This window comes from Lepidochelys kempii, chromosome 15 (genome assembly GCF_965140265.1).
Source record: "Lepidochelys kempii isolate rLepKem1 chromosome 15, rLepKem1.hap2, whole genome shotgun sequence".
NCBI classification, from domain to species: domain Eukaryota; kingdom Metazoa; phylum Chordata; order Testudines; family Cheloniidae; genus Lepidochelys; species Lepidochelys kempii.
In genome coordinates, this window is record NC_133270.1 from 10,677,503 (window position 1) to 10,780,635 (window position 103,133).

At 48.2% G+C, this 103,133-nt stretch overlaps 1 protein-coding gene, 3 non-coding genes and 1 pseudogene across 4 annotated transcripts; 1 reads left to right on the forward strand and 4 right to left on the reverse strand.

Annotated features, from left to right (window-relative positions):
- Nucleotides 1-417: 417 nt before the first annotated feature.
- Nucleotides 418-608, reverse strand: LOC140899032 (U2 spliceosomal RNA). The gene has a single exon (XR_012155198.1). It is a non-coding gene; the product is annotated as a U2 spliceosomal RNA (small nuclear RNA).
- A 5,667-nt stretch (nucleotides 609-6,275) lies between these two features.
- LOC140899011 (U2 spliceosomal RNA) lies at nucleotides 6,276-6,450 on the forward strand (annotated as a pseudogene).
- A 16,590-nt stretch (nucleotides 6,451-23,040) lies between these two features.
- On the reverse strand, nucleotides 23,041-85,900 carry PXN (paxillin). Its single transcript, XM_073313316.1, has 11 exons — nucleotides 85,349-85,900; nucleotides 53,303-53,529; nucleotides 52,691-52,791; nucleotides 48,510-48,649; nucleotides 48,114-48,315; nucleotides 47,242-47,377; nucleotides 31,247-31,417; nucleotides 30,724-30,897; nucleotides 30,070-30,151; nucleotides 29,174-29,322; nucleotides 23,041-26,897 (listed from the first exon to the last, which is right to left on the reverse strand). The coding sequence occupies exons 1-11, from the start codon at nucleotides 85,359-85,361 to the stop codon at nucleotides 26,631-26,633; spliced, it is 1,662 nt and encodes a 553-aa protein (XP_073169417.1). The 5' UTR covers nucleotides 85,362-85,900; the 3' UTR covers nucleotides 23,041-26,630.
- Nucleotides 85,901-91,185: 5,285 nt separating this feature from the next.
- On the reverse strand, nucleotides 91,186-91,326 carry LOC140899014 (U4 spliceosomal RNA). Its single transcript, XR_012155181.1, has one exon. It is a non-coding gene; the product is annotated as a U4 spliceosomal RNA (small nuclear RNA).
- Nucleotides 91,327-93,404: 2,078 nt separating this feature from the next.
- LOC140899015 (U4 spliceosomal RNA) lies at nucleotides 93,405-93,545 on the reverse strand. The gene has a single exon (XR_012155182.1). It is a non-coding gene; the product is annotated as a U4 spliceosomal RNA (small nuclear RNA).
- Between the last annotated feature and the right edge of the window lie 9,588 nt (nucleotides 93,546-103,133).

Sequence of the window (103,133 nt, forward strand, 5' to 3'; positions counted from 1 at the left end):
GAAGTTTCTGTCTTTGAAGAATGGCTGCTTTTAAGTCTGTTGAGTGTCCAGGGAGATTGAAGCGCTCTCCTACTGGTTTATGAGTGTTACAATTCTTGATGTCTGATTTGTGTCCATTTTATTCTTTTGCGTAGAGACAGTCCGGTTTGGCCTATGTACATGGAATCAAGTTCACGCAAGTTAAGAAGGTAGGTAGGATACATCTGGGGTCAGGCTTAAGGCACGTATCGGTTACAAGGCTCACGAGATACATACATAGTATGTAACCAGCATACATACATACACCCAGATTGGGGGGTGCGAGTTCTTAAAGCATCAGTGATATGCCACCCAGAGAATATAGTGAGAATCCAAGTCGGTATTGGGTGTACCAAATTCAACTACTTCTATTTTTTTAACCACAATAGTCTCCCCAAGGGGAGGTGCACCGTTCCTGGAGGTACTGCAATACCAGGTCGATGCGTGGAGTGGATGGAGCAAGCTCCTATTCCATCTCCCTGTTCCAAAAATCCATTTAATATATAGTCCTCAGATAGAGGACGTATCAGATATTAAACTGATAAGAACAGATACTACACTTGATCTTAGCCAAAAGGCCGAGAAGCGATAACGATACGCTGAAAAACGAGGCAGCCCTACCTCTGCCACAGCTTTCTATGTCACCACGAGGAGCTCCCAGACAGGGACCAAATGCCCTCAATGAGACTTTGACAACTAGGAAACTCTCAGTGACAATCGCTCCCCCTAAATGACTCCAATGTAATAATTCAAGCAAGAACTCAACACACAATTCTGCTCAAGGACCGAGAATTCTTTCAGTCTGGTTACTTGGGTTCATCTCGCTGCTTTCCCTGGCTGCTGCCGCATACTCCTAAATTGCATAAACCCACCCACTTCCTGTGACGTACTCAGTCACTGTTAACTCTTGCAGCAAAACAGATCAAAGCAAATGTGAGCAAGCGCTATCCGGCCGGCCGGGGTGGCCAAACTGCATGCGGCTCTTTTACAGTTCCAGTGCGGATCCTGGAGCTCCACATTTCCCCCTGCCCGTTCTCCACCTACCACAGACTGGGGACGGGGAGCTCAGGGCTTCTGCCCTGCGGCAGAGTGGTGGGGCTAGGGGCTTCTGCTAGAGGAGACTGGTGCTTGCCACGGATAGCTCAGTGGTTTGAGCATTGGCCTGCTAAACCCAGGGTTGTGAGTTCAATCCTTGAGGGGGCCATTTAGGGATCTGAGGCAAAAATTGGGGATTGGCCCTGCAGGGGGTTGGACTAGATGACCTCCTGAGGTCCCTTCCAACCCTGATCTTCTATGATTCTCTTTCGCTGCACAGAATGCTTAGGGCAGATTGCTTTTCTTGCAGCATTTTCCAGGCAGACTTCTCTCTCCGTGTTCACTTCGGTCTCCCCAAGGACCGCTCATTTATCTTGAGAAAACACAGAGGACGCACACAGTGACGACAAGCCACAGAGAGAATGGTAATCTTTAGACAGGCATGGAGAGAGTGAGGAAAATCTAGCCTATAGTCAAGCAAATATAATAACTAGCCTATAAATCTTATATGCACATAGTTTGAAATAACTTGCTCACCAAGTACTCAGGATAGTTTGATATAGATAGATCTAGATCTTCCTTCGCTTCTCTCAAAACCCTCTATTTATCCTTTCGTCAGCACTCTGATATTTACTGTGAAGTTTCCCAAAACTGATGGAGGGAAGCCAAAACAAATGCATCCTCCTCAAGATCCGCTCGACTCAAGTCCATAAGACGATCGCCTGCAAGCTCAGGCACGTGAAACGTGGATGGCTCATGAAGCAGAAAGCGGCGTGCGCACTAAAATACACTATTGTACGGCTCAGAAGAAAGAAAACACACGAACACTTAAGAAAACGAAGAAAAACAGGAACGAAGGCACTATGCGACTCAACGTGCTGGACCGTAAACCAAAGACGGCGCCCTTCCGGGTATTACCAGCCAAGGGGGACGCTACACATGACCTCGCTCCTAGGACGAGTCCCGCACGAGTATGAGCTTGGCAGGATTGCTTCCTGACGCTGCCGTCTCTGACCTCACATTTCCTCCCGATTTTTACTGGGGGTGAGGTTATTTATTTAAATGAGTTCTGAAGGCACGGTCAGAATTTTACCAGTTGCAGCTGGCCGACAAAACGCTGCCTTAGGAGACTGACAGCAGACTTACTTGTAGAAATACTAATTTTACAAGTGCAATTCCCCCTTCCCTCAGCCCTGGCCTCGCACCTGTCAATAATGAACAATTAGTAAAGGGTAAGGGTTTTTGTCTAGCCAGATGTGTATATTTGTCATATGTGAACGAAAATCTCCTCCTCTTTTTCCCTTATCTCCTTTATTTATCAACCGATTTTGATAAAATTTGAAATGGAGTCAGTTTTTTCTTTTTTAGAGGCCTCTCCTACTGCAAGGCCCTAAGCTGTTCCTTAGTTAGCTTATGCCTTAAACCGGCCCTGGCCCCTGTGCTCTACGGTAGCCCCAATGCTCTTTTCTGCTCTCCCATAACTCTCTCAAACAGACAATCAGGCTTGCCTAAGGTACTCGCTCTCTTGCAGCACCAGTCCAGTTCCTTGCTGACTCTTGTCTAACCACCGCCCATACACCCTATCCTGAGCTGATTCCATTCCCAACACTCCCGCTCAACTCAGGAAAACCAAGAATTAAGAGGTAAGCTGTGCAGGGAAATCCTGTTGAGGGTAGTTTTCTGGTGGTGGGGTGGGTGGCACTACTCATTCCAAAGCACGGAGTAATAGAGACAGATACCTAAATTAGATATAAAAATAGAGCTGGATAAATTTAAGAGTGGGATTGTCTTATGTGAGAACAAGGCTTCCAAAAGCCAACTCTCAAGTGACCAGAGGAACTAGCGAACAGGAGCAGCTAACATGAGTTTTGCGAGGGAGTTCTCCAGGTGAAGGAGGAACAACAACGTGACCCCCTAGGGTGTGTTTGGGGGGTGTGTGTGGGTGGGGGGGGGTGGTCACTGAAGTCTATAGTGCGCATTGGCGGCCAGTTCTAGGGGCCCGTAGTGCCTGGGCACCAGGAATATTCCTGGCCAGGGGTGACAGTAACTCTGCAGACTTACCTGTAAGGGGGCTGGGGCCAGTCCCGGCCCCCGGGAGGGGCGGGGCTGGGGGGGGTCAGCGTCCCCCAGCCCGCCCTTCAGGCCGCCTGAGCCACACCAGCCGGGGCGCCAGTGGCGGTTTAAAGGGCCGGGGGTTCCGGCCCAGTAGCAGCAGCCCCAGGCCCTCTTAAATGGCCGGCCCTGGCACGGCTGCTCCCTTTGCCCCCTCCCGCCCCCGTTGGCGGCTTGGCGGGGGGAGGGAAGGGGGAAGAAGGGTTCGTACCGGCAGAGGCGCCAACGGGGAAGGCGCAGGGACGTTAAAGCGCCGTTGCGGCAGCGCTTTAAGGACCGTCCCTTGCCGTGGCAGCGCTTTAACGTCGCCGCCCCTTCGCTCTTCTCTTCCCCCCTCACTGTCGGCGGCCCTGCCAGTGCTGGCCCTACCAGCAGGGCCGTGGACGGGGGAGGCAAAAGCAGCAAGCAGCGCTTTAATGTGGGCTGTGTGTGGGCGGGTACCGGCTCCCTTTCACCCCCGCCCGCCCGGGGACCGACTCCAGCGCTGTTTGAGGCTGGGTCTCTCCCTCCGCCCCGCCTTCCACCCCCGGGCACCCTTCGCCACCACCGGCAGCGGGGTGGCTTCCTGCCTGCTCGCTCCGCATGGCTGCCGGCCGCGGGCCGCGGCCCCTGGGCGGAGTGAGCAGGGTCTGTCCACACCCGCTCCTTCTGCCCCAAGCGCCCCTGGGGCCAATAGGAAGCTGCAGGGGCAGAGCCTGGGGGCAGCAGCGCGCGGAGGCCCCCCCGGCCCAGGAGCCCCAGGTAAGCACCACGCACCCCCCCCTCCTTTTGCCCCTCCCCCCACGTCCTGTGACGTGCTCCGTGACCGTTAAGTCTGGCAGCAAAACAGATCAGAGACCATGTGCGCAAGCGCTGTCTGGCGGGGGGAGGGGGGCAAACCACACGCGGCTCTTTTACGGGTACAGTCCGGCTCCTGGAGCTCCCCATCCCCCCGCCCGTTCTCCACCTTCCAGACGGGGGGAGCTCGGGCGCCTGCCCGGCGGGGGGGGGGGGGGGGGGGGGGCTCGCGGCTCCCGGCTGCTGCCTCTCCCCAAGAGTGAACCCTCCCGGAGCAGTCGCAGGACGTCCGAGCGCGGCCACGGCCAAGGACGGTCCTTAACGCGCTGCCCCTCCCTGGTGGCTGCTGCGGCAGGAACCCCCGGCCCTTTAAACCGCCACTGGCGCCCCGGCTGGTGTGGCTCAGGCGGGCTGAAGGGTGGGCTGGGGGACGCTGACCCCCCCAGCCCCGCCCCGCCCCTCCCGGGGGCCGGGACTGGCCCCAGCCCCCATACAGGTAAGTCTGCAGAGTTACTGTCACCCCTGGCCAGGAATATTCCTGGTGCCCAGGCACTACGGGCCCCTAGAACTGGCCGCCTATGCGCACTATAGACTTCAGTGACCACCCACCCCCCCCACCCACACACACCCAATCCCCAAAACAATACCAAGGGACCTAGATGTGAATAAGATTGCTGACCCTTTCATCCAGAAAGCGACAGTGATCCATTATGTCTTTAAACTGGGACGTTAGTGAAGAGCGCTTTAAAGTAATTGCAAAAAGAAAAGGAGTACTTGTGGCACCTTAGAGACTAACCAATTTATTTGAGCATGATGTAGTTCAAAACTATTTAATTCTTAAAGAGACACGTTCAGTAACTAGAATAGGATAGACGTGTGCAGTATAAATGCTGACAATTGCTTCCCCCCAAAACTGGCAGAGTGCCCCCTTCACCCTCTCTCCCCAAGCACATCCACCCCTCTTCCAAAGCAGCCACCAGTCAGTGCCTGTGCTACAGACAACAAACTCACCCCAAGGGTCATGTAGTCGCTCCTCCTTCACCTGGAGAACTCCCTCGCAGAGCTCTCCTGTTCTCTAGCTCCTCTGGTCGCTTAGGAGCAGGCTTTTTAGAGACTCGTTCTCCACGATTAGCCCCAGCCCCGAGTGAAGGGTTGGCAGGTCCTACAGGGATGGGGGGGATGAAAGCCTCGAGAACACGCTCTCAGCCTTGCATTGCAGTCCGCTAGGCTCAGCACAGGCTCCCTCAAACAACCCAGCACACCACACACACACACACACCACAAACTCACCCCATGGGCTGAAAGTTTCCTGTTCCCAAGCATCCCTCATCCCTTAGGAGCAGGCTTTTTAAAGACTCGTTCTCCCTGAGGAACCCCAAACCCTGCTAAGGGTTGATGGATGCTCAAGGGCTTGGCCATCACAGCCTCCTTAAGAAGCTCTCAACTTTCCTAACAGGCCACTAGGCTCAGCACAAGTTCCCTCAAACGAACAGACCACACTATATCCTTCATTGAAGCAGCAACCACACTACACCACACACACCTACACCACAGAGAAGAAACTCACCCCAAGGGTCATGGACCTGCTCCTCCTTCATCTGGTTACCTGCCTTGCAAAACTCACATTAGCTGCTCCTGTTCTCTAACTTCTCTCCTCCCTTAGGAGAGGGCTTTTCAAAGCCTTGTTCTCCCTGAATAGCCCCACCCCCTGGTTAGGGGTTGATGGGTGGTAAAGGGCTTGGGGATGAAAGCCTCCTTATGCAGCTCTCCACTTGCATAGCAGGCCCCATCCATGCCCTGACGAGGTGTGAACTGCCTCTCTGTCCTTGGAGAGTTTTTGCATGGGCTTGCTTTAAGCAAGGAGGATACATTTTCAGCCTCATAACTATATACATGAAATTATAACCATACTGTAACAATTACTATAATATCACTGGTTTCAGAGTAGCAGCTGTGTTAGTCTGTATTTGAAAAATTCCCACTGTGGGAAAGGGACTGCGAGGCTTTCCCCATTGGACCTTATGAACTGGAACCATAAACCCACTGAACATTAAATCCCACCAAATGAGGGTAGACCCATCCCCACCATCGTATCCACTCACTATACTCCGCACCTGAACGTAGCCGTCATGTGGATAACTTACCCCATATCTCGATGTCTGTACTCTGACCGGTTAAACTTTTACCCCTAGTCGGGGAGATTGCAGATTATTATGTGATCCTTGCTCCACCAGCTCCTAAATCGAATTTCGCACCCCTTGATAATCTGTACCTTATCCCCTGACAACCAGAAACTTCTATGCTTGAACTCTGTACCGTTTCTTATTTCAACATTATCTTAATAAAATTATTAAATCTGTTCTTATCAGTTTAATATCTGATACGTCCTCTATCTGAGGACTATATATTAAATGGATTTTTGGAACAGGGAGATGGAATAGGAGCTTGCTCCATCCACTCCACGCATCGACCTGGTATTGCAGTACCTCCAGGAACGGTGCACCTCCCCTTGGGGAGACTATTGTGGTTAAAAAAATAGAAGTAGTTGAATTTGGTACACCCAATACCGACTTGGATTCTCACTATATTCTCTGGGTGGCATATCACTGATGCTTTAAGAACTCGCACCCCCCCAATCTGGGTGTATGTATGTATGCTGGTTACATACTATGTATGTATCTCGTGAGCCTTGTAACCGATACGTGCCTTAAGCCTGACCCCAGATATATCCTACCTACCTTCTTAACTTGCGTGAACTTGATTCCATGTACATAGGCCAAACCAGACTGTCTCTACGCAAAAGAATAAAATGGACACAAATCAGACATCAAGAATTGTAACACTCATAAACCAGTAGGAGAGCGCTTCAATCTCCCTGGACACTCAACAGACTTAAAAGCAGCCATTCTTCAAAGACAGAAACTTCAAAAACAGACTTCAACGAGAAACTGCAGAACTGGAATTAATTTGCAAACTTGACACCATCACATTAGGCCTGAATAAAGCCTGGGAGTGGCTGGGTCACTCCAAAATGTAATTTTCCCTCTGTTGATACTCACTCCTTCTTGTCAACTGTTGGGAATGGGCCACATCCACCCCTGATTGAATTGGCCTCGTTAGCACTGACCGCCCTCCCACCCCACCCCCACACTTGATAAGGCAACTCCCATCTTTTCATGGGCTGTATATTTATACTTGCCTCCTGTATTTTTCACTCCATGCATCTGATGAAGTGATACTTACTTTTTAGAACCTGGATTAAACAACTGTGTGAATTAATTAGACTTGGTTGTATTCTTCTCCCCACCCAGCATGTGTTCCATGGATCTTGATTTGTGAGACCATGTGAAGGCACTAGGTGTCCTGCTGTACCCAGAGGTCCCCGTCCTGATTTTTTTTTCTCCTCCAAACCTACTATAAAAATTCTAACTCATGATACTTACCGTCTCCTTCTTAGGCTGTGGCTTGGGACAGGCCACTTCACGCTGCAGGCTCCCACCCCCGTTAAGATTAAGCTCATCCACAGGAGCTTTGTGATGAGCGTACATGATCTAGTGCTTGTGGCAGGCTTTCCCACTGTGAAGTGCTCCTTGTTACTCTTCCATTCACTCTCTCTCATCCCTTAGGAGCAGGCTTTTTAAAGACTCGTTCTCCCTGAGGAGCCCCAAACCCTGCTAAGGGTTGATGGATGCTCAAGGGCTTGGCCATCACAGCCTCCTTAAGAAGCTCTCAACTTTCCTAGCAGGCCACTAGGCTCAGCACAAGTTCCCTCAACAGACCACACTATATCCTTCATTGAAGCAGCAACCACACACACCACACCACAGAGAAGAATCTCACCCCAAGGGTCATGGACCTGCTCCTCCTTCATCTGGTTACCTGCCTTGCAAAACTCACATTAGCTGCTCCTGTTCTCTAACTTCTCTCCTCCCTTAGGAGAGGGCTTTTTAAAGCCTTGTTCTCCCTGAATAGTCCCACCCCCTGGTTAGGGGTTGATGGGCCGTAGAGGGCTTGAGGATGAAAGCCTCCTTATGCAGCTCTCCACTTGCATAGCAGGCCCCATCCATGCCCTGACAAGGTGTGAACTGCCTCTCTGTTCTTGGAGAGTTTTTGCATGGGCTTGCTTTAAGCAAGGAGGATACATTTTCAGCCTCATAACTATATACATGAAATTGTAACCATACTGTAACAATTACTATAATATCACTGGTTTCAGAGTAGCAGCCGTGTTAGTCTGTATTCGAAAAAATAAAAGGAGGACTTAGAGACTAACCAATTTATTTGAGCATAAGCTTTCGTGAGCTACAGCTCACTTCATCGGATGCAGTGAGCTGTAGCTCACGAAAGCTTATGCTCAAATAAATTGGTTAGTCTCTGAGGTGCCACAAGTTCTCCTTTTCTTATAACATCACTATAACAACTATGCTCAGTGCATGATGAGCCTTCTGAAGGCACCCAACATGACAAACTTTGCATTGCATACCACACAATCATTTTCTAAAGATGAACATGGTGTGTAGAGTGTTCCCCCGAGGTACAGAGCATCACACCTCCCCTCTTAGTTTACTGATCTCAAAGGTAGTTTGTTGTTATAGTTCTATTGGCAAAAAGCCATTAAGGCTATGAGGCAGCGTGCCTCAGTTTCCCCATTCACACACAGCAAACCAGGGGTTTTTTTTTATGTTTTCTCTGCTGTGATAAGGTTTAAACCTGTTTACAGGTATTAATTGAAAAGTAGCATTCTCAAAAAGTTTAACATCTGTGTTCAAATTCTTATCCCCAAAACTTAACATTAATACCAAAATTTTTATCACAGATGGGTGTTTACAAGTATCTTTTTGATACCACACCCCTCTGTTCAGTTAGTGTAGTTTGAGGTTAGTTTGTTCATTACCCAGGGTGTCCTTTGACTCTCTCCCATGTAATCAGTCACAGGCTTCTCTTTCCCTCCAGTGTTTCCCTTTGTGTGGGCTCTTAATTTAATCCTATTTCTGGCATTTTGATGTCTCAGACTCTGGCAAGATAAGGGTCCAGGGGAATCCTGCACACTGGCTGGCCCTTTGGGGAGTGGTCTCCCAACCCCAGGACTGTACATATGTAGGCAATCCAGCTCCCCTTTTGGGGTTACTCTGTGTTTCCCCCTCCCAGCACTGAGTCCTTCCCTGCCCCCTAGAGGGCTGTGATCATAGAATCATAGAATATCAGGGTTGGCAGGGATCTAGTCCAACATCCGGCTCAAAGCAGGACCAATCGCCAATTTTTGCCCCAGATCCCTAAATAGCCCCCCTGAAGGATTGAACTCACAACGCTGAGTTTAGCAGGCCAATGCTCAAACCACTGTGCTCTCTCTCCCCCCTGCGATCCCTGCTCTCTGGGCTAGCTGTGTTTACCCTTTGATCAGCTGAACCTCTTCCCAGCAGCTTTTCCATAACTGCTCCCCGTCTCTCAGCAGCCTGGGGAAACACCTCTCTCCTCCCCCCACCCCCCACCCCCCGTCAGCTGGGTCATTTGTGTTCTGGCCAAGGATCACCGGGAAATTTCCTGGTCTAAACTCCCCTGCTGTTACTGGAGCTGCATCCTGATGTAAAAAGACAGTTGGTTTCCAAAAACTTATCAGAAATAGCATCTTGAAAACTCGGGACCTGGATTGGGGTACCCTGCGCCACCCCTCTCTCTGTCCCTGAGAAGTCAGCTCCAGGAGGTCAGTTACAGAGGTCCTTCTCAAAACCTAGGTCACAGGCTGAGTGCCTGGGTGCAGGGATGCTGAGCCAGCCATCCCCCTAGTGTCCTTAGCATCCTGCCCCAAGTGACTAATGAGGACACACTCCTGTATCCCCACTATTCTTTCCCCAGTTTCCTCCTCTGGGCCCCCTCCTTCAGCTGCCAGCTAACAATGGGGACAGTTTCCTTAATGACTGAGGACACCTCTCCTGCCCCTGTGCCTGAGGGCATGTGGCCTTCTGCTGGAAAGGAGCTAGTCTCAGCCCCTCCCATACTTAGAAGCACCCTGCTTCCCTGTGTTACAGAAATCCTCACTCACCTCAGTGGTTTCTGAGATTCCCTGCTCCATATCTTAACATGCTCCACATCTGGTTCTGCAGTGGCTAACCTCACAGAACCGATATGCAAAAAGAAAAGGAGGACTTGTGGCACCTTAGAGACTAACCAATTTATTTGAGCATAAGCTTTCGTGAGCTACAACTGACTACATCGGATGAAGTGAGCTGTAGCTCACGAAAGCTTATGCTCAAATAAATTGGTTAGTCTCTAAGGTGCCACAAGTACTCCTTTTCTTTTTGCAAATACAGACTAACATGGCTGTTACTCTAGAACCAATATGATAAGTTTCAATTGCTTGGGGGGTTTCTGGGTTGAAAACAGCAGAACTAACATGAACTATTGTTTGCTTGCTTCCTCCTAGCACAGGGCATTTATTCCTCCAGCGATCAGTGGAATTACACTGATTGCACCTTCTGGTCTCTAGGCTCCCAGTTCCGTTCTCTCTTCCGAGGGACAAAATGGGATCCTCCCCTCCCACCAGTTTTAAACTCCTCTTTCTGGGGCCTGCCCTCAATAGACGCCTGATTCTGTTTGAAGGCATCAGCTGAAAAAAGCCATCTCAACCACAGACTTTCCATCTTTGTCCCACAGACACTGCTTCACATCAGCCTTAGGTATGCTTATATTGCACCACAAATACACACTACAGACAATCTCAACCCAGGGGTCATGTAGTTGTTCCTCCTTCACCTGGAGGACTGCCTCCCAAAAGTCAGGTTAGCTGCTCCTGTTCGCTAGCTCCTCTGGTTTCTTAGGAGCAGGCATTTTAAAGCCTTGTTCTCCCTGAGGAGCCCCACCTCCTGGTTAAGGGTTGATAGGTGCTAAATGGCTTGGCCATCAAAGCCTCCTTAAGAAGCTCTCAACTTTCCTAGCAGGCCTCTGGGCTCAGTTCAGGGTCCCTCAAAGGAACAGACCACACTATATACTTCCGTCAAGCAGCAAGCACACAACGGACAAGCTACGGACCATAGGTGCTGACTCTGCGGGTGCTCAGCACCCAGGAGCCAGAGCTTCAGTGTAGAATGTGATCAGTTCTGCGCTGGGAACAACTTCTGCCCTTTGGGCAGGGAGTTTGTTTGTAAGCAGAGGCAGGGTGATTAATTACAAGCCTTTTGTAATCTTAAATTAAGTTAAGGATGGCTAGATCATGAAAGCATTCCCAGGCTCTCCAGTAAAAGATAGGAAACAAAAGGTAGGAATAAATGGCCCATTTTCAGAATGGAGAGAAGTAAATAGTGGTGGTCCTGAGGGGCTTGTACTGGGACCTAGTCAACAGATTCATAAATGATCTGGAAAAAAGGGTGAACAGCGAGGTGGCAAAATTTGCAGATGATACAAGAAACTACTCAAGATAGTTAAGTCCCAGGCAGACTGCAAAGAGTGACAAAAGGATCTCACAAAGCTGGGTGACCTGGCAACAAAATGGCAGATGAAATTCAATGTTAAATGCAAAGTAATGCACCTGGCAAAATATAATCCCAACTATATATCCAAAATGATGGTGCCTAAATTAGCTGCTACCCCTCAAGAAAGATCTTGGAGTCATTTGCAGTACTCCGGAAGCACTGTGTTTCCAGCATACTGCAAATGTATAAGAAGCCTTCTCGCTGTGCCTCTATCATCCTGAACTCATTCTTCGGCTTCAGAATTATCTCCAGTCATCAATGGGACAGATGCAACTGAATAACGTAGCTGGGCTTAACATGCATCAAAACAATACCAAGGGACCTAGATGTAAATAAGATTGCTGACCCTTTCATCCAGAAAGCGACAGTGATCCATAATGTCTTTAACCTGGGACGTTAGTGAAGACCGCTTTTAAGTAATTGCAATGATTTTAATCTACTGTAATTCATAGTAGTGTAATTATGTAGTTCAAACAACTTAATTTTTAAAATAGTAAAGATAACAATGAGAGACAAAAAGAAAAGGAGTACTTGTGGCACCTTAGAGACTAACCAATTTATTAGAGCATAAGCTTTCGTGAGCTACAGCTCACTTCCTCAGATGCATATCGTGGAAACTGCAGCAGGCTTTATATATACACAGAGAATATGAAACAATACCTCCTCCCACCCCACTGTCCTGCTGGTAATAGCTTATCTAAAGTGATTTCCAGCACAAATCCAGGTTTTCTCACCCTCCACCCCCCCACACAAATTCACTCTCCTGCTGGTGATAGCCCATCCAAAGTGACAACTCTTTACACAATGTGCATGACAATCAAGCTGGGCTATTTCCTGCATAAATCCAGGTTCTCACATCTCCCCCACCCCCATACACACACAAATGAGAGACACATTCAGTAACTAGAATAGGATAGACATGTGCCGTATAAATGCTGACAATTGCTTCCCCCCAAAACTGGCAGAGTGCCCCCTTCACCCTCCCTCCCCAAGCGCGCGCACACACACACACACACACACACCTCCTCCAAAGCATCCACCACTCAGTGCCTGTACTACAGACAACAAACTCACCCCAAGTGTCATGTAGTCGCTCCTCCTTCACCTGGAGAACTCCCTCGCAGAGCTCTCCTGTTCCCTAGCTCCTCTGGTCGCTTAGGTGCAGGCTTTTTAGAGACTCATCCTCCACGATTAGCCCCAGCCCCAAGTGAAGGGTTGGCAGGTCCTACAGGGATGGGGGGGATGAAAGCCTCGAGAACATGCTCTCAGCCTTGCATTGCAGTCCGCTAGGCTCAGCAGAGGCTCCCTCAGACAAACCAAGCACACCACACACACACAGACCACAAACTCACCCCATGGGCTAAAAGTTTCTTGTTCCCAAGCGTCTCTCGTCCCTGAGGAGCAGGCTTTTTAAAGACTCGTTCTCCCTGAGGAGCCCCAAACCCTGATAAGGGTTGATGGATGCTCAAGGGCTTGGCCATCACAGCCTCCTTAAGAAGCTCTCAACTTTCCTAGCAAGCCACTAGGCTCAGCACAAGTTCCCTCAAATGAACAGACCACACTATATCCTTCATAGGAGCAGCAACCACACTACACCACACATACGTACACCACAGAGAAGAAACTCACCCCAAGGGTCATGGACCTGCTCCTCCTTCATCTGGTTACCTGCCTTGCAAAACTCACATTAGCTGCTCCTGTTCTCTAACTTCTCTCCTCCCTTAGGAGAGGGCTTTTCAAAGCCTTGTTCTCCCTGAATAGCCCCACCCCCTGGTTAGGGGTTGATGGGTGGTAAAGGGCTTGGGGATGAAAGCCTCCTTATGCAGCTCTCCACTTGCATAGCAGGCCCCATCCATGCCCTGACGAGGTGTGAACTGCCTCTCTGTCCTTGGAGAGTTTTTGCATGGGCTTGCTTTAAGCAAGGAGGATACATTTTCAGCCTCATAACTATAATACGAAATTGTAACCGTACTATAACAATGACTGTGACAATTTAATAATTTTATTAAGATGAAATTTATCACTATAACAACCATGCTCAGTGCATTATGAGCCTTCCAAAGGCACCCAACATGACAAACTTTGCATTGCATACTACACAATCGTTTTCTAAAGATGAACCTGGTGTGTAGGGTGCTCCCCCGAGGTACAGAGCATCACACCTCCCCTCTTAGTTTACTGATCTCAAAGGTAGTTTGTTGTTATAGTTCTCTTGGCATCCAGCCATTAAGGCTATGAGGCAGCGTGCCTCAGTTTCCCCATTCACACACAGCAAACCAGGGTTTGTTTTTTTTTTATGTTTTCTCTGCTGTGATAAGGTATAAACCTGTTTACAGGTATTAATTGAAAAGTAGCATTCTCAAAAAGTTTAATGTCTGTGTTGAAATTCTTATCCCCAAAACTTAACATTAATACCAATATTTTTATCTCAGATGGGTGTTTACAATATCTTTTTGAAACCACTCCCTTCTGTTCAGTTAGTGTAGTTTGAGGTTAGTTTGTTCATTACCCATGGTGTCCTTTGACTCTCCCATGTAATCAGTCACAGGCTTCTCTTTCCCTCCAGTGTGGGCTCTTAATTTAATCCTATTTCTGGCATTTTGATATCTCAGGCTCTGGCAAGATAAGGGTCCAGGGGGATCCTGCACATTGGCTGGCCCTTTGGGGAGCGGTCTCCCAACCCCAGGACTGTACAAATGTGGGCAATCCAGCTCCCCTTTCGGGGTTACCCTGTGTTTCCCCTTCCCTGCTTCCAATGGGCTGTGATCACAGAATATCAGGGTTGGAAGGGATCTAGGCCAACCCCCTGCTCAAAGCAGGACCAATCCCCAATTTTTGCCCCAGATCCCTAAATGGACTGAACTCACAATGCTGAGTATAGGAGGCCAATGCTCAAACCACTGCACTCTCCCTCCCCCCGCGATCCCCGCTCTCTGGGCTAGCTGTGTTTACCCTTTGACCAGCTGCACCTCTTCCCTGCAGCTTTCCCATAACTGCTCCCCATCTCTCAGCAGCCCGGGGAAACACCCCCCCTCTCTGTCAGCTGGGTCATTTGTGTTCTGGCCAAGGACCACCTGGAAATTTCCTGGTCTCAGCTCCCCTGCTGTGATGTAAAGGGACACAGTTACTTTCCAAAAACCTTATCAGAAATAGCATCTTGAAAACTTGGGACCTGGATTGGGGTACCGTCCTCCACCCCTCTCTCTGTCCCTAAGAAGTCAGCTGTGTGACTGCTCCCCTCCAGGAGGTCAGTTACACAGGTCCTTCTCGAAACCTGGGTCACAGGCTGAGTGCCTGGGTGCAGGGATGCTGAGCCAGCCATCCTCCTAGGGTCCTAAGCATCCTGCCCCAAGTGACTAATGAGGAGACACTCCTGTATCCCCACTATTCCTTCCGCAGTTTCCTCCTCTGGGCTCCCTCCTTCAGCTGCCAGCTAACAATGGGGACAGTTTCCTTAATGACTGAGGACACCTCTCCTGCCCCTGTGCCTGAGGGCATGTGGCCTTCTGCTGGAAAGGAGCTAGTCTCAGCCCCTCCCATACTTAGAAGCACCCTGCTTCCCTGTGTTACAGAAATCCTCACTCACCTCAGTGGTTTCTGAGGTTCCCTGCTCTTTCTCTGGGACACATCTCTCTGCTCCCTAGAGCCGGGTTTCTCTCTGGTTCAGCTGCAACCTGGACAGTTGTCTCCCTGGCAGGCATTACACCCCCATCCCTTCCTGATGTGGTGTTGCCTCCAGCTACAGTGTAGGAGTTGGTCTCAACCACCCTCCCACCTAGAAGCATGTGGCTTCCCCCAGCTGCAGAAGAAGCAAGGGGACTCTCTCCCATTCTCTCAGAAGTTCCTGAGACCTTCCCCTTCCCCTTGGGGGGTCCCAGCATAAAATTCCCTCCTGCTGCAGGCAAAGGCTTTAACCTGAGGTAGACAGAAAAAATCGTTACCCAGGAGCAGGCCCAATAGGAGGTGTTCCATTACCCGTCCAGTCAAAACACCTTCCAAACCACATGGATTTTAGCTAGTGGTATGAGGAATCTGCTTTTGTGCACCCCCAGAATCTCTGCTATTTGGCCAGGCAACATACTGGCCTTTGGGACCCCACACTGCTTAACCAGAGAGATCTGGGCCCCTGTATCCCTCTGCCCCAAGCATTACCTGCCATCAATTTGGACAGCCTTAACATGCTCCATATCTGGTTCTGCAGTGGCTAACCTCACAGAACCAATATGATTGGTTTCAATTGCTTGGGGGGTGGGGGGGTCTCTGTGCTGAGGACAGCAGAACTAATGAGCTATTGTTTGCTTGCTTCCTCCTAGCACAGGGCATTTATTCCTCCAGCAATCAGTGGAATTACACTGATCACACCTTTGGGCTCTTCTGCTTTTACAGGAGATTTGGGATAGGAGTTAGCAGTAGAGGAATGTTTTTAGGTCAGAGAATGTTTAGGCTCCCAGCCCCCTTCTCTCTTCCCAGGGACAAAATGGGATCCTCCCCTCCCACCAGCTTTAAACCCCTCTTTCTCTAGCCTGCCTTCAATAAGCGCTTGATTCTGTTTGAAGGCATCCGCTAAAAAAAGCCATCTCAACCACAGACTTTACATCTTTGTCCCATTGACGCTGCTTCACATCAGCCTTAGGTATGCTTATATTGCACCACAAACACACACTACAGACAAACTCACCCCAGGGGTCATGTAGTTGTTCCTCCTTCACCTGGAGAGCCCCCTCACAGAACTCAGGTTACAGCTCCTGTTTTCTAGCTCCTCTGGTTGCTTAGGAGCAGGCAAAGCCTTGTTCTCCCTGAGGAGCTCCACCCCCTGGTTAGGGCTTGATCCATCCATGCCTCAGCACAAGGTCCCTCAAACGAACAGACCACCCTATATACTTCAATCAAGCAGCAAGCACACCACAAACGCAAACACACACCAGCCACAGACAACAAGCTCACCCCAGGCTCCTCCTCCATGTGGAGAACTCACTGGCAAAACTCACATTAGCTGCTCCTGTTCCCTAGCTTCTCTGGGCACTGAGGAGCGGGCTTTTTAAAGCCTTGTTCTCCCTGAGTAGCCCCACCCTCGGGTTACCAACTTTCTACTTGCATAAAACCAAACAGCTAGATGGACTTTGGTCTGACCCAGTAGGCCATTCTTCTGGTCTTATGAAAAGTTATACTTGGAGTAGCTTGTGGAAAGTAAATGTAATGAGTGTAAATTGTCTCTTAGTAATCAAGAACTTAGTCCCTGAATAAATACAGTCTATTAAAGAAGTATTTTGGCTACTTACCTGTCTTGGCTTCTCACTGAAACTTTAACTCGTTTCTCCTGGTATTGCCAATGTCTGGTGATATGTTCTAAATAAATGTGCCTTGACCGCCTGATGAAATACCAGGAGAAATGAGCTACAGTGCCAATGAGACACAAAGAAGGGAAAGCAGCTGAAATTCTTCTCTAGTGGATCTTATTTACTCACAGACAACCTACTTTAAATTCCCAGTTACTGAGGGACACTGTATTTATTCTCTGCAAGTTGCCCCTAGTATAACTTCCTGTGAGTGATGTATCTGAATATTTGAATACTGATATTTAAATTGTACTGCTAAATATATTAACCCCAATTTGGGATATTGGCATGATTGTTGAACTCTTGGTGAGTTTTGAGGTTGGCGAGACTGTAGGAACCATGACAACAGCTCTGTGACCTTTGAGGATCCTCCACTCAGTGAGTCTGCAAGGAACCAGATCCGGTCAACGGGCCTAGTAATTTCCCTGGCACACACAGCTTATTTCCCCAGCCACCATCACAGATAACTAAGCTGGAATAAGACGTTTCCCCCCTCAGTCCCCAGAGTCTACACAAACAGCACCAAATGGCACCGTTTTCTGCTGATGTCACTGTGGCCTCATAGTCTTTTACCAAGGGAGGCTTTGAGATTCCACTTATAGTTCAAGGAGAAGCTACAGCTAGGGGAGGGAACATTGCTTTTGTGGAGACAAATGGATAATTTGTTACACAGGCAGGAAAGAAGCTGGTGAGAAACGAATGGGACATGGGTGGAAGGGTCCCTCCGAGTGGAAATTTGCTTTTCAAGTAGTTGGTGCAGGTTTTTTTGTCTAGGAAAAACTATTTGCTGGCTCAGACTACTCTATCTAAGACCAGGGGGCTATTCTTCCAATAATAAGGCTTAGTACAACTGTAAATGCTTTAAATTTTCAAAGTGCCTTAGGTCCTAATTATCTCACACAACATGCCTGCAAGGTATTATCCCCATTTTATTACTAGGTGTATATTGTGCCATCCTTGTATACAGTGTATTTTTTCTTTCTGAAGAGCTGGAGCCAGATTCTGATTTCTGTGACACCAGTGTAAATGAGGAGTGACTCCACTGACAACAATGGGGTTACACCAGCATAAACCTTGTGAGAGCATCAGAACCACAGCCCCTGCTCTGAGACGCTTTTGCTCTATAGCACAGAGAGAGAACTGACTTGTTCAAGGCCAAACAGCTAGTCAGTGGCAGAGCCTGGAATAGAACTCACAAATCCATGGGTCTTAGCTCCACGGCAGGCTGGTAATTTTAGTCATTTCTGAGTTGCTGCAGTCCAGATTCCTACACTGAAACTCAGTGTTTAAAAAATGTCAGCACAGTAGACTCCACCCACAGACAAAGGGTCTCCTGCTACTGCATACACGTTGAGGCAAAGCAGAGATTTATGATTTATAGGAAGTGGCTGGCGAGAGGCAGAATTTTTTTTTTTTTTGCAAAGTGGGGGAGGGGGCAGTTGATCCTGGCTCAGCACTTAATTATAATTACTTCTATTAAAACCAGTGTCAGATGGATGCCAGTGCGATAGAGGAGCAGCTGCTCTCCGAACTCATATTGGTTTGTTGCATTCTGGCTCGTTAAGTGATTCAGCCAAGCAGAGAGCAGTTTAGGCAGGAGACTAGAGGGTCGAGGGTGCTGTTTTCATTTAGCACATGCTTGGGGTCTAGTTATGCAGCTGGAAATTCTGGTCAGCCACCCCAACACCAGAGTGCTGGGCTAAGAGTCCATGAGGTGACAGGAGGACTGGTTTTGTGAGGAGCCCTTTATTAACACCATTGTATGTTTAAGGGCTCAGCTACAACAGAAAAGTGACTCAATTTAAAGGTGTGATTTTCAAACCTGTGCAAAAGTGGGAATGGCTGTTGCAGTTCAGTTTAAATTGATGAGGAAGAGGTTTAAGATCAACGGAAATAAAATGGTCTTAAATCCCAGTAAGTCTCCACACAGGGTGATTGTGGTTTAAAAAAAGAATTTTTAAGATAAAGTTGGTGCAACTTTCTCATGTAGACAAGGCCTAAAGCCCATTTCCGACCAAAGGGTTTCACTGTTTGCGACATGACATGTCTGAAACAGCCAGTGCCCTGCAGAAGGAAGAGACCCTTTTGCCCAAACAAACAGGGACAAGGTTCTAATCTTACAAAAAAAGCAAGGGGTCTTTCACAGCTGCACAGGGGATGTAGCATCTCCCTCCTTCATGGCTCACGCTAAAGACACATAGTGAAGTGCTTGGTATTCCACTCATCGTCCCTGCAGGATTTTTCAAGCCTGAAGCTCAGTCCAATAGATCAGCCCATCTGGATTTAAAAATGTGTTTGGTCCCATTCATAGAAGGTTGGTTACAAAATGCTCATCCATGGCAAACACGAGCTTCTGGTGTGTCATCTGGGCTCAATCCATGGAAATCACTAGGCACTTAAGACCCACCCGGGAGGGGGCTGGTGACTGCAAGGGAAAGAGAGGGAGAGAGGCCTTGTATAGAGTTCTCTGAGGCCTGTGCCCACCTCTGAAGTTTTGTCAATGGGCCCTAGAGGGAGCTGAGAGTCTTCTCCAAAGCTGGAGTGTAAGCCAAACTCCTGCAGGGAAAGGCGAAAACAGGGAGGATCTGGAAATTAAATACAAATGTGGCTGCCTCCACGATCAGGTTTTGTCTCCATGTAAATACCAAGCTGCTCCACGCAGGACAGCGCAGGGGGACTGAAGAGTAAATTCTCACCAAGTCCAAGGTTATTTGGTTCTTGTAGATCCTCTACGTGTTTCTGCAAAATATTCAGAGGCTGGGGCCTGTTCTTAATTCTCAGCCTCAAGCTGATCTTGTATATGTTGCACCTGTGCGTGTTGTGTCTCTAAGTGCCTGGAGCCGGTTGTTACTGGGATTAGATGGGGGTGAGAGAATGTTTGCCAAACGTCGCGTTAGAAATCTCAGTCAAGGCAGTGCTCAGTAGGGGCATTATTTATTGAACTCCATTTTTGTGTTTAGTGTGCAGTATGTAGAGGAAGTCACAACTCGGATTGCAGAAGAAACACCCCTGGACTTATCCTACAATACCTATTGTATTGGACATGCCTTGCCGCAGTTCAGATTCTTTATGTTGTGACGTTCCCCTCTGGTGTTAGCCGGATGGGTGATCTGCTAGGCCACTCCAATCCTTGACTCTGCCTTACCCTGCTCTGCCGTGAGAACCCCCATTCGTGGGTTGTTCACGCACAGCCTCTGGCATGTAAGCTGCTCCCAGCTACTTGCAACCAAATGACACTAGCCAACATCTCCGGTCCCAGACACAACCCTAGGAACCTCCATCTTGCAGTGTCCAGTTATGCCCACTGGATGCTGCAAGCTTATCTAAGTTCATCAATTTAACAAAGAAATTGATATGTACCAGGCTTGTTATCCCAAGGGGAGCCTCTGATACACTTCAAACCAAACACACTGCTTCAGATAGGATAAACAAACAGATTTATTAGTGATTATAAGTCAAAGCATAAGAAGTCAGATTTGGTCAAATGAAATAAAAGCAAAACACATTCTAAGCTGATCTTAACATTTTCAATGTCCTTACAAACTTAGATGCTTCTCACCACAGGCTGGTTGGTTGCCCTTCAGCCAGGCTCTCCCCTTTGATCAGCATTTCAGTCGCTTGGTGGTGTCTGTAGATGTAGGTGGAAGAGAGAGCATGGCAAAATGTCTCTCCCTTTTATCAAGTCCTTTCTTCCCTCTGGGCTTTGCCCCACCCCCCTTCAGAGTCAGGTGAGCATTACCTCATCGCAGTCCCAAACTGCCCAAAGGAAGGGGGTGACTCCCTCCAGGGCGTAACAGATCCTTTTGTTGCTGCCTACGCCAGTGTCCATTGTTCCTGTGAGGCTGGGCTGGGTTTGTCCCATCCATGCCCTGAAAAGGTGTGAACTGCCTCTCTGTTCTTGGAGAGTTTTTGCCTGGGCTTGCTTTAAGCCAGGAGGACACATTTTCAGCCTCAAACTATACACATGAAATTATAACCTATAACCTTATTATAACATTACTGTAACAATTACTATCACATCACTATAACAACCATGCTCAGTGCATCATGAGCCTTCCGAAGACACCCGACATAACAAACTTTGCATTGGATACCACACAATCATTTTATAAAGATGAACATGGTGGGGGTGTAGGGTGTTCCCCCAAGGTACAGAGCGTCACATATGTAAACTAGCTCTAGGCAGATGGCCAGGTTCTGGCAGAATATGGAGGTCAAATCACTCCCAACCCCATTAGCTAGTAGCCCCAGCCTTCAGCACAAATAGCAGGAGAGACAACTAGTAGCCTCTCTCCTCTCTGGAAGACCCACCTAACCTCAATGGCTGATTGATCCACGCCACTCAGCCAGCAGCAGAGAGGGAGGCACACAAGTTCTGGTTCTCTAGCTTGGGGAATTCGGTAAATAGTCAGCATGGTAGTCAATGACACCACCACCACCACCTAGGCAGGACGCTGCACTCCGTGGTCCTGTGTTAATGGGAAGGGAGAATTATGCTGGAAACTGGGGTGCAGCAAGTCAAGAAAGGAGAAAGCGTTAGCGAAAACTACTTAGAATGGTCATTAACCACTGAAAGTCTCTGCCATCTACTTGTTGGCTTGGGGCCAGCGGAATGAGTTGGTAGGTCTGAATCAAGTTCCTAGTCCCCAGCTGTCAACATCACAGGTCACCATATTCCAGCTGGCATAATGGACTAGCCCAGCCTAAGCAGGGAGGCCGAGAACTAAATGGAATGTGGAGACTGAACAATGCTCATGATTTCTGTCCAAAGAGGCTGTTGCTGAGACTCTTAACATGAGGGAGTTTGCAACCATCGCTATGAAATAACCGTCAAATCCTCTCTCCAGCCCTAACCGTCCCACTGTGTTATTGGGGTCAGGAGGAAATGGCAGGCGTGAAAGCAAGAACTGGGGAAGGTGACATTTTAGTCTTTTCCACAAAGTAATTTTTTTTTTGTTTAAAGGAACATATTTTGTTACTCCAAGCCAGGCAAAAAGGAACGAGGTGGGTGGTTTGTGGCCCTGTGTATGTGCTAAACCAAAAACAGCAATTACAGTCAGCTACATGTTTAACCAGGAAAAAAAATCCGGAAAATATTTTGTGCTCGTAACAGGACCAAGTTAATAGTGCTAGGAGAATCCTTAACTGCTTAAATTGTGAATTGAAGTTCTAAGTCGCGGGCTTTAACACTGCATTCCTGTCAACTTTTGGATTTCATACATACATGCGCACAGCACACAAGGGTTTAGGATTAACCAGCTTGAGAGAATTTTAATTAGAATTTCCTGCTGTTGTACTGCCGCCTGCCATCCAGACGCTGCTTGTATGCTGTGGTGCGGGATCTGGGGCTTTTAATAAATCAGTTTAGGACTCAGATCTATAAAGGCCACTTCATTTTCTTCACATGCCCTCTGCTCAGAAATCGGAAATCAGACCAGTTCCTCCACATGCAAACTGGGAGTTAACTCCAGTCTCCATGAAGGGTACAGATTTTTTTCTTGATTAACAGCAGCTTTCTATTGACCTTTTACTACATTATTGTACACAGGACCAGGTTCATGCCCAAAGCCTTGTTTTCATTTGCTTCTTGGTGATCATTCCTTGTGAAGGTCAAAGTCCCAGAGCCAAACCCTATTGTCTTTTTCTTGTGCTACTGGCATTGGCCTGTATAAGTCCCTTTAGACTGTGAGCTCTTTAGGGCAGGGATGACATTTTCTGTTCAGGCATGTGTGGGTTTTTTTTTAATTGTTATTACTGCAAACAGCCTATACATCTGTGGTGTTAGGTGGAATAATCAGTGGCATGATTTCAAGTGCTTCGCACAGAGGTGCATCAGGAAGGTTACTATGCAGTCCAGGGGGTTTAAATGTAGGTTGTGATTTCCAGCTGCTGTCACCATGCAAAGGTTGAGAACGACCTGAGGGTATTAGCACTCTTCATGACCCAGTGTCCGGGCAGTTATTGCATTGCACGAGGGTGTGGCAACACCAGCGTATTGTGCTGAGGCAGGGGGCTGAGAAGGATGAAGAGAGTGTGTCAGGATTCACATCTGCTTATTGCACAAGTGACAGTTTCTGTTTTAGCACCTTCAGTTTTACATCTCTGCCCTGTCCATGCAAGATGTGCACTTTGGCCCTGTCCAGGCTAAGGCAGAAATCGTACTAATAAACATCACCCTCCTCAGCTCTTGCCAGTGTGGCCTTTGGTTTCTCCATGATGAAAGGGAAGAGGAGCGATAGATGACAGATGCTTTGAACCATTTCCACAAGATTAGAAATGACTGGAACCAAGTCAAGTGAAAATAATGGTAAAATTTTATTAGCATAATCACAGGAATTTTAAATGGAAAAAGCAGAGTTAGAAGTTTACAAGGGAAAACAAATGAAATAACTGTCGACCCAGAGGGAAATCCCCCCCCAAGCTATTCGGGGCATGATTTGATTGAGACCCACCTTGTCTGACAGCTCTTTGATTGCACTGCAAGAGTTCATCAGATTAGGAGATCATTGTAAACAGAGCACTAAGGCCTTGAAAGACAGCACTACAGTAACCCCAGCACAAAACCTGTCAAAGCAACAGGTGTATCTAGAGCTTAACTTGCCTCTGAACGGGCAGCAGCAAGGCCTCTGCATGCACAGTCCTTTAGCTCCTCAGAGGTTTTGTACTGTACACACCTGCCTCCTGTGTCCAGTTTAAGCCTGAATAACCCGTCTCAGCCTTCCAAAGGCACATTCTTGCCTAACCCCTCCTAAACCCTCTCCTAACCACTCCTTGGGACATGTCCTCGGACCTGCAACAGTGCTAGTACAACTTGCTGGTCTGCACTTTAGCACCATCAGTATCCGTGAAGTATGCCTGCAAATCACCCAGGGCAATCTTAACACAGCCCTTTCCCCAGTTTGCTCTGTACAGCATCTCAAATGTTCGAGTCTAAACTGTACTTGAAATTAGGAAATGTGAAATGGGTATTTCTGGCCCTCCTACTCGCAGCAGCCATCTCGAGGGAAAGTAACATTTGGAGGCAACAATGAGCATAGGACCTATCCCCAAACCAGTTTAAATCCCAATTTATCAGGAAAGCTCTCAACATTTTGCTAAGGCAGTAATGGTCATGGAGACTATTAAACCATTATTAAAAGGGGATGAAACTGTTTTGCTCTGACATTGGGATACTGTAACAAGATTTTCCACTTCTACAGCACCTTCCCTCCAAGGATCTCAAAGCCCTTCAGAAATATCAGTGAATTAAGCCTCAACACCCCAGTGAGGTAGGTTAAGTATTATCCCCATTTTACAGGTAAGGAAACTGAGGCACAGGTTATAAACTCACTCAGTATCACACAGAAATGCAATGGCAGAGCCACTCCCAATCCTTGCGCATTGGACACAGGACCGTTCTCCCAACCAGCAGAGTCAGAACAAGTGTCAGTTTCAGCAGGAAGCTCAGAAATCCCAGTTTTAAATCAAACTAATTTCAAATCCAAAGTGACAGTTTAGACAGTTTCTTGCCTTGTGAACTTTCCAAAAGCTGTGCTCAGTCCAGCTAGAGTAGCTTTTTGTTTTACCACTTGTTCCACAAAACCCTGCTTTCACAACCACAGCCTGAGGCTCATTTGTCTGGGAAACCAGTGAAAAACAGTTCCACTTATTCAAGTGGGGTATTGAAGCATCGAGACAAGGTTATTTAAAATAGTAAGCTAGGATCCCTCTGTTAAAGTGAGGGTTTGTTTCTTACACAGTTAATCCCAGAACTCCCTATGCCTTTTCCATGTTGAACACTGTAACCACCCTAATGTTGCACGCCTTAATAATCAAAGGTCTATAATATTCTAGAGTCATATTTTCAAACCCACTTCTCACTGCACCACTTTGGCCATTAGTGTAGAACACTGTAGGGTTGTTTCTAACACACAATCCTTTGCCCTTCTACAGCACCCTGCTTCTGAAGGCCTTTGACAAATATGAACCAAACCTCAAAATCCTACAAGGCGGGAATACTACCCCATTTTGCAGATGGGGAAACTGAGGCACAGAGTGGTTAAGTGACTGGCCCAAGGTTACACAGCAAGTCCGTGGCAGAATCAGGAACAGATTCCAGGTCTCCTGACTCCCACCCCTTTTCTTTAGCCCCAGGACAATCCTTCCCACCTACGGGGAGGACTCACCTTCCCGAGTTAACCCTCTGCTCTAATTTCTGATGGCTGAAGAGGAATAAAACTATGAGGGTGGACTTTGAGTTCTCCATCTTGCAGCGTGTGGCACTGAATTAAGACTCACTTTATTACCCTGGAAGTTGGGCTTTGGGAGAAAGGCAGGTAAGTCAAATACAGCAGTTTACAGGTTACAAAATAAACTTTCCAGGTGATCTGTGAAAATTAAAATAGCTATTCACAGCTCACCTGCTTGTGCTAGAAAAAAAATACAAGTCACGTTCCCTTCCCCTGCAAAACCCAGAGCCCTCCCAACCCCCAATAAAAAGAAAATACTTCAGGTTAATAGTTGGTTAAACCCAAGCATTGAGGTTACAGATACAGTAACCAGCACAACTGGTACACTGCTTAGAACAGCACAGTTTGAGATATAAAAGTAGCTTTCTTAAAATCACATCAAAACCAATTTCTGTATAAGAGGATTAAAAGAAAATTAGTTAGGAATTCAAACCTCAGTGTAGAAATCCACAGTTTTTATCAAAGCATACAGTATTCAGTTCAATAGCAAAACTCCAAGTGTCACACACACCAGATCTCAGGGACTTGTTAGACCAGTAACAGTCAATATAAAAGGTTATTGCTCGAGAGATTCTCGGTAGAACATGTTTATCAAGAGCAAGGAACAGAACAGTATCAAAGAGGAGGGACTGCAGGCCTGCTCAGCAAAGAGCAGAGAGGAAGATGAACAAGGAATATGAAGTCTGTAGCTTTATTTTTTCCTTGCTTTTTAAAAAATCCTAGAGGGGCTTTTCAGGCCCTTTCCTTAGTAAAATGCAGGCCAGACTCACAGCATAAGCTACATTCACTCAGAGGGGAGGGCTGGGCCCTCAAATTTCTCTGCATTTTCTTTTAAAATGAATTGGTGCCAGTCTCCTCCTCTCTCCCCGGAGCAGCAGAATTAGGAGCATTTGCCCTAACCACTCCTGGAGAGCTGGGGGTGTCCTGCACAAAATGGGACACTCCATTCAAGCAGGGAGGGGGTTTTCTTCCACCCCCTCTGCCCCAGCGCGTTGAGGAGGGGGAGAGAATCACAAACTAGAAAAACAGACTAACCCCCGACTCCCCCTTTCCAAAAAATAAGTGGCATCACTTCCCTGTAGTGTTACTGAACTGGAAAGACTCCACTGCAGGGTCTTTCCAGCTTCGGGGGCTGCTGCTGTAATCTTAGTAAATCCTGTGTGTCCCAGGACTCGACCAGGCACAGCCCAGGCAATGCAGAGGTCACAGCATGGCCTTTGCTGTGCAGGAGCAGAGCTACTGCCTGGGTCACACAGCATTTCAATGCCCCAGCGAAGCCGAGGACACTTTTGTTTGGAAGTGTCACATGTTGGCTCAGGGAGAGCTGACTCAAGGCTGGCTTTATCCAGCCCTCTCCTTGAGAAAGGCGTCTCCTCGCTAGAGCCTCAGGCTCCTCTTGGCTGTCAACGATCATACAACACTTTAATGATGGGGCTCAGCATCTCCCCGCTGAAGCACAGCATGGGCATTTCCAGTTTAATGGTCCATCTGGTCTCCCTGGATCCACTGTCTCTCTAGAGCAGCAGTTAGCATCCCACAACCTTCCCCTTTTCCCTCCCCCCCGGCCCTGGTAAGGTTTCTAAATCACAGTAATGCTCAGAGAGACTTGGCTGCCTAGTGAGTGGCAGAAAGATGCCCCGTTCCCAGCTAGGATGAGTCTAGCAGAAGAGTTTGAGGAAGCAGTTCTGACAGTAGGGCTTGTCATTCTGTTCCTTGAAGGTTCCTTTGTTGAGCTGCTTGAGGCAGAAGGCACAGACAAAGTGTTCTGGGTGAAATTTCTTGGCCATGGCAGTGATGCAGCGTCCCGTGATGGGCTTCTGGCAGCCGGAACACAGCGAGCCGCGGCGTTCGTGATAATGCACCTCACAGTAGGGCTGCCCATCATGCTCAAAGAAGCTGCCGTTGATGAACGGCGTGAAACATTCCTGCAGGAGGAGGAAGCAAAAGGGAACAGATTGATATGGCAAGCTGGGGACACAGGCAACTCCACAACCCATGCCTTCGCCTGCCATGCCTAGCTGCCTCCTGCAGGAAGTGGGCAGGGTGAGTCATCTTCATCCAGCAGAAAGGGGAAGGGGGCTGCAGAAGTACTGCTGCAAAGACTGATCGGTGCCCAGCAGAGACAGGGTTACTGAGCGCAAGCAGGGCAGATACAGAAACTGGGAGGGAAAATAAAGCCCTCAACTATAGTTCATGTCCCTTTACTCCAGGCTGGCTTTATTAACACAAAGAAAATCCAAACCCAAGAGCAAAACTACTGAGAACACTTGGTAAGCAACACCAGAGCCTCTCAGGAGGGAAGAGAACACCCCCATCCGCACAGACAGCTGCCACAACAGCAGCTTTTATCACCCCACCCACCCCAGCTCACCCAGGTGATAGTCAGGGAACCCAGGCTCTCCTGGAATTCCTTATGCTCCAGGGCATCAGCATCAGGGGCACCTTTTACCTTGTCACACTGGGCTGGTTTTAATTTCTTTAGCTGTATCTGCCCTGCTTACGCTCATATTAATGAAAAAGAAGGTGACAGCCAGCTGTTTTTTTAATTACCCATATAGAATGCCAGATATTATGCATATTCCCTGGGTACAGCACCCTCCTTCTCCATGCATCCCCAAACTATGCACATACAAGAGTCACTTCACCACTGAAATACAGTGGCAGGCGGAGGGTGACAGCCCCTGGAGAAATGTGGAGGGGGGAGAAATTTTGGCTAAGGACCCTAGGGACAAGTCCATACCCTTACAAAAGTGATACTGGGTCTTTAATGTCTTTGAAGAGAAGCTGTTAGAGACCAATTTTTTAATAGGCACCCATCTCTCCATAATGGTTATCACTGTCTAAGCCCCTCCCAGACATTAATGGATGTACCTTCACTACAGTCATGGGACTTTAGGAGGAATTCCCCCCATTTTACAGATGGGGAAACTGAGGTATACAGCCATTCAGGGACTTGCCCAGGGTCACACGATGAGTCAGCAGCAAAGTCAAGAACAGAAGCCAGATGTCCTGAGTCCTAGTTTTGTACTTGAGCTTCATGACCATCCTTCCTCCCTAGGGGACATGCACATGACTGCATGTGCACTCATGGTTGGACATCTATTTAGTCACAGGCAAATGCAAACTGAGCCCTGCATGCAGGCATCCAGCAGAGTGCAGCCACAGTAAGTGCATATCCATGCATGTTCACACACCGTGAACTGCAAGGAACTCCATTTGCCTGCAGCACTGAAAGGCAGCAGGTCCCTGGGAGCCTGATGCTGAGACTACTGACCCATCCACCTCCATTTGAAAATAAACACTAGAAATTGGCCTTACTTTAACAACAGAAAGACAGAATACGCCCAAAAGTTGCGGGCCCCACGAACAGGCAGCAGCATGAAGAATGCCAAGCAACATCTCCTGAGCAGAAGAAAAGCCTGAACCCAGGTCCAGGCAAGGGCGGAGCTGGTCCGCTGCCTACAAGAGGCTGCTAGAATTTCTATTCACAGGGGCCTTCGAGTGATGGAGTTTCAAACGGACAGCTTCAGCCAACTCCTTTCATGCTGGCTGCTCTGCAGCAGAGGAAAGCAGACTAGGTGTCTGAGCACAAGATTTGAAACAGGAACTTGTGTTCTGACCCTCATTCTGAACTCCGCCTTTCTGCCTCAGTCCTGGTAACACGTGGCTGATATTAATCTTTACAATGCTTCTGGGAGATGGGTAAATATTTGCAAGGCTCTTTGAAGACGTGCTAAGTATTTATTCTGCAGCATTACAGTTCACTATGCAACAGCATATTCAGTTTACAGCTATTTCATTTGTTTCCAAGTTGGTCCAAATAGGTCAGTCTCATTAAGTTTACATTTCCAGAGTGAGCACACGAGGAAGCTCCTCAAATCAGGGTGCTGAGGCGGAGTGCTTAGAAAGCTTAGCTCACTATTACTAAGAAGCCACTGGAAACATTCTGTGCTTCTCAGTGAACTACTGCAGAAACCCATAACTGTGGCTATGGGGGAGGGAATTAAGCCCCTAGGGAATTTAATGGAAACAGGCAGAGAAGCAAGAGGGTGCTTGGTGACTATCACGCTATGTATTTTGTGGGGCTGGCTGTCCTGTGCTGGCACAGATCCCTTGTTCTGATCGAGGTAACCACCAGACACCCACCTACGGGAACTGGGAGAGGGGTCAGGTGACAGTGGGGCAGCACAGGCTCTCTTACCCGACAGACAAAGCACTCAGGGTGCCACAGGGTATTCAAGGCAGAGATGTAATTTTCCAGGATGGCCCGGGCGCAGCCCCCACACTTTGGAGCGAACATGTCGAAGTAATCCTTGCGGCAATAGGCTTTGCCATCCTTCTCATGAAATCCTGCCAAGGACACAAGGGAAAAACAGAGCCAGACAGCATCAGCCTGTGACCTTCATTTGTGGGAACACCTAGCCAGACTCGATGAGGTTAACAGGGTGGCTGGGATCCCCAGTCACAGATCAGTTATCCCCATCCACTAAGTAACGCCACAGTCCCTCTCTACCCTCATACCCCCAGTTTTCTACATTGCTTGCTCTATGACCGTAGTCCCCACACTTTTCATGTCATGCCCCTTCTTATCCCTGTCCACGCCCCACTCCCCAGAGCTGCGGTTGGGAGCGGGGCCACGACTCCTGGAGGGAGGCGTGGACAGGGTAAGGTGGGCGAGGATGGGGCTGGAGCTCCGGCCGGGAGTGGAGTTGCAGCTGGGCCACAGTCGGGGGCCAAGAATCAGGCGGGGCTGGAGCTGAGCCCGGGCGGAGCCAAGCCAGGGCTGGGCCCAGAGTGCAGCCACAGCCGGCCCCGGAGCATAGTACGGGTGGCAGCCAGGGCTGCGGTCGGGTATGGAGCCACAGCCAGGCCAAGTGCCAGAGGACAGGGCCTTAGCTGGGGGCAGAGCGGGTTTGGCGCTTCCTCCCCACCCTCTATGGGGGCTGGACAGGGCCCTGCCACTCCCCCCAAACCTGCCCCACAGTTTGGGGACCAATGCTCTATGAAAAGGACCCATCACAGCCCCTTACGTTGCCTCCATTCCCATCCCTTACTTGCTTCACCAGAGTGGCTTCTCTCTGCACAAACCAATAGTACCTTCAGGTCCAAAGAAAGCTCCACACTGCGCACAAAAGAAGTGTTCTGGGTGCCATGTCCTGTCCAGGGCTGTCACCACTTTCTGTTTGGGAGAAACCACAAACAGTGAGCACTCAAACGCCAGTGCTGAGTGCAGCAAAAATCAAATGTGCTTAAAGAGCTGAGCTAAGCCCCCTCCTTGGGGATTCAATCCCCCCCTTTACCCTAACAAGGTCAGACACACCACTCCTTTCCTCTGGCCCCCCCGGGGGGTGGGGGAAGGGGGCACAGTCCCTTGCAGTACTCGAAACTCGGGAGGAATGCCTCTTACTATGGTATCCCATTGGGAAAAACCTGGAGCTCCTTACTGCAATGACAATAGATCGATCCTAATACTGAGTTCAGTAGAGTTGCAATAGAGGCACATCTATTTCAGTAGAACCTGCCCTCTCATTGCAGGACCTTACAGCAGATGGAGGGAGATAGCTGCACTGGGTCCAATTATTTCCCCTACAGCACTAGGGTGAAGGAAGAATAGGGGTCCCAAAACTACAAGAGAGGAGTTATCAGGGATAGATGGACGTGTGCTTTTCTACTTGACTGTACAGAACCAGACTCCACCGTGCATGGCCAAGAGAGACACTCCTACTGACACGCGCTGGCTCAGGGACTCACATCAAGGATCGGCCCGTTGCAGTAGTAGCAGCGAGGGGAGAAGAGATTATGATAGTCCTTCTCACAGTAGGGCTGACCGTCGCGTTCAAAGAAGTTGCGTGACCCGATTTCCTCCTGACAGTGGGTGCAAACAAAGTGCTCCGGGTGCCAGGTTTTCCCCATGGCTGTGACGACCTGCAGGGAAGATGGAGCGGTTATGGGGGACGACTCTACTTCTTTGCTGTGGCAACTCACGTGACAACACACCAGGCAGAGTTTGGCACTAACTACACGTTCTACTACTCAAGTGAGCCCTGGACTGGGGTAGCATGAAAACTGAATTACCTATCATCTCAGGAGAGGGCAGTCCCTCAAGGGCAGGGTAGAGGTCACTGGAGGAGCTTACAGCGTACCTGGCCAGTGGATAAATAGAGTACTTCAGTTTCTTCAGCATCGCCAGTCCCTTCAGCCTCATGATACAGCCCTCCCAGTTACTCCTTGCTGTAGCCCAAGGCTTAGCAACAAGATGGTGCCTTAGACTTACCTGACCAGCAATTGGTTTCTTGCAGGCTCCACAAACACCTTTGGCAACAGTAGCTACTCCCAGTTTGTTCAGGTCAGACTGGAGGCTTCCCAACATACTGTCCAACTGGCTGCCAGGTTTTGGAGGTGCAGACGGAGGGGAGCTGCCCCCAGCTTTCCCCTGGGCCATGAACTGCAAAGAAAAAACCCAGAGACTGTAAGACAAGCACTGTACAGCTCCTCAGGGATTTCTGCAGTCTCTGAACATAAGAACAGCCATACTGAGTCAGACCAAAGGTCCATCTAGCCCAGTATCCTGTCTTCCGACAGTGGCCAATGCCAGGTGCCCCAGAGGGAATGAACAGAACAGGTAGTCATCAAATGATCCAACCCTCTGCCCACAGCTCTTCAGCTGTCCTGCATATGGACAGACCAGAACTTGCTCTGGAGAGGCTAATGTGTCTACAGAAGGCAGTGAGAATCAGGACGAGGGGCAGAGATGCACCCTTGTTACAATGGGGTTGTGACAAAAGTGTGGCTTACCCAGAGACCCCAGGAGCTAGAACATCAGAGTGTGGAGGGGTGGAGATTTGGCCTCCTTACCCTCCCAATAAAGCAGAGATTACTAGAAGGCCACAAGAATTTTTTTCAATAGAGCCTCCACGGAGATCTTCCCTCTACCTCATAGGTTCCTGGCTGGCTTACAAAGGCAGAGACATGCTCTCTGAGTGGTTCCCAAACTGTCTCCCCTTCCCTGTCACACACAGTTGTTGCTGTCTCTCCAGTCTCTCCTCTCCTCTACAGTCTCCTTCTCACCCTCCCACACTTCTTGTCTGTTCTTTTCAGGGTATTTCCCCCCTTTTCCTTTGGCATAGTTTTGCTCTCTCTTCTGTGCCCTTTTGGATAGCTCTGACCCCACTCCCCAGATTCACTAAAGGCTGCAATGGAAGAAGTGAGGGAAGGTGGGGAGCATTCAAAGAATCACCTGTCGCTTTACCTGCAGATGTGGCAGCACATCAGTAGTGCATGGGGAGGAGGTGGTAGGCCAGCAAACACTGCACGATCCACATGAGAGATTTACAGGAGGGAATGTGGAGAGGGGATAAGAAAGGTCTTTGGAAGCCCACTTTGGGAATCACCTCAATGAATACTTTACTTTGAACCCTGTTTTCCGCTGGGGGTGGTTGGGGGGTGCGGGGGAGAAAACAGATCTATTTTCTTTAGTATTCTAACCTCAAGAGGAAGTAGGGAAGAGGAGAGAGGAAGTGTGCAGGACTTTGCTCTTTATGTTTGGATACTCATCTCCATGTGACTCAGAGTTCACGTCCTGTTACACAGTAAAGCGTAGGTTATTTTACTTGACCCTGCAGCGCAATGGTGGTGGTCAGGTTTAGAGATCTCCACTGAGCCGTTTCCTGAAGGGACCTTTTGGGTGGATTTATTGTAGGACATTATGTCATGTCGCTGTTAAAAGTGAAATGACACGGCCATAACGCTAACAATATTTGTGAAAAAGGTGCAGGGTGGAAGGACTGAAGCAACCTAACATCCCAGCACTTGTACTGTTAGACTACCGTGGAGTGCCAAAGGGAATGGACACATGCTGAAGTGCCCTACAGCCCTGGTTTTACTGAAAGGGCCCCTTCCACTGCACACACAGGGAGTGTCACCCACCCTCCTGTAGCTACTGGCATTAGACACTGTCCATATAAGCTAGTCAAGTACTAACACTGGTTTCCATTTGTTCGTCAGAAGCCGCATACCACATGCATACTTTACCCCATCATGCCTAACCAGCATGCTGGGACTCAAGAGATCAGCAGCACTCAGCTCCTAATGGAACATAAATGCACCTCCTTCCTACTATCCCCCTGACCCCTCTCCTCAGACAGCTGGTTCTAGCAGTCCAGCACCATGAAGCGCACACTGAACATAAAGGCCTCTCTCTAGTCCGTCCAACCCTCAAACTCCTATTCTATGTTGTGATGAACGAGGACATTTTTGTAATATTTCCATGATTCCTATGTGTGTATCAGTTTCTCACCGGGCTTTGCATTGAGTGTAAAGGGAAGGGATGTGGTGTTGACTCAGCAGCCTTGCTGGAAACTAGAGTCAAAACAAGCTGAATGAAGTCTACACATGTGAGTGGAGGATCGGAAGAGACAATGGAACCTCCAATCCCTGGGCCAGTCACACCTAGCGACCAACAGCCAAGAGGATGGAGATTTCCCCCCCACTTCTCTACAGGGAAGCAGAGCAAAGGCCCCGGGATTGTTAGGCAAGCACTGTACAGTCCTCAGGGAATTTCTGCAGTCTCTGCCCATAGCTCTTCAGCTGTCCTATGTGCAGACATACAAAGAGGAAAGATATCAGGTGGCTGTTGTACGAGCTGTTCTCACAGAGAGAGACAGCACACACCCCGCACCTGAAACCAAAGACAACAGGATAGAGACAGAGACAAAATGATTCCACAGCAGCTTGGCTGGCCACACTGAACTGTGTCTTAATCTTTGCTTCTCTGTGCTCACCCCTAACGACTTTCAGATTCTGTACCCCAGCTGACCAATACGCTGTTTTGAAAAGGCTCCCTACCGTCATTAGTACTGGGAACACTGCACTCTGAAGGAGCGAAGGACACACCTCCCACAGGAGTCTGGCTCTGCCGGATTTGCTGCAGGGAGCCATGGAGGGAAACAGGGATTGCTGGTGCCCAAAAGCCCAGTTTCGGAGTCTGTGGAGTCTTGCCCCTGTGGAACTGGATGAGTCCTTGGGGCCCGGCACATGAAAAGGGTCAGCCCAAAAAGACTGGTTACAGGCTGAGACAGAGACCAGACCCTGTGGATCTGATACACAGGCACACAAGCATTTGTCATTTATACCTACAGTGCAAATTCCCCAAGACAGTGTTATGGGGAGGGAACATCTTGCCAGACACAGAGTTTAGGATTCTCCCTCTCTAAACTGCAGGGCAGTCAGGGGCCTGATCCTGAGAGGTGCAGAGTACAGTGAATTGGGGACGTTCAGCACCTCTAAAAATTAGACCAGCGAATCTAGACTGATCATAACTCAAGTGTATAGAAAATGGGGGTGGGTGGACATGTTTATGTATCTAGTAGCTCTTATCTCCTGCCCTTACACCCAGGTTTCTCTGAAGCTGGTTTTTCTCTATCATCAGCACCTTTCCTAGTCTGATCCCTGGAGCACTTCAGAGCCAACCCACAAAAAAGGTAACAATACAAATGTGTGGGTGCCCATATGATGCAACAGAGGGTCACAGGGAGCCACATGCTTCCTCATCCTGGCCAGGGGCCTGTGGCCATTGGACAGGGGGTGCCGAAACCGACAAGAAACAGACAAATGAGAAGAGAAGTGCCACTTGCAGAGAGGATGGCAATGAATGGAATTCATAGTGACACTTCCCTCCCTGCCCCAGGGACCAGCCTGCCTCAGCTAACTTCAGTGCAGCCACTGACATCTCAGGGCAGGACAACATGGACTTGACCTTTACTGGTGGTACAGGTACTGCATTCTTACCAGCCAAGGGATGCAGTTCCTTTTGGAAATATTACACACACACACCCCCAGGGGTACACACCCAATGCCTGCACTTTGTAGAGAAACTCATGAGCACAGCCCCTTTAGGAACACTACGAATGCACACCACACTCGTGTGCTAGAAATGCTCATGCAAAGGCCTTCCAAATTCCTGCCCTAATTTAAAAAGTCTACCACTGCTGTCAGGTTCAGCAACACACCCGTAAACAGCAGACCATGCATAGAAAAAACAACAATCCAGCATTCATAGCCACAGGACCTCTAGGAACAGCTCAGAGGACTGTGCCAGAATCACATCTCTCTTGCCTTAACAGCACACCATGCTGAGAGGGGAAACAGAAAGGGTATCCTGCCTTTTCATGGGTGGGCGGCATGAGGGGTGGCTGAGCAGCAAGTGGATTGGTGTGTTGGACCAGCAGTGGAGTAGGGATCACCTGCAAAGTATGACAACAATTTATGATGCAGAGGAGCTTCCTTGATGGATTGTTGCCTGTGGAGACTGAAGCTGTACTTCACTGGCTTGTGTGTATGAGGGTCACTACCTATAATGGATGGAATCAGGCCTGCTCAGGTACTGAGTCTTCCTACGCTTTTCTAGCAGTATTCTCCCTGGGTTTAGGCAGCAGAACATCCAGAGCAACTATTTATTGCCTCTGCACTACACCCCAAACCCCATAGAATTGCAGCTAAGCAGTGTCCCCATGGATGGGGTTCAGGGGCATGTGGAATCACTGTTCAGCCTCTTCTGGTTCTCAGGCTCTTCCACATTTTTCTCCCCTTCCCTCAGTGCCACACTGTGGAGGGGAGTATTGGGCCCTAACTAATGAACGTGATTCCTTCAGTTCAATGGAGAGAAACAAAGATCATGGTCCATTCCCAATGCCGCATGTATGTGGCCAGCAAACGGACACAGGATCTGTATCGTTCCATGCATGTGCACCTCACACAGCTATAAAGGGACACATCTGATAGAAAATCAGCCATTGGCAGCACTAAACTCATCTTCTGAGCCTAGTACCAGCCTTTACCCAAACAGTCTACCTAAAGAGCCAACAGGCCAGAAGTGCTGGACTCAGGCTTGTAATTGCTCTGTTAAAGGAAGAGCATGAGGAAAAGCATGCCTGCATCGGTGGGAAGAATGGATCTTCATCAGTCTGACAGCCAACAGAAGATAGTGTCTTGGCAGAAGAAGACGCTACCACTGGCTCAGTCAGCATGGCAGGAGGAATCTGGGCTTGGGGAGAATGGAGGAATCTATGATCTTCAGAGGGAGGAGTGCCCACCACAGAGAGTTCCTGGTAGTCATCAGAAGAAGTCTCCCACTGGAACAGAGGCTGGGGAGGCAAGCTGAAGTAGCAGGAGACTGGACTAGAAGCAGCAGCAGAGCGTACATAGGAAGATTGTGGTGGGAATGGAGGAGGGGGTGGAGGGAGTGGAGAGGGAATAGGGTGAGAAGAGGAAGAAGCTTTGGCTGGGAAAATCTTGGCAGCTTCTTTGGGATGCTGGAGTGGGGGAGAAGCTGGCACAGAGACTGTTCTTCTCATGGGCAGGGGGGATTCTGGAGGAATTATAATCTAGAAAGAAAGAAGGGAGAAAGGTGAACAAAACTGGAGACGAACCGAGAAGCACTTCCTGCATCAGAAGGACAGGCAGCATGAAACAGATGGTAACACGGCACTCACTACCTAGCACTTCTATATTTTCCTTTCAAAATAGTCTTCCTTTCACGTCAGAACACAGAGTGCAAGCAGGCCAACCTCACTGCTGTAGCCAAACAGAAATAGAGACCATGGTGCCATTTTCGACAGACCTTCTTTGAGGAAGTGCCAGATTCTCAAGGACAAGGCACCTAGTAACACCTGCCTAGCTATAAGCACTTCAGGGCAAGTTCCTTATCTTGCATCTAAAAACATCATACACCCCTATGTTGCCAAATAAAAGAAAGAAATAAAGTCTGCTTATTGACTGAGCTCCCCACTGTGGAATGAAAATAAACCTCACTTCAATGCCTGACCTTAGACAGCGTTAGACTTCCCATCAGATAATACTGCTCTCCCAAGAGATTGCTTACTCCAATTCCTACATCGCTGGGATTTGGATTTCCTAGCTGATCTGAAAAGGGAACAGTGCTAGGACAGAGGAGTCAGATTCCAAAACTATCCCAGGACTCTCAAGAGACCTGTCACGCCCACCTCCTACTCTACATCTCCATTAGAGACCTTCTGAGCAGAGGGACACCCTAGTGTCTCACACTAGGGGAATACCCTAGTACAGAGTTTGCTCTCTACCTTCTGTACTTGCTGTCCACCATCCTGCTGCTTCCTCTGTGGCCTGGCGGTGACAATGACCCCCTCAGTCAGCCAGTCTTCCTGGCTTTTCCATTCCTCCTCTTCCTGTTTGCTGATGCCCAGTCTGTCTTGCAGCTCTTCAATCAAGCGATCCTGCGACACAGTCTTGTGAAATATGACTGGCCCTACCTTCCGCCTCGGTGAGCGCTCACGATACATTGGGTGCACATTTAAGGTCTCTTTTGTCCTCTCAATTACAGATTTTATCTGAATGACAAGGTGACAGTTTCAGCATGAAAAGAGCTATGCAACACCAAGCCCCAAGATGCAGCAGCACAAACCCAAACTATTAGTGACAACTGTGAGCAGGAAGAGTGATGGTATTTACTGCACAGTGCCAAAGTTCCTCTTGGCAGAGCCCAGAGCAGTGACTCAGTGCAAGGAAAATCCCAGCCAGGCCGGTCATAGCAGCCAAAAAGAACTCCGGCAACAAAATGAAGAGAGATTAACCAGCACAAAGCCATGATTTGAGGTACAAGGTCACAGTTCAACAAGATCACCCCATTACGTGTTATGGTTTCCCTAACACCACAGTGATCCATGTCAGCCTCTTTTTCACCCTTCCCCTGCACAGTTCTGGGGTAAATAAAATTGCCCAGCACAGAGGATTCTGGGATGCAACAGCATTTCTAGTGCTGGAAGGACCCTAGGGGCTCCCGTGTCAATACCTTAACAGGCTCAGATCTAAGCCAGCAGGGAAGAGGAGTTGCCATCCCAAGTCTGGGCAGTCATTAGCAAATCGCTCCATCACTGTGGAACAGCACTTTGCTCTTCAGAGACCTCTGTGGATCATGCACTTGCCCCATTCTAGCTATGAGACAGCCTGCAGATTATGGTTGCTATTCATGTTCTATGCTGCACAAGCAGCCAATCACTGATCCACATGCAAAAGGTACCACAAAACTGCTGCTAGAGTAGAGGGTCTCAGACCTGTGCGCCATGCAGCTGTCATTACAGCGACTCCAAGCACTCCAGAACAGCATGCCGTTAGTCTGGAGTAAGCTATCAGACTGCTCCGGAAGAGCCCAAATATGCATTCACACCATGCACAGGCAGCTGGCTAGGACCTGCCCACTCCTGCATTCACTCAATGCCTGCCTGGCCTGATGCAGAAATCCGCTCAATAGGTGGCTTGGAGACAGACAGCAGATCCGATTCATCTTTCCAAACATTTTCAGCTGTTTCTGGAGTGACTGTTGAGCTTCTGACTTGCTCTCTTTCCCAGTCTTCTCCTGGCTTGCTCTTAGCAGGGCCACCTTTCCTAGGAGTTCTCTCTCTGCTCTGCCTCTTTTTAGCCATATCAGGAGAGTCATCTGTCCTGCTTTCATGCTCAATTTCAGCATCCTGCTTCTGTCCTTGTTCTGCTCCAAGACCTAACTGGCCTTTAGTGTCTGGGAAGACATCCCACCGGTCCACAGCCACAATAGCAGGTTCACATGCTGACTGCAAGACATGGTCATTCTCAGAATATAGCTCTGGTATAAGTTCAGATAGCTCCAGAGCCCACAACTGATCTAAAGCTGCTTCCATTTTTCCATCCTTCTGGGAAGGAAAGGCTGAATTATCCCTGAAAATTGCCTGCTGCGCTGACTCCTTGGGTGTCTGCATCTTCACTTGGGTGGTTATGCTCGGGCTAGAAACAGGAACAGTTGTGAGCTTGGTCTCAGTTCTATGCTTCTTTTCAGTGACTTTTGCCTCATCAAGCCCCTGACTGTGGGCCTCTGCATTAGAAGGAACAGACAGAGATTCCATCTTGGAGGATATCATGGACTGGGACATCTCTCTAGGAGGATCTGACTTTTTGCTCAGCCTGACTGAGCTCAAAGAAAGCATATGATCCCCCAAAGGAGCAGAAATAGCAAAGTCCTCTGGAAGTGATTGACCCATCTGAGCCACAGAGGGGAGCTGCGGAGTGGTGGCAGAACGTCCTGGAATAGCTGCAACTGCAGCGCTGCTGCCTTCTTCAATATGAAGGACTTCCAAGGTGGCAGGTGCCAGCAAGGCCAGTAGGTCCTTGCTGTGGCCTGTCCCATGGTGTTTTGACTGGAGCAGCAGAACTGTACCGGGAGGAGTGTCGATTGAGTCTGGATTTGTGGGGCTGGAAAGCAGCTCCAGGGAGGGTTCAGAAATCAGTGACATAGTGGAAATAGCCTGTAAAAACGAGACAGAAAAAAGAGGAACAGAGAGGGGGAAAAGATAGAGACAGAGGTGAGGAAAGGAAAAGAACAAGGCACAACATGGCAGAACAATCAAAACCTGCAAACCACTGAGCCCTCCTGACATAAAGCCATCAAGGTAGCCAGGATGGACAAGTGGGAAGTCAGAGTGTGGAATGTGAACACACAGTTGTGCCCCTTCTCAAAGGAGGGTGCTGGGAATGAGGAAAGATCATGCAGCCATTGAGTACTTTTTCTTAGGCTCTTCAAAGCTGCAGTAATTCTTTCTCCTGTAAATGGGGCTGGTGCATCTGTCCCCAGAGCCCAGCCCATTAGATCAAGAGTGCCTAGACCAAGACTGAGAGTCACATTAGCAATGTTCTCCAAGTCAGACACTCGCATTAATTTGCATAGAAATTTACACACTTTTTGAAGAAACAAACCATGAAGCATGTAAGCCATAATATTTGCCTCCCTGATACACTAGCCTCAGGGCATTCACAGCAAGAGGTGTACATGACTCAGGCTCTGGCCTGCTAAAATCACAAGGCTCTCCTCCGGATCGAATACATCATGAATCAGAGGGAAGCATTCTAGGACTTCACAGGCTGTCCTTCGGGAGCCCTGTATTAACTCTCTTCTTCCTTTAGGACTATAACAGGGTTTACAAGAGAACTGGATAAATTCATGGAGGTTAAGGCCATTAATGGCTGTTAGCCAGGATGGGTAAGGAATGGTGTCCCTAGCCTCTGTTTGTCAGAGGGTGGAGATGGATGGCAGGAGAGAGATCACTTGATCATTACCTGTTAGGTTCACTCCCTCTGGGGCACCTGGCAATGGCCACTGTTGGTAGACAGGATACTGGGCTGGATGGACCTTTGGTCTGACCCAGTATGGCCATTCTTATGTTCTTCCTCACCCATCCCACTTTTCTTGCCCCTTTCATATTTGGGCAAGAGAAGTATAAATTTTGTTCCAAAACATGCTCTGAAATGGTCAGTGGCAGGTACTCTGTTTTTAGTTCTCCACTGCTTATATTTTAAACCTGACAGATCATGGCTCTGATCCTGTCCACTATGTCAGCTCCTACGTGACAAACAGGAATTCTTTTCCTTAATGGAGTAGAAATTAGCGTGGCTTATTTTGTGCACTCCCAAACCAGCCACTGTGGCCTACTAAGTGACTGGAGTGTCTATGCAATCACAGAACTTGTCTGAGATGTCAGGCTGCCGAGCTAAGCAGGACTGGGCTTGGTAAGCATCTGAATGGGAGACCTCTCTAGGAAAACCCAAAGGGCAGCAGAAAGCGATGCTAGTGATTTATTACAGAGCACTCTTCCCTCTGAGCTATAGTTTGTAAGCACAGAGAGGCTCTGGCAGTAAAAGGTGCTATATTAAAGTGTATTTATTATTAGAAAACTCCCTGTGTGTTTACACTATTTGTTCTCCGTTACACACCAACTGCCCTCTGAAGCATAGATGTCATGGTTAAGGTGTTCCTATTTTTACCTGAGTTTGGGACAAAGTTTTCAAGCTTTCTAAAATCTAGTCATTTTCAATAAGGCAGCTTATTTTGCTCTAGAAATCATTTTTCCAACACGTTAAAAATATTAAAACAAGATGAGAGCAGCAGTGAACGTATAAAGAGCTGCACTACAATGGGAGGCTGGTTAATGCAGACACCAAGTCACATAGCAAGGAGGAATCACATGTCACAAATATGCAAAAGGTGCAAAACTTGTGCATTCAGTAACCTCAGTGCCAGCTGACTGATAAGCGGAACAACACTATCAAGTGAATTCTGTAAGTGAACAAAATAAGCAACTCATTAAGGTTAATGCATCAGCCTGCAATAGCACCTTTTACTCTATGGCTTGAGAAAAACTGAACTAAAAGCAAACAAAAAATCCCACACCACCCACCCACATGCTGTAATTTCTGTCTGGACTTTGTCCTCCTGGCTTTAAATTAATCTTCTTTCCTAGCATGTTTGCCTTATTCCTCTCTGCCTCTCTCATACACGCATGGGACTGGAGCTCAGAAGTAAGGTCAGCCTTTCATCTTTAACAGTTACAAAGTACTCTGCAGAGCAGGGCATCAACAACATTTGACATGCAAAGACCTGCTGCTCCCTGCCTCTATTCATGGTACCAGCAAAGCGAACTAGGCCAGAGACATTGTCAACTCAACTGAGCTAGCACATGGGAGCAGAATTGAGGGGTGAAAATCAAAAAGGACTTAGAGGGAAGTGTGAAACAATTGGGAGGTGAGAGGAAAGGGAAAGTAACTGCTGGGAGCAGGTAGTAATGTCAACAGAGGAGGCTGACAAGAAATAGACAAGTTGCCAAGAGACGAGGTTTAGGAACACACTGATAAATTAAACAATAAAGTCCCCAGGACCAGATAATATTCACCTGAAAGCTCTGAAGGAACTTCAATATGAAATGGCAGAACTACTAACTGTGGTTTACAATCTACTACTTAAATCAGCCTCTGTACCACATGACTGGTGGATAGCTAATGTGACAGCAATTTTTTTTAAAAGGCTCTGGGGTGATTCTGCCCATTAACTGGCTGAGAAGCCTAACTTCAGTACCAGGCAAATTGGTTGAAACTACAGTAAAAAACAATCATCAGACACATAGATGAATACAATATGTAGGGGAAAAGTCAACACAGCTTTGGTAAAGGGAAATCATGCCTCACCAATCTATTAGAATTCTTTGAGGGGGTCAACAAACATGTGGAAAAGGGTGATCCAGTGGATACACTGCACTTGGACTTCCAGTAAACCTTTGACAAGGTTCCTCAGCAACCTCTAAAGTAAAATAAGGAGTCATAGGATAAGAGGGAAGGTCCTCTCATGGATCAGTCACCGGTTAAAAGACAGGAAACAAAGGATAGGAATAAATGGTCAGTTTTCACATTGGAGAGAGGTAAACAGCAGGGTCTCCCAAGGATGTGTACTGGGACCAGTGCTGTTCAACATATTCATAAATGGATATGGAAAAAGGGATAAACAGTGAGATGGCAAAGTTTGCAGACGATATAAAAATTACTCAAGGTAGTTAAGTCCAAAGCAGACTGCAGAGAGTTACAAAGGGATCTCACAAAACTGGGTGATTGGCCAACAAAACGGCAGATGAAATTCAGTGTTGATAAATGCAAAGTAATGCATACTGGAAAACATAATCCCAACTATACAGACAAAATGATGGGGTCTAAATTAGCTGTTACCACTCAAGAAAGAGATACTGGAGTCATCATGGATAGTTCTCTGAATACATCTGCTCAATATGCAACGAAAGTCAAAAAAGCGAATAGACTGTTAGGAACCATTAGGAAAGGGATAGATAATAAGACAGAAAATATCATAAAGCCATGGTACGCCCACACCTTGAATATTGCATGCAGTTCTAGTCACCTCATCTCAAAAAAAGAGATATCAGAATTGGAAAAAGTACAGAGAAGGGCCACAAAAATGACGAGGGGTATGGAACAGCTCCCATATAGGAGAGAGCCATATGAGGAGAGATTAAAAAGACTGGGACTCATCAGTTTGGAAAAGAAACAACTGAGGGATATGACAGAGGTCTATAAAATCATGAATGGTGTGGAAAAAGTGAATCAGGCAGTGTTCTTTACCCTTGTACATAACACACGAACCAAGTACCTCCCAATGAAATTAACAGTCAGCAGGTTTAACACACACATAAGGAAGTACTTCTTCACCCAACACACAGTCAACCTGTGGAACTTGTTGCCAGGGAATGTTGTGAAGGCCAAAAGCATAACTGGGTTCAAAACAGATAAGTTCATGGAGGATAGGTCCATCAATGGCTATTAGCCAAAATGGTCAAGGACGCAACCCCATGCTCTTGGTGTGTCTAAACTTCTGACTGCTAGGAGTTGGGACTGGATGACAGTGGATGGATCACTCAATAAATTGCCATGTTCTGTTCATTCCTTCTGAAGCATTTGGCACCAGCCACTGTAGGGAGACAGGATACTGGACTAGATGAACCATTGGTCTAGCCCAGTATGGCCATTCTCATAATGGAAGTAAAGTGAAATAGATATGGAGATGTTTATGCATTCTCGACACCACAGGAGTACCTTTAAGGTTCAGATACAGAGTTAGGCACGTCAGCATCTCACAGAAATGTAATTGCATACAGTAACTCCTCACTTAACATTGTCCCGGTTAACGTTGTTTCCTTGTTACATCACTGATCTATTAGGGAACATGCTCATTTAAAGTTGCACAATGCTCCCTTATAACGTTGTTTGGCAGCTGCCTGCTTTGTCCACTGCTTGCAGAAAGAGCAGCCCGTTGGAGCGAGCTGGTGGGGGCTTGCAACCAAGGTGCGCCGGCAGCCCCCCTAAGTTCCCTGTGCGGCAGCCACCCAGCAGGCTATCAATTGCCAGCAGTTCAGCTGTCCCTCCCCCCACTGCCATGTGCTGCTCCTGCCCTCTGCCTCGGAGCTTCTCCCTTGTGCCTCCTGCTTGCTGTGCAGGGGGGTGGGAAAGGTGGGTGCTGATGTCAGGGTGTCCCCCTCCCCCGCTCCTGTACCCCATCACCACAGAGCGCTGGGCAGGGGGGAAGGGGGAGGACAGGGCTCTGGATGGAGGGAGTTTGCTGGCAGCAGCTGCTGTTTCAATTCGCTGATCGACTTCAATATACTTAAGAGTGGGGTCAGCGTACTTAAAGGGGCAATACGTTTGTCTCTCACACACACATGAACTCACAGTGTGTGTCTGTGTCTCTCATACACATTCTCCCCCCACAGCACTTTGGAAAGTGGAGGGAGTGGTGCGCTCCAGCAGAATAGCATGGGTTCGTCATCACATTCAGTTTCTGCAGGGAATGTTTGCAGCTACCACCATGCATCTATTGTGTCTCCTCCCTCCATTTGTGCTGCCTGGTAGAATGTAAGGCTACATTAACAACATGTTAACCCTTGAGGGCTCAACTGAGTGCTAATTCATCATTTAGCAGCAAGGCCTTCCCTGGGAAATATCCCACCCTCTTATTCCATCACCTCAACCAAGCTTCACAGTCATCACTGCTGTGTACAATATTAAATTGTTTGTTTAAAACTTTGTGTGTGTATGTATTTCTATATTGTCTGGCGAAAAAAATTTCCCTAGAACCTAACCCCCCCCCATTTTCACTAATTCTTATGGGGAAATTGGATTCGCTTAACATCATTTCGCTTAAAGTAGCACTTTTCACAAACATAACTGCCATGTTAAGCGAGGAGTTATTGTATTTATTAAACGAAAATTATTTTTACAAATAAACAACCTGTCCCTAACCCTTGCTGTCGAGGGTAACTTCAGAAACCCAAATGCATGGGCCCAAATTTCCTGGTTTGCGCCTTGGGCTCAGCTATCAATACAGCTAGGAAACAAGCAAGGGGGACAAGAGTATTCTGAGACTCTAACGGCCCTGCCAAACACTACCCATCCTGCCAAGCAGCTTTTACTAGTGCTCTGATATTTAGTCTCACAGCCTTTCCAATGACTGTAAGACAGGCAAGCTTACAGACTCCCGACCCTAAGTGCCTCTTCTGTAGAAGTGAGACAAAAGGCTGGAAAGCTGAAGTCCTTAGGCTGCATGAGGATGTTTCTCAGTCATCAAGAGTTCACTTGTGTATACCTGTGCTTAGTGCCAGCAGCCACAATGAGATTTTGTTTGCTAAACATTGACAATAATGTCATGAACATATGGCTGCTGAATGTGTTATCCTGCAGCTTCTATATCACCTGTCTCGGGCTTGAATAATTTACTTGGGGCTATCAAAGAGGGAATTCTTTTCTACCCTAACTGCACAGTTGAATAAACTGTCAATTTTCAACATACAAAAGGTTAATAGTGCTCTGTACTAGGACTGTTATTGTTTAATATATTGTTGATGTGAGAACAAAAGGTGAACAGCCAGGTGACAAAATCTGCAGGTGATGCAAGATTAAGTTAGTCAAAACTCAAGAAGACTGTGAGGAACTTCATAAGATCCTAACAAAACTAGGTGATTGGGCCACACGATGGCAGATTTAATTCATTGCAACAAATGCAAAATAGCGTAGATTATTCCTTCCAATTTTAAAGTACTCACACCAATTTTTGATTTCTAAATTAACTGTAAACACTTAAGAGATACAGACAGCTCAATGAAAGCCTCTGCTCCATACACAGCAGCAGTCAAAAAAGAAAACAAGATGTTAGGGTGCACAAGGAATGAGAACACTGAAAATCTAATGTCATTATATAAATCCATGGTACCCTCTCCCCCATTCTGTAATATTTTGTTCAGCTCTGGTTGCTCATCTAAAAAAAAAAAAATACAGTGGGAACAGAGGGCATTCAGGTGACAAAAATGGTCAAAGGCCTGGAGAAGCTTTCATATGAACACAGATTGAAAAGACCGGGACTTTACTGGATTAGGGAAAAAAACTGAAGTGGGGATATGGTAGAAGTACATAAAATACTGAGTGTTATAAAGAAGGTAAGTCAAGCAGTCCTACTTTACCCTCACTCATAATCTAAGAGATTCAATTCAAGTAAAACTCAAAATATTAAAAATAACAACATGGAATCTTTTTGTAATCTTGCTAAGATTGTGGCATAAACAATATCATGTGGCAATGAGTTCCACAGGTTAGCCATGCATTGTAAGTAAAAGTATTATACGTCTGAAAGGATGAGACCGTCCAATGTTTGTGTGCACGTGAGTGATATCTATATCTATCTATATAAAAATCTTATGTAAGGGATACAAACCCTCCTACTCCAGGTCATAAGGTAACCACTAACTGAGGAAGGAACTTTCCTCATGGGCAGGTTATTCCATTATGGGCTTTTTTGCAACCTTCCTCTGAACCCACTGGTACTAGCCAGTGAAATACCTGGATCATTGGTCTGATCCAGTATGAAAATTCTCATGTTCCAGCAGATGTGTTGATGCAGCACTTCCCATCCTTCTGCCCCAAAAGGCTTAGACATCAACCCCTTTTTACCTGCATGGTAGGAGGTCCTTTAGAACCCAACCCTGGAATTTTCCTGCCCTTTGAGATGGAACCTCTACTGCCCAAATCATCTGCCTGGAAGTCTCAAAAATCATCTTCCATCTTCTTAATTGGGAAAAATCAAGGGCACCAAAGGAGATATCCTCCAGAGCAGCAGAGGCTGGTCTTTGCCAGTAAATAGATGGGAGATGGATTCCTCTTATTAAATTACAACCCACCAAAACAATGGGCGCTGCACTTAGAAGAACTCAGCTCCTACCTGTTGCCAACAAAGCATTTCACTTCACTGTGAATCACACACTGTCACACTCCTCCCCATCCCTCCCAAAAGATATCCCCATCCTACAAATTAGTGTTGCTGGGCAACATAGGTACAGTTAGTCATTATTTCAGTGAAGTGTTTTTCCTGAATCAGAACAAAAAAATGGGCACTACACCAGCTGGGATTTCCCCTCATGATGTTGACAGAGATAGGCATTGCCTTGATCCAGTGTTTGGCATGGGGAGAAATACCACTGAATGCCAGCTAAGCACTTGGTACGGTACACAGCAGGAGCAAATCCTCCCTGCTTCTAAGAGACTTCTGGACATTATGAGATCTGCACTTTGCACCAGCATATCCTACCTATTGCTCACCACTTCAGAAGATTAGCCTACTCCCTTGAATGCTACTCTAGGGCAAACCCTGACAGATCTAAAGAGCAGTAAACTTAATTTACAAGTCTCTGCATATCCACGCCAGGTATAAGACTTCATCACACCAACCACACCTGCAGCAACACTTTGACAGCACTAATACACCACCGAGAATTAACTGGTACAAGGAGTAAAGGTTGCAGTGGGTCATCTGAGGAGAGGAGGTGGTCAGTAGAAAAGGATGACAGACAAGTGAGTGGAGAACAAAGCTCAGAAATTATTACGGTTGGGCACCTTGAAGTCAGAGAGAGATGCCATCAGCTCATCCAGTTCTCGTGTGGCTGAAGAAGCAGATATGCGAGTCTGCTGCTGGCTGGAGGTGACCCGCTGTGGGCTGCTCACCTCGCCCTGGTTCACAGTGATGGCAGGGCTGATAAAAAAAACAAAAATAAAACCACACACATTACATTTTAATGCGGTGGTAGTGGTGGTGAAAAATCCCAGGCTGACAGCCTCAGCTCTTGGGATTCTGTTTATCCTCAGGACAGGTACAGCATGGAAAGCAGCACAGCCCGATTCCCCACACTTGGACCCCAAATACACCTCAACATGCCTTCCAGGAGATCAGCTTTTGTGGCACTTCCAACCTTTTGCTCTCTCTATGAGACTGCCAAAGAAGTCAATTAGTGCAGTTGTGGTAGTTTGTGATATGGGCAAGCATCCATTGGGAACTAGACTGAGACCCACCCAATTTATTTTGTCAGATGGTGACAATTTTCAGTCAGCATAACTGCGTTCAAAGCAGAGTTAGATAAGTTCATGGAGGATAGGGGTCCATCTGGATTTGAACACATACCCCCAAATGGTAAAATGACCCATTAAACAATTATTTGTTTTTCCAACATTAGCAGCTTCTGACTCAATGGCAGTTGCAGTAAATCTGAGCCCCAAAAAGAAGCAGACATGGCCACAATCTTCAACTTCCTCCTTGACCTTCCCCAGTTTGGAGAGAGAACATCCCCTCATTACCAAGAAAACAGGAGGCCATCTGCCCAGCTAGTACTGCACTCTACTAGCTGCCGTCATTAAACTGTGTGGAGTCACTAACCCATCTCTTCCCCAGTGCCCCCTGCTCCCAAGGGAACAGTAGCTGGGTCAGTACTCACACTGGACTTGGCACAGAGCTCTCCAATTCATCCAAAAGGCTCTCCACACTGGGACGCACATCTTCAATCCCACGCCCTCCGTTCCGCTTTGGCTTCTCTTTTGTAGGGGGTGCTGCCTTCACCCCCAAAGAGCTAGTGCTCTCTGGGACAACATAGAGAGGTCCAGTCCCGCCTGGCAGGGAGGGGCTCCTGCTGGCCTCATCTTACAGAAAAAGAAATAAAGAGTCAACAGACCCTTGCTTACAGTGGAAAGAGAGGCAGGTACAACATGGGGAGGGCAAAAAGGAGGATGAACCGGGCAGGGGAGAAAGTTACAGGGAGATTTATACATGGAGTGAGGTGAGAGATCCAGGCATCAACATACCTACCACTGACACATGGGTCACCACTTCCTACCTGTTGGGAAGCCACTAGGGGGATTGTGCTGAACAGCGTTCAGTTCTAGGAGTAGTCGGTCCAGTTCTGACAGGTTGCTGCCCAAGGAAGAGCTCATCATGGTGGGAGATGGTTCTGCAGACTTCTGCTTGTTGGGAAAACTGGGTTGAGAGGAAAAAGAAGAGTGTAAAAATGGAGAGTCACCCCCCTTTTGGGTGAAAGAAAGCAGGATGGGGTCTGGGGAAAGCTTTGTAACAAGAGCCCCACTGGCATCTTGTCAGGAACCCAAGACACATTTAATGTACACACTGAAAATAAAATGAATAAATGCACTCAGCATAGTATCAGCTGGTGCTCACTGTTGGAGCACACTAGCAACAAAGCAGCTGATCAGCTGTGTCCTCACTCTGCAATAGCAGCTATGAACAAAGTCTCCAATTTCCATGGCTGCATATAGCACAGGGTTAACAGACTGCAGATCAGGAATATGCAGAAGAGAAGAAGAACCATTAGCTAGCATAGAAGAAAGTCATTTGTTTCCACTGACATCACAAAAGCAAGAAAAATTCCCTCCTAGAGGAAAAGAGGTGAAGCAGGGCTGGTTTAGAGAAAGGGAAGGCAACTGAAGTAAATACCCCACCCAGCACTCTGGAATCTAGCCTCCCTAACTACTATGTGATAAAACAGCATACACCAGCAAGGCATGAGGTTTCTCTTTAAACCCCAATAAACTGCTAAACAGTCCTTTACCTTCTAGGGTGCTACTCCACTGAAACAATTTTTAATGATCATCATAACACCCCATTAAATATGTACATTTAATGTTATTTTAATATATAACTGTGTGTGATGTTTGTTTTAGATACTACTTATCCCTTAGGGATATTCCCCACCCCCCATTTTCATACCCATACTTAGCACTTGCTGTGCTTTGCATCTTCAGAGCGCTGTTGACATTAATCTTTGCAACCACTCTGGGAGGGAAATAAGTTTATCACAGTTTATCAGATAGGAAAAAATGAGCCACGGAGAGAAGTGATTTCTTTAATGTCACAAAACACGTTAGTTTCCAATCTGGATTAGAACTCAAGACTTCCTGGCTGCTGGTCCTGTGACTGACAATCACACCCACTATCTATCTCCCTGCCATACCAGAATTACAGGGTTTAGGACTCCACAAAGCCTACGGTACAAATGACAACCCTGGAGTTCCATAATAGGACCAGTGGATACCCCCATTTTGAATCTGAAGGTGAAGTCCACCGATGATGTAGCCCCAGTATGCAATGTGTCATCTTGATCCATGCAGCCAGGCTGCACCTCTTGCTGGGACCCGCCAGCTATGCCCCGAGATTAACAAACAAGGGAAGCTGCAAACTGCTCCATTTTGTGCCATTTGCATGCAGTCCTCATGCCCCTGGCAACTGCCATTACGGTCTGAGTTGGGAAAGGTCTGGGCATCCATGTTTGGGTAGGTCTACACTGCAACGCAGACCAGGATTAGTAGAACTCGGGTTAACAGATCCTGGGTTTGTTAACCAAGGGCTTCAGCATCTATAACCTCAGAATAGGAATTGTTGAACCTTGGGTGCCAACCTGGGGCTCTAGCGTCTACACTGCATGACACAGGCCTGAGTCCAGCCAACCATATCCCAGACTTCCTCACGCCCTCCCAAAATGTGGCCGCTCTTGCCCTTTGTTCATGATGCAGTGGGGGAAAACTTGACTATCCACCAAAAAAATCGGCCGTAGGAGCGTGGGATACTTTTGGCAGACTGCCAGAGCACAAGTCCAGTGGGGCTGCATTAACACTGCAAACCAACAGGGCTTGAACCCTGGGTCCCAGCTTGACTCAGGTTCGGACCTTTCAGCCCTGTAGGGCCCTGGGACCTTGGGTTAGTTCCATTTGTGTGTAGATGGAAGGGGATTAGAGCTGAGCCTGAGTTTGAACACTGGGTTCACATTGCTTACCCTTAGGGTATGTCTACACTGCAATAAAACACCCACGGCTGGCCCATGTCAGCAGACTTGGGCTTGCATGGCTATAAAACTGCAGTACAGATGTTCAGGCTCAAGCTTCAGCCTGGGCTCTGGGACCCCGGGGTCCTGGCCCGAGCATCTACACTGCAATTTTTTTTATAACCCTGCAGCCCAAGGCCTACAAATCCCAGTCAGCTGACACGGGACAGCTGCAGGTGTTTTATTGCAGCGTAGATATACCTTTAATGGCTTTAACCAGAACGAGGACTGTCAGGCTGCTGCTGAACTAATTCAAGAACCAGCTTTCATTGTGATCAGCAGAAAGAATTGACGTGGTTAGAACTTGTCATGGATCAGGAAAAAGTCACAGCTGCAGCAACTTAAAAATACCAGACAGCAGGTGACAGGTTTCAGAGTAGCAGCCGTGTTAGTCTGTATTCGCAAAAAGGAAAGGAGGACTTGTGGCACCTTAGAGACTAACAAATTTATTTGAGCATAAGCTTTTGTGAGCTACAGCTCACTTCATCGGATGCATTCAGTGGAAAATACAGTGGGGAGATTTATATACACAGAGAACATGAAACAATGGGTGTTACCATACACACTGTAAGGAGAGTGATCACTTAAGATGAGCTAATACCAGCAGGAGAGCGGGGAGGGGGACGGAGGAGGGGACAACACACGACCTTTTGTAGTGATAATCAAGGTGGGCCATTAGCAGGGGAGGGGAGAGGAATAAACATGGGGAAATTTGTTAGTCTCTAAGGTGCCACAAGTACTCCTTTTCTTCAGATAGCAGGTGGACTGTCCAGTTTGGGGAGGCTGCTGGAAGCAGCTCTTGGGATCCTAGAGCTGCAGGGGGAGTTATATTAACTTGAGAAAGAAAGTAACAGCAGCAGAAATTGGAACACTGAAGAAGCGGTCTCACTGTTCTTGCTACTTTTCCACAGTCTCCTAATACGAAAGAGGAGGCAGTACTGGTGGCCATAAATATACATCTAAATAGTTCTGACCTCTCTGAGCACGGAGATTTATAAATTTGCCATGAGCAGTCAGATTGTTCCTTCATTCAAGGTCATTTTATAAGTCATATCACTTCACATCCACCCAGTTCACAGGTAACTGAATCATATCTGTTGGTCATTCCCTGGACCCAGCTTCTGTCTCCCTTCTAACAAACTGCATCTGGGATGCTTAACATTGGACTGCAGGAGACTATCCTTTGCATTTTTATGGAGCTGTTCATCCATATTGCTCAGAGCCGGCTCAGGTTTACCGTACAGTAACTCCTCACTTAACGTTGTCCCAGTTAACGATGTTTCGTTGTTACGTTGCTGATCTATTAGGGAACAGACTCATTTAAAGTTGCGCAATGCTCCCTTATAGTCATTTGGCAGCAGCCTGCTTTGTCCACTGCTTGCAGAATTCCCTGGAAAAGCAGCCAGCCTTGTAGAGTGTCAGGCTACATTAATATCTGTGTATTAACCCCTGAGGGCTCAGCCGAGTGCTAGTTCATCATTTAGCAGCAAGGCATTCCCTGGGAAATATTCCACTCTCTTACTCCACCACCTCAGCCAAGCTTCACAATCATTCATTGCTGTGTACAATATTAAACTGTTTAAAATTGTTTAAAACTTATACTGTATATGTATATAATGTCTTTTGTCTGGTGAAAAAAATTTCCCTGGAACCTAACCCCCCCGCCATTTACATTAATTCTTATGGGGAAATTGGATTTGCTTAACATCGTTTTGCATAAAGTCGCATTTTCCCGGAACATAACTACAACATTAAGTGAGGAGTTACTGTACAATTGGGAAAACACACAAGGTTAAATGACTTACCCAAGATCAGACAGCAAGTCACAGGCAGAGTGTGAAACAAAAGCCATTTTTTTCTGATTCCCTGGTGCCCTGTTCACTAGATCATGTTGCCTCCTACCCTGCCTATGGAGGGATTAAATCAGTTTCCCATCTCAAAGTCATTTCCACAAGTTTTGACACCCTACTACACTTGAAACAAGGCTAAATTAACAATGACCTCCATGAAAAAGGAGAAGTTCTCAGAACTCTGGAGAGCCCTGAGCAGTAAAACCAAAACAGAATGGGTGGGGTTGGGATCTATCCTGCCTCCTATAACTGGAAGCAGAGTCACAGTGCTTACTTCCCCCAGCACCCCGACTATGACTCAGGCTTCTCATCTCCCTAGGAGGGGAAGGATACCTGTAGACGTGCTCCTCTTCACTGGCCCGTGAGGAAGGAGAGCAGACACTCTCTCGGGGAACGGAGGCACTGGAGCTGTACACAGGAGACTGGGACTGAGGCTGAGGAAAGGAGATTTGTATTGGAGACCGAGAACACTGAACAAATGCGTACACTTTAGTGAACTTAACAGGACAAAGCCTGACAACAAACAACTACAGATCAGCCTCAACCCCTATTGCACAAGCTAGCCCAGCAACACATCTCATGCGCCCTCTAGCTCACCCACGAATTCTGCATCTGAGTTGGAAACCTCCCAGTCTCCTTTCCATAGGCTGCAAGGTGGATGATTAATATAAGTCTTTTGTACTGTGGTTTTCACTGGAACATTGATGATGGGTCTTCAGATGGTATTTTATTACTAAGCCAGACAAAAGTGGGTGCTTAGACTTTCCCTTCCCCCAGTCACTCCATCTTGTTGGGAAACTTCCCCCATTTCCTCACCACATGCCAGCCTGCTGATTACCCAAATTCCTCCCTCCTCACCTCATCTCCTGCACCCTAGATACACTCCACATCAGATCAGAAGACATGCACAGACCCCTTCGCTTCCCCCTAGCATCGCACACTTACTTGCTGGTAGATGTATCGGCAGACACTGGGTTGCCACTGGTCTAAAGGGTCAATCACAGTCCCATTCAGGGCTTCGCTGGAAGGAGGGGGTGGCACTGGTGGGGGCACTGGGATTTCCTGGTATGTATGGTTTCCAGTTGGATAGGAATAGGGTGTTTCCTCCGACAGGAACACTGGCCGCTTGGAGATGTGAGAGGTGGTAGACTCCAGGTCCGCTAGCAAAGCATCTGCAGAGAAACAACAAAAAAGGTCTTTTTGTCTTGGCTAGGCAGACCACCAGTTTATTCCTCTTCCCCTCATTCACATGGTGTCACATTTACAGCCCCTATGGATGATGTACTGCCCGTCCTACAAAACACTACTGGACAGGGAAAGATTCCATTCTCTCCAGCACAGCACTGCAAGGGTCAGTAAAACCTCTGCTATAAAAAGGAAACTTCAAGAGGCACCAAAGTAGCCAGAAGAAACCGCAATCTGGGATTTTGTGCTAAACTGGGGAACAGCCCAGCAGCAAGGAGCTTTTCGTCTCATTGTGCTTTGCAGTAGAAGAACTCGGAGGATCTATGTCAGATATTGACACAGACTAATTACAAGCCCCATATCACTAAAACATGGCTGCGAGTGCCACTTTCTCCAGGAAACAAGCTCCCCGGAAGGGATTTTCTCTGGAGTCTCAGAAGCCTGAACCAGCACAAAAGAGACTTAAGTTTCAATCAGTCTATCAGTGCAGCAAGCGAGCATTTGCCTCCCAGAGGAACAAGATTCCTCCTTATCACACAGCAAGCCACACAAATGGTTAACTGGATGGCGCCTGCCAGGTAAAGGCAATTTCATCTCCTGGAAACTATTCTTAACTTGCTGGGTGGAGACTGCTTACAAATTCCTGAAGGGAAGAAAAAATCTCCATAAAGCTAGAAACGTACACACTAGCATATTAGGCAAACACATAACGAGAGGGTAAGACACACTCTGGAAGCAGAATAGTCACTTTAACCTCTGAGATGAAGCAAGAAAAAGGGTCCCTGCCATTCTGGCTTTCTTCCCACAAACTTTGCTCCTTGCCCAGTCCAAGCACAGCAAGCACCTTTTGCAGTGACTCACAAACAAATCCCAGCTTGCTGGGCCTGTGATCCCACCCCAAGGAGCCTCCTGCAACCCCCAATGGTGGAAACTCCAGTGAAGCATTGCAGGTCTGTACGGTACTTGCTTTCTAAAGAAAGCCTCACTGGCTGGGTGGCCAGCCTTCCAGAGGAGCAATAGACTCCAACGCACACCTACTTAAGACTAGTAGAGAAGAGAGGAGTTGGTCAACAAGGGACAGAGGCATTCTCCATTACCAAAGCATCCAGATGTACCAGGCAGGACAGTTCAGAGACACAGAATGCTGCCAGAGTGCAGTGAAGTAAAGCAGCTTACATAGGACTAGGAGATGAGGCTGCCTCTCCAGAAGCCCCTTTAACTGCTCTGGATCTCAATCCCCTTCACCATAACTGCAGACCAACAGTCTTCAAGGGATCTCTCAGCCATTTTCCTCTGTGTGCAACAGCTAGCTTCAGTTCCTTCAGAACTCAGAGGGAAAATCTCTCTCATTGCTAGGCTTCACAGACATCTGGGCTTTCCAAAGCACAGCACAGCTCCCAAGCCCCAGCTGGCATCACACAGTCCTACTGGCTGTCTCCTCAAAACCCCTTCGTGAGCTGAGCAGCTCATACAAGCCCAACACATTCAATAGCCCAAACTGTATTCAAGGGTCAAATGGAGGACAGATGTTGTTACACTACACAAAGAAGGAAGGGAAGGCTTTTCTGTTCTCCCAAGGGCATCTTCCTCCATGGGCCAAGGTGTTACCATGGAGAAAGACCTCTTAAATCAGAGCCCCCCCACGGCAGGGCAGAATAGAGAGCCCCAGCAGAGGCGGTATGTTAAATTAATGCCATGACTTTAGTCTCATCAAAAGATACTCCAAGTCATTTAAACCACAGTCGCCATCTTATGGTGAACAAAATATCCCAGGAACAGATTCCCCAAGGGCTTTTCACAGCCATGGAAAAGTCAATCCAGCCTTTTTTAAGCAACAGAACAGAGGGTGGATTCCAGAGTTATACAGACACATACCTCAGAGGAGCCAGGGATGTACTGCCGCTGCTCTGACTGTGCAGGTCCAATGTCTGTGTGGTTTTGTGTACGGTTTCCTGCACAATCTCTATCAGGGAAGGTGTGGTTCTGGCCTTCTCAGGGCCAATGACTAAAGCAAATCATACTCCACCAGGAAGCAAGAAAACCACGCAAACTCAAGCCTTCGGAGTCTCCACACCCACAGCACATAAAAGCAGAGTCCTGTGCCAGTCATTCTGGACACACCTTCCTATCCCTCCCATTCTACTGCTCTTCTCCTCTAAGGGGCAGACGCAAGTAACTTTCAGCTCCTCACAAAAATCGCCTTCTCAGATCACTTGCCCTTCAAAGGAGAGGCTGAACAGAGGGCACTCCATTTCCTCTTGCTGCACAGCACAAAACTAAGCAAAACTAGCTACATGCACCTGCTTGGTCCTGTGTGTCTGTGCATGTGACAGGGTGGACAAGGAGGGGAAGGGAGAGAGTGGAGAGCAAGCGCAGTTGATGTAAAGAAGAAACCCAACCTTCCCAGCTGCCCACTGACAAAAGAGAGCCACAGTGCATGGAAAGGAAATATGGACACAACCACTCTACTCCCTGCTTGTGAACAGTTACGTGGCAGACAGTACAGTTTAATGATTAACTACCCCCCACATCCTCCCCCCTTCCTGACTTGAGCAAACACTACAGAGCTGAGGAACAGGAAGCTGAAGGAGGAGGGGGATCACTCATAGTTACTCAGCCAGAGCTTCTGAGCCAGATGATGGGGGGGTGGTTGGTGACGAACTGTGCTTCAGCTTTACAACTGCTTCCAGAGCAGTTCAGTTACATGCACCAGGGCAAGATCCACCATGGTCTGTGCACATTGGGTGGAGAAAGGAAGAGAGAGGCAGGAAGGGAAATAAGATAGAGATCTACCATCTGAAGAGCTGAGAAGCTCATTGTGAGGTCAACATAAGAGTAACGTTCAGTTCACTACACTAACCTTCACTCCCCAAAAGGGACACTGGAGCCCAGGTGGTCAGCGCCTGCTGAACTGTACCAGTCTGTGGCATTTTTATCATGTGGAAAAGTGTCCCCTAAAGATTAGTCCGCCAAGGCCTTGATAGACTAGCCCAGTGGTTTTCAAACTGTGGGTCATGACCCAGTACTGGGTCATGGAACGTAAGGCACTGGGTTGCGGCAGCTCTGGCCAGCACCGCCAACCGGGCCATTAGAAGTCCTGCTGGCGGTCCTGCCCAGCTAAGGCAGGCTAGTCCCTAACTGTTCCAACACCAGGCTGCACCCCAGAAGTGGCCAGCAGCAGGTTCAGCTCCTAGGTGGGGGTAGGGGGGTGGGGTGGGGCATGGGGCTCTGCACGCTGCCCCGAGCATCAGCCCCGCACTTCCATTGGCCGGGGCAGTACCTGCGGGAGAGAGCCACGCGCCTCCGCCTAGGAACGGACCTGCTGCTGGCTGCTTCCGGGATGCAGCACCATCCGTGGTGCCAGGACAGGCAGGAAGCCTGCCTTAGCACTGCCGCTGACCGGGAGCCGCCCGAGGTAAGCCCGCATCCCAACCCCATGCCCCAGTCCTGACCTCCTCCTGAACCCCAACCCCCTGCCCCAGCCCTGAGCCTCCCCCAAACCCAGAGCCCCCTCCTGCAGCCCAAACCCCTCATCCCCGGCCCCAGCCCAGAGTCCTGACCCCCTTCTGCACCCCAAACCTCTGCTCCATCCCAAAGCCCCCTCCCACACCCCAAACCCCTCATCCCCAGCTCCGTTGGGTCATGGGCATCAACAATTTTCTTCAACTGCATCGACAGAAAAAAAGTTTGAAAACCACTGGACTAGCCCACAGTGCAGGCTGCTCCCGATATACAAATGTTACAGGCTTAGTTGATTTCTTGGATAAAGAAATGTTCCTTCTTGAATATTCCTCTCCTCCTCCCCCCTCCAAGGCAGGCAGTGCTGTGTGATATTGGAGAAGCAAATAAAGTTTCTCTTTTCCAACCAACATGAAACATGTTCACTGAATAATCTGAACTCACTGGAGACCCATAGGTTTTATATTGCTGCTGGCCAACAGAGGGCACCATGAAAGTTTCTACACACAGCTTGATGGAAACTTTCAGAGCAATTCGCTAACTTGGCAGCAACCCATCACTCTGCGTGTTCAGCTCCAAAGAGCTGCCCTTATTTTAGATTTGCACACCAACCTTCTGCCAATGCCACTTATACTGCAATTTCCCAGCCCCCAGAACACACTGCAGTATCTCTGGAACCACAACCTGACACCCCAGTAACAGCCACACATGCTGCAGTAACTACTGTTTTACTATTGCTCCTAACAGTCTCCAATTGAGACTTTCTACATGCTAGAGCTTCTCTTGTAGTCTGGAAACTTCCAAGGTCTAAGAAAGGTCAGAGGCTTCACTCCAGGAAATGGATTTAGTCCTCTTGTAGCAATGAGACAGGTACAGCACAGTATGACAATAGAACTTCAGGTCCACTGTTTCCCCAAGGAGCAAACTTGCCAGGAATGAAGCAAAGGGACTGTATTTAATGTGTCTCAACCTGGACTCCCAAAGATTCACAGCACACAGACCTGGGGGCATAGCAGTGGAAAATATTCCACTTATTGGTTACTAAATAAGGCTCAGTCTTCCCTTGGTGACATGGAAACTGTATACAGGGCTATAGCTGCTAATCTCCAACACTGGGACTCCCATTTTCCACTCTGTTACTGTCAGACCCTCTAGTGTGGGCAGAATATTGCAGGATGGGAAGTTGGAGAAGGGGAGTCTCTACTACAGCAATATTACTCAGTGCCATTCCTACCCTCCGTTATCACTTCATTCCACTTATAGAGCTTGTAAAACGCTGAATCAATAACGCAGAGATGAGACACACAGCAGTCTCAATGCTTACATCATGAGATTCCTTAGCAAGCAATACCTGACTCTGCATGGCTGGTGCTCCAAATTCACCAGATTGCTCTGCCAACCGTACCTGCGGAAGGAGCTCATGAGACAAGGAGCAACAGGCTTTGCTATGGCAAGTCAGACTGTGGAGAGGAGAATCCTCTCTTGGTAAGACCAACTATTACACTCTAGAGTGGAATCTGACTTCAGCTCAGGGTGTAGCTCAAACTGTATCCTTCACAGACTGAGGACACTGTGTTTACATTCAAGCAGCTGGCTATTCTACACCAGCTTTCCTGTGTGATGGGGATTTTTAAAAAACTGAGGCATAGAATATCTAGATATTTCTAATGCACACAGTGACATTGGAACACCAGGTCCTTAGCTTGCACCTCCCCCAGGAAGCTTTGATAACGAAACATAATTATGAACTGCAATGTCCCTGCTATTCTGGTCTTTGAATCCCACAGCTCTGCCCACGCAATTTGATATGAACCAGTGGCAATTAATACTGACCATGATACCTCAACGTAATTCCCAGCAATTGCCAATGTTCTGTCAATGATTTAGACAGCTTGGGACAGTGGTTCTCAAACTGTGGTGCATGCAGCCCCACTTGATAGTCTGCAGAATGAAATATGTAGCAGATCAAGCAGTGCAAGAAAGGGCAGTTGGGGTTGGGAAAGGAGTTGGGTCCATTAGAGGATCCCTTTTTTATGAGAAGGTCCACAAAATGAAAACGCTGGAAAACTTCTTAAGATAAACTACTTTTACCAGTTCAAACAGCACTGAGAGAGTTAATCATCTCCATAAGTAAGGCTAAGCTGTACACTGTACATTCCTTCCCTATCTCTCCTGCACTAGACACCCATGCACAGCCCTATCAGACGGAGAATAGCTCATACATTCCAAGGACTCTGCTGCAGTTTCCCTTGCATGTCAGCACTTGCTGCTATCTGGAGAACACAGTATCCTCAGGCAGAAACACCTCTACAAGCAGCCACACAGGCAAATGCCAAGGCTTCCTACATCCCAGGTTTGTCTAACAATCACAACACAGCAGCTGGAAGGCGCACAGGATCAGTTATCACAGAGCCCCCTTTACACATTTACAGCACATGTCAGTCTCCTTTTCAATACAACTAGCAGTTGCGCTTTGGCTCCTTCAGTAGACACTATTTAGCAAAGCCTTCCAAAAGAGGCGCAGATAACATTTTCACTGGCATTTTCCCTAGGACATCAAGGTTTCCTCTTTGTTTAGCCCCCTACTGAAAGCCTCCTATGCATTCTAGGAATGTCCCTTGAGGGAGGAGAGAACATGAAGCAGGAGACAGCAGTGAAAGAGTTATGGTAAAGCCCACAGCACAGCACACTGGCAAAGCTAGAGCAGGCATAACTGCTGGCCTCCTATCCACCCTGGCTCCTTATAACATAGGTTGCCTTCCACTACTCATGTGCAATCCATGAGATTTCCACAAACCAATACACTCTATTCCTCCTACCAACCCACCCTCATGCCCCACAGCAAGATATTCGCACAAAGAATTACCGGAGAAGATGTTTGCAATCCAATTTTAATGATGTCATGTCTAGCTCTCAGCAGAAAGGTACTTGCTAGCTACATTACAGAGGCTTCTCTGACTACCAGTTCATAAGATGGGAGACTACATCCCAAGGAGATAGTCAGAGGAAAGCATATACTCACTCTTCTACCCACAGTGATCCCTCCCTTGTTTCCAACAGCCTATTGCACTAACTGAAGTCTGTGAGTTAGTGGTACAGACACATTATATCATTAATCATACCAAGGATGACAGAGTTGGTGCCAGAGGCGAGAGGAATGCCTAGGATTTCCATAGGCAGCTCATCTTCCTTCACAGCTGAGGAGGGGTCTTATTAAGGTAAGTGGACAGAACACCAAAAAGGAGCGAGTTTGTAGCACAATCTCTGCCCTACACCCAGTCTATTGGTCAGAAAGGAATGGTAACGTAATGAATACAAGATACCCCAAACATTTCATAACTAGCAGCCTTTAATTTTCCACAGCTAAAGGCCACTTCTGTGAATTCTGATCCATCAGGCTATAACACTACTCCTTGTGGAACATCTGGACAGTGAGCAATAAGGATGGATCCAGGACTTTTCCACTAGCCACAGTGCATAGCTAATGCTGCCAATGTTCAGCCACAGAGCTGGTCTCCTAGCAGTGCCACAGGAGATTCTCATCACCTCTACAGCTCCCTCATGTCCCAGAACCAAGGATGTGGTGGGCAGTACTGATGAAATATATTTGGTCATATGTGCTACGCTATCCTCTCTGCAGCCAGGTTGGTTAGAACTCACACCCATCTTCATATGTGAATGCACCACGACTCTCCCGAGCACCCAAAAATTGTTTGGAACTGTCGGATCTGGGCAGTGGACATCTCCAGGGGCCTGGTAACTGGGAGCAAAGAGCAGTAACTGCCAAGTCAAGTTTAATCAAAAAGGATACAACATTGTAGGAATGGTCACTCTATGCCGGGGTGGCCAAACAAACTGTTGCTCGCAAGCCGCGTTACAGCTCTTTTACAGTTAAAGAGCGGCTCGTGGCACTTCCCATGCCCTCCTCCCATTCTCCACCTCCCAGAGTGGGGTGGGGGGACGGACAGACAGCACAGGACCTCTGCCTTGCAACGGGGTGGTGGAATAGGGGCTTCTTCACAGCAGGGAGGGGAGTCTCGGGGCTTCAGCCCCACAGAGCGTACCACCAGGGCTCAGGGCTCCAGCAGGTGCCTCCCTGCTCTCAAACTTCTGAAGATTGTCCGGGCTCAGAGGGTCTATGCAAACCCAATCCAAGTTAGCTTTCAGCCCTCTAAGTGACATACCATTCTCCAGCCAGTTTACCCCAATACCTGAAAGACACGGCCTGGATTCAGATCCTTACACTTTCACTATCCTCCTGTGAGAGACAGTCCTGCTAACTCTCCAAAACCTAGGATTTCAGGGTTGAGAGAGACTCCTCTGGACAGACCTCCTCTCAGACAAAAGCCCAAGAGCCAAACTTTAAAACAGCAACCCTCCTTTCCCTCATTAGTTGCAAATTAATCTTGCCTCCCCCAAGCTCCACAAGTACATGACTTGCACTCTCATTTACAGGGAGACAGCTCAGGGCGGTAACACGATCCCATGCAGGACAGTTTTACATGGTGAGTAACTGCAGAGGAATGGGGAGCCTGGGTATATTTATCCCATTAAGCAGCCTTTCAGAAGGAGCACTTGCAGTCCACTAAAAGAGCTGATCCAACAAAGACATGCTGGAGCCTCCCTCCCCAGAACGCCTATAGGGGACAGACCTGCCCACGCCCTGGCAGAATCAGGCACCCATGGAGAGGGAAGAGGCGGGGGCGCTCTTGAACTGGAACATCAACAAGGGCAGTCCCTTCAGAAGTGCAATTTTAGCCTAAAAAGGGGAGAGAATAATCAGAAAGTGGAAAACAGGGGCAGGAAGGTGTGTAAGCTAGCTCCTGGTATAAGGAAGCCTAGGCACAAAAGTCTAATAGATACATCTAACCACAAACTACAAAAGGGACTCTCTAAAAACAACTCACTCCAAGGACTACTACCAGAATAATAGCAAAGAAGCATAAACTAGAATATTATATTTATCTGCATTACCATAGCACCTAGGATCTCTAGTCACATACCAGGAGCCCTTTGTGCTAGGTGCAGTACAAACAAAGACCAAAAAGATGGTCCCTGCCCTAAGGGGCTTACAATGTAAGTATAAGACAAGAGACACCAGACAGGCAGGGGAGCACAGAAGTAACTAAAAAGACAATACTGATCAGCATGATAGGCAGTGGTCTCTAAATACTAGCAGCCAAACGGCTAGCAAGATTTTTATAGGCATAAAAACTAACCCCCTAAAATAGCCCACCAATTCATGTATGGCAGAAAAGATGTAAATACAGTTTAGCTTACCTTCATTCTGGTAATATGTAAGACATTTTGAAAAGAGGCCATTTAAAATGTTTCCATAATTGAATGACACTTTGAGATTCTTACATAGAAGGCACTTGAAATCGAAAGTACTTCCCAGACATTAATGAATTAAGTCTCACAACCCTCTTATGAGGTAGGAAATGATCATTATACCCATTTTTTCAGATAGGGAAAAACTAAAGACACAGGATACGTCTACATTGCAATTAGACACCCGCGACTGGCCCATGCCAGCTGACTCAGGCTAAGGGGCTCGGGCTCAGGGGCTGTTTAATTGCAATGCAGACATCTGGGCTCAGGATGGAGCCCAAGAAGGGCCGTCCTTACCCATATGCAAAGTACGCAGCTGCGTAGGGCACCAGGAAATTTGGGGCACCATATTTCCTGGTGCCCTGTGCAGCTGTGTGCTGCTCCAGCCCCTGCCCCGCTTCTTCCCCAGGGCCCCCACCCCTGCTCCACCCCAGCCCCGTCCCCACTCCACCCTTTCCCCAAAGCCCCCACTCAGCCCCACCCCCACTCCCCTGAGGACTGCAGCAGGGTCGGGCCTGCACTCACTGGCAGCGGGAAGTGCAGCAGCCTGGCCCCAGCCACACTACTGGTGAGTGCTGGGGGGTGGTTCCCCCATTCCCCTAGCCAGCCCACCCCCACGGTTGCCTGAGGCCAGCCACCCGTCCCCCACGAACACCTGAGGTCCCCCACTCCCACCCATGGGGGGGCTGTGTAGGGCCCAAGAATAGCTATGGACAGCCCTGAGCCCAAGCTCTGGAACCCTCCCACCTTGCAGGTTACTAGAGCCTGGGCTCCAGCCAAAGCCCAAATGTCTACACCGCAATTAAACAGACCCTTAGCTCGAGACTTGTGAGCCTGAGTCAGCTAGTATGTATGGGCCAGCCACGGGCTTTTAATTGCACTGTAGACATACCCACAGAGAGAAGTGATTTGCCCAAGACCATATGAGTACTAGCAATGGTAATACAGACCAAACACTGGTATTTTTCCCTGCTCTGCCCAGATCTTGGGCAAGTCAGGTTGGCTTGACCTGCTCTTATTAGGGTTAGATGACATGGTAAAAGACCTCAGCAACTGATTTGTAATAGTGCTCTAGCAAATGTTATTCCATTCAGGTTCTTATACTTTGCCCACCACAGTCATATCTGTGCAAGCTACAGAAACCATGGCACAGACCCACTTCTTTCTGTCTGCTTGCCTTACAATGACCTAGCCTCCACTCTGATGGGAGATCAGGTGCACATTCACAGAGAAATCCTTGGGATCCCTCTATCCTCTGGCATCACTGTTGGCCTTTTGGATGAAAAAATGAGGTAATGTATCTACAGCACTAACCACTACAGCTGCATGGGTGCTACAGTAAGGGGCGGAGATTTTCAGGAAATTGACAGTGTACGCAAGGCTTCAGACATCAATCAACATAGCAAAGCAACAGATAGAGATCTATGGGCAGCTACATCACACAGCAGACGGACGGACGGACACACTAACTTTTTACCAGAAGCATTTTACAATTGTTTTAACATGGTTCAGGCTAACTCAACAACTTTTGACCAGCCAGCATGAATGGAACCACACCAAGTCTAAACAGAGTTGTAAACACAATTATATTTATATTGCCTTAGGTTCTGTCTCTTCTGAGGCTCCAAGATACATCTACGCTATGTGAGGAAACTACTGGAGACACTATCATTATATGGAAAGAAGGATACTCACCTGGTTCCAGGACTTCTCTATTCTGTTCAGGTTCTTGTGAAGCCCTCATTACTTTAGTACCCAAACACCTTCCAGTCATATATTAAGTGATGTGACTTACATGTGTCACATATGGCTCGGTCTCTCCCTCCCTGTCCCCCAGGAGAAAACGGTATGTTTTTAAAAACTTTATTACAATGTACACTGCGCTATGTATTTGTATTAGTAGAGGCAAGGTTGAAAAACTGTCCCTTGTGTTTGGAAGGAAAAGTGGCGAGATTTGTGGGGGACCCGTTTATTGCTTCCACAGATTCAAATAACTGGGACTGCAATTAGGGTTGCTAACTTTGTAATATTTAAAAACTGGACACTCCAGCAGGAGCGCCAGAAGTCCCATACCTCACATCCTCTTGGAAGGGGAATATGAACACTGCACAAGGATTGCACTAGCTTTTGACACAGACCTCTCCTTGCCTCAATCTTCTGAATAGGAGCCAACTGTATGAGCTGGGGAAACCCTCGAAAATCCCAACAAGTGAGCTCAGACCAGACACAGGAGCCTGGTGTTGCTGAGCTGATTTCTCTTACGAGAAGAGTCAAGAGTACTGTTCATACAGTGTGCTGAGATATGAAGTACATTTCAAAAGCGTTCCTGGAACTGGCTCAGACCAAGCCCCATCACTTCCTTGCAAGTTTACATAAATAATTTGCTGAAACCCATGACTGCACAGGAGCTCAGCAATGGTACACTTGGCAGCATTAACATGCTGAAGGTGCTCCAGGCTGTCAGCACCTCCCAGGGTCAAACTTTTTGCTAGCAGCTTCCCACCGTGGGAAGCCTTCTACACACAGACTCTATAGGAGACCAGTTGGCCATACTGTGGCTGTGTTCCACAAGTCCCTGTAAACCACAACCCCTTTCCTTGAGTCAGCTCCTCCGTTCCCCCTCCTCCTGCCAATGAGGCAACAGACTAGGTATTTTTGGAAACGTTGGTTCCATTCATATCAATATTTGGACAGGTAACTAAGCCCAATCTTAACCAGACCCACAAGGTATGATCGCATAGATTCACACAGACACAGTGCATAGGCTGAGAGAAATTGCGAACTGCCTCAAAGATCAGCTGGTAGTTTCCTGAAAGATCAGCTCAAATCCACAGCACTTACTTAAAATCCAAACAGTACAAGGAAACCACAAAAGAAAAAAGAAAAGGAGTACTTGTGGCACCTTAGAGACTAACAAATTTATTTGAGCATAAGCTTTCGTGAGCTACAGCTCACTTCATCGGATACATAGCACATCAAAAATGTTCCACTTCATTCCAACCTCAGAAGCTAGACTGGATCTAAACTCAAACAAGCTGAGAGGTGTCAGCAAAAGGGTGTGTTAAAAAAGAATTAAAATCAGATTATGCATTTCCCTCTTGTATTCACAAAGACAGCCTGCGGCTCCCTTCCACTAAGTCTGCTCTCAGTCAGATCATGGGGCTGTTTCACAGTGCTGTGTAAGCATCCTTCTACTAAACAGACTAAACTGGACTAGTTGCCCTCCAGACTTCTGAAGCTCTTGAAAGTACAAAGCTAACACTTAGAAGTGGCTGGATAGTACTTGTAGTTATAAATGCCAAGATAATGCTAATCAAATCTCTCAGGCGTTAGACGATTGCTTACAGGGGTCAGGAAGCAACATCCCCTAACCTCTGCTATATGGAGTGTTGCAAGTGAATTGTCTGGGGTGGAGGTGTCACTTCTTCTGAAGCATTAGGTGCTGGCCACAGACAGAAACGGAATGCTAAACTTGAAGAAGCAATGGTCTGATCAGATACCACCACTCGTTTGTTCTTATATGCTATTGGGTTGGAAGGTTGTGCTGGGATTAGAAGGCTACAAAACCAGATGCAGCCACTCCAATGTCTTATGACTTAGGCTACAAAACCAGATGCAGCCACTCCAATGTCTTATGACTTAAGCTACATCCATGCTACCCACTCCATCACACTGCCTAGGATAATATACACCATGAAGTCACCAAGTGGAACCCTGGGAGCAGTAATCCCCACTTTACTGGATGTGCATACCCTGATGAAAATCATTGGCCACTTTGCCCACTGTATTTTGTCCCTTTAAATCTCTATCAGCTTCAACTCGTCGTTGTGTACTTTATACTTTGCTTCCAGTATTGAGCATCTGAACTTAATTGGAATAGTGCAAGTTCTTCCCTGGGCTCCGGGACCATTTACTTCCCTTACTAAATATCCTGCTACTAACTTTTTTTTTTTTTTATAAAGAGGTGGGGTTTTGTTTTTTTAAAGTCTGTACTTCTGCTCTTTAGCCAACAGCAACTTTCCCCACTTAAGAAATAGAAAGACACCTTAGATTTGTTTCCCCTTGTTTTTAAGTTTAGTCCTCATCCTAGCAAACTCACCTCAGGTCAAAAAGGATTATCATATACTGGGTCCTATGGCTTCTATGCTTTGCTCCTTTGTATTAGGTAATGACAATAAATACAATGTACTTCATTTTACAGCAGCTACATGTGGCCATCTGGCTCCTGGTAAACAAGACCCTCAGTTGGGCAGAGTTTAGATGCCCCTGGGATAAAGGTTCACAGACATGAACCCCAGTTGTATGAAGCTAGAATAAGAAAATATCCCATGCGGTAGATGTATTAGTTCTCCCCATTCATGTGGTACCTTTCCACCCAGACTCATTGCAGAGATCAGGAGTTCATGGACCTCTAGCCCAGATCCTGAATGAAAGGAAGTGATTGCCAAAGATGTGTAAACTGACGGAAACTCCCTTATCTGCAGCTTCACAAACAAACTCTAAAACAGAGTTAGGAAAGAGTTCAAAAAGTCACAGCACATGAGCAAACCAGCAGCCAGAGTTGCTCTCAGTTGCTAGAACACAGTAGGGATGCAAATACCGTTTAAAAAGTTAACCATTTGTGACGAAGCGGGACTGTTCTTAATGTTTCCTCTGAACAGTGTGGGGGTGCCTCAGTTTCCCCTATGCAGGTCTTAAGTATCTAGGTGGTGGGATAAAGGTGTATGATCATTGCAGAGCCCTAGAGGGCAGGTGTGTGCAGGGGTCTGGACACAGAGAATGGCCGACACCCTGTTTCCTGGCAACTGACGGCCTGGGCCCTTCCCCCCTGCAAGGTGAGAGCTAAAGGGTTGGAGAACAAAGGAATCAGGTGACCTCCTGGCCTGGGAAAGGGACAAAGCCCAGAGGAGGAGGGGCTGGAGAGAGTTTCAGTTTGGGGCTGGCTGGGGACATGGAGTGAAGTGCAGATATGGTTGTCTGGCTCACTGCCCCCCCCCCAAAATGGACCCAGCTGAGGGGTCCTGTTCTCTGCACCCACAAGCTCTGTTTTAGACCATGTTCCTGTCATCTAATAAACCTTCTGTTTTACTGGCTGGTTGAGAGTCACGTCTGACTGTGAAGTTGGGGTAAAGGACCCTCTGGCTTCCCCAGGACCCCGCCTGGGCGGACTGGCTGTGGGAAGTGCACGGAGGGGCAGAGGATGCTGAATGCGCCGAGGTCAGACCCAGGAAGGTGGAAGCTGTGTGAGCTTTTTGCCCTACAGACAGTCTGCTCACAGAAAGGAGACTTCCCCAGAGTCCTGACTGGCTTGGTAGGGAGGAGATCGAGAGCATCGCCCGGGGACTCCGTGACACCATTTAAAAGAAATATTTGTAATCGTTTAAACAGTTAACTGTTAAGCAGCTGGGCCCATTCCAGCCGGGTGCCACAGCTGGGTTCATTCCTGCCAGGTGGCGCTGCTCTGGCTGGCACAGGGCCATGGGGCCGCTGGGACCGGCTGGCCCCTGGCACGGGGCCCAGGGTTTAACAGTTAAGTCAGTTAACCGGTAAGACAATGCTTACTGGTTAACCGGTTAACATTTTTTACTTCCCTAGAACAGCCAGTTTCTAGCAGGCTGAAGAAGATGATCCCAGATGGGAGTAGATTGGCCTCTCTGCTAGGACTGCCAATTGTGGTGGATAGGGACAAATGGAACGAGTACAAACATTCACAGAGGATTAAACAGTACAAATTTGTCGTTATTGACCTGGGCTGGATTTGAGCCAGCATCCTTGGGACCATGACCAGTCCACTGAGCTATCCAGTCCTCCATTTATTCTATCACAGGCAAAACAGCACTGCAGGAATTTCAATCAGATGCAGGCTTACTCCCAGAAAGTTTCTAGACCTGGGATCAACACCTTAATTCAGAAATAAAAGATTTGCTCTACTCTGACAAAACACCGCCAGGAAAACCTTTATGAAACTCAAGCAAGCAGCCACTGACTTGGCCCCTCCATAAACAACTTCCCAGGGCCAAGGTCCCTGATCAAAACACTGGTTCCCTCATATTCCTACAGGAAGAGGGGCTCAGCCAAGCCAGTTATCTGAGGAACCAGACCCTTCCTGCTACATCAGCATGCAGCTCTTCCACAAGAGCCAGGTCAAACACACAGAATATATTGCTATCCCTAGACTCTCATTGAAATACCTTCAGAATCCTGTACAAAGGATACATCACCATTCAAGCGCAGCTTCTCACAGGGAGCAATGAGCACCAGTCCAGCATCACACCCTCGAGGTGTAGGAGACTCCCAGGATTCCAAAGTGCCAGTTCTGGCAGCCAGAAATGCCCATTCCATGGCACACAAGACCAGGACATAAGCTGGAACCTGTTCACAGCCACACATTAAGATTGTCCCAACAGAAATAGGCAGTTCTAAGCTGTTTCCAAAAATCAGAGAAACATCTATTTACAGGATCATAAATATCACTGAAAGACCATTCCTGAGTGCAAGGATTGTAAGCGGAACTGAGGACACTTTCCAGCCAGCGGACTAGATACAAGGTAAATACAAAGTGGAAGGGGTGTTAGCAGCTATAGGAAAAGCCCTGCAATAGGAAATTTAGCATGTCAAACACAGGGCTGCAAGATGCTTGAGATCTCAGCATGCTACCCCCATTCCAAGCTGTTCTCTCCACCCCAAATACTGGCATCAGCCTGAGCTAATTGGTGTCTGCCCTCATAGCTGCTGCAAGAGAAAAGGGATCCCACTATCCTGGCTACTAGGATGGGGAGCCAAGCTCTTTGATTCCCTTACTCTCCTTTCCTAGCAGGCTTTATGCCTGGACCTCTGTTCTTTAGTGTGGGCAATTCCCTCCCACATCTGCCTGAAAAACATAGACAAAACATGCAGCATGGAGAATGCTCTTGGGGCTGGAGCTCTACTCCCCACACTGCTGAAGACCAGAGAAAACTTGGAGAAGAGCTCCAACCTGAAAGATCCAGCTGTGGAGAAGCAGCATACAGCCACTGCTGGGCAGTGCTCCAATTGCCCACTCACCAGCACATCTTGCCAATGGATAGTGGGCGAGTACATTTTTTGAGCCCTGGGTGGACTCTGTTTGGTTACAAAACCCAAGTAACAGAAATACTGACATAACAGTAGGAATATATTGACAGGTTTCAGAGTAACAGCCGTGTTAGTCTGTAGTAGGAATATATTGCAGGCATCCATATCAGAACAATAATCTCTTAAAGCTACAACATCGACTGGTACAATAGTAACAGTGGATCATTTCAACTACCCCAATATTAACTAGTTAATGGCACGTTTGGAACAGTTTGAAGAAGCAGCTTGATGCCATATACAACTGCAGGTTAGAGCAGTTTGAGCACCTTTATGGAAGGAAAGGATGCTAGATCTGAATTCCCCCATGAAGAAAGTGCAGGAGCTCTACTGGGCAGTCATCATGGCACAGCTAGGTTAGACTTCACAGCAGAGGACAACTCCCTTAGGGATAACAATTATCAGCTTTAAGGGTCTGACCAATCATGGTGCCAATCACCCTTAGATCCCATTGATGCCACTGCAGACAACGGTTGACTATCAACCTATGAACTGTAAGGTCTTCAAGGCTGGGACTGTCTTTTCATTCGGTGTTTATACAGCGCCCAGCACAATGGGGTCCCGGTCTATGACTAGGGCTCCTAGGTGCTATAGTAATACAATCAAATAAGAATGGCTGCAAGCACATCCAAAGAAAGATGTAAAAAACTTTACACCACACAGCCCCCAAGTGAATTATCTGTCTTCTTCAGAAATCTGTCAGAGACGAGAATGCCTGTAGGACTTTGAGCAAAAAAAAAAAAATAAAAGGAAAAAGGGAGAGTAAGTCGCAGGGCTGTACAGAGAAGTTACATAAGATTCAGGGGGGAAACAGAATGTTTAAACAGTTCAAGTACTGTCCAAACAACAAACAGATTTGATTATAAGCTGCCAAGCAGAATGGCAGTTGTAAATTTAAAAGATACACACAAAGACAATGATATGAAGGACAGAAATACTAAGATAAATCGTAAATCCATTCAATACATTAGAAGCACAAATGCTGCCATGAAGACTGGGGGGCCCTCCAGACCACCAAGGGGAGAGGGGCCAGCAACAGGATGAGGAAGCAGAAAAGAAATGAAATCCGTATCAGTCTTTAGCACTGAAAACTATAGGAACATTCCGATTCTGAAGATTATTTTAAAACAGGAAAACAGAATGCAGGCTTGATACATTTTAGTCTTTATGGAAGATGTTATGGAGCAACCTGAGAAACTCAAGTGCAGTAAATCATTCACATGGGAAGGCATTTATCCCATGGCTCTAAAGTGAGTGAGTGCGAAGATACTGAGGACAGAAAAAATATATCGTTAGAAACACAACTGCACCTGCAGATTAAAATGCCAGTAGTGGTGGGGGCAAGGTAGATCTGGGAAATCACAGATGGATGAGCACCACCTCAAGAGGTTAGGTGATTATAACATGAGTAAAGAGAACCTGATAGGTCAAACAAACAAGCCTCACAAACCTGCTTGAGGGTTTTTTAAAAAAAAGTTAAAGGGATGTTCGTTCGCACATAGAATTTGCTTAAAGTGTTCTTCTCTCTAATTCTAGCTACCAATAAAGCGCCTTCTAAATAGCATGGCTGGATTTTCTTTTAATTCTTTTTAAAAATATGTAAGGATTTTTCTGCCTTCCCTGCTGATGTTTACAGAGCGTTTCCAGCAAAAGAGTGTGAGATGACCTGAGAGCAACACCAAACAGTTTCCTTTAAGAGAGAAGAAAGGCGAACTATCACCAATATAACAGCAACACTGACCACACATTTAACCTACTTTTCAATGACATTTCTCTTAGAACATAAGAATGGCCCTACTTGGTCAGACCAAAGGTCCATCTAGCCCAGTATCCTGTCTTCTGACAGTGGCCAGTGCCAGGTGCCCCAGAGGGAATGAACAGGTAAACATCAAGTGATCCATCCCCCGTCACTCATTTCCAGCTTCTGGCAAACAGAGGCTAGGGACATCATTCTTATGTTCCATGGGAGGCACTGGGATCTGTTCCCCTTCCTGTTCCCTCCCTGTCTACGGCCAGGAGAGCTGGGCCCCTGTGTACCCCTCTCATTGCACCCTTGACCCCCACCCCTAAAGAGAGAGAAGAGGATTGGTCCTAGGAAAGCTGCCCTCTGGTGCCACCTAGGGCCCATAATTACATTGGCCAGTCACAGGTCTGCACCTCCTTCCTGGGATGACCTTCCTCCTTTTCTCCCTCCTCTGTCACATTCCATCTCTCCTCCTCCACGGTCTCCTTCTGCCCCTCTGGCTTCTTCTCCCATGCAGAGTGCGCAGTGAGGGTCTGACAAAAGGCAAGCTGCACCGATCGTCAGCAGGGCTTGGGTACTGCATTCACAAGCCACTGGCAGCATGTTGCACTCTAACTGCCCTGTCTGGACCCTGCTGGCACACTCTAGATACCCAAAGCACATTGACTTAGTCCAACAGGGTCCACAGGGCAGTGAGACTGCAACGCGCAGCTTGTTGCTTGAGCGGTGAATCCAGCAGTGCCCCAAACCATTCAAAATCACCACGGCTTGCCTCTTACCAGACCCTCACTGCACAGTCTGTGCATGTTCCACAGGGGCAGTGGAAATGAATGTCCTCATAGGTGCAATGCTATTTGCAGTGTTCATCAGACCCGAGTGATGGTGAGTGGTACACCTGTGTGTGCTTACAAAATTAGATTTTAAGAGAGAAATAGTAATTTTGTAATTACAAGTAAAATATAGGAGGATTACTGAAAATGAGGGTGAGTTGTCATCTCTGCTACAGCAGGTAAAAATAGATTCAGACAAAAGTATATTTTTCAACCTTAACAGTGCATCCTTAATAAAAACAGAATAGTGACCTGGTGGCCATAATTTCCTTGGACTAGCAATGTTTTTGACACCATCCCTCATAAAAGATTATGGAAAAAAACAATGGGGTAGAAGGCAAAGTCATTGCATGGATTAAAAGTTAGTTAAGCGTTAAGGACCAATCTTAGTGATCAGCAGTTTCTCAGTATGATAACAAAGGGTGCCCCAAGGATTAATACAAGGAACAGCATATTATTTATAATTTGGCACGAGAAGTGGACAGTGAACTGGTGAAGCCTGTGCATGGCACTAAGGTTAGTCCACTCTGGAATCTTTTGTACCTTTTCCCAAGCAATGGTGTAACCACAGAGCTCAAGAGTTTCGCCAATGTGTCATGTAAACACAGTGGTCCACAGAAAAGCAGGATAAACAGTTGGAGGTTTGGGCAGGAGATGCAGAAGGTGAGAGCTAGCAAAATCTAGAGTAGTTTACCCTATAAAGGAGAAGTGTTAGAAGGCACCTGACTGAAATTCTCTTACCTTCTTCCACAGCATGAGAAGAAAGGGGGCATTTGTTCTAAATGCACTGCCTTTTATACCACAAGGGGTCATCAAGACAATTGCTGTGATCAAATAATTTTATGACCATGAACATATGTACCTATGCAAGGTAAGACAATGAGAGTTGTAATCAGATCACAGGACATTAGGGTGCAAACTGATCATCTGCAAGAGTCAGACAGGAGTATCCCCTACTCAGAGGGTGGAGATGGATGGCAGGAGAGAGATCACTTGATCATTACCTGTTAGGTTCACTCCCTCTGGGGCACCTGGCATTGGCCACTCTCAGCAGACAGGATACTGGACTGGATGGACCTTTGGTCTGACCCAGTATGCCATTCTTATGAAAACACCATTGCACAAATGGTCAGACACATGATGGCTTTCAACCCTCCCACCTTTTGGTGAAGCATGCAGCATTGGCCAAAGACAGCATAGAGCACTTCATGAATAAACTGTCTGATGTGGCATGGCAACTCCTATGTGCCTAGCTAAAAATATTGCCATGCTGAGCAAGCGTATGGAGACAGGTCTGCTATGTGGAGCCATGCTCCTGCTCATCACATTGCACTTGTAAGTGGAAGCCAGAGCATGGCAAACGGGAAATGAAAGTCTCACCATGTAAAAAACCCAACAACCCTCAATCAATCCCTTAATTTTCAAATCAACTTTATTCTTCATTCACTTTGTTTTCCCTCTACAGTTTACCATAGAATTAGATCAGCCTTCCTGCTCTTACCTTCATCCTCCTTTGCTGGGGTCTGTGCCCCACTCCTAGCTGAGAAATATCTCCTGCTTTTCACCACACCCTGAAGGCTGCCACATTCACAGAATCACAACTCATGGCCGCAGTATAGTGGAGACCAGAAGATGAACCCCAAGAAGGAAATAGGTTTCATAAAGGTAAGAGTAAAGACCACTGAAAAAAACAACCTTTAAGTACCAGTCAAAATTGAGAGGTCTGTCTTATTGAAATGGAAGCAGCACAAGAAATACAGTCCCTCCCGACCACACACACAGGATCCCTTTTTAAACCTAAAACCACATCCTAAGGAAAAAGGGTTTTCATCCTGAAAGAAATTAAAGTCCCCATTTAGCTTCAGCCTTGGTTGTCCCCCTCTGCTCCCTGGACATCTAGGATCGTTGTGATCCTGTAATATGAAACAGAGTAATTTATATTAATGCACTGAAGTCAGGGAGCCCAGCCAGCAACAGTCAGTGCAGCACAAATCCAGAATGACTTCAGTGTCCCAGCTCATCAGACTCCCAATCTCCTGACCTAGGACCTGGGGAAAATCACATTCACACCTTTGCTATACCAATAGCAAAAAAGCTATAGCTTGTAGGCTCACAAACACATTCATGTACACACAATACCTTAGCATTCCACTACTGTCCAAGACTCCAAAATTAACTTGGTATGATATCTGAATTCAGAGAGCCTACAGGGAAATGCACAGAGATGCTAAGTCTTGGGTCAGTGGTTCGGCCAACCTATGAAGATAGCCTCCTTCCCCACCAGCACAGACTCCCCTCCTCTTCCATCTCTGACTGATCCAAGTTTCACTGCTCAGCGCAGCCGGAAACTAGACCGAATTCAACCTCCCAAAGCCAAAAAAAAAAGAAAGCTGTTTCTGCCAAGAGAGCACTGAATATGCTGCATTCCATTTCATTAAAACAATTACTAAAGAGCTAGCCAAGAATTACATAAAGCTTCCTCTCTGCACCACCCCGAGACCCTTCCCTCCATCCCCCCCACCCAATCTTGCACACCATGCAGCCTCCCAGCTCCGCACACAGCAAGTCCATTACACATCACACCACAGTGAGATCATGCTGGAGGAAGCAATGCAAAATACCTCAAGTGTCACTAGCTACTCCATCCCCCCCATTCCAAAACTTATGCAAGATGAAAAGAGACCAAACCTCCAGCACATCTGAATGCCCCAAATCCTCTCTTGCCACCACCAAAATGGTGTACTAAGGTGGCGCACGTACCTAGTCTACACAGCCCTTTGCTTTTTGGCCAAGATAAAGCTTGGTGGCATTTACTAACTGATAGGCTCTCTATGGGGCAAGACTACAACTGGCCCTTGCAAGAGGATGAACTATGATCTAACCAGTCTTTTCTCTCTCTAACATCTCTGATCCATGCCTCTAAACAAGCTCAAGAAGCAGAGGGTCCTGGAGGTGCCAGATGAAAGCAACCCTTTACTGAAGTATAGTAGCAACATGCCAGATTGGCTATGCATAAGAGACACTGCCCACGGGAACTGCATGGGAGAGCCAAACAGCAAACCTCAGATTAAACTCCAACAAAATTGACTGAAAACTACAAGCTTGGGGCTATAGAATCTGTCTGATGATTCATTCCAAATGCTACAGCTCCCAGCTTGACTGACAAGTCAGAGCTCCTCATATTTCACAGCAGGAATAAAGGGCAGGCTTCTCCTGGGCCATGCCTCTCACCCACCTAGAGCAGTAAATTGGCCACTGATGAGAGATTTCGTGATGTGAATGAAATGGCATTTCTCTCCCTTCCCCAGGACTCCAGCTCTCTGCAAGGATCCTATCTAACTGCTGAAGCTGCTCACAGCCAGTCAAAACAGCCCCAGCCCCATATCACACTGTTATCAGACTTTAAGAGCCCAGGGAGAGGGAGGAGGGAAAGAAGGTTACCCAGCTCAGAACTACTATTTCCAAACAGGTTCACTCCATTGGCTACTCTTGGGTACAAGGGACAACTTGCAGGGACAAAACAGAGTCACAGGGTCACCTGCCAGCAGAGAGGATTGGGGAGGAAAAAACGTAACTTGCAATAAAGAGGGAGTGGAGAGAGAGAAGGCCACTAGATCCCACCCACCGCTCATAGCAGCTTTGGGCCCCACAAACCATAAGACTGACCCCAACTTATGCTCACTTATTCTCAGGCTCTTTTGCCTCTTTCTTCATACAGTTTTTGGGAATATACTTCCCTACCCCACAGGAGACTTTATTAATGTGAATTAAGCTGGCCCAACTCAGTGTCACTAGTGGTAAAAGGAACCTACTTCACAGAGAAAAGCCTTTAGCTTTATTTATAATAAAAAAAGAAGGATGGAGTCCTTAATCCACCGCAACTCAGTTACAGTCCACCTATCCAAAAGCTCGTCTATTCTTGCCATTTTTACAGTGTGCTCATGAAAAGCACCATACCAATTTAGTCCATAGACAACCATAAACACCCCTGTCACAGCAAGGTCAAACCCTCTTCTCATTTTGCTCTCCAGAGATGGAAGAAAAGTGAGATATTATCCGAGAGCTAGACAAGCAAAGGATTAAATCTGTCTACCAGCTCGATTCTGTGACACAACTATGGGGCTGGATTATTCCTGGAGATCGCATGCTGTTTGATTTATGAGTGAGCCACTTAAACCCCTAGCTCCCCATATGAAGTGCCACTCTGTAAAGCCGATTTCACATGACCTACAGGGATATGTACCATGAACTGTGGGAAAAGCAGCATAGCAAACTGGTTTGAAGTCCCCAAACTACCTTAAAAATGTTTAAATAACAATCTACGCCCATTTTGAATGTGGGGAAGGTCCAACACAGACAAGAAGCTGCCATATGAGATGAGCAAAATTAACAGTCTCCTTATGTAGCTGGTCATAGGATCTTTAAAGCTTGTCTTCGACAAACAACCAACTCTCGGGCAAGAAAGGGATACTTCCTGTACCAGACATGAATTACTCCTCATTAAAAGAAGAGAAACTCCACCCAGAGAGAGAATGTACCAGGCTCCTGATCAGAATGAACCTGGAATCCCTGGGGCTATTTTAGAGCCATCTACTGCAGCTGAAACATCAGAAATGTTTTTAGCCCCAAGTCAGTGGCTCTGGTATGTCTTGACCAGGGATTTGACAGTGTTAGCAAAAAACTCTAAAACACAGACAAGACAGTGGAGATTTGAACGTGTGCTATAGTAGTCAAGTTGAAGGTTGCCATTATTTAATGATGACCACACTACAACATTTTATTTTTAGAGCATCTTTAATGCAGAGCATCAGAAAATCATTCACAGACTCAGGCCACATCTACACTACCACTTATGTCGGCAAAACTTTTGTGTCACCCTGAGCGACATTCGTGGTAGTGTTCACAGTGCCAAATCAGTGGCAAAGCTTCTCCCGCCGACATAGCTACCACCACCTGTTGAGGTGGTTTTATTATGTCGACGGGAGAGCTCTCTCCCATTAGCACAATGCAGTTATACAAGCAATCTTACAGTGGCACAGCTGCATCGGTACAGCTGTGCCGCAGTAAGCTCGGTAATGGACATAGCCTCAGTCATATGCTAGAGTAAAGAGGAAAATTAGAGAAAGAAACTTATGTGAGGACCTGGGAAGGGAAAAGCTCCAGAAAGATGGGACAGCAAAGCGGAAAACTTGGCAGGTAGGGAACTGTTATCCCTATTTTACAGATGGGGTAAAACTTGCCCAAGGTCTCATAGCAAGTCTATTGAAGAGGCAACAACAAAACCAAGAGTCTGCTGATTTCCTGTCCTGTGCTTTAATCACTAGGCCACACTAGCTTAGCTATGACAGTTTGTACCCCAATAATAAAAATGTTATTCAGGACAGGCTATGGTGAGCAGGGAGCAGATGACAGACCTGCTCATACATTAGAGGGGCTTCCCACAGTTGACATGCCACTTCCGAAGAGCTGCAGTGTAGAAGTGTGCAAACTCTCTAGCATCACAAGGGAGCAAACAAAAATAGACACAAAATCAACTTCAGAATACAAGGGAGGGCCTGTGATCTAAGGCCTAGAACAGGGAACTGGAGACCTGATTCTCCTCTCATTCACATTGTTTTTATGCCAGTGTAACTTCATTGACTTCAACCGAGTTATTCCTGATTTTCATCAGTATTAGTGCAGGGGTTCTCAAACTTCATCAGACCGCAACCCCCTTCTGACAACAAAAATTACTACACGACCCCAGGAAGGGGGGTCAAAGCCAAAACCCCACTGCCCTGGGCGGGGGGGGGGGGGGAGAGGGAGTCAAAACCAAAGCTCCAGGACTTCAGCCCCTGGGGGTGGGGGAGGGGGCAGTGCCTATACCAATGCAAAACTCTAGTGAAAAACTACATTGATGTAATTACACTAATGCAAATTTCCTTATACAAGGAATGGGGATAATACTGACCTACCTCAAAGGGAGCGTGAGGCTTATTACATTACTCTTTGTGAAATGCCAAGATACCCAGACAAAGTATTAAACTAGAGTTCACGTTCTCCAGCAATAAAACAGCCTTTTTCCTAGGAGTTGTATTTATTATAAATATAAAAGAGGGATGAGGAAAAGAGGGCCTGGAGAAGTAGAAAGTATTAGGATTCCCCAGGAAAAATGAAAAATAGGAACCAATAAGTAGGGAAGGAGGGAGACAGAGAGAGAGAGAGAGATATCCAGTGGATAATAAGGTGTAAAGGAGGTTACCCATTAGTTTCTCTAACAGTTGATGGAGACTAAGTTAGAGGATCCATTTCAGCCAGGAGGGCAGCTGGACATTTGGCTATGTTGACCTCTCCCAGTTGGAGACAAAGAGGCTAAAGACAGCACAGAGTCCAGGCTTTCAATGGAAATATACCAGCAAGAAAATGAGCCTTTTTCTGCATTACACACTGCTTGAGGCAGAGGATTCCCTGTCTGAGTCCCCCAAGACAATAAAGCCCCTGTTTTATGAACAGGGTCAGTACAGCTAAGAAGCTGAAACAAGTCAGATTCCTACTGTGATGGATACTAAGCTACGTCGACACTAGAGACCTCAGAGTGGTACCGCTGTACCAATACAGCAGCACCTCTCGTGTAGCTACTCTATGCTAGCGGGCCGCATAATGGCACCACCCCCAATAAGCAGCGGTAGCTATGTTGGCAGGAGAAGCTCTCCCATGACATAGAACTGTGCACAGTACCACTTATGCCAGCGAAACTTATGTCGCTCAGGGCTGTGTTTTTTCGCACCCCTGAGCAACGTAAGTTTTGCTGACATAAATGGTAGCACAGAGTTGGCCTCAGTCCTGTTTTGAGTCTTTTTGCCCAGCAGCAAAGAGTCAGGGCTAGTCTACACTGGCAGCCCTTTAACGTGGCTTGTGTAGTCGAGGCAGAGCGCTGGGGGAGAGCTCTCCCAGAGCACTAAAAAAACCACCTCCACAAGGAGCGCAGCCCAGAAACTTGCTGTGTTCGAGGGGGGGTTTTCACAACCCTGAGTGAGAAAGTTGAGGCACTGTAAATTGCCAGTGTAGACAAGCCCTCAGAAACCTGACCCAGCTGAGAGCCAAGAGGCTGAATTTTTGCAGCAATGTTTCCCACCAAGACCATTTACTGAATGTAGGCCACAATGAAGCACTTTCACACTAAACATTCCATCAGAGCAGCCCAACCAGGTCAGCTCTACAAACTGCAAGGCATCTAACCTGAGGGAAGTGAGTCAGACAGACCCATCATCAACCAAGGGAGAGAAAGACAGACAGCATGTCGCTGCAGAGCACAGCAATCTTCCCCATACCAGAAGAGACAACAAACAGATGTCAACATATGCACCCTGTTCCACACTTAGGACTAAATACTGCTTCCATGAAAATCAAAGGCAAAACTCCCTCTAACTTCAATGGAGCAGGGACAAACCTTTAAAAAGAGGATGGGAGAGATGTGCCACCACAGAGAAAAACAAAGTTTAAAATAAAAACTTCTCATGTAGCTGAATCTTTTAATCTAGCACTTTACCTAATCCATCAGACAAAATAAGCAACCTGCCACCAGCAGTCAGCAAGTGTGTCTAAAATCAGAACGCAACTGAACAGTCTAATGTTTATGCACAGCCAGAATATTGCCATTAATACATTACTTATTAAACACCAAAAGCATAATCTGTATTTATGAAACCTCTTTTACGAACTCTGGTGAACAGTTCCCAATCCTTTTTAAAATGAAGGCACTATTGTTTTAGCTGGATTTTGCAATCAAAATGAAGCAGAACAGTATCATGAATTTTTAACACCTCAAAAGAGACTATTCTAAAAGCAGAACCATTTTTGTGTAAGTTACCAAGACTGTGCTTTTTTTAAACCAAGCTTAGCAGAGGTTTTGCAGAAGTGTTTCCACGCCTCTGTCATTTCAAAGAAAACAGCTGATGAAGATTTAAATATCCACCTCAGTGCTTGAAACTCAAACATTGCAATTTGTACTAGTCCATAAGGAAGACAGAGAAAGTGACTATGGGCTCATCTACACTTACAATGCTGCAACAGCACAGCTGCATCACTGTAAGGGTGGGCGTCTCCCGTCAGCATAGATACTCCATCTTGCGAGAGGCAGTAGCTAGTTGACAAGAGAAGCCCTTCACCAACATAGCGCTGTCTACACCAGGATTTAGTGCGTTGCACAGTTATGTGGATTTTCCACACTCCTGAGCGACGTAGTTCTATCAACATAAGTTGCTAGTGTAGACCAAGCCTAAGAACTAACAGAAGTAAAACTGGACTTTTTTATTGTCCAGAGTGAAATGCAAAATACACACCATAGTTAAAAGTCAATGAATTTAAAACAGTACCACACATAAGGGATTATGTTTAATAATGCATTATTTTTAACTTGACAGCAAATTTTATACTTTTAAAGAGGGAAAAACAACCACCACACAGATCACTTCCCTCAGGCCATAAGAAACAGAGAGGAAGCCAAACAATCAAGCTGCATCTGAAATCTACAAAACAAGCAGCAAATTTAAAGCTTCCCTCCTCAGGTGGTAGGCCTAACATGGTATCCAAAATAAAACAAGATAAGACAGATTTCATTCTTCCCCTCCCCTCACTGTGGATCTGGTAGAGCCCAATGAGCAGACCTGAGGGATACCTGTTCCGACAGGGTAGGTTCTGCACTAGTATTGATGATTCAACATCCTCCTTTGTCATCTAAAAGAGTCATAATCAAAACGCATGCCTTTGGCAGTTATCCTGCTGGGAATCCCCAAACCATCCCTTCCTGCCTTACATCACACTGCATTGTTCTTCTGGTATTCAATGGGCAACAGACCCAAAAATAATGCAGACATTTCCCTCTTTTTAAGAAAGTAATTTCATTTTCCACACTGGTTTATGACACTTCAGAAAGAGAAACCCAGTCACCAACCTTCCTAATCAACTTCCAAAAACCTGTCTATGATATGCACCAATCTCTTCAAAAGAGCAAGGGACACAGATCTAAATAGATCTCTCACCTGCGCAAACTCCCCTTTTGTCCCCATGTGCTGCTCTAGTGTATAACAGTGCTCACACAAAGAATGCATTGCACCACAGACTTCTCATTCACTGTGACGTACAAGTTTCATCTGTAGAATTTCTGAACAGTTTCTGGCATGGCCTGTGTGTTGGAAGACAAATTCCTTTAACACTGGAGAAAAAGCAATAGCAATCTTTACTTGCTGTAAACAAACCCCTAAAACAACAAAGATCCATTCACACAGACCTTTCATGATAGCTGCCTTTCCTGATCTCTACTCACAAGAAGCATGAAAGTAGGATTCTTCTGGATCCTCCTCTTCAATGCATAAGTCTCTCCACACTATTTTTTCAATAGGTTCAAAAGTTTCAGCAATATAGTCAAATTCACCCATGATGTAACTTCACTTCAGCAGACTTACACCAAGCATTACTTTGTCCCATACCATCCGACACACTATCCTTTCTCCTCTCGGTTCCCAAAGACTAACATAATTATAAAGAGTAGACAGCTTTCATGTTAACAATGATCTGCAACAGGAAAAGTAACTGGGCTTGCAGCAGGTTCACTTCTTTATGGTGGATACTATAGATATGAAAAGCTGTTAAGAGGGAGAGAGGATTCTACTTTTTTATATTTAGCTATTCAGACCTTGTCTATCCTGGAAGACTCTATGGACAAATGGAGAACTGTTACAGTCATGACATGGCAGAAAAGCAAAACTTGAACTGCTGAGAGAGGAATGGATTTTTAATTCACTTTTTTTTTTAAATCTGTTTTGTGTCTGCTCATGCCAGCATATTTAACTCCTAACATCCAGGGAGCACTTGAGAGGAAGGACACCTTCATTAAAGATTCAAACACTTGTATCAATTAAATCGAAGTATGAAAAAATTCCCAATGTACACCCAACAACTCCTATAAAACCAGAGAAGACTCTACTTGAAATTTCAGATATTTCTAACATAAAAAACAAAAGCAAAACAAAAAATTAGCTTTCAGGTCTTCTTTATACATTGTAAAGCACCACAAAAAGGGCACAAACCCAATTTTTCAGACTTCTGCAATTCACCTTTAATCTTCCCACTCTATGGAGATATTAGATGGAGGGAAAAAGCCACTATTGATGCAAGCAATAAGCTATCTGGCCAGATGGCACAGCACTTTGAATTTAAGGAATGTAACAGCTGTAGCTGGCACAGCTCAACTCCTATGGCTTTAGAAGCATGTAGGAAAGGCTCTAAGATGGTCCTAAAACATTATCTGTGTGCTCACCCATGAAGATACTCCTCAGCAAGCCAATAAATCACTAGGGATACATTACTAGTAAGAACGCACTGAAAACCTGGCACTAAAAGCCAAACACCACTTGGCCAAAACCATATCTCTGAAAGGTGCCTGAGCTGTGGGATATGAGGGAAAACCCCACAAAAAAAAACAGGACTGCCTCCTCCTAAGATACAACTATCAGTTTGATGCTATTGGAGGTTCTTCTCCAACATCTAACTAGGCTGTTGACCACTTCCATCTGGGAGGGGGCTTGCTCACTAAGAAGGGAACTGTTGCTCCCCATGAATGTTAGAGCTGCAGCATGCCTCCCAAACACCAACTGACTGTTTCTCAACAGTTTTATCCCAAACCAGTTTAGACTATGTTTTCTGAAGGTGTTACTGCCGGCTTGAAGCTAGCACTGTAATTCAAGCTTCTGGGTCCAGTAATAAAATTGTGATTTTCTTGGAGCAGATCTTAAGGGAATGTATGGTTTCTATTAAAGGTATGATGAAAGTAATGGATTGCAGCCCTACCCCAGTGCTTGATTTAATCAGTTTCATAAGCAGAACTTGGTCACCCTAACATCTCCCAGAACACTAGGGAATTTCTGGGGATCCATCTTCCTTCCCTGATAAGGTGTGGGAGGTAAACAGAGATTCTACAGATCTTTCGCATAAAGCCAGTTGTTTGACATACTCCTCTACAGAGGAGTTGTGAATGGTTCATAAGGTTGCTCTGCACCTAAGGGAGCAGCAGAGAAAGGACATGATGACAGAATAAATTCTGAATATGATTGCATCATGGTTGCAATGTGATTGCAAAGTCTGCTGGTCAGTTTCATCTCAAAGGTTCCTAAGAGATCACTTTATATATGCAAGCCAGGCCTAAAAACAGAAGCCAGACACTATAGCAATGGAAAGGGAACGAAATGTGTGCGCACAAGCGTGGTCAAGGTGCAAACTGATTGAAAGAGAAGGTGCAATTTCCTGGTCAGAATACAAGCAGAGGAAAGGGTGAGCAGTCTAATATGTGCACAAGGGAAAGGTGGGGAGGCTATGGCAGATCAATTGGAGACAGGGTGCACAATAATGGAAGAGCACAAGCAGGGTACAGGCCAGTGGTGAGGTAAAAGCTAGGAAAGAGTGGAGTGGGATACACACTGGGAGGGAGGGGAGGTGGAGGCGCAAGCAGGTTTACAAAACCAATTGGGGGTGTAGAAAAGTGGGAGATGGGGGTGCTGCAAGCTCAGGGAGATGTGTTCAGGGGGGAGAGGCTGAGGGGGATGTAGGCAGAGGCTTGTGAGGGGTTGCAGGCTGGGGGAGATCTGGGGGCACAGGCTTAGGGATAAGCATATGTAGGAGAAATGAAGGAGGTGCAGGTTGAGGGATGTGGGGGAGGGGGTGCAGGCTGAAGGGGGTCTTGGGGATGCAAGATCAGCGGGTGCATAGGTGGGCAGACTTGAGGGTGCATGGGGGATGCAGGGGATATAGGCAGAGGTGGTGCAGGCTTGGGGTTGCAGGCTGAGGGATGGAGTGAGGGGGATGCAGGCTGAGGGAGGTACAAGCAGAGGCAGGTGACAGGGTGGGGTGTGGGCTGAAGGGATTGGGGGGTGCAGCCTGAAAAGGAAAGGGTGTGGGCTGACGGGGGCTTGTGGATTGGGGGCTGTGAGGGATGCAGGCAGAGGCAGGTGAGAGGTTAGGGGTGTGTACTGAAGGGACTTGGGGTGCAGGCTGGAGGGGAGGGGGCTCAGTGGTGTGTGGATGTGCAACGGGGGGGTACACAATCTGAGGAAGAGGGGGTGGGGGTACAATCAGATTGGGGAGGGAAGGCTGAAGGCTGGGGGGGAGAGGCTGAAGGGAATACAGGCAGAAGCCGGTGAGGGGTTAGGCGTGTGGGCTGGAGGAGAAGGGCTCAGAAGGATGCAGGCAGAGGCCAGGGAGAGGTTAGGGATACGGGCTGGGGGAAGAGGAGGTTTGGGGAGTGCAGGAAGAGACCAGTGAGGGCTGGAAGGAGTTGTGGGGGTGCAGATGGGGGGAGGAGCTGAGGGGGATGCAGGGAGAGGCCGGTGAGGGGTATGGGCTGGAAGGGGGAATGGGGTGGGGGAGAACCTGAAGAGAAGGCAGAGAGAGGCCAGTGAGGGGTTAGGGATACAGGCTGGGGGCAGAGGAGATGGAGGTGCAGTGAGACGCCGGTGAGGGGTGCGATCTGGAAGGGGTGCAGGCAGGGGGAGGAGCTGAGGGGCTGCACGCGGGGGAGAGGGGCTGAGGGGTTACAGGCTGGAAGGAGTTGTGGGGGGTGCAGGTGGGGGAGGGGCTGAAGGGGTGCAAGCGGGGGAGAGTCCAGGGGAGGTGCAGGCTGGAAGGAGTTGTGGGGGTGCAGGTGGGGAGGAGAGGCTGAGGCAGAAGCTGGGGGTTGAGGGGTGGGCTGAAAAGAGTTGTGGGGGTGCAGGCAGGGGGGAGAGAGGCTGAGGGGGTGCGGGCAGAGGCCGGGGAAGGGCGGAGGGGGTGCGGGCAGAGGCCGGGGGAAAGGGGGGGCGGAGGGGGGGCGGGCGAGGGGGTGGGGCTGAGGGGGGCGGGCAGAGGCCGGGGGAGGGGGGGGGCTGAGGGGGGGCGGGCAGAGGCTGAGGGGGTGCGGGCGAGGGGGTGGGGCTGAGGGGCGGTGGGGGGGACTGAGGGGTGCGGGCAGAGGCCGGGGGAAAGGGGGGGCTGAGGGGGGGCGGGCGAGGGGGTGGGGCTGAGGGGGGCGGGCAGAGGCCGGGGGAGGGGGGGGCTGGGGGGGGGCGGGCAGAGGCTGAGGGGGTGCGGGCGAGGGGGTGGGGCTGAGGGGGTGCGGGCAGAGGCCGGGGGAGGGGGGGCTGAGGGGTGCGGGCAGAAGGGGGGAGGGGGGGCTGAGGGGTGCGGGCAGAAGGGGGGAGGGGCTGAGGCGGTGCGGGCAGAGGCCAGGGAGGGGCTGAGGGGGTGCGGGGGGGGTGGGGCTGAGGGGGTGCGGGCAGAAGGGACGGTGATCGCCCATGGACCGTGCCCGGGTCTCGCACTCACCCAGGTCGTCCATGATCCGCCCGGGCCCGCAGCCGCCGCGCTCCGCTCGCAGCAACTTTCTCGGCCAGCCGCGCGGGCGCGCTCCCGCACCGCCTGGACGGCGTGCGCGCCCCCCGAGCGGCCGGGCGCCGGGACGCTGCCCCCTCGTGGCGGGTCCGAGAACGTCAGCTCCCGTCCGGAGCCAGGGCCGGGCGCGGAGCCGCAGCCTGGGGCCGGCGGGCGGGGGGGTCAGGACGGAGGCAGCCTGGCGCGGCGGGGCGGTGCCACAGGGTGCCGCGTGGTGCTTGGTGGCTGGATGCTCCGTCGCTGGCCGGGGGTCTGTGCTGCGGCGTGGAGCACGGTGGACACGACCGCGGGGTGGCGCCAGGGCCGAGCTGCGCCCTGCGGTGGGTCCAGAGGTGCTGGACCCCAGCGGGAGCCATGAATTGCGCAGTGCCCCTCGGCGGCGCTGGGCGGCCCCTGGCTTCTTCGGGGCACCGGACGACGGAGGCGGCTGAGGGACTGCCACCTGGTGGTGAGCCTGGGAACTCCAGCTCCCAGCCTGGCGGGACGATCAAGAAAGTGGGCTGCGGCCCAGGAAAGTTTTATGCCCGAATAGATTTGTTGGTCTCTAAGGTGCCACAAGGGCTCCTGGTTGCTTTAACAATCTACATGTCTGTCGAGTCTACCTCATGATGTACCATCCCTTTATGGTAGCCTACCTGACTTCTTCAGCTGTGTCAGTCTGGTTTCCCCAAACAGCTCCCCAACTCTTACCCTCTTGAGAGAGGGAGGGAGTCCCTGATGATCCGGCTAGAAGCTCCTTTGTTCTTGTCGGTTACCAGGCCTTAGCCTTGCTTGTCCAAATCAGTTCAGTAGCCTCAGCTGGAGATAGAGCCAGATGCCTCAGAGCCAATGGCTCTGCCACTGTCCCATAAGGGCCGCCAGGTATTTACTGTGGGGTGGCTCACCCTCAGCCATTGTTTCCATCCTGACTGCTTTTCCTTACAACTGCCTATTAAATTAAGCTCGTATATCCATACAGTAAATGTCCAAACCATATCAACCATACAGCGTTCACAAATTATTACAAGGCAGCCCCACTTCTGTCACAGCTAGTATTTGTACCACTCTGTCCTCTTATCTTATTGTACTCCAGATGACAGGATGGTTAAAAACAGTCACTGGCACTGGTGAGCAATTTCCTGAGAATTGGCAGTGTAGAAAAGGCCAAAGGGATAGGGAACTCAGAGAACACCACTTGTGCACCACTTTTCCTAAAAATGAAACCTAATGAGTCAGGGTATGTTCTTAAAGCCTCACTGCATGTCCTGTAGTGTAGTGTGCACATGCGAGATTGCACTTTTTTGTAAAGAAAACACAGAGACCTTGCAGTCAACTACTAACAATACCCTGTGCTTTATTTTTCACTCTCCAAACACAGGCACACCCAGTTTCCTGGCTAACACAGTCCAGTAGACATCATTATTTCCCCTACTAAAAAGTATTGTCATTAGGTCAAGGGATACTGCACTATCCTCTCCCTGTTCCTGGCCGAGACTTTAGAATAATCAGCAGCCTCCAGAAATTCATCCCAGGTTTATGCTGCATCCCATATATGATGGGAAAGGACATAGAGAGCTTAGAGAGTGCTGTATGGTTATCATTGTGATGCCAATATGATTAATATATAAAACTTATACGTGTGTGCTTTGCTATGAAGTCTCATGGGCGTGAGTTAAGAAACTCCCAGTAACCTGGGACAAAACAGACATTTAAAACACCATGTGCATGTAGTCTGGCCATGTTGCTATTATCTAAAGTCTGATGCCCTGGCTATTATTGTCTCTAGGTTGTTACTGTTGGTATATTGCAGTGTTACATAGCGAGATGACTTGGGGATCTGTGGTTCTCAGGCATAGAGACACACAACCGTGGAGTGTTGCAGTTGCGGCTGGTAATTTGGAAGTCCTAAATTCACAGGAATCCTGTCTTTCTTTCCCAGCACTGCCACCCAGCTTCCTTGGAATCTACATTTTGCTTCCCAGGAACGAGTGACAGGCATCTTTCTTGGTGTATGCTGTGTTCTATATCTTAGTGTGAATACAAAATAAACTGCAGTGCATTTGTATTGATGCCTAGTCTGCATTTTTTAATTTCTAAAGTCATCCAGGGACATAGAGTAGTCAAGCGATTAGTGAAAATAGCCATATATGGTAAAGGGAGCTGTATTTTTCCTGCATCATGCACATTAAGGTAGGCTAGGCTGCACTAACCAGTTAAATTCTTGGTTGGAAGTGATGAGCTTTGATTCTATGTACAAAACAATAGTACAACAGTAATTACTGCTGTTGATAAAGATTATATCACTAACCACCTAATGGAGAATTAGGTTATGTGTGCTGGAAAGACTACAGTATGGATTTAGAGATTCAGATAGGTTATAGGCAAGAAGAAGGCAACAAGAAGGGACTAGCTTCAAAGGCCAATTCTGAGCTGATTTACATCCAGTGCCATCCTGTTAAAATCTCAGAGTGTAAATAAGCACAACATTAAACCAACAGTCCAGGGCCATTGTAGAAGAAGGACTCATTGCTTCTGAACAAGTATGTGTCAAGACATGAAAGGCAAACGCAGAATTGGCCGGATCCTGGATGTTATTGATTGCTTGCAACTGCCATTGAAATTAATGGGCCTCAATACCTCTCAGAATTGGGCCCTTAGGAAACAGACTTTGCTCTAGCTGCTGAATTGAGCTCTGTGTGAAATGCCTGGTGAAGTAGAACTGGCAAGGCCATCACCACTGGTGATATGATTTTCCAGTAAAACAGCTTTTAAATCAAACCTCTAAGGGACTTGTCTTCACGGCAAGTTAGCTCAAGTTATAGACTCAAGTGGTCCCCTTAATTCAAGTCCCACCCATACACAAAACTGCCTCACTTGAGTGCCTTGGTGCTTTTAACCTGAGTTAACTGGAAGAGGCTAAAACTTGAGTGAGCATAAGATATCAGTTGCTAGCATGACCAATTGTTAGTGTAGGCCCACATTAACTTAATATGGGTTCTATTAGTCCTCCAATGCCTTTCCACAATGCCTCCTCAGCTGAATATTCTTGTCATCTACTTCTTCTCTGCTTCAGGAACAGACATCACTTCCCACTTCACATGTGCCAGTTTGGCATTCAGTCCCCACATTCGTGTGTGGTATCTAGTGCTAACAGATGCAGTTCTCCCGCTCTGGTACCAAACTTTGTCTGACTAGAATGGCAAGCCAGAGAACACATTCCCAGTGTGTTGCTATCTGGCTCGAGGCAGACATGAAGGTTTTTGTAGCTCAAGAGGAGTAACTTGAGTTAACTATGTAGTGAAGCCATATCCTTAAAGAAAATGACTGCATTTCTGGTGAAAGATGCCAAATGGGCAACACTGGAAAATAAAGTCATTGTTTTTTTAATAGAGCAAGTACAGTACAGAGGTAGGCTTCCTTACCCCACCTTCGCCCTACTAACAGGGCAATTTATTAAGTGATCCATCCCCTGTCATTCAATCCCCATATCTGGCAGTCAGAGGCTCCAGGCTCCCCCTTCTCTACTCAAACCACTTAGACCATCCATCTGTTTCTCTCCAATGCTCTGGATCCCTAGCCATGCAAATAGGGAATACATTTGTTCATTGAGCTTTGAGATAGGGGAGTCAGATAGGCAATGAGTCAACCGCTCAAAAGCTGCACTAAATTTGCACAAAATGAAGGATTGCAGATGCCCTCTTCAATACAGGGATTCAACCCATGGCAACTAAGGCTGTGATGTGATGTAAGTACCTGATGATCTATCATGATGTGAAAGGTGTGAGATGGGTACTGTCCACATAATATATCTATGCATTAAAGACAATGGCAGCCACAACACAGAATTTAGCCCATTAGGATCAGCTAACCAGTAATCAGCAGGTGCTTTTTCCAAGATAAAAGGCTATGGTTTCTTCATGGTAAAAGTCTAAGATCACTTTTATAAGTGAGTAAATTCTAATACATTGCTTGACATCATGTGATGTAGTATGGGTATATTCAAATCAGTCTCTAGAAGCTATTGAAATACCTCTGAACTCTCCAGAAGGGTCTTGTGTGTCACCCCCAACTCTTCATTCTCAGGCCTCTGTGGAAGGAAATCCCAGCCTTCTCCCTGCTGGCGGTATTAGCCTCTGACTGGTTTTATTTAATATATAGTATCAGAGGGGTCACCGTGTTAGTCTGTATCCACAAAAACAACGTGGAGTCCGGTTGCACCTTAAAAACAAACAGATTTATTTGGGTATAAGCTTTCATGGGTAAAAAGCCCACTTCTTCAGATGCATGGAGTGAAAATTACAGATACAACCATAAATATATTTTGGCACATGAAGAGAAGGGAGTTACAAGTGGAGAACCAGTGTTGAAGGCCAATTTAGTCAGGGTGGATGTAGTCCACTCCCAATAATTGATGAGGAGGTGTCAATACCAAGAGAGGGAAATCTGAAATGGTTGTGGGTGAGGACAAAGTCACAAAGCTCAGCCACCAGGTGTGCTGTGGCTACATCAGGGATACTATTCTTGACAGCTTGTAGTCCATCTTCATGTGGAATATTGGTGTAAAGAGCTTCTACATCCATGGTGGCCAGGATGGTGTTTTCAGGAAGATTGCTAATGCATTGTAGTTTCCTCAGGAAGTCAGTGATGTCTCAAAGATAGCTAGGAGTGCTAGCAGCATAGGGTCTGAGGAGAGAGTCCAAATAGCCAGGTAATCCTGCTGTAGGAGTGCCAATGCCTGAGATGATGGGATGGATTTCCAGGATTATGGATCTTGGGTAGCAGATAGAATACCTCTGGTCCAGGCTCTAGGGGTGTGTCTGTGTAGGTTTGTTCCTGAGCTTTGTGACTTTGTCCTCACCCACAACCATTTCAGATTTGGGGACAACCTATACCTTCAAGTCAGCAGCACTGCGATGGGTACCCGCATGGCCCCACAGTATGCCAACATTTTTATGGTTGATTTAGAACAATGCTTCCTCAGCTCTTGTCCCCTAGCACCCCCCTAGGCTGGCTCACTGTAAAAGCAATGTTCCCTCTCTTGGTATTGACAGCTCCTCATCAACTATTGGGAGTGAACTACATCCACCCTGACTAAATTGGCCTTCAACATATGTTAAAAGAAAAGGAGTACAGCTGTAGCTCAGGAAAGCTTATGCTCAAATAAATGTTAGTCTCTAAGGTCCCACAAGTACTCCTTTTCTGTTTGCAGATACAGACTAACAGGGCTGCTACTCTGAAATGAATATACCTTAGTCTTTAAGGTGCAACTGGGCTCCTTGTTATTTCATATATAATGTCTTTACTTTGCTGAAGAGGTTTCTCTAGTATTTTTTTGCTTTCTCTCCTTTTAATTTTCATTCCCCTTTCAATAGCTGTGGAAATACAAAATGAGACTTATTTAAAATTAATGTTAGAGTTGCTCTCAGCTTATTAAAATATTTTATTAGCAGGAACAGATTGTGGCAAAAAATAAAGGGAATAAAAGCATACATCTCTATCACACATAGATGCAATAAACTTCTATGTACTTGATAAATTACCAGATTTTATACAAACAGAGGTGGCAGAAAAGGCCATAAAAATGATTTATGAAAGCCATTAAAAAAGCAATAAACAAACATAAAACTAGCACAAACAGTAGAGTAGACAAACAATTATATACGTGCCTCTATCCCGAATACAAAACAGACTACCCTCCAACAAGTATAAAAGCCACCAATAAACAAAAATTGCTTAAAGAAACATGAATATTTAAAGCCCGTTTGAATCTAATATTAACCAACATTATTCAGTCTCCGTAGAGACTGTCAAAAATTGCCAATGCCGACTATATTTCAAGTCGTCATGGCGGGGTATTGGGAAAAGTTTTCAATTAGCAATAATCGCGCCTCGGATTAACCTCATTGGCTACGATACTGCCACTGCGCAAAGCTAACGATAAGCTCGCCGCCGTCGCAGCCCCTCGACGGATCATGGTCTCCTCAGTTAGGGGGAACGCTGGTATAACGGGGCGGCAAGTCGCGTACGAGCCGCCCTGAGGAACACCGCCTCTGACACCCAGGAGTGCCAGCCAAATCCAGCAGGGTTGAGGGGTTCAGCGCCTTCATGTCACTCAAAACCATCAGATCGCCGCAGAGATCTCTGGGAGTTGCTATGCAAATTAGATATTGACGTCGCCAGGCCGGAGCCTGCCTGAGGCGGATTCAGCAGCCGAAGCAGCTTTAGAGGAGGTGGAAGGCGGGAAACTAGTGAGGGAGGCACCAGAGAATGGGGGTGGGGCGGAGAAAATGGCGGCGGCCGGGAACTGGGAGCAGGCGCTTCCTGGCTTGTCAGCCCGCGGGACAGCGGAGCTGGGGCAAGGGCGGCGCGCCTGTGCGAGTCTGAGGGAACGGCCTCTCTTCCGTCCGACTGGGAAACAAGCCGCTGAGGGGCGCCCCCCGTCCGCTCCCCGGGGCGCGGGACAAGCCGCTGAGGGGCGCCCCCCGATCCGCTCCCCGGGGCGCGGGACAAGCCGCTGAGGGGCGCCCCCCGATCCGCTCCCCGGGGCGCGGGACAAGCCGCTGAGGGGCGCCCCCCGATCCGCTCCCCGGGGCGCGGGACAAGCCGCTGAGGGGCGTCCCCCGATCCGCTCCCGGGGCGCGGGACAAGCCGCTGAGGGGCGCCCCCCGTCCGCTCCCCGGGGCGCGGGACAAGCCGCTGAGGGGCGCCCCCCGATCCGTTACCCGGGGCGCGGGACAAGCCGCTGAGGGGCGCCCCCCGATCCGTTACCCGGGGCGCGGGACAAGCCGCTGAGGGGCGCCCCCCGTCCGCTCCCCGGGGCGCGGGACAAGCCGCTGAGGGGCGCCCCCCGTCCGCTCCCCGGGGCGCGGGACAAGCCGCTGAGGGGCGCCCCCCGTCCGCTCCCCGGGGCGCGGGACAAGCCGCTGAGGGGCGCCCCCGATCCGCTCCCCGGGGCGCGGGACGAGCCGCTGAGGGGCGCCCCCCGATCCGCTCCCCGGGGCGGGGGACGAGCCGCTGAGGGGCGCCCCCGATCCGCTCCCCGGGGCGCGGGACGAGCCGCTGAGGGGCGCCCCCCGATCCGCTCCCCGGGGCGGGGGACGAGCCGCTGAGGGGCGCCCCCCGTCCGCTCCCCGGGGCGCGGGACGAGCCGCTGAGGGGCGCCCCCCGATCCGTTACCCGGGGCGCGGGACAAGCCGCTGCGGGGCGCCCCCCGATCCGTTACCCGGGGCGCGGGACAAGCCGCTGAGGGGCGCCCCCCGTCCGCTCCCCGGGGCGCGGGACAAGCCGCTGAGGGGCGCCCCCCGTCCGCTCCCCGGGGCGCGGGACAAGCCGCTGAGGGGCGCCCCCCGATCCGTTACTCGGGGCGGGGGACAAGCCGCTGAGGGGCGCCCCCCGATCCGTTACCCGGGGCGGGGGACAAGCCGCTGAGGGGCGCCCCCCGATCCGTTACCCGGGGCGCGGGACAAGCCGCTGAGGGGCGCCCCCCGATCCGTTACCCGGGGTCTCTCAACCCTTCTGCGCGGGGAGCGTCCCAAGTGGTAGCTTTGCTCCACTGCGGCGCGGCGGAAGACCCGAGGACTCGGAGTCATATCCCCCGCTCCGCGGCGAGTACCTCGGGGTGACGTTCACACCCGGAGCTCGCAGCCTCCGCCGCAGTGCGCTGGGGGTCCTGCACTGGGAAACTGTCCCTTAACCCCACTGACGGCAGGGCTCCTTAGGAGCCCGGTGTACCTGCGAGAGGGGCCAAAAACTGAATTCTCAAGAGACAGTTCCTGGTTGAACAAACAGCCCAGTCCGTACACACGGCTATTCAGGAGCCCACCCCGATAAGCGGCCGTGCTTTACCCCAACGGGAGCGACAGAAAAAAACAAAAAGCCACTCCAAGCTTGTCAGTTAAAACAACACGCCACTGACCACTAGGTGCACTCAAAACCCAGATACCTTTAAAAAGCGATTAATAAGACCAACAATAAACAAAAACGAAGTCTGACTTTACAACCACAATATCAGTCTCACATGAGACTGTCAAAAATTGCCAATGCCGACTATATTTCAAGTCGTCATGGCGGGGTATTGGGAAAAGTTTTCAACTAGCAATAATCACGCCTCGGATTAACCTCATTGGCTATGATACTGCCACTGCGCAAAGCTAAAGAAAACTCCCCAATCTTACAAACCACTAAAATCTGATCACTCTTTAGGTTAAAGGGAGTTTTCACTAGACCTCAAAATGCCCTGAAAACTTTCTTCCTTCAGCTCAATGTAAACCTAACTCTGTTATAATTATACAATAAGATATTTACACAGACTTTGACTTTCCCTAATTTTATTACCAATTTAAAGAGATACTGAAGCATTCTGGGATATTGTATGCTAATTAGCTAATTGTATTGATAAGTGCTGAGGCAAACAAAAGAGTTTAGGACTATAATAAAAAAAAAAAAAGACCCTAATTTAAATTATCAAATTAACATCATACTGGATCATTTACAGTTTGATCTGTCTCATAGAACTTTCATTCTTTCCTTAGAAAAAGCATCAGAAAACGAAAACAAGCTCCTCAGTAACACAGACTAAACTAGTGGTTTTCAAACTTTTTTTCTGGGGACCCAGTTGGGTGTAGGAGGGGCTCAGAGCTGGGGCAGAGGTTTGGGTTGTGGGGGTGAGAGCTGTGGGGTGGGGCCAGGAATGAGGGGTTCAAGGTGTGGGAGGGGGCTCTAGGCAGGGCCAGGAGTGTGGGAGGGGGCAGGGCTCTGGGCTGGCGGTGCTCTGGGATGGGGCCAGGGATGAGGGTTTGGGGTGCAGAAAGGGGTTCCAGGTTTCAGGGGAGCTCAGGACTGGAAAAGGGGGTTGGGGCACAGAGTTGGGGTGTGGACTTACTTCTGGAGGCTCCCTTTTAGCGGCAAAGCCAGGGTGCAGAGTCAGGCTTAGAATCATAGAATCATAGAATATCAGGGTTGGAAGAGACCTCAGTAGGTCATCTAGTCCAACCCCCTGCTCAAAAGCAGGACCCATCCCCAATTAAATCATCCCAGCCAGGGCTTTGTCAAGCCTGACCTTAAAAACTTCTAAGGAAGGAGATTCCACCACCTCCCTAGGCAACGCATTCCAGTGTTTCACCACCCTCCTAGTGAAAAAGTTTTTCCTAATATCCAACCTAAACCTCCCCCACTGCAACTTGCTTCTCGCCTGTCCTGGCACCACAGACCACGCTGCACCCCGGAAGTATCCAGCAGCAGGTCCGGCTCCTAGGCAGAGGCGCGCAAGCCGCTCCACGCAGCTCTCGTATGCAGGCACTGCCCCTGCCTCCCAGCTCCCATTGTCCAATTCCCGGCTAGTGGGAGTGCGGAGCCGGTGCTTGGGGCGGGGGCAACCCCGGGATCTCCCTGCCTAGAAGCCAGACCCACTGCTGGCTACTTCTGAGGCACAGTGCAGTGTTGAAACAGGTAGGCACAGAACCCTTGACAGCACCTACTGCTCTTCAACTCTGTCTAGGGAACCAGCGGATGCTGCTCAGAGGAACTCTGCCCAGATGCATGAAACAAGGGTGGAACGAAAATAATACCCACAGTGGCAGATCACTCCCTCCTCCAGCATCCTCCTCCTGGCGTTGTAAATGGCCACTTTGGCCAGTGCCAGGAGGAGGTTGATGAGGAGTGTCTCGGGACTTTGTGGAGACACAAACAGAGTGCGCAAATACAAAAAGATGTGGGGAAAAGTGCAGCCACAACCTCAGCTGCAACCTGATGCATTCTAGATAGGTGTGTGCCAACTTCTCCGTCATGCTGCAAAAAGGGCAGGTGTTGGGATAGGGGTGAATTGTGTTAGGCACAGGCCTGTGCTCACAGCTCCATGAAGGAGCCACCAACCAATATCCCTGGCGGGGCGTGGGACCAGAGTGAAATAGAGGCTGGCACACGGGGGTTCCTCACCGTCTCAAAGTGGTAGAAACTCCCACCACTTGGTATTGGAGCAGGACACGAGGGTGAGGAAGTGAAACATGTGGAGCACAAGTATGTAAAGTTGTTCCCTTGGTGCGGTTTGGAAGCCAACTGTCTGCAGGGCACAACGCTGGCTCGGATTATGGAGGGGAGAGAACGGGGGGCTCACAGAACAGGGGCTAGATGAAAAGATCCGGAGTGTCTTCATCCATCAGATCAATGTAAACTGACCTCTGTTATAATTAAATGCAGACTTTGACTTTCCCTAATTTTATTACCAATTTAAAGACAAGAAGAGATACTGAAGCATTCTGGGATATTTTATGCTAATTAGCTAATTGTATTGACCCTATAAAATGCAGAGGCGAGGAAAAAAAGCTTTGGGTATGTCTACACTATGAAATTAGATTGATTTTATAGAAGCTGATTTTTAGAAATCCATTTTATAGTCGATTGTGTATGTCCCCACTAAGCACATTAAGTCGCCAGAGTGCATCCTCAATACCATGGCTAGCATTGACTTACAGAGCAGTGCACTGTGGGTAGCTATCCCGCAGTCTCCGCTGCCCATTGGAATTCTGGGTTAAGCTCCCAATGCCTGATCGGGCAAAAACATTGTCGCGTTTTTGGGTACATGTCGTCAGTCACCCCTCCCTCCATAAAAGCAACAGCAGACAATCGTTTCGCACCTTTTTTCCTGGGTTACCCATGCAGATGCCATACCACAGCAAGCATGGAGCCCGCTCAGCTCACCGCTGCTGTTTTGAGCATTGTAAACACCTCGTGCGTTATCCTGGAGTATGTGCAGAACCGGGCTAAGAGAAGCCAGCATGAGGACGATTGTGATGAGGACATGGACACAGATGTTCCTGAAAGCATGGGCTGTGGCAACTGGGACATCATGGTGGCAATGGAGCTGGTTGATACAATGGAATGCTGATTCTGGGCCAGGCAAACAAGCACAGATTGGTGGGACCGCATAGTGTTGCAGATATGGGATGATTCACAATGGCTGCGAAACTTTCACATGCATAAGGCCACTTTCCTTGAACTTTGTGAGTTGCTTTCCCTCGCACTGAAGCACAGAAATACCAAGATGAGAGCTGTCCTGACTGTTGAGAAGGAGTGGTGATAGCCTTGTGGAAGCTTGCAACACCTGACTGCTACCGGTCAGTTGGGAATCAATTTGGAGTGGGCAAGTCTAGTGTGGGGACTGTTGTGATCCAAGTAGCCAATGCAATCACTGACGTTCTGTTATCAAGGGTAGTGACTCTGGGAATTGTGCAGGTCATACTGGATGGCTTTGCTGCAATGGGGTTCCCTAACTGTGTGGGATGATAGATGGAATGCATATCCCTATCTTGGCAGTGGACCACCTTGCCAACCAGTACATAAACCGCAAGGGGTACTTCTCAATGGTGCTGCAAGCACAGGTGGATCACAAGGGACATTTCACCTACATCAACATGGGATGGCCAGGAAAGGTGCATGCCGCTCACATCTTTAGGAACTCCGGGCTGTTCGAGCAGTTGCAAGAAGGGACTTACTTCTGAGACTAGAAAATTACCGTTGGGGATGTTGAAATGCCAATAGTTATCCTTGGGGACCCAGCCTACCCCTTGCTCCCATGGCTCATGAAGCCATACACAGGCAGCCTGGACAGTAGTAAGGAGCAGTTCAAGTACAGGCTGAGCAAGTGCAGAATGGTGGTAGAATGTGCCTTTGGATGTTTAAAAGCTTGCTGGCGTTGTTTGGCTGACTAGGTTAGATCTCAGCGCAACCAACATTCCCATTGTTATTGTTGCTTGCTGTGTGCTCCATAATATCTGTGAGAGCAAGAGGGAGACATTTATGATGGGGTGGGAGGTTGAGGCAAATTGCCTGGTGGCCAATTTTGAGCAGCGAGACACCAGGGCGATTAGAAGAGCACAGTTAGGCTGCACATTAGAGAGGCTTTGAAAACCAGTTTCATGACTGGCCAGGCTATGGTGTGACAGTTGTGTGTGTTTCTCCTTGATGCAAACCTGCCCCCTTTGTTGATTTTAATTCCCTGTAAGCCAATCACCCTCCCCCCTTCGATCACAGCTGACAAAGGAAATAAAGTAACTATTGTTTTGAAACCATGCATTCTTTCTTTATTAATTAAAAAAAGAAGTGAGATAACTGACAAGGTAGCCTGGGTCTGGTGGGGTGCAGGAGGAGGGAAAGACAAGGCCACATTGCTTATTGTAGCCACACTACAAATCAAAACTGTTTGAATGACAGCCTTCTGTTGCTTGGGCCATCCTCTGGAGTGGAGTGGCTGGGTGCCCGGAGCCTCCCACCCCGTGTCCTTGGGCGTCTGGGTGAGGAGGATATGGAACTTGGGGAGGAGGACAGGAGGTTATACAATGGATGCAGCGGCGATCTGTGCTCTTGTTGGCTTTTCTGCAGCTCCAGCAGATGCTTCATCATGTCAGTTTGCTCCCCCATTAGCCTCAGCATCACCTCCTGCCTCTGGTCTTTGCGCTCACTTAATGCTTTCCTGGCCTCTGCCACTGAATGCCTCCATGCATTAAGCTGTGCCCTATCAGTGAGGGAGGACTGCATGAGCTTGGAAAACATGTCATCACAAGTGCATTTTTTTCACCTTCTAATCTGCGATAACCTCAAGGACAGAGGTGATAGGGTGAGCAAAGAAACATTTTCACCTGGGGGGAGATAAAAAGAGAGAGTAAAATTTAAGATGATACATTTCTGAGAACAAAAGGGAGACTCTTTCACAGTGAATCAAGCAATTCACAGCAGACAGCACATGTACTTTAGGTACAAGGTCGCATTTTGCCTTTTATATTGAGCACCTGCTGGTATGGTGACACATCACAAACAGCTGGGCAACAGAATTCGGTTTCCAGGCAGCCATGGTAAGCCTTTTGGTATGGGGGGTTGACTTCTTACACCTTCATAACATGTGGGAATGGTTTCAAACTGCAGCACCATCCTTTCCCATAGCAAGCAATGCCGGCTGGGTTTCACATTTAAAAGGAGGGGCTGCGGTTTTCGGGTGGATGTCCAGTACACACCTCCCACCCCCCCACCCCCCCCATGTGGCTATTCTCTGGGATGATCCCTTTACCCCTCTGGGATGATCCCTTTTAGCCAAGCGCAAACAACCCAGCATGAATGGGGTCCTTTTACTGTTCCCTTACAAAAATTCCCCTATTTCAATCAGGTGACCATGAATGATATCACTCTCCTGAGGCTAACACAGAAAGATATAGACCGAATGTTGCTTGAATGCGACCAAAACCCAGGACCATTCACTGCCATGCTTTGTGCTGCAATGATCCCAGACTATTTGCTACTAGTTTGGCGTGGTAAAGTGTCCTACTGTGGAGGAAGAAATAAGGCAGCCCTCCCCAGAAACCTTCTGCAAAGGCTTTCAGAGTACCTCCAGGAGAACTTCATGGAGATGTCCCTGGAGGATTCCCGCTCCATCCCCAGACACATTAACAGACTTTTCCAGTAGCTGCACTGGCCGCGAATGCATCCCAATTCTTCAGGGCAAATCAAACATTAAATACTATTGCTTTTAAACCCTGTACTGTAGTTACAAATGTGCACTCAGCAGAGCTGCCTTCTCCGGTTTCAAGGTCAGGCATCCTGCCTTGGGAGGGTATTGGCTCCAGGGTGATGAAAAGGTCCTGGCTGCCAGGGAGAACGGATTCACTGCTTGCCTGATGCGCATTCTCCTCTTCCTCCTCCTCACCCTCATCCTCATTCTCATCCTCCTCCTCCCTGTTGCGTGAGACTCCCCCCTTGTAGGTGTCCACGGACAGTGGTGGGGTAGTGGTAGGGTCCCCCTTAGAATGCCATGCAGCTGATCATAGAAGTGGCATGTATGGGGCTCTGACCTGGAGCAACCGTTTGCCTCCTTTGTCTTTTGGTAAGCTTGCCTGAGCTCTATGCAGCACTGCTGTGTGTCCCTGTTGTAGCCTCTCTCCACCATGCCCTGTGCAATTTTGGCATATATATTAGCATTTCTTCTTTCTGATTGGAGTTCGGCCTGCACAGGTTCTTCTCCCGATACAGCAGTCAGATCCAGTGTCTCCCTTTCGGTCCATGATGGAGCTCATTTGTGATTCTGGGGGGACTGCATGGTCACCTATGCTGCTGAGCTCACCACGCTGACCAAACAGGCTGAGGGTGCAGGCTCTGGGGCAGGGCCAGAGATGAGGGGTTTGGGTGCAGGAAGGGGTTCTGGGTTAGGGGTGGTCAGGGCTCGGGAAGAGGTATGGGGTGAGGGAGGGTGTCAGGGCTCTGGGCTGGGGGTGCAGGCTCTGGGGTGGGGCCGAGGATGAGGGGTTTGGTGTGCAGGTAGGGGTTCTAGGTTGGGGGTGGCTCAGGGCTGAGGCAGGAGATTGGGGCACAGGGTTGGGGCACAGACTGACCTCCGGTGACTCCCAGTCAGCAGCGCAGCTGGGGTGCAGAGGCAGGCTTCCCGCCTATCCTGGCACTGCAGACTGCGCTGGTCCCTGGAAGTAGCCAGCAGCAGGTCCAGTTCCTAGGCGGAGGCGCTCAAGCAGCTCAGTGTGACTCTCACGCACAGGCACTGCCCCCCACCCCAGCTCCTATTGGCCAGGAGTGCAGTGCCAGTCATCGGGGCAGGGGCAGCGAACGGGGCCCTGCGGCCCCCCTGCCTAGAAGCTGGACCCACTGCTGGCTGCTTCCAGGGCACAGCACGGTGTTGAAACAGGTAGGCACTAGCCTGCCTTAGCTGGGCAGCACCAACGATGAGACTTTAATGTCTCAGTCGGCTGTGCTGACCAGACTGACTCAGTGCCTAACATGCTACAACCCAGTACTGGGCTTTGACCCCAAGTTTGAAAACCATAGGATTAAACCACCCCAGCTTTAAGACAAGACCAATGTTTATTCCTGCTCCCATATATCAAAAATACCTCAAAGAAACCCAGAGAAACTGAAAAAATACAAAGAAAGAACCTAGCCTCCTAGCCCTGGTGTACACTAGGACTTTAGGTTGAATTTAGCAGCGTTAAATCGATGTAAACCTGCACCCATCCACACAATGAAGCCCTTTATTTCGACTTAAAGGACTCTTAAAATCGATTTCCTTACTCCACCCCTGACAAGTGGATTAGTGCTTAAATCGACGTTGCCGGCTCGAATTTGGGGTACTGTGGACACAATTCGATGGTATTGGCCTCCGGGAGCTATCCCAGAGTGCTCCATTGTGGCCGCTCTGGACAGCACTCTCAACTCAGATGCACTGGCCAGGTAGACAGGAAAAGAACCGCGAACTTTTAAATCTCATTTCTTGTTTGGCCAGCGTGGCAAGCTGCAGGTGACCATGCAGAGCTCATCAGCACAGGTGACCATGATGGAGTCCCAGAATCGCAAAAGAGCTCCAGCATGGACCGAACGGGAGGTACGGGATCTGATCGCTGTTTGGGGAGAGGAATCCGTGCTATCAGAACTCCGTTCCAGTTTTCGAAATGCCAAAACCTTTGTGAAAATCTCCCAGGGCATGAAGGACAGAGGCCATAACAGGGACCCGAAGCAGTGCCGCGTGAAACTGAAGGAGCTGAGGCAAGCCTACCAGAAAACCAGAGAGGCGAACGGCCGCTCCGGGTCAGAGCCCCAAACATGCCGCTTCTATGATGAGCTGCATGCCATTTTAGGGGGTTCAGCCACCACTACCCCAGCCGTGTTGTTTGACTCCTTCAATGGAGATGGAGGCAATACGGAAGCAGGTTTTGGGGATGAAGAAGATGATGATGAGGAGGAGGTTGTAGATAGCTCACAGCAAGCAAGCGGAGAAACCGGTTTTCTCGACAGCCAGGAACTGTTTCTCACCCTAGACCTGGAGCCAGTACCCCCCGAACCCACCCAAGGCTACCTCCTGGACCCAGCAGGCGGAGAAGGGACCTCTGGTGAATGTACCTTTTAAAATACTATACATGGTTAAAAAGCAAGCATGTGAAAGGATTACTTTGCCCTGGCATTCGCGGTTCTCCTAGATGTACTCCTAAAGCCTTTGCAAAAGGTTTCTGGGGAGGGCAGCCTTATTGTGTCCTTAATGGTAGGACACTTTACCACTCCAGGCCAGTAACACGTACTCGGGAATCATTGTAGAACAAAGCATTGCAGTGTATGTTTGCTGGCATTCAAACAACATCCGTTCTTTATCTCTCTGTGTTATCCTCAGGAGAGTGAGATATAATTCATGGTCACCTGGTTGAAATAGAGTGCTTTTCTTCAGGGGACACTGAGAGGAGCCCATTCCTGCTGGGCTGTTTACTGTGGCTAAACAGAAATGTTCCCCGCTGTTAGCCACAGGGAGGGGGGAGGGTTGAGGTGGTAACCACGCGGTGGGGGGAGGCAAAATGCGACCTTGTTACGAAAGCACATGTGCTATGTATGTAATGTTAACAGCAAGGATTACCCTGAAAGAGTGTAGCCACTGTTTTATAAAATGTGTCTTTTTAAATACCGCTGTCCCTTTTTTTTTCTCCATCAGCTGCATGTGTTTCAATGATCACAGGATCTTCTCCTTCCCAGAGGCTAGTGAAGCTTAGAAAGAAAAAAAAACGCACTCGCGATGAAATGTTCTCCGAGCTCATGCTGTTCTCCCACACTGACAGAGCACAGACGAATGCGTGGAGGCAAATAATGTCAGAGTGCAGGAAAGCACAAAATGACCGGGAGGAGAGGTGGCGGGCTGAAGAGAGTAAGTGGGAGGCTGAAGAGAGGGCTGAAGCTCAAATGTGGCGGCAGCGTGATGAGAGGAGGCAGGATTCAATGCTGCGGCTGCTGGCGGACCAAACCAGTATGCTCCAGTGTATGGTTGAGCTGCAGCAAAAGCAGCTGGAGCACAGACTGCCACTGCAGCCCCTGAGTAACCAACCGCCCTCCTCCCCAAGTTCCATAGCCTCCACACCCAGACGCCCAAGAACATGGTGGGGGGGCCTCCAGCCAACCAGCCACCCCACTACAGAGGATTGCCCAAAAAAAAGAAGGCTGTCATTCAACAAATTTTAAAGTTGTAAACTTTTAAAGTGTTGTGCTTAAAGTGCTGTGTGGCATTTTCCTTCCCTCCTCCACCACCCCTCCTGGGCTACCTTGGTAGTCATCCCCCTATTTGTGTGATGAATGAATAAAGAATGTATGAATGTGAAGCAACAATGACTTTATTGCCTCTGCAAGCGGTGATTGAAGGGAGGAGGGGAGGTTGGTTAGCTTACAGGGAAGTAGAGTGAACCAAGGGGCGGGGAGTTTCATCAAGGAGAAACAAACAGAACTTTCACACCGTAGCCTGGCCAGTCATGAAACTGGTTTTCAAAGCTTCTCTGATGCGTACCGCGCCCTCCTGTGCTCTTCTAACCGCCCTGGTGTCTGGCTGTGCGTAACCAGCAGCCAGGCGATTTGCCTCAACCTCCCACCCCGCCATAAACGTCTCCCCCTTGCTCTCACAGATAATGTGGAGCGCACAGCAAGCAGTAATAACAGTGGGAATATTGGTTTCGCTGAGGTCTAAGGAGTCAGTAAACTGCGCCAGCGCGCCTTTAAACGTCCAAATGCACATTCTACCACCATTCTGCACTTGCTCAGCCTGTAGTTGAACAGCTCCTGACTACTGTCCAGGCTGCCTGTGTACGGCTTCATGAGCCATGGCATTAAGGGGTAGGCTGGGTCCCCAAGGATACATATAGGCATTTCAACATCCCCAACAGTTATTTTCTGGTCTGGGAATAAAGTCCCTTCCTGCAGCTTTTGAAACAGACCAGAGTTCCTGAAG

Bases quoted from the DNA above. Each gene is read 5' to 3' on its own strand.
- PXN (XM_073313316.1), bottom strand. The intron at 48,650-52,690 runs GTATCCTTCCCC...CTCTCAACCCAG, and splicing joins GAAGAGGAGCACGTCTACAG to TTTTCCCAACAAGCAGAAGT. The intron at 26,898-29,173 runs GTAAGAGAGCCT...CTCCTCCTGCAG, and splicing joins CTGAGTGCTTTGTCTGTCGG to GAATGTTTCACGCCGTTCAT.